The sequence below is a fragment of the Ciconia boyciana genome, chromosome 10, assembly GCF_034638445.1.
Source record: "Ciconia boyciana chromosome 10, ASM3463844v1, whole genome shotgun sequence".
NCBI classification, from domain to species: Eukaryota; Metazoa; Chordata; class Aves; order Ciconiiformes; family Ciconiidae; genus Ciconia; species Ciconia boyciana.
The window spans coordinates 38,665,417-38,787,312 of record NC_132943.1 but is presented as its reverse complement, the minus strand read 5'-3'; the positions used below and the strand labels follow the sequence as shown (position 1 = coordinate 38,787,312).

The 121,896-nt window shown below is 43.7% G+C and overlaps 1 protein-coding gene across 1 annotated transcript; it reads right to left on the bottom strand.

Annotated features, from left to right (window-relative positions):
- Nucleotides 1-2,463: 2,463 nt before the first annotated feature.
- Nucleotides 2,464-74,867, bottom strand: MAP2 (microtubule associated protein 2). Its single transcript, XM_072874978.1, has 14 exons — nt 74,606-74,867; nt 51,545-51,658; nt 49,118-49,195; nt 39,376-39,633; nt 34,556-37,009; nt 33,188-34,504; nt 32,736-32,942; nt 32,197-32,331; nt 27,881-27,942; nt 22,182-22,335; nt 19,578-19,921; nt 4,003-4,084; nt 3,374-3,486; nt 2,464-2,679 (listed from the first exon to the last, which is right to left on the bottom strand). Exons 1-14 carry the CDS (start codon nt 74,865-74,867, stop codon nt 2,464-2,466), a joined length of 5,796 nt encoding a protein of 1,931 aa, XP_072731079.1.
- Nucleotides 74,868-121,896: the final 47,029 nt, after the last annotated feature.

Genomic DNA, 121,896 nt, shown 5'->3' with positions numbered 1-121,896 from the left:
AAAAAAACCACTGCAAGACTAATTTATATTAATTGATAGTATGATCAGAGCAATGTGATATAAACACTGTTTTATTGTTTTTTCTGTCTGTTGTTTTTCTGGAAAAATGGGAAGAGGCTTTTAATGCACCTCACTTGACACTGTTTCCATGTGACTTCTTAGGATTACTCTAAGCAAAAGTATAACAAATACAAGGCAGAAATCAGAATCCTCCAGATGCACAGCATGGTTCTAAACTCACTGTCCTTTGTATAAAACAACCGACTTACAAACAGTATTAGGTACTTTATAGTGTGAAAAAGCTTTTTGCAGAGCTGAAATGTCGTGTGTGGGGCTGTTAGGAGTTCATCTTCAGTAAAATTTTGAGAGATGTAACCATTTTGTTTTGTCTTTGCACTGCTATGGCAGCTTAGCCAAAATCCCCCTTTGGTCCACTGAATATTTACTGTCTAGTAACTGTGCCTTTACTACCTGAATTTAATGATGGGGAATCCTGTGCTATTATTAGAATCCTTCTCCACAGACATAGAAATCTTCTCTATGAGTCTTTTCAGATCAAACCCCAACACACACATGCACACATACAAATTAAGAAGGAAAAAGAACAGATCAAAAGCTTCCAACACACAATGTTAACCTAATACATGTATCAAGTATAGCTCAACTGACAGTGCAAAGTTTAGTTAAGAGATTTCAAAAGGAAAAAATCAAAGAATCTGCAAGAATGTAAACTGGTCATTTCATAATGTCTACTGTACATATAGTATCAGCAGATTGTTATCTGCTGATGAGTAATACTACCATATTACCTTCAGTGTTCTCTTAGTGTCCATAAGATAGTGTCGGAGTTCTCACAGGTAACTCCGTTAGATCGGTTGTTTATATATCTCTGCCCTTTATCTTTTATGCACACTTTTTCTTATACTTTTTATAGTCAATATAATCCCACTTTGCTCAGATTTTAAGACGCCCTATTTACTGATGAATTGCTATGGCAACCCAGTCGAGGGAGCTCATTTTATTTATTCACATACTGTAATTTACAGGCATCTCTGTTACGTTTATCACTGTTATCCGAGTGCCTGAGTGTATACATAAGACATCACTGAAGGAGTGGAAACAACATCTTAATACTTTTTTCTGTGTTTCAACTTTAGCAAAAGAAAAAAATAAATAAATCTAACATTCACTGTTACTACAGGAGTTTTAAAAAAAAGAAAAAGAAAAAGAAAGAAAAAAAGCCAGAACCAAACTATTGTGGATTTTTTAAAAATCCAGAATCCAAACTCAGCCATCTTTGGAGACCCTTTTACAAACGTCTGGACCCCACAAAAATCATACCTTTGTGAAGAAAGGGAGGGAAGGGAGGAGGGAAGGAATCCTTTTTCTAGCATCACAGAAGAGACTTGCATCTGGCACTAAAACAGGGTCACGGCTTTTAGTTGTTACAGAAAGCAACTTCATGCTAAATTTTCGTCTTTTTTAAATGTATTCTTACGAATAGGGAAAAAAAACCCTGCTAACATCTACTTTTACATACCTAAAATTGCAACACCAAAGGGTGCAAGAGACACAGATACTGTGAATAAAGAAGTAGAATATTCAAGTATATGAGGAGGGCGTATCACAAATGGCCACAGAGAAATATATATATCTATAATACTGTATCAAACAGATGGAAAGGATGTGAAACCGGTGGTGCGTACACAAATCTAGCCGCTTAACCAACTTTCTAATCAGACACAAGTCCAGTGGAAGTGCTTGCTTTCAACAGCTTTTCTACGTCACTTCCCCAAGCATGGTTCAAATGTTTTCAACTACTGTTTTAGTTATTAGTTAAATAATTTATTGGCTTTTCAGCTATACACTGACATAATTAACCAGGTCCAAAAAAATGTTAATAACTTAATTCAACTTTTGTTCTACTCATTTATACAAAATAACACATTTTTTTTAATTAAACTTGAATTTCTCTATATGCCCTTCCTTCTGGTAAGCAGACTGTTAATTTAACCTGTAATAACTTACAATGGGCAACTTTTCCTTTTTTTATTTCCCCATCTATCAACAGAACAGTGAAATGAGCAACTTGGGATATTAACAAGGCTCTTCAGAAAGAGGTGGATGGCCTTCAGGCACATGAAAGGTAAAAATGCATTTTATCATAGTACGGTACTCCATGCAAGACAGAGCAGAGCAACAATAATTGTCCAATGTAACATACTGCAGTTGTATACCCATATAAAGCCAGTGTCTTCCTGTTGGAAATGGAGATCAGGCCAATTTCTGCATCTATTTAATTATTTTTTTTCTGTTTTTTTAACTGTATGGTAACTACAAGTCTTGGGATATGACTTAGTTTTAGACATGGTAAAGAATGAATGTAACACCTGCTCTGAGCCCATTCCTGCCAAGAGCTCATGCCTAAATATTATTACTTCATACAACGCAAAATGAGCAAATTCATAAGCCCTGCTTAGCGAGGGCTGCTGTGACATCTTCAGCGAGGGTAGCAAGCTGGGGCGATTCAAGCAGGTTGATGCTTCCAGAGGATGAGACGTTGCTGAGTCTGCGTGGCGAAGCCACGCTGGACCTGCCTGGTGACTGCGTGATGATCTCAGCCCCGTGATCGACACGGGCTTTAGCATGCTCTCTGAAGTTTAGCTTCTGGCTGTCAATCTGCTCCAGGAAAGCAAAGAATTTAATGCATTATATATTCACCAAATTATCTCCTTATAGATCATCATTTGGGTCTCATTTTGTTTACTTTTAAGAACTCTTACAAGGATTGAAGCGTCTTCACTCCTTAGAATAATTGAAACGGAAGATTTTCTTCACCTTGTTTAATATACATTGGCTTACCGTGTTACATTCTCTTAATATTTCTGTCTCTGATGGATGCCTTAATGAGCAGTACCATTGTTCCTAGCTGTATGAATTTAACAGACATTTTATGGGCATTGTGATTTGTTTCTGAAATCTGTTTTTTCAAATGTTTATGGAGTGATCTTACTTTCAAGATGTCTTCCTCCTGTTTCACAAAGCAGTCCTGATCCTCTGGGATACCCACACTACAAGCTTATTAGATCATACCTATGCTGTACAACAGTCCCAAACAAGGTTTATCTTTAGGGGGAAAGCCAGTGCACAAACTACAGGACGTTTCATTTTGAGATTCACTCTCAGCTTAGATGTGGATGTGAGATTGGTCATTCCAAATTCCAAAGGGAGCAAATGGCACGTGAGTGTGCTCGAAGGAGAACAAACAGACATTTCCTACTCAATTCAGAGCCATCACTGAATTCACAGCTCTAATAATGTCACTGGGCCAGGGGCACAGTGGTAGCCTTTTCTCTGACGGCTGTCCCCTTACCTTGACGTTACCACCGCCAGGTACGTGGTGGGCATTTTCCAGTGAACCAACTTTAGCCTGAGCTTTTTCTTTGAAATCCAGTTTTACGCTCTCAATTTTCACACGCCCACCTCCTACACAGAAAAAGAAAATACAGATTAAGAAGCTGGAATGGCTCAGGAGAAAGTCTGACCTGATGCACATGGGTGCACTCACGTTACTTCCTTTTTAGTTGAGATCTAATGGTTTTAGAGAAGCACAGAGTACGACGCTGCATGTTTAGTAAAATATAAAATCTTCAACACATATTCAAACTGTAAGCATGTGCTGCAGCCCTACTGATTTTCATGGGATTTAAGCACATGCTGAAGTATTTTGCTGACTTCAGTCTGCATTTCAGTATCTTATCAAACTGACATTATGCCACAGCAGCATCCTGCATTTTTTTTAATCAACTCTCTAAACTAGGTGGTCCCATACCTTTATGTCTTTATATATTTAGTTACACAGTTAAGAATATTATTTTTATTACCAAAGTGTATTTACTTGCTTTTGGACTGTAAAAGAGAATGGTATCATGCATGATTTCTCCTTCACATAACAGGATTAGGTCTTTGCTTTGTCCCACATCCCAGAAATTCCTCCAATACCTGGCTTGTGGTGGATATTCTTGAGCGAGCCACACTTGGAAGTCACATGACTCAAGTCAATCTTCTTGGTTACAATTTGTACCTGTCAAAAGCACACACACACACACAAATTACAGGAATGAAAAGAATAAAATAAATAAAAAGCCAAGCCCTGCAGAGGAAGAGCCCAAGCCTCTACAAACCACTGGAAAAGGAGAGATGGTTAATAGAAAACAGACCATGCCACAAAGGAGGAAACACCTGGATTAATACAGCAAGCTTCCTTCCCACCTAGGGAAATGACAGAGCTGGGTTAAGCTTTACTATTAGCAAAACGAAGAGGAGGACAAAGCAGATCAGCTTGTGGGTTCTTTCTAAAATGTTTCTGAGCCTCCTCTCAGGGTGGATGCTCCAAAGCCCTGCATGCAGCAGGACCCATCCCATTTGCTTCTGCTCTTGACTGTGCATCCTGGCAACTAGGAATATTTTGGTGACTGTTTTTTTTCTCTACCATCTGTTTCATATTTTTCTGCATCTAAATATGGTATGCATTTCAGCTCAATCCACTATGGAGAGCCTGATGAATCTACAAATGTGACTCCTGCAGCTGTACCTGAGCTGGCTGGTGTTCAGCCAGCTGGCTCAGTGGTGCTCACCAGATAGCAGTGGCATTGCTCTGCTCAGCCAGGCAGCAGCACAGGCACCCTCCCTCCTCCTGCTCCTCTGTGCCCTGCTGCCGGCCGCGTTGCCGTGACCGTGCTGAGCCCAGCTCGGAAACAGCCAGAGTGACACTCCTGCCCTGCTGCGCTCCCAACTAGCTCCCAGATGCAGCCCACAATCACAGTGACTGTGTTAGCAGGTCTTAGGAAGTTGCAGCCCCTCCAGGCCAGATGGGAGCTCCAGGATGACTGCAGTGCCACTGGCTTGCTCACATCGCCAGCAATGACTTAAGCCAGCACTGGTGGCTGTAGTGAATCTGTTTGGATCAGACATGACCACAACATCAGCTCTTCCATCCAATCATTTCCATCAGAGGGGTCACAGCCACCTTAAGCTATTCCAGCATGACTGCTAGAAGTAAGGGGTGTCTGGTCAAACCCTCAGCAACCTCAGTTTGTTATACTGAGGAGTTAGCATTAGCACTCAGCACACTGGCTGATCACACCCTCTCTTTGAGCTTTCTTTGTCTTTATGTTTTATTTTTCTTCTTCTTCCTCTCAGGTTATCTGAGGAAGGACTGACGCACTGGAGGATGCCCAACTGTGAGGCTGGACTCTTTCTGGAAATTACTTTCCTGGGCCACTCCCATTAAAGGCACTGAACCATTTCGGCTCACACTGGACTTTTACTGTCAGCACCCTTGGGTGTTTAGAGATAACCCTTCTTTTCTCATTTCCTTTTCCCATCCAAGTTCTGGAAACGTGTTGTGCTCTGTGGAGAAAGATCTGGAGGCCACCACTACATACACAGGGCTCACACAACTACCAGACCAGACTTACATGTGAAACAGTAGCGAGAAGGAAAGTAGTGCTCAGAGAAAGGGAGACAGAGGGGTCTGGCTGTGCAAGGTGGGTCACCACAGTGCAGATGCCTGTTCACAGGGTGTCTGTACTACTTACATTTCCTCCCCCTGCAGAATGTTTGATGTTATCTCTGGAACCACACCGGGACTGAATATCGCTAAAATCGATCTTCTTGTTTAAAATCCTAACCTAAAAGGAATCGGAGGTAACTTACTATATACCATACACACACTCCACCTCGGTGCAGGACAAAGGAGCCAGGGCAATTTTTCCTCCTGCTGTCACTCCTTCTTCTGACGCTTGTATTGAAATGTGAGAAAGTAAACCACACCAATCTCTATGCTTAGTATGTTAACACAGCATATGTAAATGGACTGTGCCGCTCTTTTTTCTACCTTACAAAGTGGTGGTGAAATACAAAGGGGAAAGTTTTTATACTGGGAGATACGAGAGGTGGCTTCTCCTTGAAAAGCTCAAAGAACTCCTTGCTTGCCTGGACTGGACATAGTCCTCGGACAGCCTATCCTAGGCTCTCTTGAGTGATGGCCAGTGTTTCTGCTGAACTGTCCACGAGGAGAAGATGGAAACCCTCCTTCCCACAGCTCAGCACTCCAGCCTTTGACGCAGAAATCCCAGATTCAGCCAGCTCAGGCACGGGTTGAAATCCTGAGGTCCTTTGCCCCTCCTTCTGCCATACAGCCATAACAGCAGCTACATTAATACAACAGACCTCAGAGTGTCCTGTGAAAGGGGACTGACAAAATTAATTGAACTGAAGTCAGAGCTCTCTACTGCCCTCTCTTTTTACTGTCATTTACTAAAGGGCAATGCAGAAAACAGCAGCATCTGGAAACGTACAGCTGCAATCACTGCTTCTTGATTTCTGGTGCTGGCCATAAAGTTGGTCACAACAACTGTCAGGTGCTAGCAGCACTGTGCTTCTCCCCTGTCCTCTTTGTTTCTGGCAGAACAAGTACCCGACTTTCCCTTGATGGTGCCAGCCTCCCTTACAGATGCCAGCTCACATTTTTCTCTGTGTTACTTTAGCCACAGCTGCACTGCACGCATATGACAGTGCCTGGAGGTGGAAGGGAAGGCCAAGCTGTCCCATGCTTGACCCCCATTTTGGCCTCCACGTCAAAGCAGTTCCTCCACCTGGCAAAACTCAGGTGCCACCAGTGATTGTCCTCCCAGGGAATGATGTGCTGCTGGATGGCAGTTACCAGTAGGCAGGGACAGCTGGGTGCAGGGCACACACCTAAATGACACCACTTCCACACCTGAGCAAGGGCAGGGGATTGTGCTCACTAGTGTTAGGTTTTTCAGGTGTGTGAGAAGGCATTTCTGGCCAAGGCTGCACCTGCCTGCTTTGCACCAGGAGCTTTTACTTACTCAAAGAGTTTCTCTGGGTTAAATATGAAGTCTTTATTCAAATGTTATGTTGGATTTTATTTATCTCTATGTTATTAACATACAATATGAATTTACAAAAAGCCACAGAATTTTGTGCATTATCTATTAATTTTGCTAAATGGCGCTTCTAGAGCCTTCACTGACATATTACTTAGCACAGTCCTTTTGGCTGCTGTTATAGGTAAACCTACAGTGACTAACTGATACTGAGATAAGAGAGAGGGACAGATACACCGGGGTACCTTACTGCGGCTTCTCACCACTCCAGGAACACAAAGCAGCTGCAAACCAGCTGAGGTGGTCAGTGGGAGGAAGAAGAACCCTTGGCTTCTGCTTCCTGGCTTCAGGTCCTCAAACTGTTCCAGGCTCCCTGATAAATCTGAGGCAAATCACTCCCTCTGTGCCTCACCTCTCCAAACTAGAAAAAGACTATGTGCCCTCTTACAGGGATATCAGATTTTGCAGCTCTTGGCTCCTGCAGTGGGGATGTCACATTTTAGATAACGAGTTGAATCCTCTGGCACTGAGCACCTGGAGTGCACTCTTGACTTAAGCCCAGTAAAATCCCAAAAGAAATTTTCAGAAGGCCACACTTTGCAGCTAATGTGAAGAATTTCTTCACAGCAAGCTGTTTCATGGGTCCCCTCATGTAATGTAACCACTACATCAGTCAAACTATTAGGATGTTAAGTGTTCTCTCGCTTTAATAGGCGAAGATCTGTGGTGATGGCATGCTCAGCAATAAGGGTGATGACAGCACCAGAAAACTCCACAACTGGTAAGTCACCTTCAGAAGGGCATCGACTTACGTAGGCAAACCGACTTCTGTCTTTCTCTCTCCTGCTTAATCTGTCCAAGTAAACCAATGTACACTGAAACATGAAAGCAAATGCCTTTAGAGTTTTATGCTTGTGCTTTCTCTCAATATACTATTTGTTTAAAAATGTACCCCAGTACTATACAAGACAGGTGTCACATCAGTTACAGAAACACACGTCAGATGTGCAGTCAGATCTGGGTCCCAGAGAGCTTCAGGCCAGACACAACTGGGCAAAACAGAAAGCCTTCCTAGCACTTTCTGAGCACATCTCTCTCAGCAATGGATCAGCAGCACCTCTTAGCAATGGCCACAGGGATGCGTTTGCTCTGAAAATGCTGACTTAGGGGTCATGACAAGACCTCAGCACTGTGGACTGGGGGCCTGTAGCTTAAAAATGGAGCCAAAGCAAGGTGATAAGTTGAGAGGGTGCCTTTGATCAAGTGCCTAAAGGTTGATTTGCACCCGGAAGTCTGACAGTTTATGAGTCTCATGGCCCATGGACCTGGCTAGCAGATATGTAAAGGACCAATCATCTCAATTATTCTCTCTGTCTCACTGGGTGAAATGTACCCCTGTGTAGAGGGGCCAGCAGGAGACCTATGTATCATTTATGTCCTATGCTGAAGGCTGAAGTGAGCTGAGTGATGTGGATGTGTTCTGCTGGTCATCTGGCACAGGGAGGAACTGCATTAATCCACATTTTCCCTGATGATCTGTTTCTCCCTTTCCTGGAATGTATCAATACCCCTGCACATATTTAAATAATGACTGCCCCCTGTAACTAAGTGTTCCACAAACTAATGGAGCCTTGTTTCCTATATATTAAGGCTTTAAACTGCTTAATCCCTCCATCCTATATTCTTCAGCAAGCCCTATCCCCTCTTGCCAGCAATATCTCCCAGGCTTTCTCCCCGGTCTGCTAGACTGGGCAAATAGAAGCCAATACACAACTGGCCAGCTGTTTGTTGTCTCTGATCGTGGAGAAGGGGCTGAGTTATCACTGCCTTTCCCCCAGTGACTGTTTTGCTGAGTCTCTGCTTCATATCCAGCCAACAACTATCACACAACTTGGAGGGACCACCTGTGTTTCTAACCACTGCTCCCTTGCCAGCACTGGTTGAAATGGGCCAACAAGTTACAAATGAGTTGAGGAGGGCTGAGACTGCCAGCCAGACAGCATGACTGCAGGAGCTTTGTTTCCTTTGAGAAATCAGACTGTAAACATCAGAGGGAGAGTACCAGAGAGGGACAGGAACTATTTAGGCAAAAGAGAAACTTTGGCTTGCAAACAAAGAATGTAAACTGACTGTGAATTATTTGAAACTGGAATCTAGAGGGAAATTTGTAACTATCAGAGCAGGGAGGCTCTGGAACTGCCTCCCAAGGGAACAGAGCTACGACAAGAAAATGGTAAAGTTTTATGATGGCACTTGATGAAAGGAATTAGATGATGCAGCTGCCTGCGACAGAGACAGCATGACTCACCAGGAAGGTCTCTGTGTTCCTGAATGTGTATGTACATCTTGTGTGGGGGTGGAGGTGTGGTAGGGATGTACATATATGCACTTCAGTTGTGCTGCACATTAAATGAAAGACCAAGTCTCCTCATGCTCTCATTCAGGAAAGGGAACATTTTAGTCTGTGGCAGAAACAGGACTGCTTTCTATTCATCCTCACTCAACATCCCAACAAGATAACGTCCTGACAGGCTCCCTCATAACCTTTGCACTGACCTGCCAGTCTGAAATGTGTACACTCCCTTCCGATCGGATGCTGGTTTGCCCAGGTATGCTGGACAGGGCCTGGAAGTTGGTATTTTGATCAGGACCAAGCTGAGGTTCCTCAGCGTTTGTCATATCCACATGAAGTTAAACCACAGTGGAAAAATTAAGCCTCACAGACGATGCTGGGTTTATCCCACAAAACTGCACTGCCCAAGGATAAAAATGGCTTCTGTCTGAAGCCCTGGAAGTCTTATAGACCTTACCCCCACTGTGTCCTCTGATGATTCCTCAGCAGTAGTCCAGAAGTGAAGTCCAGGGCAGACTGTGTGCCGACATAGACACAGTACAGCCTCACTGACTCACACTACTTCTAGGTAGTCCCCAGCAGGAATCAGACACTGTGCTCCAATACCTTCTGTGCTGTTTGAATGCTGTCTGTGAAACCATCAAGAGATGCAGGGCATTTATGGGTAGCCTGCTAGGAAACCAAGTGTTGAAGGTGTTTTTCTCAGAGTTCATTTAGATGAGGCATATCTTGATCTGCACTCAGCAGGGTAAACTCTAACTCCCGTCCTACACACAGTGGCCTGACCAGCAATCTAAACACAAAGGGGCTGTGGTCCAAGGGCAACAACTACACTAGATCAGAGGGGATGTTTTGGGTTACGCTGGCTAACATGAGGAGATGTGACAGGCTGGCAATACCTGTGAATCTCTCAGTTAGATATATGCCTCCCTATAGTTCACAGAAAGTGAATTTGGATTTCAAAGTCTCCATGTACAACAGTGTCGTGGTTTAGCCCCAGCTGGCAACTAAGCACCACACAGCCGCTCTCTCACTCCCCCCCCAGTGGGATGGGGGAGAGAATCGGAAGAGCAAAAGTAAGAAAACTCGTGGGTTGAGACAAGAACAGTTTAATAATTGGAACAAAATAATAATAATAATAATAATAATAATGAATTATACTGAGAAGGAATACAATGAGAGAGAAAGAGGAACAAAACCCAAGGGAGGGAAACAAAAGGGAAAGGGAAAAAAAAAAAATAATAAAATAAAATAAAATTATACAACCGCTCACCACCCGCCGACCGACGCCCAGCCAGTCCCCGAGCGGCGATCGCCACCCCCCGGCCAACTCCCGCAGTTTATATACTGGGCATGACATCATATGGTATGGAATAGCCCTTTGGTCAGTTTGGATCAACTATCCTGGATGTGCCCCCTCCCATTTCTTGGGCGCCTGGCAGAGCATGAGAAGCTGGGGAAAAAAAAACAAAAAAAAGGTCCTTGACCAATGTAAATACCGCTTAGCGACAGCCAAAACATCAGCGTGTTATCAATATCATTCTCATACTAAAATCCAAAGCACTGCACTATACCAGCTACTAGGAAGAAAATTAACTCTATCCCAGCCGAAACCAGGACAAACAGTCTCCAGTCCAGGGACCTGGAGCAGACTCTCCTCTGTCAATACCGCACCACTGTGTTCAAGATGAGCAAAAATTTGTAGAAACACTGAGGGGAAGGCAAAGAAATGCAAGAGAGAATGTAGTTCAGTTGTGCCTCACTGCTAAAGACAAGATCAGTGATTGAAAAGTGCTTACGAAAGAGAAAGAATTATGTTCCATTGCTGCCTAGAATCATTCAGTTCAGCTGCTTTTCACAAGAGGGAAAGCCCGTAACTTATCAGCATCTGGGCAGAGAATCCATAAACAGCTTCCCTCCTGTGGCTTACTACCCTGGTACACACCAAAACAAAGATACTCAAAGAACAAAAATTGTGATGCTGATAAAATTACAGGCTCTGAATATGTTTTCCAAGCAGCTGATGATTTATGTTATCCCTGCTTTGCAATTATGGCCTCTGAGAACCTCTACCACAAACACTGCCTAAAGCATTTTAAAATACTCTAGCTTGGCTCCACTTGCCATTTGAACATGCTGTGGGGCTGTGATATTGGGAAAAGCTCTCAGACTCCTAACAACTTATCAAAGAGGGCAGGTTCTTTGTACTTACCACAGCATCAGAGTGATTGACACAGCTACATCCCCGGAACTAGACTTTATTTCAGTGTTTGGTCTCCTGATGAACACAGGGATTGAGCGAGACAAGAATTGGTCTTGCATAGGAAGCAAGGTTAAGGTTAAAACCTGATTAGAATCAAGAGGCAGTTCTAAGTGCTTCCAAATCTATATGCTGTCAAGGACAGATGATACTACAGTTTTCATGCTCCTGGCAGAGGCTACAGGTAGAGGAAAGGGAGGGGGAAGGATATTCATTTGGCCTAGCAAAGCCCTTGAAGAGAAAGACTGCGCCTCAGACTTTCCACATCTACAAACAGAGCTTGCGATCATGTTTAGCCTTTGCACGCCTGAAATTACTGGATATACACATTAGTGAAGCCGCCAGCCTACAAGCTAGTGAGATTCAAAATAAAAGGTTGCACTGGACATAGCATAGGAAAAATAATGTACCATCCTCATCTTGCTCTTAGCAAAGGGTGAACAAGATAGGTTAATTTCTGACTTTTAAAAACGTACCCAGAGGCAGACACTGAGCATGTAATATTTCAGCCTGAGCAGTTAAACTGTGAAACAATTACAAACAACTGAAAATAGGTACTTTCAATGGGAAGTATCAGTAAAATAGATGTCTTGCAATCAGCCTTGTCTTTAATACCTGCATAGGACAACGATGGCTGATTTACAAGCTTTTTTCTACCTATTTGCAAATCACTGTATTCATCTAATTAATAAGGTGGCCACACTGAACTAGGCATGTCCCTATCAATAAAGGGAGAAAGGCCTACAGAGAAACACTGAGAGGTTTTGCATAATTGTCTGGGAAATACAAAGCGAAATGGCCACTTTCCATGCCAAAGAGTTTATAGTCAAGAGACAACAGCTAAATTTAACAGACAGCCCAAGGAAGTGCAAGATCCACGTCAGATGAACTGTAACACGTATTCTGTAATCATACTCCTCACTAAATCTGGGGAGCTGATCAAAAGAATAGTAAAAGAAATTGAAGGAGATTCACGCACACCAAATAGAAAAGATCCTAGGAGCTCAATTAATTCAGCTAAAACACAGGATCCTTGTTTTAGTACTCCCTTAAACAAAAAAACAACCAAACAAATTTTGCTAAACTAGAATTTGATACTTAAATTTTAGAGGCAACAGTCCCTACTCATGGAAAGAGTACTAATAGCTTCAAATATCAAGTGTTGAGCATCAAGTATCAGTTTTCAAATCAGTTTCCTTATCTTTTAAGAAGAGATGAGTTTTGAGTCACTATGTCTAGATTTTCTTTACTCCAGCATAATGGAGAAAATTAGGTTGTTCAGTTTAAGTTCAAAAAAATATCTTGTGTTTATCTTTTCATGCAAGCTGGCTTTCCCAAAGCTCAGCAGGTATGTCCCTTAGCATCCCTTTTTATTGTTCAAATCCAAATTTCCAAGATAAGAACTAAGGTTTTTATCCTTTCCTTTCCTGCCCTTTCCCATCTAACAAAATAAACTCTTTTTCTCACCTTTCCGTGCAAGACAGAACACTATTATATGACTAAACAGCCCTGATGCAGATTATGTATTGCCTGAACATTTTTCCCAAAAGAACAACCTTCCCCATTTTATTGCCAAGATCTAGACAAGTTAGAGCTCAGCTGAAAATACCTCCTCTGCTGAACTCGCTGCGGGGATGACTCAGACTTTCACAGGAATTTATGTCTTGGTAATTTCAGTCTACTCTAGAAAAAAATACAGCTTCTCCCCTTGCTATTAACAAGAGACCAACAACGTATGGTACGTCATGGATGGGATTTGTCTCCCCTAACATTAGCCAGCTAAGAGTTGGAACTGGTCGCTTAAGCTGCCACTGTAGTCGGTGGAAAGATACTGAATTCTCCAGAAAGTGATACCTTCAACTCCAGCTAGACAGATCGAACACACCCCATCCGACTGGCAAAAATCAGTGCACTGCTGCTAACTGCCTTCAAAAAAGGGAGAAGCATCGACTTACGGCTCCTGTAGTCGGTGGAAGTTTTGTTACTGGCTAGAGCCCCATCAGACAGCTTATGACCCTCCTGATTGTGGTTCCCAGTTTGTCCTCAATGAGCATGATGCACATTTTACAGATGGTTGAGGCACAGCAGTGATGTTACTCTGTCCCAGCCACACAGAAAGTCCCAATGCCCTGCTCGTTTCTACCAACCAAACACCTTTCCTCAAAGAAACTTTCTGAAACTCGCTAGATCCTGGCAACGATTGCTTCATTTTTCTAAAATATGAGTCAGGAAGAAGGAGCTTGCTTTTTATCCAGAATAATTCAAGGCTTAACTGTACAGACTGTACTCGGGCAAGCCTTCCATTAAATGAGTGCTGTCTGAACACAGGAGCTGCAAGATGTTATTTCTGTACAATCTGCAATGATCAGCCAAAATTCTAAATTTCAAAAATTTAAAAATTATGGTTTTGAGCTGTGACAGAGTTTTGAAGTTGTCCCTGAAACTCCTAAATTCTCTTTGCATTTGTAGATCTGCAATTAACAAGGGATGAATTAATTTCTAATTTTCAGTCCAGAACAAATCCCTTCAAATGTCTTGCAAATCCACAAAACAGGGAATGTATAAAGGAAACAAAAGCAGACTGAGAGAGATGAATTTATCTTACAGTTATGAACTGTTGACTTGGTAAATGCACAAACTTATTCCAGTGAATGCCGCTAACAGTGTGGAAACAATTGCCTTCCAGTCTCTCATTAGCTAAGTACTTCCAACAACAGCCACGTTACAACATCAATCCACCCTAAACAGCTGCCTCCTGTGGCTCTGGTTTGGGAAAGCAGCAAAGCTTGAACCTTATAGCTCATTTATGTTCATCACTGTCCTGAGCAGGGACATTCTCAAAGTGTGGGCTCACTTATGTCGCAGATCACAATGGATTGGAGAAAAAGTGCATGATGTGCCAAAGGAGATGGGAGACAGAATGGGACCCAGTAACAACTCAGACCTCACTTTTTGTTAAGCCTATATTCTCCACTGCCTTTTAGGAGACTCTTCATCAACCAGTGCAACAATAGCATATAATCTAGATCTTCACATTAATTTTCGGGCCGTCATCAGTGTTTGTAACATGGTGCAAAGACACGTGAAACAGGAGGATGAGGAGTTATAACATGCCGTCTCAAGGGGAAATTGCTGAATACCCTTTTGACCTGCAGTTCTCCCAGGAGGTGCTCAGCTCTTGGTGGGCCACCAGACCTGTCTGCCTCTGCACTGACTTTGCATCCTGGCAGGCTGTAGCTGAGGCAGGGAACACTTCAGGAGCCTACTGTTCTCTGCAGACTGGATCGTAAATTCATAGAATCATAGAAGCATAGAATCATTAAGGTTGGAAAAGAACTCTGGGATCATCTAGTCCAACCATCAACCCAACACCTCCATGCCTACTAAACCATGTCCTGAAGTGCCACATCTACATGTTTTTTGAACTCCTCCAGGCATGGTGACTCCACCACCTCTCTGGGCAGCCTGTTCCAATGCTTGAGCACCCTTTCAGTAAAGAAATTTTTCCTAATATCCAATCTAAACCTCTCCTTACGCAACTTGAGGCCATTTCCTCTCGTCCTATTGCTAGTTACTTGGGAGAAGAGACCAACCCCCACCGCTCTACAACCTCCTTTCAGGTAGTTGTAGAGAGCAATAAGGTCTCCCCTCAGCCTCTGCTTCTCCAGACTAAACAACCCCAGTTCCCTCAGCCGCTCCTCATCAGCCTTGTGCTCCAGACCCTTCACCAGCTTCGTTGCCCTTCTCTGGACACTCCAGCACCTCAGTGTCCTTCTTGGAGTGAGGGGCCCAAAACTGAACACAGTATTCGAGGTGCGGCCTCACCAGCACCGAGTACAGGGGCACGATCACTTCCCTAGTCCTGCTGGCCACACTATTCCTGACACAAGCCAGGATGCCATTAGCTTTCTTGGCCACCTGGGCACACTGCTGGCTCATATTCAGCTGGCTGTCAACCAGTACCCCCAGGTCCTTTTCTGCCGGGCAGCTTTCCAGCCACTCTTCCCCAAGCCTGTAGCGTTGCATGGGGTTGTTGTGACCCAAGTGCAGGACCCGGCACTTGGCCTTGTTGAACCTCATACAATTGGCCTCGGCCCATCAATCCAGCCTGTCCAGATCCCTCTGCAGAGCCTTCCTACCCTCAAGCAGATTGACACTCCTGCCCAATTTGGTGTCATCTGCAAACTTACTGAGGGCGCACTCAGTCCCCTCGTCCAGATCATTGATAAAGATATTAAACAAGACTGGCCCCAAAACTGAGTCCTGGGGAACACCACTTGTGGCTGGTCGCCAACTGGATTTAGCGCCATTCACCACAACTCTCTGGGCTTGGCCAGAGAGTTTTCCAGCTAGTATTTTACCCAGCCTAAGAGTAAGATTAAATTAAGATTAAATTAAAAGATATCTAGGTTGGCTTTATCCTTGGTTGCTGGCCTATGATGCTTTATAAATACTCTGTCTGGTCAGTAATGAAAGATTCAATTGGTGCACTTTTGTACTCTGATATGGTACAAACCACATCCATAGGCAGAACTTGTTCTGCCTATGAAGAAAGAAGAAGAAAAATGAAGAAGAAAAAAAAAAATCTGAACAGAAAAGAAAAACTCCATTCTTGGCATCTGAAACAGATTTCCAACCCCTTCTCCCAGTTCCCCCATGCTTCCCTTGGGCTGTCTGAGAAATAACAGATGCAAATGGGTTACTTTTGAAAGCACAGCATTTCCTCCACAGCTGATGCGGTGCGAAAATCCATCTGAAGCCCAGCAGACATACCCATGAGCAAGTCGCCTCTGAGCTTTGCCAAGAATGATACATTTCACCATACTCTACTATAAAGAGAAAACCAGACAACCACCTACTGGCTGCATCACAGAGCGGAGAAGCCCTCATTCTCCAGACTGCAGAATACCAATTAAACACATCTCAAGCCATCTATTCCTAGTAGGACCTTAATGCAGTGCAAAGTTAGCTTGCTTCTTCCCATAGAAGTATGTTCTTTGCCCAACCCCCCCATCAGGTGGAGCAATTTCTCTCCTTTTCTTTGTTTCTGTGGCTAGCAAGTCAGAGCTGAAGTAAAATCAGTCTGCCGTCTGATGAGTTTTTGATGAAATTCAAGGCTGAAGCACTGCATTTCTTGATTTATTTAGCATTCAGACATCCCCTGCTTCTTCATTTCTACACCTCAGCCTCTGGCAGTTTCAGAGTGCGGCTGCTTTCTCTACAACAGCTGTAAGCTAAGAAAAGACCTTGTGCTAGGTTCAAATATGCCTCTGGTAAAAGGATAGTCTGTCTCCAAATGACACTTTTGGGCTGCATATCTGTATTCCTTTAGTGATTTGCATGTCATGTTTATGTACTTAACTTGCCCAGATATATGCTGGCTTTTTGTCTGCTTGTTTTTCCTGTGGTTATTGCTATCAGCACTTCCAGTTCAGGTTATAAAACTTGAGCAGCTTTCTGTTGGTTTCATGTATCATCACTAAAAGCAGATAGCAGATAACAGCCCATTTTAGCCAGTGCAATGTCTGCCACCAGACATTAAAGAAGTGAGCAGACACAAGGAAATGAAATTAGCTTTCATGTGTTCCTCTTACAGACCCTATAAAATTCAACTGCCGAAGTTGGAAAAGAATTAATCCTAAAACCTCTTGTCTAGACTGAGCAACTATGGCATAAAGGAGACATAAAGGAAAAACTCAGTGAGTGTCTCTTTGCCCAACCCACAGCTCAGGGGCCACATACCACTGGGAATTAAAAAATGCTTTAGCTTCAGTGACATTATGTCCACCCAGCAGATTTCCTCTGTGATCCCTGAAAGAGTGAAATGCCCGCTGCTGTGCCATTCTTCACTACTCAGCAAAGACTCCGTGCAACTCTGTAGAACTGCTAAGGAAATGTAGCTGTCTAGGCATGGTGTTTACAAAGAAATACAATTTGCTGTGGCCCCCTGGTCTTGTATGGTTGTTATAGTCCACAGAGAGTAACAGGGAGGAGGAGGACAGGCTAACATGGTGCTGGTTTCGAGCCCCATGTCCAGCAGCTGGGCTTGTTACGAGGAATGCTAATCCAGATGCACACTCTGAACTTGTTCCAAGTCTCCTGGAGCCCCTGCGCACCCTGACCATCTGCTACGCAATACGTCAAATGGGAGTTGAACTCCCACACAAAATAATTACACAGACACTTGTCAAAATAAAGGCAGAAGAACCTTTGCTGAGGCATTATCTTCTTGACTTTATCTGAGTAACTGGCTACTGTCCAAACCCTGGAAAGCACTGAATGTGTTAATTTACCATGAAAACAGGATCAATGCCTAAGAAATATGTGAGCCTGTTTTTTTCCTCTGGAAGACCTGCAGTAGGCATAGGGTTGCAATGTTAAGTTTTGATCCAATTTATTATTTTTTTCTGAGGTAGCATTAGGCAAACCTCACTGTTCTGTACGTTCCACTCTGTATTCCAAAACTCATATATATATGTAAGTATCTGATCTGGAAACACTGTGCAACCCAGCTTTCTGGAATGTCTTGTTTTCAGGACAGCTGAATGGGGGAGCATGTTATTCACCCTGATGTCCCATCCCTGGAGGTAGCTGAGAAGTGAACCTTTCATAAAGCACTCACACTGCCACTGCTATAACTCAGCAATGTCAGGGAAGTGAAAGGGAGCTGGGGGCACTGGGTGTTTTCATCATGGGGTTGTGTCCAGAATCAGTATGAAATGCACAGGTACTTTTTACAAAAAAATAAATCAACATAATTGTTTACACCCACAAGACTGAGTTGTCCATATTTTTAGCATAAATGTTGGTAAGCGATATTTTTTTTCCTCATTCAGCCTCTTTGCTTCTCAATAAAATAGGATTTCTTTCAGTTTATAAACAGTTTTATAACTCTTCAAACATTAATAAAATGAACCGCTTCATCCTGTAAGCCAGAACGACAGTTCTTCCCAATAGAAAGACAAACAAATTGCTTGGACATAATTTTGACTTTTAATGCCGTCTGTTACCATTTCTGCATTGCCCAAAAATGAGAGAAGACTATTCCAGCTCTGGCCATAGCTCTGCTTTGGTAGGGCATCAAGCAGAGACTCTTCAGAGGAAGGTATAAAAACCATACCTCAGGCAGATTTATGGTACTTCCAGTCTGATCTTTCCTCTGTCTCCCAAAGCTTCTGCTTAGCTTTAAAGCCTACATATTTACTGTCCTTTCCAAAGTTTAGTAAGTTCTGTCTGTAGTAACAGGGGATTTTGCTACCCTACACATATGTTCAGTCTTTAGCAGAAAGCAATCCTCATGACAATGCGCTTCATTGCATAGCTCTGCAAGGTATGAAACTATCTCTTTTTTCCAGCTTTTAATTGCATCAACATGTCCCTGAATTCTTGTTCTTTCAGACAGTGAGAACAGAAAATCCGGATCTGCCTTCTTACACGTTCACTTTTTCTTATTTTATATACATTCTCCAGTTTATAGAATTTAAGCCCTGTTCCTGCTTATTTAAACCCTACAGCAAGAAAAACAGTTAAGTCTAATATCTGTCCCCTCCCATCATCTTTAACTTGAGGTGGATTTACCAGGTTGGAGGCTGCAACCCTCATTAACATCACACAACACAATGCACGTCACATAAAATGACACAGGAAAAGGTCATGGTGCTGTGCAATCCTGCCAATATCTATCTAGGTTGAATTTGAACTTGCTTGAATTAAAACAAATCTCTCTCATTTGCTGGTATTGATGAAGACTAAGTAAGCAGCAACTGCTGAGACTCAGGCTGAAACATATCTATGGCATGGAATGCAAACTCTTCTTTCAAATTTTTCAACTGATCTCAGTGAGGCAATGTTAGTTTTCAGGTGACAAAATACTTTTCTGAAAATTGTCCTGGCCACTGCCATTTAACATCACTTAAACAACCAATGTATATGGACAATAGAAGCAGCATTTGCAGGGCAACTCAAAGTGGCTCCCACCCCATACCTATCCCAAAGGTGCACACATAACACTAAATCACATATGGATGAACATAAAGAGTGGAATCCTTACCTGCCCTCCTTTGGGCTGGTATTTGATGTTATCTGTTGATCCAATTTTGGACCTGACGTTCTTGAGGTCAGGTAGAGGCTGATTAATAACTCGTAGCTGCTTCGGAGTGGCTGGAGATTTAGGAGGAGTGCGAATTATGGCAACTTTTTTCTCAGTAGGTACCAGTATGGCAGATTTGGGGGTCCCAGGAGTGTGTGGGGTTCTGGAGTAGCTGGGTGTCCCTGGAGTGCCTGGGGTACGGGAGGCGTAGCTTGGAGGTGTCCCTGGAGTGATGGCAGTGGAGCCAGGAGTAGTGGGGGTAGAAGTTCCACTTTTTCCTGTTCTGCTACGAATTGGCTCTGATCCTACATGCAAGAAAAAAAACAGCATTAGACCCACAGAAATACAGCTCCTCTTCCCTCTGTACCTCCCAAGACTGCATCCTTGTGTGCCAAGCGAGATACAGCTCTAAGATGGCTCTGCTAGTGCTGGAACAGCTGGATGTCTGCCTCTATGTCTTATTTTGCTCATCAGCCTTCCAGGAGTTACCTTGTTACGTGTGGCTGAGCTAGTACATTGCCCACATGGTGACTGAGCTCTCTGCTCTGTAGCACAGGTGCACTTCCCACAACACCTATGCTTCCTGCAAAGCTCCCTAAACAAGGCACAATATCACATCGATTTCCATCTTGGGGAAAGGACTAGAAGCACCCTTGGAATCTAACCTTTGGGACTTGATCTGACAACCTGACTAGCCAGTAAGAATGTTGTCACCAATTTCAATGGATATGGGCATTAAACTAGAGGGTGGGGAAAATTCTGATTGTAATCCTGAAACTAAAGACTCTGAGTGCCTGGCTGCTGCTGGTCACATACCACTGCTGGTAATCTGGTGTCTGCAGCTGAACCCTGGGTGAGCATTCAGCTGGTGAACAAGTCATAGCTCTGTTGTGGGGATGGGCAGATGTCCCTCATGTTCAATTGCTATTTTTCTTTAGTGCAGTGAAAGAAACCAATTACAGAAGGCAACCTTGATTAAAAGTCACATTCTAGTTACATCTGCACACAAGTTAAAAACAAATAAATACTGTAACATTTTGTAGCAGCTCCATTCAGTGTTTATGGCATTGCCAGTCCTTTTCACTGAGCACAGGAATCAGTTTAGTAGTGGCATTGTGCTTTCTGCAGCCAGCTCTGCTGGTAACTCTCAAACACAAACGAACAGCAGCCAAGATATCTCCATATGCTGCTTAAAGCAAAGCTTTGCTGAGAATACTCGGGGAGAGAAAGACCAAACCAACCCCCAAAGCCTGAGAACCCCAATGCCGAATGGGTGCATACATGTTTTCACCTTTAAAACGTTCAGGAATTACAAATCCAATGGGCCTCTCTAGAGCATCCACTGGGACTAATCAAAATCTTATTTAAACTATTTGTTAATCATTCTGTTTATTTAATGGTGGTGGACCAAATGCAATGAACTGCTGCCCCTGGGGTCCAGGAGAAACTCTTTGCTCTACGTGAGTCATTAGATAGATTGAACATGCCCCACTCTCGCCTCCAGTTTCCCTGAATGGTTTCTTTCTTTCCAAACCAATGCTAAACCAGAACCTTCTCACTATACCAACTGAGACAGAAAGGGAATGATTTTTTTTTCCAGCTCCCTGCAGCTTTGGTATATTTATTTTTCATTCCTCAGCCCTTCACCACATTGGCAAATGCTCAATGGTCTCTCACTCCTAGTCAGCAGAATGGGCTGCTGTGCCAGCTGGGGGTCACTCTGCTTACAAAGGGTCTCTGTTTTACCCTTGGAGCATCACCCAAGACTTTCAAAGGACTTTTTTTGTAGAATTTAATCATCTACTTCCCTTAAGCTGTCTTAAAAGGGGCTGAGATTGGTTTCTAAAGAGAGAAACCAGAGGAATTCCTATTGGCAAGCAGGGAGCCACATCCAGGTTCTGAGGCCTGGGCTGAATGCAAATCCACCTAAAAGTTCTGGGGGTATTTGGTAGAATTCTCTTTGTCCTGTAATTTCTTTTGGCTTGTGATTTCCTAATATTGGTCCTCATAAAAGGACCTTGCTGGTTTACTATCCTAACTTCCCTCAATGAGTCACTCCACTAGCTAAAATCTCAATTCTCAGCAGAGTTTTTACCCTAGGATTAGAATACAGGGAGATCATTACTGTGAAACAGCAATTTAATGACTATAATATTAGGTTCACTTTTCCAAGATCCATCAGAATATTTTATATTGCCTACTTCGGGTTTGTCTCATTTTTCTTGCTGCTGTTTGTAAATGCCCTGTGTTAAATATCTTAACCAGCTCTGAGCTTCCTGCAAAGGCATTTTCTAATATTAGCAACTCGTCTGAGCAGCAGTCCTAGCTCTGGGCATTGCAGACTATGGAAAGGGTGCATCCTGTCCCTGGTTTCAAGCCCTTGCTGCTCAGCACTTGGTATCTGAACAAAAACAGTCTGCGGGGCTCTGATTTCCAACAGCACGCCTCAGACCTACCCCTCTGTGTAAAAGGCAGGGACACGTGATGCTATGGCAATATGACAAATCTAACAAGGATGGGAGACATTCACAGCAGTAGGAAAGGGTTAATATCCAAAAAACGTACGGGTGGTCCGTCGTACTGAAGAGGAAAGGGAAGCTGTGAGGGAGAGAGAGTTCTCTTCTCTGTCTCGGTCTCCTGATACACCTCTTCGAGGAGGAAGGATAGAGGAAGGTCTTGGTAGAGAGGAACGCTTTTCAGGACTCTTGCTTACTCCATCCTAATAGTAGCAAAATAAAAAAGGAAGGTTTAGTTTTCAAAACTCACTCTCTGGGCTGTGATTTCTCTCAACCTATATACAGAGGGGGAAACCTCATCCTATGGGCCCAGTTTACTACTCACACAGAAAGCTGCGGGGATCCAGACACCTCCCACACTCTGCTTAGCTCTCTGGTGCTTCTTTACTGCATCAAAACACCCAATAGTCATCATCTGAGCTACTTGAGGCACATACAGATACTCTTGGATCTAAATATGGATGGATTCCACATTTGGTTCTTAATAAGGAACAAGTTTTGTTTAGTGCAAGTTGAAAGTAAAAAAGCTCAGGTGTGAAATTCTTATGTAAATTTACCTGCAAAGTAACTGCAGTACTGGTGCTCAGAATACACCCCACACTATATTGTTAGGTGATGTGTGATTTTTGCATTTGCAAACACTAACTTTAAATTTTTTTACAGAGAAAAATTTTTAGCTACAGCTTATTTTTTGAGTGCAGAACTATTAATTCTGGTGTATTCTCTTATTTCCTTCCATACTAATCTTTTTACTTTTTGAAATCAGCAGATACCTTCTTTTTACCAGGGTTAGAGCAATGAACATGTATGTTAGAATATTTTTGAACTTATGGGATGGGCAGCCAAAGACAGTCTTGCACAAGCAGACAGACCTCCCAAAGGCAAATATGATGATGGTCCCAACCAGTAAAAGACAAACCAAGCATAGCATTACACAGAAAATGGAAGTTAATAGTGAAAACAGTTTTTAAATGGGGATAGTAATCAACTCAGCATCAAGTAGATTTGAAACACAAGTGAAATGTAAATATGAGGAAGCTAGGATGGACTGCCAAACATCTCCTTAAATTAAACTGCAACTTCTTCAACGTGGTCCCATGCATAGACCAAATTAGGTTCCTAGAACATTTGGCTTCTGCCCTTATTGCTGGTGATTAGAACTGTACTCTCCTACACTGGGGACTGAATTTGTTTTCAGAGAATATTCACTGGTTGAAAATTACATTTTTTAAACTTGGAAGGCACATTAGTACTGCTGTTCTTTGCCACTTACCCACGTGCAAATGGGTGCAACTTCTTAGCAGTCAATGAAGCAGCATCCATATCATCAAGAGAAAGAAGATATGTCCTTCTAGTTTAACTTATTTCACTTATGTTTCCTCTGGAGAATCTCCTTTGTTTTTATCCATTTTGTAGCACAAATCTTGTAGCCTGATAACTGGTTTTCCTGCCACTGGATGTAAGTAATCCCACATAAGCTTCACAGAGAATTACTCAAATTCAGTGGGGAGATAATGTGATCCATGGAATTCACCTGCACATCTCCAAGCTAACTCTCTCTACCAACTCTGCTACCTTACCTTAGCATCTGATTTTGAGTAGGGCAAGCAGTCTCTTGGGCCTGCTGAGGAGGGCCGTACATAATAACTGTCTGTATCGAGAAAAGTGGCCCTTTTAGTAGTTAATGAGCAAGCTGAGCTGGGTCTTGGAGGAAGCAATGACTTTGCTCTAGACTTTGAGGCAGGAATCTTTGACAAAGAGGCAGTCTAGTCATGAGAAAACAAACAAAAGAAAACACAACATGAAGCTGGACAAAAGGAAAACACATGCAACATGGACCAAAAAAAATGCCAAGCTATGAATTAATACTTTTCCTGTGTCTGGTAATGGTGTCTATGCAGTTCTGACATGCATGAAAGTTTTAGTTCTGTGTTGTTTGACTGAAACCATCTGGGTCTGGACAGTTACTGACTCTAGGAAGTGCCTTTTTCTGCAGATGCTATTTTTGTCTTGTGTTAATAGGACAAAACTGGTGCCAGGTACGGCATTTAACTGGTACGACTGCTGGTTGGTTGCATTAGAAGCAAGTGTAAAACTACAGGAGAACCAAGAGATCCTAGTCCTTTAAAACTGTTGTGCATTTGAAATACATCCCTCCAGGCTACAGTCAAGAATAAAACAGTGGGAATCGTAAAAGCAAAGTTACACCAGTATTCCCACAATGGCAGAATGACATGACAGTATTGCTTCTTGTGCCACTGTGTACACACAAAATCCCTAATGCATGCCCAACGCCGTATTCTGTGCATTTGGTGTCACTCTATAGAGTGACAATGTGGAGTCCTGGGATGAGGAAACCCATGTATGGTTAAAAGGTTGACGTGTTATGTCATTGTGATCAGATACTTGTCTGATTCTGAATAATGATAATACCCCATTGAAAGAACAATTAAACATCAATAGGACAGATTGAAAATTCTTTGTTGGCACTTAGGAGCACCTAACAAAAGCTTCCTTGCAAAAAGGAATTTCCTTGAAAGAGAATAGGTTGCTTGCTTAAGCAACACTTTTTCTTCTCCCATGGGTGTAACTGATACTACAAAGAACAATTGCAAGGCTTTTATCTTGGCAATGTAGTCCTGATTCTCTCTGTATTCATACAAGCATGGAGTTACACATAGGACCAATCCCAATGGGCCTGTAATTATGGGATTTGGTACAGAACTTCAGCCATGAAAAATCTGGCATTTGATCTAAGTCAGTCACCTAGATTCTCTCCATGTTCAGAAAACGTGTCTGAGTTACTCCTTAAGTTGTCTTTGTTAGAAAATGAGAAAAGAATGGGATGTCAACTCTCTACTGACAGGCATCTGGCTTAGGCTACATACCCAGCCTACAGAAAACTGAGGCTGGTGTGCTGAATGTCATCCATGACATCATCAACGTGATTAAGAGTTGCAGAACTGTGTAACAAACAATTCCAGTCCTACAACACAGCTGAGAAGACTTCTATTGGATATCATCATCCATATCAAGTAGCTCTACTGAGCGAGACAAGAAATCAGTTCAAAGGATGGAAGTGCTTTACTAGCAAGAATATATTCCTAGAATGAGCTTTGCAACATATTTACATCTCTTTGTTTTAATACTTATTTCACTGTCTGAGAATACACAGAATAAAATCAGTGAATAATTATTTTAAACAGAAACTGAACAATATGTGTTTCTGTCACATCAAAGGCTTCTCCAGACTTTGACTGATATGTCATAGTGCAATTTATGGGTCCCATCCACTTGTAAAACTTTGGGCCATATTTACAAATCCACTAAGGTGTTTATTGATGCTGAAACTCTGTGGAAGCTGGGTATCTACATTGGGTGGCTCCAAAAAGCAGACATTCTGCAAACACTTTTCACCTGGTTTTCTGAACTTGAGATATAACTACGCACGCACAGTTTGAGGCCCAAATGTTCGTTCAGTGGTTTTCACCTTTTTCAACTTGCGGGTCATGCAAAATGGTTCCCCTAACGAGACTGGAAAACTCTTACAGATTAAGATTCTAGGCACAATGTAGAGCCCTCGTCCTTTTCACTCATATTGCATACAGTGTCCTCCATGAATACGTGCATCTAATGGGGATGCTAAAGATGGACGAGACTGAGATCTTTCAGTGGAACAGCTGGGGAAAAGGCATGACCTTGAGCTAATGCACTGCTCTGAGATTATCACAGTCTAGATCCCCTCAGTGTTATTTAGGGAGCAAGGCACTTTTTAGCATCAGTAACAGCAGCAGAATCTGGCCCAACCAGATTTCAGTGACATGCTCAAGGCTGGTGAGGCAAGCAAAGAAACCAAATGCCTCAATCCCTGCCTGTGCTTTACCCAGAAAACTATTCTTATTCTCTGTTAGCAATACATTACCTTTGACCTCTGTTATAATTAATGTTGCCTGAAGTACCAGCTGTCCACAGGACAAAGATCTATGTAACCCTGACTATGACTCAGGGATTGCGGAACTTGGGATACAGAAACCTCACTTTATTTCAGAGGTGTTCCTAACACATGACCGATGTTCTCAACATCTCGCAGGTACACAGCTCCTTCCAGCAGATGGAACTGCTTAGCCTTTCCTGAACTTGTTCTGCAAAGCAGTATGTAAACTGTAGTTTGAAGATGGATAACAAAACTGATCGGGTTGGATGATCTAACATTACCAGTAGAGAGGAAAAAGCTGCACTTGGAGGACATAAAAGCTGAAAATCAGGAAGAAACACAACAACAAAAAGGGAGAGGTCTTTATAAAAGCAGAGGTGAAGCCAAGGCACAGAAGAAAAAATGTCCAAGAGATGCGTGAATGTGGCAATCAGAGAAGTGAGGCAACAGGGAAAGTAAGCTGGGGACAGACTTCTGATCTTTGCCATAACGTAAGGGACAGGAATAAGAAAGATGTAGAGAAAGCAGATAATTTAGAGAATGATTTTGCAGTGCTTGTACTTAGAGCGCTCCATGAACACGGATGACTCTGAAAATGGGCCAGTACTGACTTCTTTTGCGTAAGTGTTGATCACTCCCCAAGAAAAGACAGTAATAAACCATAGTGTTGACTCAGACCAGAAACCTGTCCAGATATTTCTTACTGTACTAGTAAAGAAGCTCTAGCAGTTTCCCATTTAGGAGCTGAAATGGGTCAGACCTGAAAAACCACATGAAATCCCAGAATCCATGGCTGAATTCAGGTCCAAATTTCACAGCTCCTCCAAAGCCTCCAATCAGTTACACTGCTATCATCATTAACCATTTCTTATGATTCATAAATAATGTGTTTTTCTGTTCCCCAAAGAACTGATGATCGGATTAGACAGATGAAACAAATCAGCCATGGAATATATTAGGAAATTTAGAGGAATCCTAAGGAACTTCTTCATTGTTACTGATGGCTAACAATGACAAAGTATAGTTGTGCTGCAGATGTGAATTAGCACGTGTCACTGTCATGTAGAAAATAGTTGCATAGGGGATAGTGAAAGGAGGTTGGTTTCCTGGAGATTTTGGAGTGGTGGGACCGGAAGACCGTAAGGTCAGCATGGGAGCAGGGTGGAGAGGCACTGCAGTATTTGCTGAAGGAAACTCAGCAGAGGAGAGCCAGACACAGGGAGCAGAACAGGCTGCAGAGCAGCTGAAGGCAGGGCACGTAACTGTCAGGTTAAAACACAGACAGAAATCAGCAGTCCAGGAAATGGCCATTCGGAAAGCACTTAATCACATATAAAATGCTACTGGCCAATAACTTCTACACAGGCATGACCTCTGCAGAGTGCATGGCTATGTAATGGTGCATCGGAAGACATCCAGTGAGTCCTGGCGGAGGGTTTCTGCCTGCATAGCAATCGAGCAAGGTGGCCGCACAAGTCAGGTGCTGCAGAAAGGGCCCAGGTACACAGTTTATCCCAGAGGGTGACCTGGCTCAAAATGCTGAACAACATCCAACTCCTGCAGTTTGGAGTCTGTGTGCCCCCTATGGATCTGCAAACTGTCATCATCTACTACCCGCGACTGTAATTCAGAGGTTATTCAGGAAAGGTGGTTTTAATTACCCTTTTAAATGAATAATGAATATGGCAAACAAATTCTAAATGGAACACAAATTTTAAATGGAACGCACAATTATGTACTGAATTAACACAAAAAGATCTGAAATAGGGACAAAAGGAGATTATAAAGATGAATGATAAGATGATTATACTCACTGAGAGTTTTTCCTTTGCTTGTTTAAATACACCAGGAGCCTGGTTTGTTTCACCACCTGCTGCTGAGAGACCCAAAGAAAGACTTGATAGTTAAAAACAAAAATAATAAGCATTTCCACTTAGTACACTTATTAGAACAATTAAATGCCTTGGAACTACCGTGCAAAGCAATTACTTTGTGAATTACTCTCAGTGAACTGTATGCAGAAATGTACTTGCCTTAAAAACATCCCATATTCATCATACTTGAGATAAAATCATATTCTGCACATTTCAAACAAATTGAAATTTTGTATTCATGTTCCTAGAAGTCTGGAAACTACAGTAAAAAGTTGAAGAAATAGTTGACAATTAGAAGAGGCTCTAGTTCTGAAGGTCAATCCTCAGACACCTTAGCATCCTGATTTTCAGGACTGTCCTCTAAAAATCAGGCTTCTTTAAGTAACCAACAAATGAAAATTTTAAGGGAGGTCCCTGAAATCACCACTCTTCAAAATATTAGCCAACATTCCTAATGGAAAGGGAGAGATTCACTGTTGAATTATCATCCTAGTTGTGTCAACAAGGTCAGTGTGCCATGGCTCAGCTAAGTCCTCAGACTTTAGCAACTCAAATTATATCTGGGACATCAAGTATGTTAATTCAGTATTTCATTTATCTGATACAACATGGTTTGAGGTAAGATTTTTCTCTGACTTAGATTCCATTCTTTTGAAAAGTTTTGGAATGGGGCAGGTTTTTGGAAAGCAGGTTATTAGTCTCACCCCAACACTGTTGTTCAGGAAGTGATTTGCCACACAAAAACTAGATGTGAAATCTTTTGGCATCTGTGCCAGGATGCCCTTAGTAAATGCAGAAGCAGGACAGTGGTCACAGATGACAACCTTTTGCTGTAAACCCAACTGTCTTCCAACTGTAAAAGCAATGCTAACACATCATACAGGACAGAACCGATTAATTTTCTCCTCTCCCTGTGCAGTTCCCAGGGGTGGTGAGGAGATGCCTGGTTTTCTGGCACACTTCCCACTCTAGTTCTGCCCTCATATTAATATAATTTCATTGCTGTTTTTTAAAATTGAAGGAGTAGGAGACAACACTTGTGAGGAGAAAAAGAATACATAACTGCGTACTTCAGTTCTTCTGAATTTGTAACAGTAATAAGTTACAGCTGTAATAAGTACAGCACAGTCCTCCTGCATCACATTTTACCACATCTGTTACTGCTGGTTTTGGTCTGTTTTGCATCTCTTCTAAATAATCAAAAATAGCTTCTTTCCTCCTTCCCTTGGTATTGAACCCTAACCAGCCACCACTATGAAGTGGAAAGAATAGCTGTGCTGCTTGTGTTGACTTACCTGAAAGCACCACAACTTCTCCATCTGAACAAAAGATCTCTACAGGCTCTGATGCCAGTTTAAATACACAACAAACATGTTTTACCTCAGGGGGTGACCCCAGAATTGAAGACAAGGAACAGAAGCATATCACATAGTGACTCCTGCTCATACCCAGGTAATTGTCCTGGCCTTGCCACCATAAATACTCCTCTGATGGCACAATGGCAGCGGCGTCACACAGCCACTAACAAAACATGAGTTGGATTGAGGTTTCGCTCATGAACTACATCAGTCAAGGCCAAGACTTCACAACTGTTTCCTCAGAACTGGCCATGCAGTTTCTTTTTCAAATGGCAAGGATGAGTCTCTCAGAAAGTAGTCCCACCCTTGTGGATATGGCACTGTAAATTACCAGTCTTTGCCAGTGCTTACCTCACAGTGACAAGGGAATTTTTTTCTGGTATTGAGGGGAAAATAGGGGAAAGATGTCATTTCCTGGGCCACTACGCAGAAAACATGAGCAAATATTAACTTTTTTTTGTAGACACTTATGACTAGACTTGTTTCATTTTAAAGTCACAGGAAATGCAACACAGAGGTTTTAACTGACTGCAATACTCTCAAACTTGTATAGACTACACTGCCAAGGGACTTTTGGTGGGGCTCCATTGGCCAGGTATCACTAAAGCTGACAAGACCATTCCAAATAAGATACACTGACAGTCGAAACTGGCTTCGAGAAACGGTGCTATATTTTACGTAAAAGGAAAAAGGTGAGAGAGACAATGTCCCTCTAAGTTCCAGATTCTGGAAAGAGCTGGATGACTGGTTCAGGCTCAGGGATATGTAGGTTAACATATGGCCGCCTACACTCTTAGAGTGCAGTGCTGTGTGATATCCTTTCACATGGCCTCCCCTCAAGTCCCATCAGTAAGTATAAAAAGGTGAGATAGAAGAAAGTAAGGGACACTGTGAATTTTCCAGCAACACTGAGTGTGGTGAAACATTCTAAGAGGTACTTTTGTTCACTTTGTAGTGTGGTTCAAGCTACTCTGCTTTAGAGCCCAAACCTCAAAGTTCAACCCACATTACTGCAAATTTTATGATCAATCTAGGTCCATTATTCTGGTTGCTCTCCATCTCAGGATTTAAATGTACTGGGAGGTCATTTTTGTATTGCATTTTTCACTTTGACTAATATATCTGCTTCACTAGATGTCAGAGTGAGAGAGAAAAAGCTCTGTCAGTTGCCAGGCAGCACGCATTTAAGGCACTGGGCAGATTTCCTTATGCGAGTCTATCGGTATGACTCAGGCCTCTCTGGGATGCTACTGGGCCAGAATAGTTCAGAGGAGTTAGTGGCAGAGTATCTGAGGGCAAGACAGCACTGACCACATGGCTGTAGAAGTGTAGACGAAGTTGAGAACACTACAAAGCCAACACTTTTTCCCCCCATTTCCCCCACTTATTGAACCCCCTGGGTCTTTTGAAAGAATATGTGAATTATGGGTCATAACTTCTGAGCTGATCAAGCTGTGCTTCAGCAAACAGCAAGAGGTAGCAAGAAGAGTTATTTTAATCCTTTCTTAAAATTCCTCACTCTTGGGTAGTTCTGGTCCAGAGTGCAAGTTAGGACAGCCTAGAGATGGCAAACTGAGGAGGAGCCATCACTGCAACACAGAGGGGCCTGGATCAGCCTTTCCTTCCTGGCTCCATTTCTCGTGAGGGGGGGAAGTAAACGCGCCAGATTCCCGCACAGGAGCAAGGCGACGGAACAGAGAATTTAGTTCTGTTGTCCTAATGGAGTACAACCAGGAGACAATACACACTTCATATAGTTGAGGCATGGTATTAAAACTACCCTCGCCTAACTGTCCTTTTACTGTATTTTCACTAGTCAGACCTCCATGCTGAGACTGGTCTAAATTTAGAACAGGAGTGACTCTGGTGCAAAACTGGATGGGAGTGACTTCTTAAGAACACTTTTGGTATTGCACTGTTTAACTATAGGATGGGTAATAAATCCTGTTCTCAATTTCTAAGCCATGAGAAGAGGCCTATGTAGTTCTGCATTGCTGGTCATGGTTCTTCTCTTAATAGCCCTAGTTTCACTCATGAACCACCGCACTGCAGCATGCAGCTACGTTACATGCAGAAAACCTGGCCTCTTTTAGCAATTTTTTTTTTTTTTTTAAGATCACCAGCAAAGTCAAGATGTTCATCTTTCCACCCTGAACTCACAGTAACAACAAGTAATATGATGAAAATGCTGAAAGTGTTATTTTTGGTCCTCTAAATAATGATACACCTATCAAGATGTAACAGGAATCATTTGTTCCGTCCTTTCATCTTCCTCTAGCAAATATTAAGATTTTTGCTTGGAATGCATTCGTAGTGTGAGCCCAGATTTCTTCTCTCTCAGCTTCATGCTGCATGTGGCTGGATTCCCCCTGTGGATTTTGACTGTACAGCATAAACATCAGTGACAGATTGGGAAGTGTCAATGCAGATAACATCAATCAACAAAATATAAGTCTGAAACACTTCTTATTATGCATGAGAGTAAAAAAGCAAAATAATGGAAATGCATACCATGGTTTAAGCTGTCAACATTTTCCCACCAGAAAAAACCAAAAAAGCGTAATTAAAAAAAAAAAAAAGAACAAAATGATGAGTAGAGATTCCTACAACACCACACTATAAGCACGATGCCAAGTTACAACCACAGCACTTGGAGGTCCAAGCAATGACAAGCATACATGATCATGGCCTCCATAAAACAAAACAAACAAATACCAAGAATGAAAGAAGAAAAGAAAAACAATACAAAACACTAAAAAAGCAATACTATTTGTGAAGACTGATATTCTTGCAGGAAAAAATAAAACAATAGAGAAGCTGCTATAGCCATGAGATTTACAAAAAAAAATATGTCTATGTTTGCCAGCCACATTGCATAACTGAACAGAACGCAGTCACCTGTCTGCTTCCGTTTAACACAGGAGAGATGAGTTGGTCTAGTATATTTGATAGCAGGTTTTAAAATGATTTTCCTGGAGGGAGAGTGGGCCTGAACTTCAGTTTTTTTAGCAAGTTCAGCTTTCTTATACACTGCTATGGACAAGAAAACACAAAAACACAGAATCAGGAAAAAACCAGCAAACAGTTTCATATGACAATACATCAAGTGGCAGGCCCACTGCTCCACAACTCCAACCCGATGTGTCACTTCTACTGGGGTGAACAAATCCTAGGTCAGAAGAGGGGGAGCACTGGTGCATTAACCTCAGATGTGTTACCCAGCGATCAGTGGGGATGCCTACAATGAAACAGGACTGGTGGAGCAGTGAGCCTTGCACATGGCTTTTCATATAGTTGTACAACGTCTCATTAAAAAGCACTACCATTAATACTGTTAAGGTGCACATCATCTACAACAGAGTCACCAGATAGTACGTACTGTACAATAGTAAAAAAAAAAAAAAAGTATATATTGTAATAGGGAGTGTTAAATGAACCTTTTTTCCTTCTCACTTCATCTCTGGAGAGTGTGCTAGGTTCCTTTTTAGCTATTTTCCTTTCAGGAGTAGAAATCCTGCCTCTCCCAGTTTTAAAAGGTTTCTCTTTTTTATGCTTATCGAGAGATGATCTTCGCAATTCTCTCTCTGCCTTCTCCTCTTTAGGAACAGTCTCTAACTGTTCAGTCATGATGCTCCTATCATCATCTGTAGGATCAGAGCAAATTATAACAACAAACAAAAGATTAGTAACAAATGTTAACAATACTGCGGTGGAGCAGGAAAAAAATAGTTGAAGACAGAGCAGATGGATTAATAAAAAAAGGCAGACTTTTATCATTTTTCTGAAACATGCTGAGATTACTATTACAACTATAATAATTTTGCTTTTTGATCATTATGATTTGGAAGCAAAAATATTTAACAGACAAAACAGAAAGGATAATGCACACCTTGAGTATCTGCCCAGAGACTGTCTGTGTCCATGATGGAGTCATCGATTGTTGTTTCATCTTTGTAATCATCACACGTCTCTGTCTTGTAGTCGGTGAGCAGGATTTCTTCTCTCTGGGGTGAAGCAGGGGCTTCTGGGGAGCCTTCCTTGGGCTCAACTTGCATGTCAGCCACTTCCTCCACCTCCAGCTCCTCTTCAGCCTGGGAGTCCCCTGTTTCAATGTCTTCCTGCTGAGTAGCAGCAAAGCGCACACTGTGAGAAGCAGATTCACCCTCATCAACTGTTGTCTGCACCACTGTGATAAAGTCATCCTCTACCGTCACCACTGATTCAATAATGCCTTTCAGTTCAGGCAGTGCTTCTGGGCTACCCTTGGCTAGCATTTCTTCAGCAGTAGGTTTCCCAAAGTCTATTTCTGGGGGCATTTCTGATACAAGATGCTGTTTATCCTCTTCTTTTTCTTCTTGCCCTACTTCTACCTCTTCTTCCTCATGTTCTTCCCCTTTTGTGGCCCCAGCTGTCACTTCACATGGCAGCAGCTCTTGGATTTCCATAGGTTTCACAGCTGTATCGGGAATCTTTTCAGTTCCTTCTGCAGGCTGTGGTATGCTCTCCATCTGAATCTCAGCAGGCTCTTCCTGGAGAGGCTCAGCTTTTGGAAGGAGGTGCTCCACAGAAGGCTCCTTTGCTGGTAACTGTGCAGGCGTCTCTTCCTCAGACACAGGAGGTTTTGCCAGTTCTGCTTTGATATCCTCTAGTTTCAAGGATTCTCCATTCAAACCTTCTTGGGCTTGATCATGCTCTCCACTAGATTCATAAGATTCCTCTTTATCAACTGCCTCTTGATGTACCAGATCGGGCTTAGTTACTTTCTCCTTAATTTCTGTTTCAGACAGTTTGGTGCTGTCCTTCACATAACTAGGCTCGGTCTTGGAAAGTACATCTACATCCTTTGCTTCTCTGGACAAGATGGTCTGATCTTTCTGTTGACTGTCTTTGGGTTCAGGCTCTGCTTTTTTAACAGAGGCCTTGTCCTTCCCTGAAGGGAAAGAAACAACCTCACTGATCTTAGTATCTAACTGACTCTGATATTCTTGGTCAGCTCTCCTTGCAGCCACTTCCAAGTCATGCTTTATAGCATTGTAATCTGGTTTTATTGGAGCTTCTATCTCAGCTATTTCAGGAACAACACTAAGAGTCTTCTCCTCCTTCTCCATTGACAAAGAAACAGCATCCTTTTCTATTGCTATCTCTGAAGCTGATATTCTGTCATACATGGTATCATCGGTTACATGAACTTTATCAGCCACGCTTTCTTCTTTCATTTCTAAGATTGCCTCAGGTCTTGTCTTCTCCGGCTCTGCACCTGTAATGGGATAGACCTCTTTAGAGTCAACTTGATCTTCACTTTTTTCTAGCACAGTATCCAGCTTCTCTTTTTTCTCCTGCTCAAAGTCCCTTGCCAGAACAGACTCGCCAGTGGCATGCTGACCTAAGTCTTTTTCACTGAGGAATTCTTCTTTTGATTTTTCAGCTGCTGCCAGCTTCACTTCTATTAAAGACAGGTCGGGAGCCAGGCCACGTCTCAGTTTTTCATCTGTGCCTTCGTAAAAGGGACAGGTTTCGCTTGTTAAATTCTCACTGTCCTGAACTGGAGAAGGAAGTGGGACTGTGTACTTATTGAAAACACAGTAGCCCAAGTCTTCTAGCTGACTTTCAGCTTTTAGAGTTACGTGGTTTTCATCTGTCACAGGTGGCAGGGCTGTGCTGGTGTCTTCCACAACAGTGTCAGAAGGAACTGTCTTCTTTTGTGCCATCTCAGCATCTGCACTCACAGAGGCTAATCTAGATCTTGTCCCTGCTAAGTCTAACATTTCAGGCAGGTCAGGAGCCAGGACAGCCCCATTTTTGTAATATTCTTTGGCCAGGAAAGGTGATTCGACCAAGGTCTCAGGCTGAGCTTTTTCTTCTGCCATTGCTTTTTCTTCTTCAATGTGCTCATCTTCCTCTCTACTATCAATGGGGAAGCAGGGAGCCTTCTCCAATGCTGGTGTGGTTGCCGGCAAGTAGTCATCACCTTCATCCATACTTCCACTAGTGTTAGTTAGAATATCTGAAGCGAGGGGAGAAAGATCATGTGCACGACCAAAGCTAAATCCCAGAGCTATTGAATCCAGGCAGGACATGGGCAAGTTAATAGACATACTTCTCTGTTCAATTGCAGATCTCCCCCCAAGTCCCAAGCTCCTGCTCAGAGTTAGGTCATCTTTATTTTTACTGTGGAGTTCTCTCTTATCCCCATAGACTTTGGGGTCAATGGTGAACATTCTTTCTGTTGGGGAACTTGGTTCTTCAGATCTGTCTGGTGTAAAGCTCTGAGCCAGGGTACTGTACCCTATTTCATGAGCAGGGCCACTCTGCTGCTGGTCCAATTCTGTCTGTAATTCTTCCTCCTCTTCCTCTTTGTCTTCAGGTATTAGACGATCTGTCTGATAAGGCTCATACACACTCTCTTTAGTGTCACTTAGTTCATAGTAATCACTGCCTTGTTTCAGAGCGTCTGCTTTGAAGGCTTCCTCTTTCAGAGCAGAGGTTTCAAAATACTTTGACATTCCTGATCGATCCTCCTCTTCTTTCATTTGATGAGGAGCTGAAACACTTGTCTTATCCTCCCTGGTATCTTTTTTAACATCTTTCTCTTGAGAAGGTTCTAGAGTAGTAGTCTTGTCAGTGGTTAAACTTGGTGCCTCAGGGGCTTTCTCTGTTATTCTGGATAACTGAGTGGTGTCAGGGTGCTCTACTGTTTTCTCAAGGGTCAGTTCATGGCTTAACTTGTCTGGGGGTACCTGTGTGCTTGGCTGGACCTCCATTTTCATGTCTACTGTTGCTGGGAGCCCACTTTGCTCCACTTCTTTTTCTGCTTTGAGAATATCAGGTGACTTTTTAGCTTCATCATCCTTTTGAAAGTCTGCTTTGTCTAGGAAAAGTGTCTTAACTTCAGGTTTTGTGGTAAATTTACCATCATCTAATATTCGAGCCTCCCCTTTATCATAGAAGTCATACCTTTCTTCCTCATCACTCTCATCCTTGGTCATGTCCTTTTCCTCCCCCCACGCAGGGATCTTCTCGGTGCTTGGTGTTTTCAGGCCATCTACAGTTACTGCTGAGACTTCTTGAAGAGCTAGTGTCCTGTCTCTGTGGATCTGTTCTTCTTTAGGGAGATCTTTGGCAAACAGTTGGTCAGTGGGTTCCTGTTTTGTTTTGGAACTGTCTTTGAGTGGAAGCTCCTGGGGGACAGCGGGAGATGGGCCTGAAGGAAGTTCACCTTTGGCTGCTTCCGCCTTGCGTTCTGATAGCAACAGAGAACTTTCACCATGGCTGATGGCAAGATCTTGGACATCTTTAAGGTCATCTTTAAATTTCATAGAGATAACTTGGGTGGATGATGAGGGCACATCTGCTGTCCTTTCTTCTGTTTTGCTCTCTGTAGGCAGTTCAGAGGACAAGTCCTTTTGTTCTTGAGAAGCAGGAGGCTTGGCAGCAGGTTCTGCAAAACTGGCTTCCCCTTTCTTTTGTAAATCAGTTTCCAAGATCTGTTCTGATAGAAGTGAAGGCATTTTTTCTTTGTCTTTGCTCTGTGAATCCTTTTTATCTATAGCCTCTGTTTTTGCTGGCTGTGGAACTAAGGCATCATGTTTAGGTTGCTCACCAGTCTTACTGTCTTTCCCAGATTCATGTTGCTTTGTGTCTAATGGTTCTGCTGTGAAAGGGCGTGCGCCCTCCTGGACACGGAATTCCATCTTCGTGGCTGCAAGTAAATCTGAAGTAGTTTGTTTGGGTTTTATAACAAAATTATTTAAAGCAGTTACAGGCAGGCAGTCATGTGGCTTACAACATCTTGGTATGAATGATGGAAAGGAGAGGGAGAAAGATGCAAACATGCAGCAAGGCCATCCACCTAGAAATCTGCTTTAAAGTGTTAAACCCTAGTTTCCTTTCAATATATGAGGTCTATACTGAAAATGTGAGTTGTACACATATAAACATGTGACCACTGAAATGAGATGATTTCATGTGAATTCTTTATCTTCATGGTCTGTATACAACAGTAAAACCACAAGTAATCCTCACTTCATTGGTATGCTTTGCTGGACTCTGTAACTTGGGTTAGTTTTGAGTGAATAAAGTCTGCAAGATTAAGTCCACTCAGGAGTATCTTTGCGTGTTGCTGACATTTAAAACGTACATAGTTATACATTTCTATATCTATTTTACATTTTTCTTCTACATGCAGCCTAAAATACAGAAATAATGCGTATAAAAGGCTTTGCAAGTGTCAGAAGAGGCTGTGTTTTTAATTGTACCAACTTTCAACATTTACTCCTTGGCAAATGACAAAAATCTCACTGCTGCCATGAAACTGGTATGTGTAAACCAGCAACAGAGCTATTAATAGTCCCAGATCTTGAAGGTCTGGTCTTCAAAATGGCCAGTCATCTTCAGCTGTAACTGAAGTCGAAGAATACTTGGCATATTTCAACGACTGTAGATCAGGCCCTAATTAAGTTAATTTGAAACTAAAAATGCTACTCTTACAGTCTGCCACTGTATTTTTAGGGAGTAATACCTAGTTAAGTTTTTTACATACATGCTCTGTTAATCATTAATAACTTGTCCTTTTTTAATATCCTATGGAAAATAATGATTCCTATCATACGAAAATCCTCCTATCATGGAAAATATGAAAAGAGATACTGCAGAATGTGGCAGAACTTTCTGCAGTAATCTGTAAAAAAAGTTTCATCAGTTTTTTCTAAAGCTTGTTACAACAAACATTGGGCCAACTCTGAATCTCCTCATCTCTGATTTAAAGTCCATGGAGCCATCTTTTTGCTTTGATGAATCAGAATTTTTTAGAACAATTAGTATCAAAGTACTGGTCATTCTTTAAATATTCGCATATGTTAACATTTAGTCAAAAAAGCAACTGCTATTCTAAACTCTACAGGTAGAAAAACAAGAGGTCTACAACTACAGTAATTTCTCTCCTTTATGTTTTTACATTTGGTGACTTACTTGCAAACTCTATGAAGTATAAAAACATGGCCACTGAGCTGATGTCATCCTTCTTTCACAGAAATTAAATAGCTAGATACTGACCTTCTTTATGTATCCTACTGTGCCTTTTACTGTAGTGCAAATGAACAATACCAGTGGCATCAAAACATATTCTGACTGCCAAAGGAATTTAATATTCTTTAGCTGGGCCAGCCAGAACACCAGCCTCCCAAATGCAGCATTTCTTAGCCAGGCAGTGAATGGGTACATCACTACTCCATACCATGTGTCTTTACACCTTGTTGCACTGGCTGAAGAGAAATACCATTAAAAGGAAAATCTTGAAGCCTAGTTCTTATGTACTGAAAGACAACTGATTGCAGTAAATATTTTGTTCAGTAAGCAGTTCAGAACTTTCCCCTATGCACCCAATCCTAAACTTCACTATGAAGGCAAACATCCCAGTGGCAGTGACGGGGGTTTTGCCTGACCAAGGCACTCCAGCAGGGTTAAACATTTGTAATAAGGTGAGACACACAAAAAATCAGAGTTCTGGCAATGATCGAGGAGAGGAGGGGTGGACTGCGATGAATGGCAAGGATATGACATAAGAAGCGATAGCTTTAGGGAAGCTAAACCAGAATGCACTGAAGCACACACACACACACAAAAAAACCAAACAAAAAACCTGCACACTGCAAATGAAAACATTTCTACAGTTTAAGCCTCTTTATGTCATAGTCAAAGTCAATAAATCTACTTTTTGAAAGAAAAGCAGATGAATTTCTGCACCAAAAAGAAAAAAATATACATAGATTAGCAATGTGACTGGCAAACACATCTGAGATGAGGGAAAAAGGCTTACGCACAGGAATCAGCTTAGCTGCAAAGCATATTTTATCATGGCAAAGTAAAAAATCAGGAATCAGCCGCAGTGGTGGGAAACCATGTTGTCATACAGCACCTATGCAATCATATTATCTGCTACACACTCTTCAAGCATAATAACAAGAGCAGTCGTACTAATAAATGGGAAGAACAGGAAATGAAGCAGCCTTGGAAAGCACTGGAGAAAGCTGGAGAAGGATTCACCGGCAGCAAACACATGCAAACCTAAGGAGGACACACCTTCCTCAGCCGAGGAAGGGGATGTGTCTTTCAGGGGCGTTTCCGCCACAACGGTTACACTCTCCCTGCTGGATGCCACGCTTGGCACTTTGTCTTCACGACACACTTTGGCCTCCAAACCCGAATCCGACTGACCCTCACAGAGGGCCTTTGCCTGGTCCGAAGGCTCAATGGGCCCGTGCTCTTTCCCCAGTTGCTTCCCAGGAAGAGCAGCAGGTTTCACTTCCACAGCCATCGGACTCTCTACTGGTTCTTCTTCTTGGGGATGGAAAAAGGAGGCGACATCAACACCAACAGTAAACACCAAGCACACAGCTCAACAGGACTGCTTTTGCATAACACTTTCAGCTCTGAACATTTTAGATTTAAGTGTGTCAAAGGACTGCTAGTATCCAGCCCATTTTAGTCATTGTGGAACTGAATTTTCCTTAGGGAAAAAAACAACCCAAACCAAAAAAACCTGTGTCCCCCAGAGAAGCATGTTTATGCTGCAAGATGAGAGCTGAAAGTGTTTTACAGGTATACCTCTCCCAAAGATGACTGTGGGTCAAATATTCATTGCAAATGCAGATGGTATTGAACGATGGATGGCCCTGACAACACCAATGCATCAATGAGCTCAAAGTACACTGATATTTTTCTGATAAATGTGCTATTTAATCCAGTACAAGACATTCAATTGAGGTGGAGGAAGGAGGCATTCATTTCTTTCCACTGACCTTGGTAATACTGACTGCTAAATGCCAACAAGTCAATCTAGCACATGGATCCTGGATTTGGCAAAATATTGACCCACTTCCATAGTCTTAATAAGCCTTGTGCATAGCTGATAACTAATGGTTTCACAAGAATTCAGCCAAGATTCCTACACTGAGCGGGTTTGTAAACAGTTTCTCCCTTAGGCTGCCTGACATCTGAACTCTGTATGTGCAAATCACAGATTTAACACAAGGACTCTTCATTTTCTTTTCTGTTTCCCCAGTAGCCCCCAGGCTCCTCGTCACCAATTAAGTCAAAGAAACCAATGAGTGCAATATAACTATTTGTTCATCCGAATTTCTAAAATACTTCACTCAGCCTATAGGCTGTTAGGATTGGTACAGTAGTATCAAGAGCAGTCTTTACTCATGCCATGGCAGAAGAATGATTAGCAAACTTTCCATTCTGGACTGTACTCCTGCCATTGCTACTCAGAATATTACTGTGCTCTATTAGTATCCCTTCTGATAAGAACTCAGGATTAAGTGTGAAACCTTTGATTCAGCAACATACGTAAGCAGCTGACCAGCAGCCATGCTGCAGTCAACCTGATGACCCCCTTGGGTTTAAAGTGTGTCTCACGCTTAGGGACTTTGCTGAATCAGACTTAGAACAAAGTCATTTCGAATCTGGAAGTGGCTGTATCCAGCCTTTTGGTATTAAAGTAAAACCTCTTTACAAGGGCTTGATTTTTCTCCTGAGATTGCCCCGGTTAAAACCAGACAATCAGCCATCCACTTCAGTTATGGCCTTTAAAACGTGATTTAAGGAACACAAACACTATTTGAGGCTGAGAAAATATCACCATGTAAAGTACAACACATTATTAATAACATATAAAAATGTAATTATTGTTAGATACTATATCTTAAATGAACAGAAGCCAGAAGATTCAGAATCAGAACTGGACCGATGCCTGAGTGTTACAGGGAAATTTACACATGGGCAGATTGTAAAAGCAGCCTGGCAGAACAGCAGGTGTCCAGCTACAAGAGGCCCTGACTTGAATAACTTGCTTTACTTTTCTTTTTCTGATTTTATGCAGTTTTGTATGTCCATTCCTTTCAATTAAAAAATTTTAAGGAAAGCCTCTCATTTTACTCTGAGCAGTTTCAGGTATCCACCTCCATTTCCTCAGACACTTCACACAGTGCCACACGATTAAAACTAATTACTCACCAAAGCAGAAAGTTATCCCTGACTTAACGAAGGACTCCTACAGACTCCCTTTGTGCAGCAGACTCTTTTATGCCAAACAGACTGCTTGCTTACAGGCAGCAAGTGAGGAGGGCTGTTTCATAATGCCTATCTTTTCACTGATGATCCAGCTTATTTCCCATTGTTTTTCCTCATAGATGTTCTGAGATCTTACACTTTCACCAGAGGTAGATGCATATGACTGAAAAGGAAGCTGCCCATGAATTAACCAATCCAGGAGTGCTGTAAGTACAGCTATAAGCACCCAGCTATAGTAAGGCTACTCCTGGGATTTTCTGTCTCATCTAGCTTCAGGCAGACATGCTGACATTAACAACCTTTAATTATTAGCATTGATCTCTTTCTGGTGCTGTTGCACCAGAATAGCAGTATTAGGCTATATTATCCTGTTAATTCTGAACAACTCTGGTTTTCTTGAAATGACCCAGTGAGCAATTTCAGGTATACACCTCCATCTTCCTGAAACACAAACCTTTAGAGGATTCAGTACTGTTTTTAACTTCAGCTCCTGTGTCCCAGGACTGAGTAAGTCAAATGCTGTGAGATGAAATGTGATCTATTTTGCCTTGGAAAAGAAGTCAGCACTGAAATAGATTCTCCCTTGATTCCTCAAAAGCCATTTCACTTTATGTAACCCTCACTGACAAAGTAATACTGATGTGCTCAGGCCCTAGAAAAGAGCGGTAGAGAAACACAGTAACAGGAAACTTTTTTTTCCTCCTTGGTTGCAGTCACAATGTTATGGCTGACACAATGTTAACTGGGTGTATTCACAAAACAAGGGGAGATCAAACATGACCCAATACTGCCAGAAATCACCTGTGTATACTGGGGTAAAACTGACTTCCTTTGCCTACTGGAGAATTAAAGACCTTCCACTATCTTTAGTATAGACAGGTTTTTTTCCCCATTGTGTTAACAACTGACTTACCTCCAGTAACAACCTTTTGGCCTATTTTGCACACTGTTCTTGGCAGTGATTCTCTAGCACAAAGAACAAATTAGCTTATGCTTATTTTAACTAGCTGCTCTTTTTGCTTCTGCTACAAGCCAGGCCAGTAGAACAAGAGCCCTGATTTAAGCAGGGACCATGGTTTCACTGACCCCAAAGTTGCACTCATTGCTCACGCTGCAGCTTCACCTTGAGATGGAGAGACTCTGGAGGGGCGTCACTTCCATGTGGGGAGAAAACACAACTAGGTTTCCCTCCCCAGAAAGCAGCAATCCCGGGCACACGTATAATGGAATGGATGGCAGGTGGGTACAGGGGAAGAGGAACAAAATGGGACCATGCTCAGTTCACCTTCATCATGGCCCAACAAGACCTCTGTGCTCTTCACTGTGGCACTGGGATGTGTACTAGAGCCAGTCCACTCCGAGCTGAACAAAGGGTGTTCATAGTACTCCTCGTCCGAATTGTAGGGCTCATCATCAGGCACAGACACTGAAATGGAGGGGGCCAGGTGTTTACGCCACTCCCTGCTGGCAGCAGGCCCACAGCCTGGGCAGTGCTGTAGCGGTCCCACCTTATCCTCCGCCCCTTCATCTACAAATAGACACACACAGACAAAAACTGCAGGACAGACAGACAGACAAAGGAAAGACAAGACAGGATGGATGCATGCACTAGCAACACCAGCCACTATGTCATACTGCAGAGCGGATGACATCAGCCAGGCTACAGGTTAAGGCGGGATGGAGGAATGAGGCAGCTGTGCATTTTAACACATGGGCCATGTACGTGGTGTTTCCTACAGTGTTTATGGACATCGGAAACCAACTGTCGGAGTAAGTGCATTTCAAAACTATACACTCATTATTTAGAGGAATACTTATTGTACACAATCCACATCTCACAACTTGCCCTGATACTCTTGTGTCTTATACAGCTGACTGACTGTATTAAAAACCTCTGAGGTACCCCGACACAGTTGTATCCTTCGTAGTCATCAGGTGAAGTACTGGAAAGTGCAAGTTTTAAAAAGCCCTTTAATTAAAGAGCAAACCAGCTTACACTTTGGTCAATGGTGGTTTTATTTCTCTTTTGTATCTATTTCAAACTTCCCCACTTTCTTCCTTTCCCTCTAAATAAGTAACATTTAAACAAAGAAGAAAAAAAACCCCTTCCCCAAATTGCTAGCTACTTTTTTTCCTGATAAAGGCCACATAAAGCTGCACACAACAATCTCTGTTAGTCCTATATTTTAGGCTGTTGTGTCATGTTTCTGTGGGTGAACTAGCTCCCACCTCAGTGTTTGCCAATGCTTTGGAATGACAGCTTTATTCACCCGTCACTGTAGCATCGCAGATAATCACATAATCATCTCAGGACTACACCAGCTACTGACAGCTACAGGGAAGGGGAGCTTGGGTTTGGTTTTGCAAGACAAAGAAAAATAATACAGCCCCATAAAAATTATTGGCCTACCATCCAATCCATACAAACCTAAAGGGGAGACTTGAGAGCTCGTGTAGGCTGAGTTGCCCTCTCACCATAAATAGAGCTATGAAAAACTAAACATGTAGTACGACAGAAAATATGTTTAAGCCCATTCTCTGTGTATGACAACTGGCAGTTTGATGAACACTACATTCATGGGGTGCCTTCAGCAGCTGCAGCTATCCCATTGGATTTCCTATTAGCTTTAAGAACAAGTCCATGCCCAGTGTCCCTGGCCTTTCTCTAGGCAATTACAACTTAAAAGAGTTTCCCCAGAGCTTCTAAAACTTTCCTCTCAGATCCAAAACACTGAGTCAGAAAGCAAGGCTTTAACACAGGCAGTGTAACAAATATTAAGCAGGTCTCTGTGTGTGACCCAAAAACAAGAGAGCTCATGAATGCTGCTGTAACTACCATTTCCCAAGTCTTGGAAAGCAATTTTTATCCATCCATATCATCTGGTGACATATTGTGACCAAACCAATTCCATCTATAAGAGCTCTAAGCTTCTTCCTGGCAAATAACAGTAAGTTTTAAGTTTCTTTCCATAGCACACCATGACAAGACAACATCTGTGTCTTTAAAAAAGGCCCCCTCTGCTCTCTGCAGCAACATGGCAGCAAGCGTCCTGTAATGTAATGACATATATTTCTTCCGCCTGGAAAAAGAATGCTGTAGTAGGAACCCATTCAGGCTCAATCACCCAAAAAAGATGAAAAATTATTCATCGATGGCAGTATTAGTAGCTCAAATACATATCATTGTGCTGCAAAAGGAAGATTATCCATGTTTAAGACTCCGTCACAGCCCTGAGGCCAGCCAGGACTGAAGGTATGCTATACGCACCTATGCACATACACAAATACCACCCATGGAACTTAGTTCAAGAGAACCATTCTCACAATTTCTTCCAGGGCACAAAGAGTGCCTGAACCACTGAAAGTTTAGTTGCTTTGCTCTGGTAGTGGAATCCAAACCCCAGATTCAGGGGTTTATGCATGCTTCAAAGAGGCAGGTGTGGAAAGATAAGCCAGCAACCTGCCTCTGCCAAGCAGGAAGCTCTGCAGAGCACTGCAATAGGAAATGCCAAACACAGGGCTGAACCTGAGCTTCCCACCTTTCCCTAGTACTTAAGAGCCGGCAGCAAGGTTGCAGGGAAGCATCTTGCTCCGGTTGCAATGCAGAACCTGTGGATTTCCTCTCCATAGAAATTTCTACAAAATTCAGTGACAGATTTGAGGGGGCTCACGATTTGCAAAAGGCTAGTTACAGGGGGTGAGGGCACGTCTCAGGATGCGAGAGACCAGGAATCAACTCCCTCCTAAACCTGAGAAGATTCACAACTACAACTCCTGCTTCTTTGCAGGGTGCCCTCACACTAGTCTATGTATTACTGTGGACAACAGTGGAAAGGGTTGACGCCATCTCTTCTGCTGGAACTGGGACATTGGGGAGAAAAGAACGGAAGGTTGATATGGTCAGAAGCAGAACACGGAGAAGGAGGATGTGCAAAAGGGGAGGTTCTCCTTCCAGCTGTGGGTCATATTTATCCAGGGGCCCTTCAGAAGTAAAATGCATCAACGAGAGTGAAGATGAAACCCCAGGACTTCTCTATACTGATGCAAACAAGGCTGAAAATTCCTTCTTTATAGGCTCTGAGTAGATTGTAGGCAAGAAGATAGAGGCCCTGCCTCTGCTCCTTAAAACTACAGGAACTAACAACAGTAAAAATGCTTAATACCTATTACTGTGATGGTGCAAAATCATTAGGAGTGCAAAGTCTAGTATTGTTTGGGGCTGTTACATCTGTAGCTACTACAGATTTACATTGTTTATTTATCAGTTTTAATAAAGACATTTTCAAAAACTACTGCAGATAATTTCATTAACAGGATAATGATGTCTTTAAAGGAGGATATGCTTTTATTTCGGCAACAAGAAAAAGCCTTTCTTTGTTATTTTAGTCCCTTCTAATAGTTCTTTTCCATCTCAAAGCATGGGAAAAATCCCCAATGTATTCTAAAGTCCAAGATTAAAATAACTTCTCACAAAGGCTAATTCTGCTTTAGCTTCCAGGTATCTTTTGAAAATGCCTTTCAAGAAGTAATTTTCACTGTAAATAGATCCATTTTTATAGGACACTTGGTTCCTTTCAGTTTGCAAAATATTCTTATTTGGTACCTAAAGCTTAACCTGAAATGCCTATTTCAAAATGGAAGACAGTCCATCAAAGGCATCCTTCTGTCTTGTAACATTTAGAAAAATTTTTACGTGAAGACATTGTTGACCATTGTCAAAAGGCACAGAGCACAAAAGAAATGCCAAGTTGGCAAGAGAATATCGCATCAGCCCTGCATGACCAGATACAACTGATAAAAGGATTAGACGGTGCTAGGGAAAATTTCATTTCCTGAGCAAAATTATGTTACTATAGTTGAAATAAATGAAATAATTTCAGTAAGGCAAATTAGTTATCTTACCTTCTGCAGCAGTAAAAAGGGACAGGCTCATCTGAACGTTTTTCTGCAGCCAGATGAAAGAAAGAAACCTACATCCACTGACTCCTTTCTCTCATGAAATACACTTGACCCACAAACCTCTCTGTCTTTTCTACCTTTTTTTTTTTAATTTGTGTTTGCTGCATGGCTGGCCACATCCACCTTTGTCATGTCTACAACAGTGATTTCCTTCCTACTATGACTGAAGGAAGTCTCTTTTGGATTCAGAGCAATGCAACACACACTGACAAGTGCATTAGGAAAATGTTCTAAGAGAATGGGAAAAAAGGAGGTCTGAGGTAGATACACACACCAAGTGCTCACGTTTTTTGCTCAACAACTGTAGAATTGGGTTAAATTCATAAATTGTATTCTACTGAGCAGAAAGACAGACAGGCAATGTAAAGGTGCATGAGGATGGATAGCCAGATGGTATAGGGAACTGAAGGTTTAAACAAGTACAGCAAAATTGGGTCAAACCCTACCGAGGCAAACTCTTCCGAATGGGAGCTTTGCCTGAATAAAAATGACAGGTCTGGCTCACTCAAGTCAGCAAAAGCTCAACTTACCCACAGAAAATAAGGACCACATCTTCTAACACAGAGCAGAACACAAGATTTTTACTACCATTAACTACATTGAATTGACAACACTGATATTTTGGGAAAAAGCAACATATATACTTCTGGTGAAACTTTTTTCAAGAAGTTCCTTCTGTTCATCAACCAACTCTACTGTGAGTTCCAGTTTCAGAGTCGGACATAAACAAGAAGCTTCCAGAAGAGTGCATTAATGACTCAGCACATCATTTCTGTCCATACTTCCCTTACAAACCTACACTTTCAGGATTTATACAGGCCATCTGCTCTGAAAAAAGAAAGGTTGAATTGAAATCCAATCATGGAAAAGTCTCTTTTGAATAATGTTAAAGGAAATGATTTGCATGTTTTTAAAAACTGTGGCATTGTGTAAGTCATCAAAATGTCTCCCAAACACTGACCTCTCAGTCCTTGCAACCACCCCTGCAGGGCAGGTAAGTAAGTGCGATTATATTAACTAATTCCACATGCAAGGAAAGAGAAAAACAACAATGTTAAGTGACTTGCTGAGTCATATGCACAGCTGGGAACAGCACAGTCCGGTGGTTCATAATAAGCTCGAGTTGTATAGTGTTTTGCCACCTTCTTGTATTAATACAACTAGCAAAATGATTTCCATTTGCTTAGGGGGCAATCTACAACCTCCTGTCAATTAATCGATATAAGTACTTTATAAAATCCTAAAATACATGTAAATACTACTGCTGATAGAAACAGTACGCAAAGCTAATCCTCAACTAAGGATGTATGATGTAGGAACCTTGACACTGGCCTGAAGCAGAAGAACAAGCCCTTTATTGTGATATGAAAAATCAAAAAGCATACGCTGAACTAGTCAAGTGAACTATACATTAAAAAATAGTGGTAAAAACCTGGTAACAATTCTAAAAGCCTTTGCTAATGCCCTACTAGCTTCCTTTTCAGTTAGTAGTTCTGATTGCTATTACCTCTGGGTGATGAGTCTAGGAACTGTTGTACTATTTTTTTAAACAAACAACGTGCAGATATTTTTTAAAAAACCCCAACAATCAATTAATCCAATGTTTTTATATTGGTTACTAACCACATCCAGTAGGTATTTCCAGTACAGTGGACGGACAAATGTTGTTGTTAACACAGCCTGTAATTGCATTATCTCAAAAATGACCGCAGGATGGAACATGCAGTGTCCTGATAAACTGAGAGTCAGACTACTTTAGCACATGAAATCGGAACCATCCACTTGCAAAATTAATAGAGGCTCTGTGTTAAAATACCAACAAAGTTTGTTCAGCAGATGATAAGAAATTATTTTCATGCACTTATTTAACAAAAAGAAAGAAAAATGCTAAAAGAAAATCCAAGAAGGAAATAAATGGACACATAAAAATGCTATTGACATGGCAGAGTTCAACTGACAGTCCCCTGGAGATTCTGAACCCAAATCCTTCCCTCATATCCACGTGGTATGGCTCAGTTTTAACATATTGCTGTCCCCCTATCCTGATGGCCTTGATGCAGCAGTCGTCTTCTGTTGAACAAAGCATTGATGCACATGCTTACCATTGTGACAACTTCACTGGGATTTAGGCCTCTGCTTAAAATTAAGCCAGTGCTTAAGTTCTTTGCTAGAGGTGATTTTAGCAGGAGGAAAATGTAGTGATCATGGGCTACTGAAATTGAACATTCATTGTGCAGAACAGACTAGAAATTTGCTTTGTGAGACTAGAATTTGACTCCTGCACTCCATCTACAGAACCCCCAATACACATAGGCATTGAAGCATGAATTACAGGTTGAAGACAAAAGAAATGATCCACCTCTGAATCTCCTTGCTTTCATGCATTTAAGATTTCAAAACCAAAGCTAAAGGTAATTAAAAAAAGCAGCCAAACAAATCCAAAGAAAATAAAGATGACCCATACTGAATCATAGTTTTGGTGACCGCATTGGGACAGCAGACATCTTGGCTCATATTGCATATAACAGATAAAAAGGTGAGTACCAACATCTTTTTTGTTTAATATGGATGTACTTAACATATCCTGCCAGTTACCTCTGTGCATATGTGTCTACCTCATCCATGCATTGCAGTTGGTTTGCAGATGGGGAGTTATTGCTGGGGAATGCCTTATGTTTTCGCATGAAGCTGCAGAAAGTATCTCCGTTTTCTGATTCCCCCATCCTTTAGATTCATGTCTCATCCCTCTGCTGACAGCTGTGCACTGCAACATCCAGGAGACCCTTACCTTCCTCCAGAGCTCCAGTCTGCTCGGAAGCTGGCGATGGAGGCGGGGAAGGAGGCAGGTTGGCTGACTCTTCGACTGCTAGAAATCGAACCGTGAAAATGACATACAGCAATTAATTCCCGGGAGACCAATGCTTGATACAAGCTGCAGTCATCCTGTTCTGCCCAGCTGAGAGAATTACTCGATGGGGACTTGTGCCTAGTGGGTTTTCAGATAGACCCTTTCAGAATACATGGATTTTTAAAGTTATAATAAAAGGGGGTTTGTTTTTTTTTTCAGATGGTATGAATTATTTTCAAAATTCTGGTCATAGAGTACAATACAAAAATCAAGTACGAACTTATCTTTTAAACCAGTATTTCCACTTAGAAAACCTTCAGTCACTCAAGGCAACAACAATAAAGCATCTGAGCATGAGAGATTTTACAAATTCACGCTGACTGTCAGAAACTAGCATCCAATCTCTTCAATTTAGCTTGAGTACATGAACAAAAAACATTCTGCACACTTTTTTTTTTTCCTTCTGCTGAGTTCAAGGTTAATCACAGAATACATGCAAATATTGCTCGTCTAAATACAAAAGACATCAGCATAGGGAACTTATGTCATCCATGACATAACAGTGATTCAGCTGAGCAAGGCGCAGTGAAATCTTAGATGCACTTAGACCAGGTTTTTGGATTCATTCCCAGTCACGAGACTAAATGCTGAAACCAGATGATGTTTTTTCAATTATTTCAATTCAAGTACGATGAAATCCTAAACAAACTGCTTCTTAAATGAACTCAGCATAACCTCTGCATCTGATTTCATACCAATCACTTTGAGAATTTTTTTCTTGAAAAACAGATCTACTACTGGGGCTTAACCAATGTTTTTTTTTAAAAAAAAAAAAGTAACAAATCTGTTTTAACAGATCTGTCTTATAAATGGCACCTCTCAACAGGCAGATCTCAGTTTCTGATTCAGGGCTTCTTCCCAAGCATAGAAAGGCCAGTTTCAAAGCCCGAGCAGAATCTGCCAGGCCTCCTCCTATTGAGTTCCGTGTGGTTTGGAAGAGACCCTTAAGCAACTTGTCCTTACGATGTGCTGTCCAGGGACAGAGTATTTGTATCTTCATCACAATGAAATTCTACCCGCACTTATTTAACAGTCTCCAACAGTTTCTAACTGAAGACATACTTCTCAAAATATTTTTAAAATGCCTTATCTAACTGGATGGAACTGAATATCCATTTTGCCTCACCCAGGCCCCAGTGAAGCAATCTGTGCTTAAATATGTATGAACTGTTTTGCAGAATTGGGGTCTTCCATGTAAAATTGAGTCTCTGTAAAGAAGGGAATTACCAAGCAACACATCTCCCTGCTGCAGTTCAAAATTAGTTCAATGAAGCAAAAGACCTTGGGAACCAAATTTCCAACAAATATTCTAAATTACTCATTGACTTTAATTCATTCCTAAGCAGGGTCCAGCCACTGTACCAAACAAAGCAGAGTGCCTGTGGGGAAAATACCACAAGGCATTATTTTGATTTGATCACAACGTACATGCACTCAGCAGAACTTATCCTGGGGCAGGCTTGCAAGACTTGCCCTACCTCATGACAGAGTATGGCCTTTCTCTGGCCTTTGGTGTACATGTTTTGAGCTACTGTGAAATTTTCTGGCAGGGAGGAAACACTGTATGTACAAATGGCTGTATACTTACTTTTTTATATATATATACACACACCTACATACTTGTATTTCAGAGAGACATTTCACAAAGGAGCCAGCAGGAGGATGGGGGCACAGCATGGACCAGTGGCAGTAGTACCATTCGCAGTCTGGACCACTGGCATTTGCTTCTACCACATGTAACTCCGTCTCCCACAATCTTCCCTCAGCCTGCCCAGCTGCTAACACTTCTCCCACCCTCACCTGGTGTGCCCCATTCCTCTCTGCTTCCTGCTGAGGTGCTCCTCCTCCGTCTTTTTGAGTAGCTACCACCCAACCAGCAAAGCCTCACTTTCTTTTTATATGCCTGTCCTCTCATCTTTGCCTCTTCAGACCTTAATCTTTCTCTCTCGTGTTGTACATAGCTGAACACAAAGTGGCTCTGAGCGCAGCTGGTTCCCACCAAACATGACGACAAAACCACTATCACCAATTACATTCACAGCTGCGCCGCTGAGGATTCAGAAACCAGGTGGAGAACTGCTGTTAGAGCAAACAGTGAATGAGACAGTCACAGGGCTGTGAAGAACTGGGGCGACAAGGATACCGCTACTATTACGTGGTTCCAGCATTTATCCAGTGGTGCTGCAGTTTACCCATGACCATAACCTATATGAATACACAGCTGTAACTGTTTTTTGTAATATACATACATATATATATAACGTTTGCAGCATGAGGATACTTTGAACATTCTTTGTCTCGTTTTACCTAAAGGTAGTGGTCCAGGCTGATCTTTGTGCTGGGCTTCTTTTTCCTGTTCGCCTTTCAAGACTGCTACAGCTTCAGCTGTTACTACTTGTACTATCCTCGCAGACACTTCTTCTGTGGCAGCAGCGAAGTTAGAAAAAACAAAGAAAAGTATGCTAATAAGAACGATTTTTTAAAATTATAAAGATTAGCTTAAACAATAAAAAATGGAGGCTGACTTCATCCATTTTAAAAGGTAATCTTTTTTCCTGAAATATAAGCAAATCATTAAAAATAAAATAGAAGGACCAGATATTCCAAAGATCTCTCAGTAGAAAATGCTGAGTATTTATAAAAACCAGGACCCCAGCCTTTACAGTAAGATGTACAAAGCATCATTAAATGCTGTTTCTGTTAGGGACAATGTGCAGCAACTGCAAAATTTTAAGATGATCATTTATTAAATATCTAGAAATATTTTTGCAGGTATTGTTTTGCAAACAGGGGTAGAATGGCCAGCTGAGTAATGCGATTTCTTGACATTTAATATATGGAATTAGCTGCAGTCTTAAATGCACTTTGGATGATATTTCCTCCTCATCAGCACACAGTTAGTATGCATTAAAGGCACCTCCTAGACAGGCAGCTATGCTGATGAGGGACTTGAAAAAGAAGGGCCAAATAACATTTCTGTATGATTAAAATGTATACTTTGTCCTCCTTACCCATTTTAAGACTTCAACACAAAGCTTTATTTAAAGAGTAGGTCTGAATATCATGCAGAGGGATTGCAGAGGATAACATCAGTTTGGTGGGGTGGGCTCTCGGGCCCCGGTCTCACACACGGGCTTGGCCTCCGGCCCCTTGCTCTCACCGTGCTCGGCACAGGGAAGGGGGACTCGCGTGGAGCCGGCTGAGGCATTGCATGCTTGACAGACCCAGGTACCACAGGACCTGTGCTTTGCTCTTCCCCACTGCCCTCAACGTGTGGCATGCCCGAGAGGGGCCGAGGAACTGGGTGCTCTGGTGAGCAGAGAATGGTGGTGGGACCACTCAGAGAGTAAATACTTCCAAACTTGAGAAATTGTATCTCAGCTCAGCTCTAGACCCACTCAAAGGTGCAGTGAAATGTCATCAGGCACACAACTGCATGTGGAAGTAACCAGAGGTTTCCTGCCCTAAGGGCAGTTCAGGCACCTTTGATCTAGCAAAGCAAGGACTTAAGGGTTGGTCCAGCAGAACCATCTGCAAAAGAATTCAAGAGAAAAAGGGTTTTGTTTTCTTATCTGTGTATTAGTCCACTCTCCCTTACTCATTAATCAACATACTCCTCCCTCTCATAGCCAAACTCAGGGGAAATAACCCCCTTTACTCTCCAGCTATTTCTGAGTGCTGGCTGAGAGTTGTTCCAACACAGGGTGCCGGGACCAGACACAGAGCTGAGCCCTAGGGAAGGCAACAAGCCGCACAACCACAGGCCCACCAGCTGCATGGCTGGGCATGCACCTGAAAACAGAGCAAGAATTTCAGTGCTGCTCCACCCCGCGCGCACGTGAAGACAGAGGTTTCTAATGGCAGACGGCAATACACCCTGCTCCTGCCAGGAGACACTCACAGAGCCCCCATTAATCACCCATCCTGAGGGCAGAAATAAAAGCTCTCTGCTCACCCATTACTGCGTCCTTCAGGCAAGGACCAGCTGGGAAGGTGAAGTATATTTAAATCAATGCCCTACATGTAACTTTACAGCAACCACCCTAACAAGGGACGCTGTCCATTAGATTAATAATGATGCTTTCTTCTCACAGTTAGTAGTCTTACAGAATTCCTTTGTACTTTTAATGTAAAGTTATTCCTCTTCATTTGTTGTTCAGAAAAGCTGATTTTTTTTCTCCCAAAAAGCATAGCTGTGAGTTACTTGACTTTCAGAGTCGTGTTTGCCTAAAAACAGTGCTACGCTAGTGTCTCTTTTGCACAAACTATGTAACAAGATATTAAAAAAACCCACCCACTGGCAAAGAACATTCATAATTGTTGGTATTTATATCTTACAATTCACTTCCCTCCTGACTGGTCGCCAGGAGGGCAGTGACTGCAATAGTTCTATTGGCTGCAGCCAACAGCAAGAGTAGATGGATGAATAAGTCAGAACAACTACCAAGCAACAAAATAAAAAGCTGACTTAAAACACCGTTAGCCCAAGAATACATGAGTATAAACTTGCCAAGGATAAATTCAGACTAGAAATCTGAAGACACTGCTTTCCTACTGTCAGGGGTGTGAAGTTCTATCAGTCTTCCATATAGCAGGAAACAACGCAACTGGTTTTGAGATGGAGCTCAATGCATTTATGAAAGGGACTGCATATGATATAGATGCCTGTATTAGCAGGAAACTGCAAATGGCAGCTCTAGTTCTCTGTCCCTCTACTAAACAACGTCCCCCTAGTATGAGATGAAATTCCACTTTGTTGTTAAGTAGATCGAATTGAACACCATAACCCCATAAATCAAGTCATGCGTGTGGTTAGTCCTATGGACCAAAGAACAGGGATATTGATGTAAAGCCCATCAGCCTTCCCAGCTGCCTTTCAGGGGCCTGCACCTCATTTGGGGGCTTTTCTAATTTCTCCTGCTTCCACGCCTGCTGGATGCTGGGGGTGCACCTCTTGGTTCTTGGTTCACCTTCTCGGCACCTCTTGGTTCCTTCCTCTTGTGAGAAACATGGAAGAGATGCCTCACAGACCCTCCCAGACTGCCACGTGGTGCTGCTGTTGCAGAGCAGTGGACTGGACACAAACGAAAACATTACAGGTCCCGACAATTCCCTGTGTTGTGAGGCACACGCAGACTGCAGAGCACAAGCGGCATGGGAGAAAACTGGGAGAATGAACCTGCGGCTTGGCCCATCCCCTTCCTGCAGACACATGGTGCCCTCTCCCATGCCACGCCATGCAGCTGGAGTGCTGCAGCACCTTGCATGGGTGGACACGTGGGCAGGAAACAAACTGCTCTTCCATAAAGCGTCCTTTGATACTTGGTATATCCCTGTTCAGATTCTGCTCTTTCAGAACAGGAAAGAGTATTGCCCCAACAGCTTTGGTAAGCATCGAGAACGGCACAGAGCTTGGCAGAGTACCACAGCTCCAGAAGACCCCACGCCGATTGCCACCATCACTTTACGCCTGGAGGATGTGACACGTGACCCTTCTGTCAAAACTTCCACGAATCTACTAATCGCAACACTACTGACAAAAGTAACGTCATCAAGTTTGTACTGTTAGCTCAGATGAACAAATCAAGATTCAATTAGGAAGACTGTTAGGAGAATCAATTTTTTAAGCTTATTTTCACATTAATATTTTAAGAAAAGGCTCCAATTAATTTTTCAGATATAGAATATGCAAATGTATACCACATTTAGTACCCTGGAGCATATCCAAAGGAAACCCACTCAGTCACCTGCTCTCCATCACCCAAGCTACTGCAAGCCTCCTCCCAGCAAGGTAAGACAAATCCCTATTAAAAATGCTCTCCTTTGTTACAGAATTTACACTCGTTCACATCCAGACTGGTTCTGAAGTGCAAACAGGCTCTCCAAGGCTGGAAAACAGTTCCCATCCTCTCAGCTCTCTTCCTGATTTAATTTGCTTGGGACAAAGATTATATTCCACAGGGAGATATGGCTGGGGGTGAAAGCTTGCCTCCTGAAAAAGAGAAATTTCGATTTCAGGCTATGCAAAATAAGAAAATAAAAATACAAATGGCCTCTGGGGTTGGGGGGGATGTGTGTGTTTGTTTGTTTGGCTGGGTTTTTTTAATCAAAAAAGGCTCACTTCTGAACACTCTGTTGATGGATATTTTGGGTGACACAGGAGGCACCGGCAGTTCGCCAGAAGAGCAGTGCTTTTGCTATACATGACTGCTGCAAAAGGACAGACATTTTTGTACTAATGGACACTATAAATAGCAGATCCAATGGGTAAGTCAAATCCTCACAGGGCAGCTATTGAGACTCTTCATAGTCTCCTTATGGTTCAGTTAAAGTTCAAGGAAGCCTAATGATAAAGAACAAAAAAAGAAAAAGGAGAGTTAGCCAGCCTGGATGCCAGGCAAATTCTTCACAGCCTAAAAGCTCTGGATTCATTAGAGATAGTTTTGCTTGTAGAGATTTATTTTCCCTCTCTTTAAGCAGGTAGACATTCTCTGACTCTACTTTGTGTCACAAAAATGGCACTAACAAATGACAAGTAACACCAAATATATGTTTCTTAAAGGCAACAAGGACCTCGGCTTCACATAAGACTCCCGCACAATGAGGAACAGCAACATGGCTTTTCTTTGCATTTTGCCGAGAGTAAAATGCTGCTCCTTTTTACCAAGATGTCAGCTGTTCATGATACAGGACGCAGACTGAGTCTCCCAGTTTGATTTCAGGGAATGTGGTACCCAAAGGTGGTCCTCAAATGTGATGTCCATAACAGACCGGAGACATTGTGAAAGATCCTCAGCACGAGCTTTCAAAAGCCCCCTGATGACGAGCAGGCTGAGCCGGGGGCCAGGAGCTAACACACAGGGATGGTGATTCTGCTGCTCAGAAGGTTGTCACTTCAGACCAAGCTTAAAGGTTGTCACTTCAGACCAATCTCTGACGGGGCTGTCAGGTCAAGTCTGCCCAGTTGCTGCTAGTGCCACGGCTGCTCTCTGGCAGGAATAGAGGACTCTGCCCTGCTGAGAGGGCAGGCACCTGTCTTGGGCACTACGCTAATTTAAACCAAAGTTAATACTCAAACGAGCAAGCACTCTCTGCTCCTGGTTTTGGAAGTCAGCCCAATTCTTCTACGAACCCCAGCATACCAAATCAGGACATCTGGAATCTCCCTGCCCCACAGATAACTCAGGGACACAAAACCTTTCAGAGTACTGGGATGCACATGGGATGCTGAACCAGCTGCTGATGGTCTGAGGAGCCGCAACCTTTCCTCTTTGCTGGGTTTAGGAGGCCTGGTGCCTCCAAAAGCTGCTGCCGCCCTCATAAGCACACCCAAGGGCACAACAGCTGCCCAGTCCCCACCCCAGCTTGCTCTGGCACCGATGCTTAAACTGCAGTAGGCGTCATCCAGACACTCCCTCCAGACACCTGAGAGAGCCCCCCTTCACTGACAAGACTCAATGAGGGGCCGTTAAGCAAGGTTACATGCCAAAGCATGGCTACAGCAGAGCCAAAGATCTGGGATCAGATCCTGTACAAGGCCAAGATGTAATTCCAAAGCCCTCCTTCATTTCTTATTGATGCTGCTGCGGTTGTCAATTGACTGCAGATGTCTCCACTGGCACCTGAATCCATTACCTACGTTATTTTCATTTCCCAGGAAACCTTTCCAGTCCATTAAGTTTTTTTACAGACAGGTTTACCAGCCCCAGAAACAGATGTACGGATGGCAGCAAGAGTCTTTAAAAAAGGTGTCTGAGCTTTCACCAAATATTTCCAGAAAACTGTTAGAAATAATTGGCAACTATAATGGCAAGAGCAAAAATTAGATCTGTGACACCTCTCCGCAGTGATGGGTGGTGTCTGCTCCCTTTGTGCCCTTTTTAATGGTTTTCCTTCAGACTCCGGTACTTTTTCTCTTTCTCTTCCAACCTACCATAACCTCAGGCTCAATTCGTTGAGGAGCTGAGTTTGCTATTAACACCACTTCCTAGGTGAAACTGCTCAGGCTCAGATATTTGCCTCTGACAGCCCTCATCCAGCAGTACCTTTTATCTTCTTCTCTCTCCCTCCTACCCCTCTATGCAATGCTGTATTATTATTATGAGGATTGTTTTTGACGGGAGAAACTTCCTATGGGCAGGGCTCACGGCATCTTCCTGCTGTGCAGGTACGTGCCCCGGCGCTGCCGCAGGGATCCTGCCAGCAGAGGAACCAGGGCTGGTACAGCTATCCCTGGGGAACAGCTGGCTCGTCAGCTCACATAACAGCATCAGTGATTTCTCAGGCCACAGTTGCCCCAGTCAGACCAGAGTTTCTCTCCCCAGCTCTTCTTCTCCTTCCCTGACTGTAGTCGCCTGTGTTTCATTACTGCCATTCAGCCAGTTCGCTCAGCCCCCCTATCTATCACTTCTTCCCCCATTTCACAGCAACAGGGACAGCTCCTCCTAAAAAGAAAAAGCATTTCACGTCGCCACAATTTTACTGGGACACTCTTCCCAGACTGGAGCAGCATCACCCCCTGCTTTTTCTAGCAACAGCTCTACCTGATACCACTACGGTGGCAGTGGATCTTTAGTATGCTGTAGCCATGGAAGATGCCATCTGGTCTCTGTAAAGCAGAACTTGTTTAAGGCATAAACAAAGTTTAACGTGCTGGAACCGCACAGCACAACAAATGCTCCAGGAGAAAACTGAAGGAAAGGGATGATAGGAAGGAGGGACGGAGAGGAGGAGACTGCAAATTGTGTCAAAACTTCACATGCATTCACAATGTCACCCCTCAGACACCTACCAAGAAAATTAACAGTGAGCTCGGTTAAAGCAAAGGGTAATTAACGCTCCTGGAGCACTGAGGCTAAAACAGGGATAAAGAAAGATGCAAACAGATGGAAAGGATAAAATAATATGTTTCATTAATTTTGCTACATTTTAGGGAAGGAACACAGGCAGAGCACAGCAAAAGGATTAGCTACATGTGTGCTTGTGGAATTGGGAAAACAAAGCAATTTCAGTCAAAATGTGCCTGTCAAAATCCCCAGTGGGGTGCAGAGCAGTTTCCAAGGTAACCAGCACTAATTGTTGGCACAGTGGAATCCAGTCAACAACAAAAGCAAAGAGCAACCTGGCTGCTTAGTGAGGCAAAATACCCCAAATATATTCCTGCAGAAAGGAAAGATACAACGTGGCTATTTGCTGTCTTTGACAATTTGAAAAGCAAAGAGGACCTATGGATTCCCCCCCCGGGTACCACAATTGCGAGTGCAGCAGGACTACAAACCAAACAGCTATTCGATTTGTTTAGAGACATTAGCCTGTCCCCTAAGGACAGGTCCTGAATTCACACTCAGCTCTCCTGGAAGCTGGTGGACAACTCTTGTTTCAGTCAAGACTGCTGAAAGGCTAGGGAAAAAAGACCTGGGCTTCACCCAGTGACATTTCTGATGGAAAAACCAAAGACACACCTTGGACTTTATCACTGGGATCGTGACAACTCTAAGTATTGCCTTTTGCACTCAGATTAAAAGAGAAATGCACAGCAGCAATCAAAGCAGTATGAATAAGTTATACAAAACCTGAATAATGCCAACAGACTAGTGCTTGCGCTTGAAGAAAAAAGCAGTAACATAGCTTTACAGAAGTCAAATATTTGCTCTCAAATGGCTTTCGTGAGTGTAAATATTTTGGTGTAAGTAGGTCCCTGATCTAGATGTTGGCAATATGAGCGGTAATTGGCAGGAGATATGAAGGCAAATAATGGGGACATCAGCTTTTAAATTAAATGAAACCACAACACAACTGACAAGTATCATTTCCCTAATAAACTCGTTGACTTTAAGCTACTGTAGCATCAATGAGGATAGTGACAGATTAATTTAATGACCAGGATTTATCGGCTAACCAACTGAACAGGTCAGAAAAGGCTTGTGTTTTGGGAAAGAAAGAGCTTTGATTGCTTAACGCATTGGACCCCCAAAGTACAAACATTCAGATTACCTTTGGGGAAAGATATATTGCAGTGACTATGTGAGAAGAGCATATACAGGGGAGCTACAGCTGGATCCCCGACACAGCAGCTTCACACCGTGGTAAGCCCCACAGCAAACGGCTTACGCCTCCGTGTTTTGGGGTACTTCAGGTATTCAACAGCCCCTCCTACCTTCTCCTTAAACTCAGGATTGTAAATCTGAATCACCATTATCCAGCCCCTTAACATATCTGCTTTATAGCAGAGTAAATCTGGTGCAAAACTGGTGTCCTGGCTGCAGCCGAGCTGTGTTGGACCAGTTGTGCTCTGGTACAAACAGGAGGCTGGAGGGTGGCTTTCCCATGCATGCCCGGTTGCTCTGCAGCATTCAAGGAAGCAGCAGCCCAGGGCTCGGGCTGCCTGTCCATGGACTGCTTCCACACGTTCTGCATGTACTTCACCTCCACTGCCCTGACTGCATTTTCCTGATCACTTTCTTCAGCAAGAGAGTTGGACAGATAGTCCAAATCTCAAGGCACACAAGTGGCAAAATCCAAAATGACTTGTGGTAGGAGCCAGGAGTAATTCAGAAAGCTCCCATGAGCCCTCTCCTCCGGCTCCCCAGCACACCCTGGTGCACGTTCATTAGGCAAAGGCCTCTGCCACGCTGTCTAGCAGCTGTAAAACAAAACACCAAGGGATCAGTCCCCACCCCTCCCCTTGAAATATGAAAGTCTGTTAAAAAGGAGTCATACGAATGTCAGTACAATACAGCAATGCTTTAAAAATGAGCCCTCATTACTGCAAATACTTGCTCCCTGTGCATCCCCCTGAGTCGTATCTTCTTAAGACTACTGCCTGGAACAAAATATTTACTACTGTCAGCATTTCCCAGCCAAGTCAGAGGTGGGAAAAGCTAATCGGTTCTGTTTCATGTGATGCATTGGCAACACAATTTACAGCTAACATGCAATGTTGAAGCAGACAACACCAGGCCCTCAGCCAGGGCAATGCAGTGAGGTCCCACTTGGCCTTTCCTAGGACTTGGTATCAGCTAAAACCATGACTTACACGATGAAGCAACTATATCTATCTATAAATCATGGACTCCTTAGGACTCACGCAGAAGAAACCACTTTGGCTTCAAAACAAAGAACCGGAGACTTAATCCTTTGAGTGTGAGTAAATACACATAACAGGTAACTCGCTTTTAAATCAATATTTGTTATGAACTTCAGTACATGTTAAGATTTTAAATAGACAGACTTTTAAGAACTAATTCTCTTTTAATATAAATGGGAGAACAGCACATAGAAGTCAATGGAGCTTCAGCCACCTACAGCAGGAGGTGACATGTCCCTTAAAGTTCATTTTTAGCTCCTTTTGGGCTGATTTTGAACACTTTTCACAGTGTTTCCTGTGATCTTTTTACAAAAGAACTCAAAGTATGCTACACGAACTCTGCTGAATTTAAGTTTAAAATTAACAACCTGTGCACACATTGTGTGGGATTTCTAGTCGTGCCTGGTCAGAAGGACTGAAAATCATTCTGTCAATGCAATTCTGTCAATGTCAATTCTGGATCATCCCATCAGGGGGTACGGCGACACATGAAACGCAGCAATACCGTGCCCTGTTCACCCCAGGGCTCACACGCTGCCAGCCCAACCCTGCTTAACCAGCTAGCTCTGCAATGCAGCAACAGCTGCACAGCTAATCTCTTCCCAGCTCTGCTTCCCAGCCTCACCCCGCGCCTCTACCAAGCCAGATGTCTTTCTCCTGCCGACTGCGAGGAACGGTGTTGTGTACTTAAAAATCAGCGTGTGAGCGTGCCCACAGACAGGCGGAGCAGAACAGGTCCCGTGTCACATACAAATTAACCAAGTCCTGCAGAGGTCATGACATGGGTGGATTTTCAGAGCAGTTTTCAGTCCCACTCAGCAGTGTTGCCATCTCTTCCCCTCTGTTCTGGCACTGCCCCAGTGGAAGGGAGTCTTGTCTCTGCTGGGTCACTGCCTCGGAGTGGACTCATCCCTGACCACTCACACGGCCTGCTCTCATCCACTGCCTGCCCACCCTTGGAGACTACTGGCCCCACACCTCTAAGTGTGCGAAATGATTAGGAAAACGTGCACCTACTCTTGCAGAAGGAAGGTACGAGAGATGCACATAAAAACCCTCAGTGCACCTTCTGAACTACCTCTTGCACTTCTTCTGACAGACCTGTCTTCTCTGGGCACTTAAACACCTGCAAGCTTCTGCAGCCACAGTGATGGGGACCATCTGGGTGCTGTGGGGAGAGCTGAGACCAGCGTTTGGGTCACTGTAGCCACCAGGAGAGGTCTGCATCCAAAGGCTCTCAAGTGTACAGAAAATGAGAAGCGGCTGTGGAAATTCAAGGTCACAGAGGAGCTACACTGGATGGCTGGGACAAAGCTGGGAGCACACAGAGAGAACAAGAAAGGAAAAAAAAAAAAACAGAGGCAACATAAGTGCAAAAAGATGAAAAGAAGGAAGAGCTGACAGAGCAATTGCTTAGAAGGACAATATATTCTTGAATAGAGAGAAAAGATGACAGTGAAAGGAAAGAGAAAGCAACTCACAGACAGGAACAGCTGATTATTTCCCTTTACAGCTCACCAACAACTTGTGCAGGCTGCATTACCCTGAATTTGGCACACAGTCTGAATTTGGGGTGAAAAGCAATAGTCACAGCTGAAGCCTTTTCCTTCTCTCATACATGGTGCAAGGCTATGGATGAAAACAGTTTTGGGTACGTCAGCAAGACTGCCACATCTATGCAGCACTGGCAGTTGATACTTCTGCTCTTCTTTATTAACGTATCTGTCTCATCAGATGCACGGGCTCCACAGACGGAGGACCAGACCGTAAATTACTTTTATCAAAACTGCCATAGGCTCTATGGGTTGCTGGGAGCTGTACCAAACTGATCGTATATCACTATGAATTAGCCTCAAGGAAAGAAACAGGAACAAAAAAGTGAAATATCTGGGGTTTATTTTCCCCTCCCAAGTATATAGTGACCCCAAGTGAAACTGATTTCCGTGAAGTATTCAATCTACTCAGTCCTGAGTGAAAAAGACTCTCTGGGAAGCAGCTAACAGGTTTTCCTGCCTTGGAGATAATGATATCTCACAGTTATTTTCCATATACTGTATGCAACTAAAATTAAAGTATTAAAGTTTTGACCAGGTATTTTCCACATGCAGGAGAAGGGCTCACTCACATGATCTAAAGTACACAGCTGGGGTGCCTTCAGTTTCCTGCACTTTTTGCATGTCATGAGGAATGCATCAGTAATAACAAAACCCCAAAAAACAACCAAGACTGCATTTCTAAACCATCACCTCAGAATGGGTTTTCCAAGCACCACTGACCCCACTCTGCAGTCAGTCTGTGAAACAGCACAGGAAAACGTAAATGTTTTGCTCAGCATCTCCGAAGGAACAAATGACAGAGTCAAAACCAGCACGTAGCCCTCTCACTTTGAGTCTTGCCTTTGAATTTCCACATCAACCTTTTCACAGCTGGTACAGACAGGCACTGGATCATCAGTGCTCATCTGCAGTTAATGCCAGACACTTTATGCTGATTTCCATCCATTCAGCTGGCAAAGGCAAGCAAACCTGTATTAATGATCATTATAAGGATTTAATTTAAAGTGAGCAGTTAATCTACCAGTAGCAACTCCACAAAATGGAAAAACCCAAACCAGAACACCAGTACACGTTAGGTTTTGCTGTCCTTACTCAGGATACGAATATAGCATGAGAAGAGATTATTTCTTTCTCTATATTGTAACCTCACAGACTAAAACAGCAGGGAAGGCAAAGACAGGGGGGTTGTCCCTAGCTTCCTTCTAATCTTTCCTTTGAGTTCCTTGCTCAAATTAAAACCCAGATTGCCTTTACTTTCCAATTTTAATACAGAGTAGCTCATCAGGGTTAGTCAAACCAAGAAATTTGCATATATATATCTCACACATGTATCTTGCACTGTAAATACGCCCCAAAGTAATATTTCCTTTTCGTTTCCATGGAAGTCGTGCCTCTGTGAGGACAGCAGAGTGAGGTCCCCATCGCAAAGCACTCCCAGTCTCTCTCCCCATCTATCCTGTCTCCCTTAACCTTGAGAAGCAAACGCTAGAGGAAAAGGAAAAAAAATTAAATCCTCCTTTCCTTTGTCAGACAGCCTGGCTGTGGCTCAGAGCCGTTACAGAGAGGCTGTGCACTCCTGAATGCTAAATAAGCTCCCAGGCTACATACTTTCTCTCGGAGGAGCTTAAAAAGAGATCTCACTCCGCGCAGGGACGTGTTGGCATGGCAACACGGAAAAAAGAAATCAGCAACGCCTGGCACTCCTTGCAGGAGCAGCAGACTGTTTGTGCGACTCTCATTTTTGTAAGTGATCTGATGGTACCTACCTCCTCTCCGCCCAAGGTTAAACCCGCGCCCAGCTACATGTGGAAGGGCAGACGTCCAGCCCGTGCGTCGGGAGGACCTGCCTCCGTCAGAAGCACCTGGGGATGGCGGGGACCTGTGCCTTGCATTGGGCTAACCTGTGGTTAGCCAGGGCTGGAAAGCGCACCAAGCCACACATGAGCATCCGTAATGAGAAAGGGGAGGAAGGGATTTCCGAAGCGTGGGGGTGAGCAGGTTAATGACCATGGCTCTGGGCTCTGCTGCTCCAGAGTGTGAGACCCTGAGAGCTGCGCACAGGGCTAGGAAATGAGGCAGGCGATGCCCACCAGCATGTCCCGGGCTGTCAGCTAAGAACCTGCTGCTTCTCTTTCAAGGTGACTTTAGAGAAGAAAATGCCATTTCAGCTCTGCCCGAAACAAGAGCAGCTGTGTGTCTGCAAAACAAAGCTCTGTTGTTTGGTAATTAAACTTCCTCCAAATCTTCCTGCCCTCATATCAAAACTGGAATGGAAAATCATATGCTGGTGCAGTCCTCAGCGATACCACCTTACAGATGCAGTTGCAAAGACCACTGCCCACTGCCAAATATTGCCCAGTGCTCCTGCATGTCCTTCATGCTGCCATCCTGGGGATGGAGACCATGATGGCTTCCCTTCAGACGTGACAGGGAAGAGCCATCGAAGCGCTCCACCTTCACTCTTCTGCAAGGGGCAGAGCTGAGCCAAGCCCAGAGGGCCGGAGCCCGCAGAGAGGCAGCGTGCAGCCCTGCACAGGGCTGTGCCACCTGCCCGTGGCTCTGCTGCAGCCCTTCTGCGTGACCTGGGGTAGTTCTCTTCACACCTGTCTGCCTTTTCTCCTGGCTTTTACAAGCCTTGTCTACTTTACGTAATTCATAAATGCACAAGCTGTCTCCTACCATACACTGAAAACGACTCCAGCACAACGGGCCACGATTTAGAATGTGGCCTCTGGACACAACTGCCTCACCAGTCACTCAGCTAACACCAGTGCTGGAGGGTTGAGAGCTGGCCCGTGGAAACAGCAAAGTCAGGATTTACAACCCCCATCAGAGCAGGCAGTCAAACATGGATGGCGCAAAGGAAGAGCAGAAGTGAACAGACAGGGCAAAATTTTGCCCACAAAAAGGGGAGACAAAAACAAAAATTTAACTCCCAGGATGTGTTCTGTATTTGATGGGATATTCACTCTGCAGCAGCAATAGCTATGCTGGCTACAGCAGCCCCTCAAGAACAGCTGCACACATTTTCAAAAGGTACCTTCGACAAACAGTGCTCGTGGCGTATAGCCTGAATTGACCGGTGTGGTCGGAACAACACGTTATGAAAGATATTTCCTCCATATCCTGGCCTCGTTGCTCCATGTTGCATCCCCGAGGTTGTTATCGATTACTTTTTCTGGGAACACTGACGGCACCAAGTGAGCGCTGGTTGCCAGGCCAACACACTCACAGGCGTTTCGTTCTTACTCCTTAAGGAAGCACAGCTGCTTATGCAATTCCCTCTTACGATGCTCATACCGCAACAAGAAAACGCCAAAGTGAATCAAAACACCAACAGGGAGCCCAAAGGAAATGGCTGGTTGATGCCTTCTCTTGGCCAGATTCAATGCTGACATGGCACAACGCAGCAGTTGACTCTAATGGTGTCACTGCACCTGGTTTGAGATACAGTTTTCAAAAGTGAATCTGAACCACATGCTGACATTTTCAGAAGAGCTTTAGGGATAAAAGAGACAGATGGCTGAACTTCTCCAGGTGTCTGACTCCCAGCCATGGGAGGCAACAGCACTGGCACACTGGGTTATCTCACCCCACTCCCTTTCAGGCAATAATTTTTGCATGCTTGCACTGCCCAAAACTGTGCCAGACCCTCCAGCTCCTACCAATATATTTCAATCACTGACTGACTGATTTCTGAAGTCCCAAGAGGAGGTGAGAGGGCAGAGCCAACCCCTCAGAGAACTTAGGGTTGGACAAAATGCAATGTCTTACTGGATTTAGTGACCGATAGTGCCAGCCACAGAAAAACCTGCAGAGACTGGTCTCTGCAGCAGTTAGTGAATTTTCAGAGTCAGGGAGAAGATAGCTGGGGGTGGGAGACGGATGGGAAAAGACGGAGTTTCTCTGGCCTCATTCCCAGTCCTCTGCAGAGGAACAGCTGAGAGGACCTCTACAGCAAGCTTAACAGAGAACGGTAAAAAAAATCCATTTTCTACAAGCGCCCCAAAGAGGTTCTGCTGCCTCCGTCTTTGCTCTCTTTGGCAACATAATTTGAACATGTCTAAAATATTCCAGTAATGTGTCGCAGAAAATGACACTTGTATTACTCTTAACACAGAGAAGAAAAGCTTTAGAAGTCTGGTATGTTTGCCTGTATCTAAATTGGCAAAGATGATGGTGTACAGTAATTACTGTCACATTTCCTGGGCAAAAGGAGGGAGATCAAAATGCCTAATTAACAGCTTCTTTCCCATGGGAGCCATCAATGACATGGTAAGATGCAGTCTTCCAGCTTTGTAAAATAAACAACTGAAATGGGACAAACACAGCAATCACATTCATCTTTGAATGTCATTGATTTTGCATCCTTCTGTGCATTTTGTCCATGTTGCTCAAGACATGCCGCTTGCTGAAAATGCATATCTGACACAAAAGCCGAGAGGCACCTTTGGGGAACAGGCATTCAGGGAGCTTGCGGGGGGCTCTGGTAACTCCAGGAGGGCTTAGGCAGCAGCAGGATGGCCAGTGCAAACAGCCAAACGAAAAGGAAAGCTCTGACAAAGCAGTCCTGTTGGAAAGAAAGACTAAAAAGGCCTCCGTACAAAGAAGGCCTGTTTGTATGTTTACTGGCAGTGCCATCTGACTATTATCACTTGTATGGCAAGAGAGAGAGAAAGACACACAAAGGAAAAGAAGTTAAATGAGAAGTCACTAGAAGGGGAAAAACCATTAACACACCATGGGACCAAGCGATGACTCAGTGCAGTTTCAGCCTGGAGAGGCTGTCGTGACCCCTTGCACAGAGCTGCAATCCTGTTCCTGCACAACCTGCCATCGCAGCTCCAGTCCTGGCCCTCGTGGGCTGAGCGCCCTGAACTGGCAGAACTAAGTGTCATGGTGATTTTCTAACAGCACAGTGGTGGTGAGGGCCATGAACAAGATCCTCTGTACCTGGAGAGTGGCTACTACAAGACAAGGATAGGAAAGACAATGGGACACAGACTGTTTCCTTGACACACTCCCAGGTGGCTGAAACCAGCACTATCCCTATCTTCATCACAGCTTCTTTGCATAGCCAACCTAAAGGGACTCCCCTCCTCTGCTCAAGTATTTACTGGCCATGATTGGGCAGTCTTTCAGGCTGACATTCCCTGCAGCTTATTTAAATATGCTTATTTAAAGAGTAGCTGGTCACAGGAATAGATTTGTTGCAGATGCCCATTTAGTCTGGCTGAATTAGGATAAATTACATTCAGGGCTGTAACATGAATTGCCCCTTGCCACTTTTCTCCTCGGTTGCTCCCTGCAGACTGTGCTATTCCTGCTGCCTGAATCCCCTCGTCTCTGGGGTAATACCAGCCGTCATGCAAAAGCTGTGTTGGCTCTGGATGAACAGATAAAATTGAACCTCTTTCTATTGTCCTTACCTTATCTTCAATTTTTCCTTCTCTCCCTGCCATTTCCCACCCTGCTTTGCTCCCTCACAGCTTTCATCTGACCAGCTCTCAGCCCTTCACCTCTCCTCGCTCTCCCGCTGCTGGATCTGCTCCCCCACCCTTCCTCAGCCCCTCGCTCACACCTCAGCTCAATGCTGCCACTTCTCCATTCCTCCTCACAGGTCTAGGGCTCCCACCTCTTTCTGTTCCACCTGTAGACTAACACATACCAGTCTGTGGGTCCCCCCAGCCACCAAAAATCCCAGCCTCTCTCATTTACCTGTCATGGGCTCCCTCTCACCCGTCTTTCCTGCAACTCAAGGGCTCTAAAAACCAAGGCAGGAATGCTCAACCTGCAATCGGTCCACTGTGCTGTGTCAGGAAGACTGTTACAATTTTCTGGCAGTCTCTTTGCACCCCACATGGTTTGGGTACCCTACCAATTAATGAAGGGCTCTGCTTGTCACTCTGGCAGGACACGTTACTGTCCTTAACACTGACTGACACCAGGACAGAGCCACTGTCCTGAGGCTCTGGTAACAGGATTTCAGGAAATGCTTTCCCTTCATCTGTCAAAAAAATAATTCATCAAATAACTGTGTGGGTGTGCTGGTTTTGGCTGGGATAGAGTTAATTTTCTTCATAGTAGCTAGTACGGGGCTCTGTTTTGCATTTGTGCTGACAACAGTGTTGATGATACAGGGATGTTTTAGTTACTGCTGAGCAGTGCTTACACACAGTTAAGGCCTTTTCTGCTCCTCACCCCACCCCACCAGCCAGTGGGCCGGGGGGGCACAAGAAGCTGGGAGGGGACACAGCCGGGACAGCTGACCCCAACTGGCCAAAGGGCTATCCCACACCATATGGCGTCATGCTCAGCATATAAAGCTGGGGGAAGAAGAAGGAAGGGGGAGACATTTGGAGTGATGGCGTTTGTCTTCCCAAGTCACCGTTATACGTGATGGAGCCCTGCTTTCCTGGAGATGGCTGAACACCTGCCTGCTCGTGGGAAGCAGTGAATGAATTCCTTGCTTTGCTTTGCTTGCATGAGCGGCTTTTGCTTTCCCTATTAAACTGTCTTTATCTCAACCCACAACTTCTCTCATTTTTACTCTTCTGATTCTCTTCCCCATCCCACTGGGGTGGAGTGAGTGAGCGGCTGTGTGGGGCTTAGTTGCTGGCTGGGGTTAAACCACGACAGTCCTTTTTGGCACCCAACGTGGGGCTCGAAGAGTTCGAGATAATGACAGGTTTGATTGGAATGTGCTAGATCGAATTTACAGCTGTTATTGCTGTTTAGCTATTAACTGACAGGCTCCTGTGCTTGCCATGGGGCTTGCTTGCCTTACTGTATGTTAGATCCTAGTGCTCGTTAGTGGCTGCTTTTTGCTTTCACTGCTTGCTGTCCTGCTGATCACCCGACTCCGCTGTGCCTGGGAACATTTTGATAACAGCGATGGCCATGCGCCTGGGCTGGCAGATGGCCAGGGCATCACTGCTGGTTCTGTGCTGCTGTACTGGACAGGCTGGGACTCCAGTGTGAACTCGAGATGAATGGACTGTGACCTGTGGATGAGTCCACGCAGGAGCAGGACACCCCAAAGCGTCTGTGGCCATGGATAAGCCCACACGAGAGCAGGTACATCTCAAAGTGTCTGTGGCCGTGTTTACGTCTGTGTCGCAGCAGGTACACCTCTGAAGGGATTGTGGCCCAAGGGTAAGTTCACGCTGGAAAAGGTGCACCTCAAAGCATCTGTGGCTGTGGATAAGCCCATGCTGCAGCAGGTACACCTTGAAGCATCAGTGGCTCTGCATGAGGTACACCTTTGAAGGTACACCTCAAAGCATGTGGCCATGGATAAACCCACAACAGAGCAGGTACTCCCCTAGAGGGACTGCAGCCATGGGTAAGGCCATGTTGGAGCAGGTTCACTCCTGAAGGGACTGTGGCTGTGGGTAAGGCCACACTGGAACAGGTACACCTCTGAAGGCAATGTGGTCCATGGAGAAGGCAACGCTGCAACAGGTGCACCTCAAAGCAACTGTGGCTGTGGATAAGTCTGTGCCGCAGCAGGTATACCCCTGGAGAGACTGTGGCACATAGATAAGGCTCCACTTGGAGCACGTACACCCCTAAGGGACTGCAGTCTGTGGGTAAGTCCAAGCTGGAGCAGGGGCAAGGGGAGGAGTTCACTGCAATGTTAAATCCTATGGTCTGGTCCAAAGGGACCGGGGTGGAGATTGTAACAGAAGTACTTTTAAATTGTTGTAATCCAGGATTTGAGTTGCATGTTATAGGAATTACTATAGCAGGAACCACCTGAACCAGTGGAGGACAAGCCTTACAAGAAGCAGTGCAAGTGCAGCAGTGACCTGACCTGAGCTCAGCTTTGGTGCCCTGTAACTCCACGCAACACAACACCTCTCCTGTCTTTTAATATATACACACAGATTAAACAAGCCAAGCAGTTAAAGCCTGTGTGGTATGGAGGATGATGGCTGAAATATAAATATGGGGAGGCCTGGCAGATTGATTATATCACACTTCCACAAACGCACCAAGGCAGCTCAGTTGCTGGCTAGGGTTAAACCATGACAGTGGGTAATCCAAACTCCCTCCGATTATAAACCTGAATCTGGCATATAATGAAAAAAGCACTCAATCCGCTGAGTCACTGTACATAAAGACATATTGTAGAAGATGCTTCACAATACATCTAACTACTTTTACCCCTAATTATATACATTTGACAGGTTAGTCATGTTACTGAAAAGAAAAATAAATGCATTTTCAGTGTAAAAAAACCAAACCTTTTTCAGCTTGATGTTCCTTGCAAGTCAAATACGATGGATTGTGTTGAATTGCTAGTTCCCAGGGAACACTGCAGCGCATCTGTACTGCTCCTCAGTGCTTCCTCGCAGTTACTTGATCACGACTTTTCAGTAAGCAAAGAAAAGGCTGCCACTCTCATATTTCATTACAAGTCAAACACATCCTGTGCTCTACCATGGGGTCCAATCCAAAGCTTTCCACATCAGCCCACTTCAGAATGAGTTTCTGAAGATTACACTATCATGCCTCCTTTGCAAGCACACATCTCATGTGACGTGAAAATGTTAGGCTTGACAAGAGCTACAGATGTCTTCCTCCCCTCTTCGTACTTCCAAAATCCTCACCAAAGGTGCCGTGTGTATGTATGCAGGTGAGAAAGGACATGGACAGGCATGGATCAGGGAGAACATGTTGAAACTCGGTGGATCTCGGGCTGTGGGGTGCTGCAGACCACCCCAAAGGCAAGGTGTCTGCAGGAGCTCCGTGGGAGCAGCGTGGGACTTGTGGCTGGCAGAGGCATGGGGCTGAGGATGGAGTGGGGCTGAGCTGGTCTGCCAGGGGCAGCCCAAGTATATATACAAATATATACATACACAAATACATGTAAAAAGGAATAGCTGCTTTACTGTCCTTACTTATATCACATCTATAACAGCTTCCTATGGCTATGCCAAAAAACCTGGCCTATTCTCTCACATGTATTTGCCTTTGACTTCAGTGGATGCCGGATCAGGCCCTGAGGCTGCCCTGTCCACAGTGCTGTGCACTCTCCCACGTTCCCATCGGTCCATTTGAAAGGAGGGCATTGATGTGTCTCCATAATGCAGCCATTACCAGTGCGATACCGAGACAGATCAATCAAAGGCAACACAAGAGCCAAATTCAGAGGATTCCAAAATTGAGGTCAGACTCAATAACTCTTAGACAGACGCCAAGAGAGAGAGAAACACATATATGCAGGAAGGCAAATTTTAACTGTGCAAACCTAAAAATGTCACTTGCAGAGATGGATTGGATGTGTTTTGGCAAGAACTGTTATTTCCTCCCCCATTACCACCCCTCGCCTCTGCATCAGTGTTGGCATAAGGTGCCTTTGTCCTGGTGGCCTGACTCTAACCTTCCCCTTAACACACAGCCCTCAGATTTTACAGCACGAGCCCTGCAAATGGGTGCCCTGCTGCTTTGCTGTGCCCCAAAGGGACCATTGCACTGCTGCAGAATACCTCTCCCTAGGAGAGGGCCATTTTGTGACTAAAACCCAGCTGCTGGGTCAGTCAGGTGCTGGAGAGCTTCCTTAGGCGAAACGCCTCAAAATGTAACTGAGCTCTCATCAGCAGGGATGGGGCAATGGGCAACTGCCTGGGAAATGCCCTGTTTATACTAGTGCTCCGCTGCGGATGAGCTGGTTGTTGCAGTTGCTGGGGATTTATGGACTCTGACACGAAGGCTGACAAGCCAGAGATTTTCCTAGGGTATGGTGCTGGACTTGCACCAGGGAAAATAAAATCCCTGTAAATCCACTCAAACCCACAGTTTGGCTTAATTATCTTGGTCGACCTTGGCTTCCTGTGCATTTTCTCCTCAGCTGTTTGGAGTCGGTAAGCTACTACAAATGATTAAATGATTGGTAATTATGTGTATCAGAGTGGCATTTAAAAACCCGACCTGATACAACACCCCACTGCAGTTAAAATTTACAAGCAGACAAACACAGCAAAGATGATTGAATTTGGTGGCAAATGGAATCCTGATTTCAAGATCAAACTCTGAATCAAACACCAAAAATCCACCTCTAAAATTCCTGCTTCACAATACATTAAGCACATCCAGCTAGTAAATACTAGTGTAAAATGGCAACACACGCCCCGGTCCCTTTCTATCACCACAGTAAGTTCCCAACAGGTTTCTCCTTCAAAAAGAGAAAAATGATTAAAAATATATCTTAAATATCCTAAGATGGTTTACACTGCATTAATTAAATATGGGCTTAGCCAGTGTGTGTGTGCAGTGCACAAGTTTCCAGAGAGCTAGGAATTCATGCATGAAGGCAAGCAGTTTTAGGGACTCTTCTGGTGTTCAAGGACAAAGATGCCACGAGATAAGCTATATTAAGACTCCCAAACAAAAACTGTATGTATCAACAGTAAGTCCCCACACCAGAGATCTTGCAATCTAAGCAGACAGTGAGAAAAAAGCAGGGGAGGAGGAAATGAGGCCACAAAGTGGTGGCTGAAGCAAACTTCATCCGGATCAAGAGCAGTCTTGTTCCCTTGGCAAGTGTATGACTCCAGTCCCGCTGCCTCCTCTAGACTACACTGCCTCATGTTTACTTGTTCTACTGTTTAACCCCTTGCTTCAAGAAGCAACATGAAAATACACTACTGCAATGCCTGCTGATGGGCAGCAGTGGGTTCCCACCTCCTCTCACCCATTAGCTGCAAACTCATCTCAGGTCTCTCTCAGACACTGACAACTTCTCAGAACCTGAGCTTGAGAAAGCCTGAGAAGAGCATTTCTCTCCTTGCTTTCTAAGGAGAGGAAATTCCTCTTCATCCTCTAAAGTTATTCCCACTTCTCCATGTGTATGGGTGGGACTTGTCCAAGATTGCATGAAAAATCTGTGGCAAAGAAGAGAAACGCGCTCAGTCTTCCCACAGCCCACGCCAACCCCTAAGAACTGCAGCATCTTACCTCTGTGATTCCTGTACATCTGCTCCTGCTTATTTTCTTGCTAAGCATAACACAAAGTTGGGTTACAGCAAAGAGACAAGACCTTGTTATCATCCCCCCAAACAATCATCAACAGTGTGTTCACCTGAATGCTTACACAGGATTTCTTTTACCTTTGGCTTCCAAGTTTTGGCTATCTACAAGAAGAGACTCTTAAAATCTAAACCCATTTACTTGTAGCAGAGAGATCAATTTCCGGCACAATTGCTTATGAAACAACTGTAAGGTCCAAGAGCCTTAAAATTCTCCAGCTGCTGAGAAATTATGGATGGCATCTCCAAATGCTGTCAACAGCCAAGAAACATTGCTAGAAAGATCTCTTTAGCATGCATGGATGGATGCATCAAGGGCAGTTGTGTCTGTACAAGAGAAATTTCTCTTGCACTGTGCATTTCGGGTTTAAAGTGGGAACTCTGCACAGAGAGAATTAGCATTTATTTCTAAAACAGGAAACTTGATTTGCATATTTCATTTTGACACAGTCACACTTTTTCTTTCCCAAATAACAAGCTGAATCCTAAAATCCTAACATAGTTTACAAATAGAGAAAGTCCAGTGAGTATCCAGTGAAATATGCTATGCTGGTTTTGGCTGGGATAGAGTTAATTTTCTTCACAGTAGCTAGTATGGGGCTATGTTGTGGATTTGTGCTGACAACAGTGTTGATAACACAGGGAGGTTTTAGTTACTGCTGAGCAGCGCTCACACACAGTCAAGGCCTTTTCTGCTCCTCACCCCACCCCACCAGCCAGTGGGCCGGGGAGGCACAAGAAGCTGGGAGGGGACACAGCCGGGACAGCTGACCCCAGCTGACCAAAGGGCTATTCCATACCATATGGCATCATGCTCAGCATATAAAGCTGGGGGAAGGAGAAGGAAGCGGGGCATGTTCAGAGTGATGGCGTTTGTCTTCCCAAGTCACCGTTACGCGTGATGGAGCCCTGCTTTCCTGGAGATGGCTGAACACCTGCCTGCCCATGGGAAGGAGTGAATGAATTCCTTGCTTTGCTTTGCTTGCGTGCGCAGCTTTTGCTTTCCCTATTAAACTGTCTTTATCTCAACCCATGAGTTTTCTCACTTTTACTGTTCTGATTCTCTTCCCCATCCCACTGGGGTGGAGTGAGTGAGCGGCTGTGTGGGGCTTAGTTGCTGGCTGGGGTTAAACCATGACATATGCCTGGGCAAGGGTGAATAAATGCTGACACTGAATTGTGGTATTCCAGGTCAGATTGAGCAACAGATTATTCTGCAAATGGTGGTTTCAAGAAGGTATTGTTACTTGTGAGCAATAACAGGAGAACCCATCATTCATGCACACACAAAAGCATACAAAAGCAACACGAGCTATCTGTGCACAACAGCTGAGCAGCTTCCTACTCTCTTCCAGCCCAGAGGAGCTAAGCGGCTGCTCTGCACCAGCCTATTCTCTCATCCCCAGAGAGGTGACCCTGTCCCATCTACCAAGACACACTAAGGCACCGTCATGCCTTTCCTGAAGTCTTCTCAGAGCACTGCCCTGGGTAAGGACACAAGCTGTGCAAACCCAGGTGAAGATGCAGCCCTTGCTGTGAAGAACTAGTGCCCTTCCAAGGCACACACTCCCTCACGTGAGCTCCCCTGTGCCCCAGGGCATGCTTGGCTCCAGCTAACATTTCCCCTCGGAGAAACATCATCCAGCGGTCTGCAGAGCCCCATGTTTCATGGTGGGGCATCAAGGTGCATTACCTGCAGTCTCTCTGTCCCCTGCTGACAGCTCTCCATTGATCCCATTCTCTTTGGTCCGAGCGTACGTTCCTGGCTGCTCGTGGCCGCCCAGCCCCGGCTCCTCGTCCTCTTGGTAGGGAAATCCATTGGCACTTCTGACCAGTCCGGCACCCGCACCACCCTGTTCCTTAATTTCAGGTGAATGTGGGTGCGAAGAAGCCTCTGTTAGCTGACCTGAAGTCCAGTGCGGTGCCTTGGCTTCGTCTTTCCTATCTTCCGCCATGTTTCCTTGCCTTCACCACTTGGCCTGTAACGACATTAGCAGGAGAGATCAGCTCCAAGTGGGTGACCGTGCCCCTGCCCGGCAGGCAGCGACCGGGCGCAGCACAGGCACGTTACCAGCAGCGCTGCTGGGGAAACTCACATCTGGCAGATGAGAGAGGGTTTAAATGCAGAAGTGTCTCTGCTTGTCTGTCCTGGGCATAAGTGAAGTGCTTTAAAACCAAAACAAACCACAAGTGGTAAAAATTATGGGTCAAGTCCTCCCTGACTCCCATATGCCTTGCAATTATTAGCACCAGTTTCTTGAGGGCTGCCCTTTTGTTAATCTGAATTTAACTCATTAATTACAGTTAAAAGTCGACCCACTTAACGAGAAGTGAATCAGTCATCATAATGCAACGACATCTTCTGGGGTGATAAAGGGAAGAATGCCACAACTGCTAAAAGAAGTGAAGCTGCTATTGCAATTTTCATTGCAGGTGCTCTTTGGGCACAGGGTGATGCATCCTCTGCGGCACGTGCAATCTGCTGCTAGCCATGACAGAAACCACGTTTGAGAACATTCACTGGGTTCCCGAACATATGTGCTATTTGACCCTGTTTATATCCCCTCTTACTTGCTATTTTGTGAACATTCCCTTTTGTCCAAAACAGCCCGTGGGGAACAGTTGTTTCCCACACAAGCATTTGCATTCTCTTATGACTATCAGTATTTATACATAAACAAAACTAATCATTATTTGCTACTTCACACGTATTTCATTCCTGTTAATTAGCTCTCATTCGTCCAAGCCAGGAAAAGTTGCCACTGCACAAGCCGTAGGCTTTGGCTACTCCTCACAGAAAAAATGTAGTCATAGCTCCTCAATATGTAAGCCTAGGAAGACAACGTATCATAATCCGCGTTTCCATGATAAGATAACCTCTGGGGAGGAGAGAAAGGCTTGACCTGGGCTAGCTACTTCGAAGCGAAAACCAGCAGGCCTTTTCCAAAAGCACTTTCCACCTTTTTTTCCTGGGAGAAAAAACAACACCTAAAAGAAATCAGCTGAACGCAGTCAACCAGTCACGTATCACAGTCTAGAAAAGAAGGCACAAAACTGGATGGTGCATATATTCTGCAGACATTTAACAAAACCCAAACAAACAAACCAGGAGAAAAACCTAGTTTCCACAGAGTCAGGTCAGTTTGCAGAAAACCTCTGAACATGAGAAAAAGCTATTGTTATTTGTCAGATAATCATTCACAATTGATAACTTGACCCCCTCCTGATTGGATATTATCGTTTAATAATAACGGCTTTCAGAGCTACTTTAAATTAAAAAATCATGCTGAATCATGAAAATTAGATTTCATTCACAATAAATACATGACTCAAACTGTAGTTCCACCCCAAAAAGGACTAATAACTCTTTTGCCTCCCAGTGAAACACAGTGGTGTTTTGGGAAGTGCACCCTGACCCAGCACCATTCCCTGGGGATAACTAATTGCATAAAGACTGCAGGAGCAGGTAAAACTTCAAGCCCAGCGTTTCCACTGAGTTGTAATGAAAATGGTGGGCTGAGCAGTATCACAAAGCTCAGTGGCAATGAGACATGCCTCAGTCAACCACAGAAACAGTAAACACGCTCCACATCTTTTTGCCTTCCCTTCCTCGTTTACCCTGATGGGAAACTCATCAATGAGCCATTCTGCATATACAGCAAGAGCCTTAATGCAGCCATCTCAAATCATACCAGATGAGCTCATGGGGTAAATACAGAGGAGAGAGCCCAAGCTAGGCAAAGACCATCTCGTACGTACCAAAGAAATAACCTTCTGCCTCTAGGTCTGTTTCCTGCATGACACTAGAGAACATTTTCTGATCAGAGCCTTTCCAAAACATGAGGCCACGGGACAAGTGTCTCCCTCTGAACAGGAGTGAGCAGCACACATCCAAAGCCACTGACATTTGGGGTCTCAGGACAGAACAGAGCCTGTTCTGGGAAAAAAGGAGACATTCTCATCTATGTCCCCTGAGGAAGCTCAGGAAAAAAAAGAAAAAATAAAAACCCAAATCCCAACTCAAGGCTTTCCTCACCAATCCAGTGCGCTTTGAACCTGACAGCGAGTCCCAGGAGCAGTATGAACCTGCCCATCAGCTTCAGCAGCTCAGCCCCTGGGTCACTCACGAGAGGAGCCCAGAGCCTCAGCAGGGAGAAGGAGGGTTACACAAGACCCAAGCGTGGGGAACACGGTTCTGAAAATCACTGGGACGAACCTAACGTTATTATCCCACCACCGTAGTTCGGAGGCTATTATCCCTTGAAGTGCCCTTCCGAGTTCCAGGCAGACACTCCCTGCTTCACTTGAAGCTCTTGAGGAAGGATATTCACATTCTTACAATGGACTGTATCACAGAAGTCCTCTGTGAAAGTAACAGAAGTGCTTTTATCTTTAAAAATAAATACAGTGGGCAGGCTTCAATGAGAGCTGTGTGTATCTGGAGGCAGAATTTGGCTCAGTATTTATAATAGATGGTTACAGAGTGAAACATGGATGAATTCATTCTTGACTCTCTGTTATTCATCAAGTGCTCTCAGAGTTTATAATGGTAGTAGAAACACAGCGAGTGAGTCACACAATGCATCTTTGTACTCAGCAATTTAGCAATGACTATCTGCTGTACGGCATGATTCATCCACAGCTCAGGTTCAAATCCAGAATACACAGGTGTGCTTTTTACCATCAGGTTAGTTGTTTTTCTGTCATTTCATTAGCATACCATAGAATTAAATTAATCAGGTAATTCAAATATTGACACAGAAATACCAAGAGTGGACAAATATTATGGCAGAATTTAAATAACATTAGGTATATAAAAAGAAGAAACCTGGAATAGTTTGGACACTCTAGGGAAACAGTACTTCAGGGAAACAAAAAGTTCCTCTTTCCACTATGATTTTCTTATTCTTTGCATAAACTGCAATGAAGGCTTTCAAAAAATATCAGAAAAGAAGGCAAAGCCAGTCCTCTAAAATGCCATGTTGCTTAGTCAAAAATTAATTTGGATATTTATGAGCCTTTTTTCCCTGCCCATTATAGCAGAACCTCAACATCAGAGAACACGCAGCAGCAATCTTACTAGTACATTCTCACTAGCATGTTCTCACTGTTTTTCTCATCTATCAGCTGAAGTTAGTGGCGGTGAGAGGGTGACCGAGGCACTCCGCACTCCTCTGCTCCTTCCTCCACAGTGTCCTGCCCTGTGGGCGCAGAGACTTAAACCCCTCTCAGAGTTTCCCTGCTTGGGCTTGGGCATCAGCAGAGGCAGGCAGGTGGGAAGGGTGGGTCACCCCGCTGCAGGAGCCGCACAGCTGCTGATGAAGGGGAATGCTTTCACTCGGAGAAATGCGAATCTGACAAAGCCCCCCTGTGCTGTACCGAGTAACAAACCCTGCGCGGCCAGGCGGTACACCCAGGTGGTGTACAGGAGGGCCGAGATGCAGCACCGGTTGCATTTCCATTGGTAGGAAGCAGGTCCGTCCTGCTGCAGAACATGGGAACAGGTAAACGTATGAGAATACGTTTCAGCTGCCACTCCTGACCGACAGAACTCTTTCTCCCTGGGGAAGGTATTCCTTTCTCTGGGCTGCTGGAAAGCAGAGCTCTACTGAGCCGACCTGCCGTTGGATGCTCCCCTCCCGAGACACATGGTTGCCCGGCATGCAGGGCTGCCCTCGCTCCCATACCCAGGGACTGCATCAACTTGCTCAAACTCCAGAAATCTAAAACCAGGTGCCCTTCTCTCTTGCAATGGTGAAATCTTGGTACTAGCAGCTTCTGCCTGCAAAAAAACCATCGACCATAGAGCTCACTTCTCGGTAAAAAGCCAGAAGAATCCCTGCACACCCCTTCCTGCTCCAACACCACCCCTTTTCAACAAACCTTTTCTATCCACAATGCTGCATTTTTACACCATTTACCATTCATCAAACACCCTCACACACCCCCATTTATCACTAATCATAATTGCTTCCTGCAGGAAAGAGGAAAGGCATTTTAGCTGGTGAAGGAGATGGTAACCATAACAACAGCACCATGACAACTATAAGTAATATCTGAAACAAGAAATAAGGCAAAAACTTATTACCAATAAATTTGGTCCACGATAAGGATGGCAAAAGCACTAAAGAAGCAATACCAGTCAGTAAAGGTGTCAACACGAAGAAACACAAGTCTCTCTGGATTAAATTACACACAATCCTTCTGCAAATTTTAAGATGAGGCACCATGACAGCCTTGTCTTCTCCTGATCAGTAAACAGAGAAGGCAGTCCCTGCTCAATCCTACCTGAGATCTCGCCTGCCTCGGGGAGCTGGAGGGGCTGAAGGATGGAAGGAGTGCTGCCGGGAAGCCGGGACGTTTCCTGGCAGCCAGAAGACTCCCAAATTTCTCAGTGGAGTCTTTTGTTTCCAGGAGACTCGTTGAAACGAGCCCTGAACAAGGACAAGGTTGCTCCCAGGGGAGCACCTCAGGGTCAGACACACTGCATGGATTTTTCCAGCAAGCACAATTTCAAATGGGCATCATGAGCCCTCTCCGTGCACTTTAGAGAAGGCACTGCAATTGGCAGGCTTGTTTGAAACATGAGGCTCCACAACTGTTCGCCAGCAACCATCTAAACGACCCGTGCCAAGGCCCTGACTTACAATCCTGGCAGGGAAAGAGATTCACCAACACTTGTGGCTACACTGGCTTTTTCACCCTCAGTGCAGGAGGCACAGAAAAAACACCATGAATAAACAGCACTAGCTCCAAGGGCTGTCTGCAGACAAAGTTATTTGGGGTGTGATCAGACAGGGAAACTTTCAAAGAAGCAGATGCACTATGTGGCCCTTTCAGGGCTTTTCAGGGGGAATTCAGCTCACCAGTTTTGCTAGGCAGGATTGCTCAGGGTGGACACACTGAAGTGGTCTTTCCCCACTGAAATACTTTGTAACCCTCTGCACCACTTCCTTCTCCTAACCTCCTTGCTTTTAAAAGCACTGCAGTAATCTAACTGGAAATTAAACCTTTCTACATGGTACACTTGAGTTCTTCCACAATATGAATAAATGGAGATTTCCAACTCTATATTTAAGACTTAATGAAATAAACACTCAACAACTCAGTCCTTATTTGTACTTTTACAGTCTTTTTTTTGCTACCAAAGTAATAATAAAAGATTTGCCCCACTTATTACAAATACATTTTCAAAAAGCTAAGAAGAACAGAGGAAATCTGTAGTTTAAGGAGATGATTTTGAAGGGAAAAGGAGATTCAGATAGCATCCAGGAAACATGTCTCCAATAGAAGAAACATCTTTTTTTTCATATTTCCCTCTTACCACAGTGGTCACTTCAAACCTCGGCAAGAAGACAGTTGAAAATCCATAACAACACCACAGCCAAGCTGGAGCACAGGCTACATAAGACAAGGGTGCTCAAAACACTACTTAAGGGGAAAAATTCTTCATCAGTCAGAGAAGAAAAAGTATACAACTTGATATGGTCATTGCAGGCTGGGGGAAAAAACGGTAGAACTACTAGAAATACTCACAAATGCATTACACTAAAACCACTGTGGCTGGCAACATTTCACAAGTTTGGCCATCTGAAATCTTGTCAGAAACAAACACTGGCTGGCTAATAAAAATGAATATCGAATGCTTGGTTCCCCTCCCCAGTGCTGCTTCCATTATAATTTTCAGTGCTTATAAACGGCTGAAACAAATTCATCTTCTGCTTATTTATCGCACAGGTACAGAAGGTGAAGGCAGCACACACTACCCAGTTTACGATCTTCTAATTCTTAGACTCATATTTTCAAGCCTGTTGTTTGAAGGAGTGCCAGCCAAACTGTATTTGCCACAGCTACTGCAAACAGGCTACATAGCTATGTCCTTCCTTTGCTCTCAAGTCACACTAGTCAATACTTGTATTTGGACAGGGTCTGGTAAAGGTAGCCCACAAAAAGGCTAGAGTGAAATTTTGCAGGACTTTTTCCCCCCCCACACTGACCTTGCTAAGACACATTGATTTGATGTTGCATCTCTTCTCTCGAGAGACTCCATGATGGATGACAGCTCAGATTAGGTAGCGAGGAATTAATTAATTATGCTAATATGTTACTTGCGTATTCTCCACGTAGAACAGGTCTATGCTCTTGCCAACTTCAGTGGAGCTACTCTGTATGCAGGTGAGGCAACCTGGACCATTTAGCAGAGAGGTGCTGCAAACTCAACTGCTAAGCAAAAACTCACACAACAAAACCTCACTTATCCAGAATAAGTGACTTCAACTACACTGGTGCGTCTTTTCCTCTTCCGCATACATGAATTACTTTCACATTCCTTATTTCTTCCAGTTTCACCGAGATCTCATCAAGCATGACACATTTTCACACGATCTTAACTTTAGTCAGTGAGCTTTTAATTAGAGAAAAAAATGCTGCCTCTACAAATGTGTCTGCATTTTTTGATTTTTCAAAGGTCTCACCTAACTTTTAAAACTAATTCCACCCCTGCTACAGTACAATCTTTGAAAATACCCAGATGCTATCTTTGGGAGCATCATCACGTCAGCTACTACAAATGGTAAAAAGCAGGTCCTGGGCTAATTTCTGGCAGATTCTTCCCCGTAAATACATGCAGGAGAACCAGCCTACAGCAGAAATCTGGAACACAGCATTTGCACCGCACTCCAGATCTCTGCGCCCTCTCCAGGGCCATGGACCCCTTAAAAAAGGGTACTTCAGTAACTCCAGGGGTGGCATTCCTGATCCAGCTTCCATCCCAACTTAATTCTGTCCTTCCATATGCTGAAGTAAAGCAACACAGTCAATTATTCCACAACTGAACAAGCAACACAAAGATGCTGATGTGAAAATGAAGTATGGAGGTAATAACAGGAAAGGATCTTCAAGGCCATATGCTACTCCAGTTTGTTTGGGTAAAAATCCTTGCTCACGTGAAAAAAGTTTTCTCCCCGGGTCAAGGGCAGCAGATTACTCCTTTGCTGAGAGTGCTTTTAGCTTCACTTCATAATACTCAGACACATCAGGCAATCATGCCAGGCACACAGTGGAAGCAGAAGCATCTTATTGTCTAACAAAGGCATTGTTCATTCATGCTGAAAAAGAGCATCAGACAGAAGAAGGCTTGTTCCAAGGTTTCTCCATCCAGACTCATTTAAGTATCTTTGACTCTCAGTTTTGAGGTCAGAAAACCTTAGGGGCTGAGGCCCAGGAACCCATTACAGCCAACAGAAGCCAATGCTTTCAACTGCAGCACAAAACATCTAACTGTAAATAAATAAACAGAAATAAGGAGACAAAGGGTTGGAAAACTGATTGGGAAAGAGGTTATTTGCAAAGTCTGCTTGCTTCTATGTTTACACTGTAAACTTGGCATGGATTAGATAGTGCTAGAATTTTCTTTCCTAGGGAATGTCTGAGCAGTGACTGTTGTGCTGCAAAACCTTGGTCCTACAGAAGTGGTAGGATTACTTCATCCCTTCATATTATTTTCTAACCAACAATGTTACAAACAAAGGACTTCTTTTAACTTAAATATACCCTTATGCTTGTATGACTTAAAAATACGCTGTCCACCCACATTTAGCCACCCACTCATATGACCCATGACTGTATATCCAGGCAAATAAAATAATCTCTCCCTACCTGGAAATGAGAATACGCAGAAATCTTTTGTGCTCTTAAATGCTCTAGACAGTAAAATCACAATATTTGGGATATAATTTTATCATGTGGTAGCTTTTCCCTGCCAAATCTTTACTCAACCAAGCCTACTGCCTACAAAAGAAAAGAAAGCAAGCAGCCACTCCTCCAGCCTGGTCAGGCACAGGGGCAGGAGGGCAGGGAGGACAGAGCCAGTACTGAAGGAACCTGAAGCCACAGGAGTTGATTTTGCAGCCCTCGCTTTCCGAGGACATTTTTCCCTCAAAAGGGCTTCAATTAAGATCTTGGGATGTGCACTGAAACAGAAAGAGCAGTTTATGTGCCCCAGCTTGTACTTTAACTATAGTGATTTTTTTTAAGTTTAATTTTTAATTCCTTGGGTTTTTGCATTAAGAAAATTAAGGTATCTAAAGTGTGAGGAGGAACCAACTCACTGAGTCATTCAGCCTTTCTGAAATCTTAATTGCAGGACTTGCTGCCACAGCAAAGACCTATTTCAGAGACTCATTTCCTCCCCAAGCTCCCATGGGTGTATGTAATTACCTGATTCTTGCTACAGGTTGGGTTTAACCTTGTTCTGCTGCCACCCCTTTTCTTCCCACCCTGTGCTGAGGGGCTGACGTATGTACATGAAGTCAGTGGCATTCTCCTGGGATAAGATGAAGAATGAATGAGTTTTGTGGGAAGTGAGGAACAAGCCCAGGGCCGGGGAGTAGGGAAGGGTAAGAAGGTTGCATTGGATGAAAAAAGTGCATGTCAAGAATGATAAGATGTGACTGATGAACAAATTCAGTAACTGAGGAAAAAGTCTGGAAAAAACCCAAGCCATAGGGCTGAATGTGTGTTGTTTTAATATAAAGAGACAGCCAGGGGGAAGGAGGGAAGCTAGTATTTGCCATCTCCAATCAAACCATCCAGTCTAGACTCCTGCCACAAGCAGTGGCCAGCATGAACTGCTCCACTTGAAGAGGCAAGAAGCTCCACAGAGCTTCAGTCTCACATCAGCGTGTTCTCAGTGCACAAAGTCTCCACCCAGCGACACAGACCTGCTGATTTCCACCGGAGCCAGGTGCCTACATGTCTAGAGGATCCAGATCATCATGCTCTTTCCAATACAAGCACTGCATACAGAAGATACCCTCAAGGTGACTTTCTGGACAAGGGAAGTAACCTATCAGCGCCCTTCCATGGCCTGCTGTCAGAGATTTCCATTAAAAGGACAACAGGACACAAAAAGCACAATGGGATATAGGATGTGCAGAGCGTTGATGGACACAGAAAATTCACACATGCATTTATGTGTTCAGGTGCTTCTGATGTCTTTTTTGAGAGGTACCCAGGATCCAACATATGATTCATCTTGAATTTCTCTGTACTTTTTCTTTTGCAAAGTCTTTCAGCAGCACTAATGCTGATGTTGGGTTCGGATGTCTGAAAGCATTAAGTATTAATCACAAATGAACTAAAGTAAACCTGGAAAAGGTACAGAGAACTCAACAAGGATGATAAAAGATCTGGAGAAACTTCTGTACAAGGAATGACTAGACAGGCTATGACTCTTCATCCTGCGAAAGAGGGCAATGGGACAGATGTTTATAAAAATACGTGCAGCACAGGAAAGATAGGCAGAGAAGAGACAACAATCACTCTCTCCACAAAGAGCTATGGTGCATCAAACACATATTGCTGGTGGCAGGCTCCCTGGAAATGAATGGTGATTCTTCCCACCGTAGGGTTTTATACTGTGCTGGAGGTGGTATATGATAAAAGTTTACATAGGTTCAAAAGCCAACTGCTGAATTTTTCTTCCATTAATTTGCCCATGGTTTCTCAATTTGAGAGCCTTTTCTGGGAAAGGAGTGTTTTTACCCCATAAATAGTATCTAGATCTAATGCAGCTTAGAAGCTTTATTTGCTATTTTAATATTGACTTTAAATAATTGTGTGGTTTCCTGGCACTGCTTTTTAAAGGCGACCCTTCCCCATCAAGTGTGATGGAACATCACAGCCCCTTGCTGAGTATCACAATGTTTCACAAACTCTAAATGAAAATACACCTTATGACATAGACTGTATTGCACTGTAAATGAAAAGCACGTATGGCACAGCCAGGCTCTAGCAAATGAACAGCTTTGTTGGCCTGATAAATTTCTAACGGAAACACGACATTACATCCCAGACATGTTCTTCCATATCCCTCTGCTGGTGCAGCAAAAACAGGCTCTGCAGACTACGTCTTGCCACTTGCGTGGGGCTGGTTCACCAGATGAAGAAAAGGGGTGCTCATTTTCAACCTATTCTGCAGAATCAACTTGACCACCTCACGCTAAAAATCTACAGACAGCACATGGTGACACTGAGCCAATGATTAGGTTGGGGACATCAACAGGAAGATCAGCTGAGAAAAGTATTCTGGGGTAGGGGTGACGCTGAAGAGAAAAAGCACATGAGCAGCTAGGAAGACAGATGGCCCTTCCAGAAGGACCTGGTTATGTATCCAGAGCCGCCACTTGTAAGAGGTCTCATGAGATACTGTATGTAAACGTTTTACAGATGAGACACTCAAAGCTGCAACAGCGTAAGTGAAGACTTGTATTTTTTCTTTTTCATTTAGGGCAAGCAGTCTAAAACACATGCCCCACCACTGACCTCAGCTCTGACCCAGAGGGGCTGTCTCTGGTTGAAAAGATGATTCATTCACTCTGCTAGAAGGGCTGAATGAATAGGCAGGATTCAGACTGCAGAACGCTTATCACTTGGGATTCCCTCAAAATTTAGGTCTGACATGACTGGGTCAGTAACCACGCGCTTTTGTTCCTAGCTCCTTGAACAGAAATGTCTCTTTGCATCCTTCAGTGGTTCCCACAAATCAGGTCGATTTTTATGGCTTGCTAATTATTACTGCTAGACTTCTGCCGGGCTTCAGGATGAAAAGAAGTGTATTTCTGAAAGCTCAGGGCACAAAACTTACAGAATAAATCACTGTCTATCTGGCAGCAACAAAATCCAGCCATGGCAGCCACTTAAATATACACATCTGGATAGTGCTGAACTTTATTTGTTTAGGAATGGAAAGTTTTGTTCTGCTTTTGTTGACTGAGCATATTAAAGACTGCCAAAAATGCAAAAACAGAAAAAGAAGTAGCTGTCACAAACTGGATTTTGTCTAGAGGTGCGTCAACATATATCACACATACAAAGCTATCTGAAATGATATTAAGGTTGCAAGGTTACACCTCAGGAGTTTGGCTGTGAAAGAAATGAGAGATGACTGCATAATCATAACTGGGTCCTCTTCTGCATCTGTACTAAGCTACTGCCTAGTTCAATAAACATAGTTTATTCTTCCCATTCCCTCTGCCTAGATTATCCCAGTCTCCACTGCATCAGCTTCCCAGCCCAGCCCAGGCATTGCCGCTGTGGGCTCCAGTCCCTCACCCAGGGCCTGTCCATGTTTGCTGTCAGACTTGGTTGGAAGTCAGGTTGGAAGCAGCAGAGGCTCTAGCAAGTCTCTCCTGACACTCAGCAAACTTTCAAAAGATATGTTGTCCCCTCCTCAACAACAAGGATGCTAAAGAACGTTACAGACAAGATCTTGAGTTAAAACAGCAAACCTGGCTTCCTCAACCCAGCCCGGGAAGGCAGCCTTGCTCCAGGAAAGGGCAGCTTGGCCAAAACACATGTGTAAGAGAGCAAGATGGGCCTGACTGCCAGAGTGGAAAATTGCAGCCTAAACCACAAAAAGTTTGGCAAGTGGTAATAGAAACGGGGTCTTAAAATGGAAAGTAGCAAGCGACCTTAGCTGGCAGCCTCACCTGTAACACCACGATCAGCAAATGGACCGTGTGTGAAGGGATGTGTATGTTATGCTCAGAGATGCACTAGCAGATAAGATTGCCGTATCCATAGTGATGGGGAGCGATGCACTGGCAGTACTGCAGGCCAGAGTCTGACGGTCTGATTTGAAGCACGGGGTGTAAAGAGACCTGGAAAGACTTTTCCAGAGAAGCAGACAACCCTTCTTTGTATCCCCTGAAAGAAAGTATAGGTTCCATCAGGGGAAAGTGTAAGAGATCCCAACAAGGTCACCTCAAAGGCTTTGCTATACCCTCTTCGTCAGCAGAGAGCTGCCTGCCATTCAGATCTGGGCTCTGTTCCTGCCCAAACTGCTGCTGCTGCTGGAGTGGCTCTAGGGAAGAGCCAGCTTGGATGCTGGGACTGCAAAGGGAATGGCCTCGGACTCTCTGGGCCCCTCTTGCTGAGGGTAATGCAGCGTTCATGTCTCTTGTTGTGGATCCCATAATCTCTGGTCCTTCCCTCTGGTGCTGCCACCACTACGTGCCTGAGCCTCAGCTGCCCTCCCCAGGCAGGTCCCAGCCGTCCAAAGGGGCACACCATGCTCGGGCCTCACCCTAATCTCTTCTCTCAGCAAGCTAGTGCTGAGTTAACAGGCATCAAGATACTTGTCCCAGATCCTGTCTCAAAGGTGCAAAAGGATCTGAATTTACTCAGCCTGGGCCCTGAACTGAGGTTTGTTCTGGCCAGAACCCAGGTGGTAGCCCAAAAAGTCATACTGAGGTTCCTTGCAGCCCGCGGGACAGACCACATGCAGAACAGCACAGCACCTTGTTCTGAAGTCCAGACACCTCTCTACCTCCAAAAATGTTCTGAAGCGATAAGCAACCATTACTTTATCTGCATTTAGACTTACACCATGTGGAACAAAAGAGCCCCCACATCAAATGCTGGGCACCCCTACACAACTGTGAAGAATGTACTCATGAAGAAACAGGCACTAAATTCAGTAAGATACAAACGAACTGCCCCAGCACTAGGGTGTTCCTCTTCAGTCTCACTCCTCTCTTATCCCCTCTCTCTGGGCACAAGAGAAGACACGCCCCAGTGTATGGCCCATGTCTAGCCTCATGCCAATCTTTGAAACACCCCTATGGCCAGTGCTAAATGCTCACAGATGAAAATACTGTTTCAGGCATTGAGAATTCCTGAGCAATTTACAGATTGATCAATCAGAAAGCCTCCTCCCACCCCGCACCTGATTTCTGCACTGTATTAAGCCGAGCTGGCATTTGAGGGCATTTTTCCAGGGTACAGTATTAAGGTATTTTCCAGCATCACTGCGTACCCTACATATGCACTGTCAAGAACAAAGAAATGATGAAAAACATTTTTTTTTTAAACACAATACTTATATATTATAAAAAAGAAGGACTCTGCTGCTGCCCTTTTCACTGTTACCAGTTTGAAACACTTTACATGAGTGAGGCTGCAGCACAAACTAGAATAAAACCCTAAAGCTCCTTTTCCTGAAGCACTGCCAGGATCAAACCCTAACTGTGTGCATACCAATCGGCAGAGATTTTCAGTGAGGATTTACTCTGGTGCTTTGTCAGTGTTCTCCTGGAATATTACAAAAGTCAGGAGATTTTTAACTTGAAGCAAATTTTTACTTGTCCTTTGAAGAGGCACCTTATTTGATACAGAAGGATTTTATGTGGGAGGATACTCCAAAAACTGCAATCCTCAACACATTTCAATTTTCTTTAAATTTCTGAACATTTTAGAGGGGCTTTACTTGGTGATGTGGGAATTGTTAACATCAAGCTAATAAAGACTATAATATCACATCATTATATTTGACATAAAGCCCATGATCAAGTACAAAAAATTACCATTTAAAAGATACAGTTGATATTTCAAACATCAACCATTCAAACGATATGCTGCTTTGAAGAATATATTGTGCTTTACTTTGTTGTACTGCTTCCAAGGAGTATTGCTCATAACCATTTGCAGCTTCTGAAACGAGGGGGGTATTCTTCCTTTTTCCACAGCAAGAAATGACTATTGAGACAACACGTTTTTAAATAGAAGGCTTCTTTCTATCAATACTAGATGAACACAAAGGTGACAGGAAGTTACTGTACAATCAGCTCTCTCCATATAGCTAATATTTCATCCCTCTCTTTGTTTCCTACTATAAAAACCAGCGTGGCTCTATTTTCTTTGGCTCTTGACCTTTTACTGCTTTCTCTGCTGGTTTACCTGTTCGGAATCTCAGGAGGTCTTAACATGAAAGATTTCCAAAATCAATAGGAAGATTTATGAACACTGTCCAATGTTCTCCTTATCATGCCAGAAAAATCTCCCGCAGCAAGAAAGGCACAGAAGGAGTTCATGTTAGGGAGGATCAGTACAGCATTCACAGTCTTCTGCTCAAATTCCCTGACCAGTTCTCAATCAGTGGTATGGAAAATGGTCAGGAAAATACTCTGAAGACATGGCATTAAGGCACTTCTCACTCCAGCTCTTCTTCAAAATCCAGATAAAAAAATTCACTGCAACTTAATTACTAACATTCATTCTTCCATTTCAGCAATTGCTGAACAAGGAAGTTACAAGATCATAAAAATTGGGGGCAGCAGCAAAGCCCAGTGTTGTAGCCATGATAGAAAATACACTAAGGTCCCTGGACTGTCTCATCTCTGCAAATCATTGTCAAATGTTTATGCAAGGCCAAATTTGACAGGAAAGGGCACAACTGAACTTTTATACACTGAAACGAATAACCAGTCCCTTTGCAGCAAAAAGACTAAGCACCCAACATGTTCTTGAGGAGGAAGAGCAGAGCAGTTCGGCCTCACTGCAAAGCAGATCAATACGTGCATGGAAGACCAGGGAGACAAGGAGAGCTTTCTTCCCCATAGCTGAGGTGTTTCTGTCCCTTCCTAACCCCTAGCTGCATTCTGTCTTACTGGCAATCCTGGTATTGCTGAAAATCCTACTTTCAACACTTTTCTGAAGGTGTGTGGTCTTACTGGTCTTACTTGGTCTTACTGACAGAGCCAGATAGGTCTATGCTGGGAGATCACCAAGGTGCATTAACCATCCCTGACATACAGCTCCTGAGACAAGGTTGTAGTTCTTCTGCAGGTAAGCTAGGCAAGGACATTTGGGGTGTTACAGTGTTAAATCCTACACTGTTAATCTTCTGTAGGCAGGCTGTAATAAAAAAAATAAAAACTAAAAAAAAAAAAAAAAAAAATCACTGGAACTTCATTTCCACACATATTTAAGAGCAGGAAATAGCCAATACATTTTCTCATTGTAAAACAACTACTTTTTCAGCAGCTAAGCATGAGCTGTATCTTACATTTTCTGACACCCCCAGAGGATTACTGACTTGTATTCCCTTGATCACTGCATATCTGCGGGACTGCAAATACACTGCAGTATAAATTCATTAAGTGTAACACAGAAAGCATCAAATGCAATTGAAGACATTTACATTACACATGGCAAAGCAGCAGACCATCTAGTCATCAGACACGACTGCCTAATTTCCATGAGTTAGCATGTTTTAGCTATGTGGTGCTTTGAAGATCAATTCATTAACAGAAAGTGAAGCATTCAATTCAGGTCCTCCCTGATTTCATTTTAACCCCTTCTTGCTGCTCCTTTCTGCATCTATTCATATGTACTGAAATAAATTATAATGCCACACAGCATTCCCCAGCTTCTCATGCATTTACATGTGTGTTTTGATGGGGGCTCATGTTCGTGGTAGTGAATCAAAACACCTGTCAATAAAACTGCCTCTCTCAGGAATTACAAATGTGATATAACTATGATGCCAGAATACATATAAAAGAATGAAAAAGCAACATAAGGAGTACATTACACATTACTTTAATTGCACCCTCTTTACAGAAAAGACAACAATAGAACCTGGTAAAAAGATGTTGAAGATTTTCTGCATTCAGCAACACCTCCTTCCATTTTACTTCCCTTGTCATGTCTGCACCAGAAACACTGAAATAACCAGCATCACTGCAGTTGTAATGACTTAACACCCACCTCAAGCACATACAGAATAAATGACTAATTTTGTAGGCTTCAGTGCTTTTAAATTATGTTTGTTACCATGAGAACTTGATTAAAATGCCACCCACAAGCTTACAGAAAGGGGGGAAAAACAACAACAACAACAAAAATCTACTTTTAATCCGTGGTAGTACACTTGCTGCATTGCAGCATTTTCATAAGCTCCACAACCTTCTGCAGTGAGAGGCAGCAGAGATGCCCCAACAGATATATTTTGCTGAATACTTTATTCTGGAAAAAAATTAGCTGACAGTGTGGTTGTCACCCAGTACCATTACGCAATATTCCATTTGAGGAAGAAAAAGTACACATCCATGTTCTGCACCATGTTACAAGGCTTGATTTGAAAACTAGACTATTACGTGTATGTGCAAGGCGGGGGCAACATTGACAGCCACTCAGGACAAAAATTTATTTTTGGTGATATCTGAGATAAATCAAAGCTATGAAACACTCTGGTTTCCTCTCCATCTTACCCATTTGCTAGCTTTATAAATTTAGGCTGATTTTTATGTATATATATTTCTGGAAATTCAAATGATAGCACTGTATCATCTAGGCTTTTTTTTTTTTCTTTTTAATTTACAGTCCCATCATCTTTGGATTAATGGCTATGGATACTGCATTACTGCAGTTTGACTAGGAGCCAGAGTTTGCATAACAGGCACCCCAAGCCTGCAGCCACTTCAAAGCAGATAATTAGCACTGTGGCTGAATCAAGAGCCAGTAATAAACTACATGAAGTAGCTTGTTCAGCAGCGTATGTGTTAAATGCAGGAGCTGATGCAGACTATGGGAACAGCATGCAGCCGGTGGTGGGCTAGGAAGGGGGAAGAGTTTCACACCTCTGATCAGAATAACTTACTAGCCACTCACTCAAGGAGTCATCTCACACAGCTCTCTCTTAAAAAAGACCTATCTATTCATCCACAGGAGGGAAACTACCACTATTGTAATTAAGAGACCGGCCAGACTGTATCCCATTTAAGGTGAGAACAGAGTGAATTTACCCATGAAAGATCAATCACTCTCTTGAGGACACTGTCCGTGCCAGAGCATTAGGCATCCTTTAGACTTCAAACGAATCAGCTCGAAGAGGAAAAATCTATCAGCCAGAGAGAGATGGCATGCGCTATGCCAGAAACCCTGGCTACCATCTTCTCAAGAGGGAACTGTAAAGTGAGCTGAAAGAAGGGGAAAAAATAGACCTTTGATATAACTTCAGTGGAGTAGGCAGGTCTCCCAGTTCTTCACCTGCATCTTTATACAATATTAGTAGTTGGTCTATCCACTTTGAATGTTATGCGTAACTTGTGTATTTGCAGCTGTACTTTGACCTGTCATGAGTTAAGCACCACAGATGATAAAGCGTTCTTCACCAGAGGAGGTAACAAATCCATGAACCGGCAGTAGGGGACACCCTAAAAGATAGTGATGTCTCATCTGAATTGATCAGGCTGCATAGGGAGATCGTACCACCTAGGCTGGGGGAGGCACAAACGTCTTCCAGTGACGCTGGAGGCCCTCAGCCATGCAGTAAAATACAAGTGTACCTGCTTGAACTTAGAAGGTCAGATGGGGAGTGTGTCATACCCCCTATTAGGCAAGATCCTAAGGGAGATTTTTTTAATCACTGTCAATCAATATTTGGGGGAAGAATTCTATGTGGCATCCATCACGAGTGATTTGAGTGAGGACAAAAGAACTACCCTGACTTACCCCAGCTCCGAATCTGGCATCCACTGGCTGCCTGGAGCTCCCACCTCAACCCCTTCCTGCTCCCACACATGTACAGGACTGACTCCCACCAACTTCCGTGGGTTATACACCATACAGGCAAAATGTGAGCAAAGCTTGACCCTATATACACAGAAGACAATGGGCATATCATAACTTGAGTGTGGAACTTGGTGCAAAGAGATTTGAGAGAAGAGGGCTGAGGTGGGACACACAGAGCAACCAGAATTACAGTAGCCACAGTTGAGCTCTGTATGACCTGCTTTCATGCCTAGGACACACAATGCTGTGGCTATGCCAGTTTAGGCCAGCAGGACCAGTTCAGACAGCCCCTTGGCTCGATGGCAACTCTTTTCTATTTTTTTCCTCCTTTCCTTCTCTCTTTCTTTCTGCTAATTGCAGTGAATCTGGGATCATGCTCCCATAGGGTTGCAAAGAGAGGAAGAAGAATGTTATAATCATCCAAACCTCCCAGTGATGAAAAACAAAACGTCTCCTTTGTGTTCAAGGAAAAGCTTGGCTTATTCCTCATAGACAGGGATTTTCCAGGAGATTAATAACATTAGCAATGATAAGGTACTTTATTTAAAGAGATTTCCCTTTTATTATCTATAGACTGCTGAGACTATGATTGTCTCACCTCTTCTCTGGATTATTGTTAATTTATTATTTGCTGGCAATTTATCTTCTTCCATTAGGCATTAGCTGCATAGAATTTGCTAAAATTGACCAAAGGATGAAGAAATCCATGCACTGATTTAAAGTGCCTTCAAGATTATCTCACTCAAATAGAGGGTTTTTTCCTCCTACCACTGTGGTATTATATAGATACTCCTATATGATGACATATACTCCTATATAGTCCTATATAAGATCACGAGGATCTTTCGAAAGGCAGAACAGTTTTATGGTTAAGGCACTGAGATGCAAGATCAGAGTTCAGTCCAGGGCTCTGCTGTTCACCTGCTCCATGACCTTGAACTTATGAATAAATAAGCCTGTGCTTGAGTTCTCCCAGCTGTAAAACACGGATTATAATGTTCACGCTGTCTGTAACTTGCCTATTTTTGCTGCAAACCCTTCAGGGCAAGGGCTGTCTCTTCCCATATGTGCGAGGACACTCTGGCTCCCAACCAAAGCCTTCGGATCCAGATTTCAGAAAGTTTTGCTCAAGGAAGGACATTTATCAGACACAGCATCTGCCTGGAGGCAGCATGACAAACTTGCAGCCGCAAAAAGGAGACCTAAAAGGAGAGGACTGCAACATTGGCCACTGACACCAGAGCCTGAGTTGCTTCTTGAGCACGCTAGGGAAGCAGAGGGATCCAGGACACCGTGTGTCTGCTTGACAGCACTGGGGACAGAGGCAGCCCTGAGCTTTGGCTGTCAAACAGCTCTGGCCCCTGGGAGCCTAGAAGCTCAGCTCAGGGCCCCGGCACTGCTGAAAGAGACCCTGATCTCTTAAAACTCTCAATGATCAGCTGGGACTATCAAGAATAGCCACAGTTTAAAATATGTATGTGAAGTCTCTGATGAAGGTTGCAGCCCACAAACTACATTAAGGAGCCCCTGCTGTTGATGTTAGCATAAAAACAAACAAAAATGCAGATTCTTATTTCAACTCCGTAGGGCTGCTGGCCTGACCGACTGGGTTGTCTCTAATGACTTAATTCTTTCACAGAATCTCCATAACACTTTCCCCCCTCTTTCCTCCAGGGATCTATATAAAGCTTTCTGCATTTCTTCTTCTGATGGATGCTCACTTCTAAAAATACTTTTACAAAGAACTGCCTTTGGTAGCAATTAAAAAGGTGACACAATGTAGTGCCACAATCCATTTAAGAAAACATAAATCACAAGGTATGCATCAAGTCCTTGATACCAACCTGCCTCCACTCTATGTAACAGGTCCTTAAAATTTCTCCCTGACATTAAACCAGTATTGTCAACTCCCTGCTCGATTCTGCTGGTTAATTCAGCTGAAGATGTGTGAATGTACAAGCAATCCAAAAATACTTGCTCCCTAATTCTCTCATTATGTTTGTGCTCTGGTTTCCTGTCTCTGCCTGTCTGCTGTGTCTATCCACATCTATAATTGTGAATCACACCGGCCAATTTCTATCATGTTTGACAGAAGATACTAAGCTCCTACCTACCACCTTAGGAAATCCACAGATGGGTAGAGGAGAGAGAAGATATTAATGCCTCTGTGAAGAGAAATACAAAGAGAAGAGCTCAGCCCTTATTCCTTCTGTTTGGCAGTGTCCTGGCGGTCTAATCAGTAGATGTGGAGCTCACATGCAGCCATAGCATATGCTCTTTCTGGCCCAATTAACTGTCTAAGCAAAGACAGGTAGAGGATGAAATAGGTGCTGGTTAACCTACAGCGGGAAGTCACTGCAGAGACGATGTAGACGGTTGCTGAGAAAATGCTATGTGGAATTCACTTAAGTCAGGAGACCCCAAAAGTCCAAGGAGTAAATGGAGATAATTTGGTGAAGAATCAGAAAAAACACGGGGGAAGAGAGTCAGGGATGCAGTGAAGAACCAGTGCTGTGAGTCTGAAGGATCACAGGAGAGAGCATGAATCTTACATAGGGAACCAAGGGGATGAGAAAACTCGTGGTACCTCGCACCACAGGAAGGGAGTGCAGGGGCTGGAGCGTTAGGGGTAGACTGTAGGTAGTGTGGTGAAAAAGGTCATGAGCTCTGAGTCCAGAGCCGACACTGGATACCACCCTACATTGACAAATAATACCTATTATTTTAATCTACAAAATGGTTTAACTGGCAAAACCATTTCTAGCAGTGAACTGAACTCAAACCAAGAGGAAGACCTGACTTCAGGCATTTCAAAGTACAGATTTGCTCTGAAAGGTATAGGTACATTTCAGATTGCGAGAGAAGGCACTTTCATGACTTTACCAGATCCTCCTCACTCAGGCCAGAAAAGAATAGCTTTTCTCACCTTAATTTGGTGTTTTTATTGCTAGCTGAAGCCAGTTCTACACATTCAGAACCTGGGGGAGAAAAAAGGGGGGGAGGGGGATCTAGTTCCATTTTAAGGCCAATGTTTAAATTAGTTTTTAATGGAGCTGAACTATTTTGTCCGTTACTGTTACTTGCTACACTGGCCAATATACAGAAATACAAAGCTGCATTAGTAACTGGACTTTTGCTGTATTAGAGAGAAAAATATTCCCAATGGAAAACATGCTAAAACAGCAGAGACAGACTAGAGATGAAGTGGGCCTCATGTATTTTACAACCCATAATACACCGGATTTTAAGTCAGAAAACCCAAGTAATTTAGGATTCGATCCCTTGTTAGCTGCATAATGTATGTGCTTTCATGCCGATATGTCCCAGGAGAACCGCATCACGTGAGTATGGTTTTCCATCTACAATTTCCCAGCATAAAATACAGAGTCTCTAAGCCACTAATTACACTGACAAATATGGTCTCACCAGCATGCTGTCTGGCTGCTTACACCTCCACGCCTCTGCGTAGATTTGACTGTAAGCTCTTTGGGGTCTGGAACAACTCTTCTGTTTGAGCACACAGCATCTAACACAACAGTGATCTAATCCAGACTTGGACACCTAGTTACTAATATTATGGTAGCTACAGCAATGAATCATGAAGCATTAACAAGAATCACAGCAAAAGCTGTTGCACACTGTAGCTAGTTCCCAGGCGTGCCGCCATTAACCCTAGACTTGAGCCTGTGGCATCTAATCCTGTTTTCATTACACTCATAAAAAGGAAACATAATTCTTCAGTGTTCTTATGATTTTTAGCAGCAAAATTGATGCAAGAATAATTGTATAAGCAGGAAAAATATTTTTTTGCACAAAAGAAGTCATAACTAAAATAAGGATACCAAGTAGTTATTATTAAGAGTATGCTGCAGAGAAATCTTACAGACATAGGTAGGGGTAACATTATGAATTAATTTTAAGAAAGGACTACCGATCAAAGTGCCTTGCAATCTACCCCAGATATCCCACACAGACATGGCAAAAGGCGGAACAACAGGCAAACTTACAATTTTATTACAAAAACATCCTGAAGCCTTCTGATTTAGAATTCGAGGGTGATTTGGAAAACAATGAAGAGAACAAGCTGTGTCTGTAATGTCAGGATCTCCCTTTTCACATGAAGACCTCACTTGTACATGAATCGCACGGCATACTATATGCCTCTCCCTGCGTAATTATTCCAGCTGCCCAATGTGTCATGGCTAGAGACTGGACTGAATTATAACTTCCTGCTTCAGAAGGGACCAAAGTCTCGGAGGGATTAAAAATGAGGGGAAAAAGTGACTCATCTTAAGGATGACAACTAGAATATTTTTTTGTCACGATTATAAAGAGTTTTCTTTCATCAACTATGCTGGAAAGAACATTATGATTCAAACATCTGTTCTTCTCATAAGCTTCGCTCCTCAATACAAATGAATCTGTGCCCCTCTCAAACTCCTTGCACGGGGAACGCTCACAGCACTCCTATTACTCCCACTATCTCTTTCAAAGGTGTGTTTACTAACATAACCGCTTAAATACACACAACTCAGGCTTAACTCTGTGCGTCAGGTTTCCCAGCACTGAGGGTAACAGGGTTGGTAATGCTTAGGCATTTGGTGACTTGCACTACAAAGCCATTTACAGTTATCAAGTGGGAATGGGATCATTTTTTCCACAAGTGCTTTGCAGGCAGCACTAACTTCCAGCCCCTCCTCAGTGCTGACAGGCGAGAGCGCATCCCCGTGCGCTGTATCCCGGCCCTGATGCCAGCCAGAGCCAGATACTCCATGGGAAAGTTCAGAAGAACTTGGCAGTAGGATGCTATGGACAAAGGTGGTTAGACAGCAGCAGGGTTTGCTGCGAAGATAAACAGGGGACATCTGGTAGGTCGGACCACTGGAGGAGGCAAGTGATACAAGGCCTTTCTGAGCAGGTCACCAGCCCGGTCACACCCTGATGGATGGCATAATCTGACTGACACAGAGTTGCCTTCTAGTTCCCATGAATGAAGGCTGGCACATGTACCGCACGGCAAGGACCATATACCTTTCAAAACTGAAACTATAATTTTTAGAACTGTGGGCAATTCCTTTATCATATAGCCATAAAGCTATAATCCTTAGCAAGATGATGTTTTTAAAAGGATGTCCATGGCAAAAACTCAACTGCCTTTAGGATAGCTGAGCTCCTACTCCATGGTCCTGAGTTTTCTTTCCCTCCACATGATTTAAGGGACAAAACTCACAGTTGTGAGAATTCAACATTAGCACACTGGACTGGTTCTTGAGCTACAGGATGTATTATGTTGACTTTACTGTTGGAGATGCAAAAGAAAATATACTTCTCAACTGCAGAAAGTCTCCACAAAACCAAAAATCAGCTCACCAACTCACTTTCACCTTGCTTAATTTTACCCCTCTATGAAGTCACTTAAGTATTGCACAGGAGTGGAAAAGCTCAGTATTGGGGTTGGCTGTTGATCCTGACAAAAGCATCGAGCACGAGCTGCAATACATAGAATGGTCCAGTTTCCCTTACCAATCTCTTCCTCAAAATTAAGCTCCTTTGCTCATCACTACACAGGGGAAAGGATGACACCTCCCTCTTCCTCTCCCCTCCTGGTCTCTCTGGCCCACCTCTTGCATCCAAGAAGCTGGGGAGATACTTACTAAAAAGCCACAGCAAGTCATATAACCTCTGCGTGTCAATTCCTGCCTGAACAATCTTGCTTCTTGGCTGTAAAAAAGTTTTAAGCATCTACTAGTGACTCAGCCTGCCAGGTAGGATTATTACTAACACCACCACCATCATCATGATGATTTACTAGTGACAGGGGACATTCTCCTTCCTTTCCTTTGCTTAACAACCACGCCTGAATCCTTTCAAAATGTAGCAAATGCTACCTTTGATAGTTGATAAATACAAGTAACACAGTGTTCTGCCTTTACGGCTTATGTTCAAAACAGGTGTTTTCAAACGGAAGAAGGTGCAGATAATGGCTCTTAAGATAATCAGAAGACAGGAGGAAAGGGACAGGTTGATTATAAAATCAATGACAGCCCTCCTTTCAAAGGAGGAGAGAGGTAGATTGATGATAAGCGATAAACACCAAGGAGGAAAAACCAAAGGCTAGTTTGGTACAAGAACCCTGTGGCCATTGGTAAGTTTTAGCTGGAAGCTAAAGGTTTCTTGCAAGTGAGATTGCAGAACAGCCTACTGCTTGGCAGGAGACTATTTTTAAGAGGGAGGTTGATGAAGGAGGATTGGATGCCGCACTGGCTGTGACAGCAGGCATGCCAAGAGCCTCCTTCAGCTCTGTGTCAGAAGCACCCAGGTGGGGATGCCTCCTTGCAACCCTCCCAATGCCAAACAGGAAACACTCAAGCCAGCTGCATGGGAAAAGAGAAGACAATGCCAGTAACACCACTAAGCTATATTTTGCACTCGGCCCACTTATAATCTTTCCCTAGTGCTACAAAGATCATTGAGGAAAAAAACAAAGTAAGCAAAATTAAAAAGGAGAACAACATCTCTAGAGTTTTTGGCTCTCCAGAAATCAAGACAACATTTCACCTGTAGGTATTACAAGAAATCCTTCTAGTGGGTATCAGGTCACATCTCTTTTCCTAAAAACTGTTCTAATCATTGCTCACTAACATATTTCTGTACAATGTCAACTTCCGACAAGCGGCAAGGGAAATTTCGAAGCCTGAAATACAAGCTACAGTGTATTTAAAGTGCAGTCATTTAAAGTGCACTTAGCTCTCTACAGAATTCATATAAAATGTGCTTGTATCTGAAGAGGTTACAACCTAATTGAACAAAATATCAACACACAAATGTTCTGCCTGAGTACACCGCAGGTTCACCTTGGCCTTATGCTGTCCTCAAGCCTCTGCTCAGGATGGCTGCTGCCAAGCACCTTCCCCATCTACATGCCTCTCCTTCTGAGCATCAGTAGATTCACGGTAGAAAAAGAAGTGCAAGTAATGCTTACACTTAAAAGGCTCAAAATCATTAGGAATCTCAACGTGACAGAGCCTTTGGAGGGTGTTAGAGTTCCCTCTCTGCTTAGAAACAGCCCCACACCAGGCCTAGGCAGAGTCCAGGTAAGCAAATTGTCTTGGTACCTTCCTGTTGTGGCGTGCCTTCATAGAACCAGCTCACACGCAGAGACAGCACAGTGAAAAGCTCATGTCAGGAGATGCTGAGTTTGTTCATATTGCGCAGGGAATCACGGGGGCCAGTGACCAGCATGAAGAATCACTGCAGCAGCCCCAGAAGCATCAGAGGCAAAACCACACTATCAGAGAACACCGTAACGCTTCCAAAGCTGAGCCCGCAGCTCCAAATGCTGCAAGCGGGCTGTACTGACACCCCAGCTCAGAGGGATGTGAGCTCTGTCACCCATCCCTGTAGCCCTCTGTGCCACCTTGCTGGTTCTGTTACCCCTCCCCGTCCAACAGCCCAGCCTTGGGGGATGCTCTTACACAGGAGGCAACGCGACAGTCTCCTTTTCCTGAGCACCTACCTCCTTTACCACAACTCTCTTCTGTCACCCACCTGCAGCACCTTATTTCCACTGCTAGTTTTCACTGCTACTTTTAGTCACTACAGAGACAAAGGGACACAGGACAGATAGCAATGCTCACAAGATATTATACCCTGTTTTTACCTCCTAACCACTGATGCAGTGACCCTGTATAGAAAATGCTAGTTCTGACGTACAATTGTTTCCCTCTTTCATTTCAGACTTACCCACCTCTTAAACTGTCTGTGGCATCCCAGCAGCACCAAGAGGCTATGGGGCACTCCACAGATATACTCTTTATTTCAAGAGCAATAAGTTAGGCCTGTCACTTAAAGACAGGACCTGCACAGACAATTTACGCTTTGCACAGTAGATGTCTGAGAATTTATTTTATCACCAGTGGAATATTATCAATGGAGAAATGGTGAACGCAATAAAACTGCCCATTACTTTAAGTCTTACAGGATAATTTAATCCTTCATTTAGTACTTGCACGCTGCTGCAAGGGTATTCTGGGGCCATGGGAAAATTCCTGAAGCGTGCAGGATCACTGTAAGCAGCCTTATGCTGCCCTCCGCCCTCGCAGACGCTGGCTGGGAGCCAGCCCGCAGGCACGCTGGGTTCCTGTACATGCTGGCTGCCCCTGGGGAGCCTGACGTGAACGAATGCCGGGGCTGGGGCGGCTCCTGCCCCGCAGCAGTTCACCAGCCAGAAGGCTCCTTCCCAAACTGCTGGGCCGCTTGTGCCATGCTTTCCAAGAGAAGGAGTGGCACTGAAATTTAGCACAACAACAAAAGACACCCTAAACTTCAGGCATGCCAGCAGCATGACTCTCAGGGACAGGAGAGGCGAGCACACACAGCCTTTATCTGACTCCCACAGCCCATGGCAGGTCTGGGCTGGCGTGGCTTGCACAAGACAAAAGTTCATGGGTGAAAAGTGAAGCACTTGGTATTTGTGTGTGCGCCTATACAGCCTAAAAACCTAGAGGGCCAAATTTGATTCTTGATTTCAATTTCCTTCAAATTCATAGGGCCAGGAGAGATTGTGTGCAGAAGTAAACTAGGGGGCTGGTCAGGAAATGGGTAGGTTTATGGGCTTATAAAAGCTCAAGAAGTCCAAAACCAGCCTCATACATACACTTACACATACAAGCGCATGCATGTATGTACACACAGATCCCAGATCATACACTATTATAGATTTTTCATTCTGTAGCTTGCCTTCTTTTAAAGCTGTGCTTGATCTTTCCATTTTTTCATCATTAACTATCTTGGCAGCCTCAGAAGCATGACACAGATTTTGGGGGGGGAATAGGGAAGACTCATTTCGCTCACAAAAGAGCAGAAAAAACATGAAAGATTTAAAAATACCCCATAATCCTATAGTCTATTCTCTGTAAACCAAATCCTTGCCATGCTTTTCAGATGTCAAAAAATGACAGCTTGTGAAATTTCAGTAAAATAAGGTCCAGAATGGACTGCCCACTGACGGATGAATATCCCCCAAAATCACTCATTATTAATTGCTTTTTTCCCCCCACTTAAGTATAATCTCACAGAAGGAACACGTCCTAAACTGGCATAATCCAGCACCTTTTTATTAACAACAACACAGAGGAGGTAACTTTTACCACTGAATAAAAGTTTTGTGTGTGTGTGTGTTCATGCTTCTCCTCAAAGGATGCAGAGCTTGAACCTTCTCTAGCTTGCTGAGCTGAGAGGAGCTCCTGGGAAGGGGACCACCATCCCAGTATGCCCTACATCTCACCCTCCATGACCTTCTATAGGCATCTCCTGAGCTCACTGAAACCCTCTTGTTTAGGTTGTGTTGTAAGGCCAGGGCAAACACAACAGGTCACCCCAAAAGAATGGCAGTATTTCACCCTGCCCTGCCCAAGTGAAGTTACAACAGCAGAAACTTGGGCACTTTGCCACCCTGCCCACTCTGCCCTCCTGCATTTCTTTCTTATGCTTCATATGAAGTCTTTAAATCGAAATCCATTTCCATTTCCCGAAGTTCAATATTCTCTCTTAGCATTTCAAACTCATGCTTGTGAGAACAGAAACCATGTTCACTTGTAAATCAAACTGAAATGAATACATGTGTATAAGAAAATACTGGCAAAACAAGTATCTGCTCATCCACGTGACAGAGGCAGCACAGGTTCTCTCTAACACTTGTTTTCAGCCTTCTGAGATGGGGGTCTCTTGCAAGTTTTCTCTTTCTCAAAGCGGAGAAAAAGTGCATTTCTTTGATCTAACCCAGTCATTTTCAATTCTGGAGATGAGGCAGTATTATACTTGCCCCTCTGCCAAACTGTTCTCATCTTTTCTGTGGTATAACTCACTGCAGTGGCAGGGCATGACAAACCAGAGCAGAGTCACCTCTCTCAGATGCTCTGCCTTTGTATCAACACCATCTTACACCCTTTCTATGCAGAGCTGTAAGCAGGTTCCTGCTAAGCCAAAAGGAAGAAGACAGCTGCTTTGACAATGGGTACAGTGGCTCCCATCAGACACAGGAGGCTTTTAAAATAAAAACCATGGGGGATTACAAAAGTGGGAACTAACCCCAGAAAAATAAAGCATTCCAGAAGCTAGAGGAGTTTTCTTCTTGCTCTTTTCTCAAGCCTCCCTGGTCTGTTGAAGCAGCCTCCTTGTGAAACTATGCTAACAAGTAAAAAGGTCATACCTGTTTAAGCAGATGATAGGATGCTGCGCCTGGTTGTTAAACAAGGAAAACTCTCTGTTCCTATAAAGAAATAGAAATACACACTCTATTTAGTCTCTATTCAGTGAATTTAGCACAAACTCAATAAGGAGTATGTGACGCTGCATATTTGTACACTTATGTCTGAGCCTTCTTCTCTCAGGTTTATTTCCCAAGGCTCACTTGAAGACACATTAACTCAGATCCCCTCTTATGTCCAGTCTGCTCTGGGACCACCAAGTATCTGCTTAATCCCTAGGCCTGCCCTAAGAAAAGCTGGCAACGGCTCCAAAAAGCCACCCATCAGGGAAGGCAAATGGAGCACAGCACTCTCCCAGCCAGGCTCCCTCCTCTGGGAGATCTGGCAGGGCTGCTACACGCACCATCTCTGCTGCGGGAGGATCTCAAATAGGAATGAGGAAAAAGGTTGCAAAGGTGCCCAGAAAGTGATGGAAGAAGAGCAAGAGCCCCCTACCGACTTCCCAGCAAGACACTTCAGAGCAACTGAAGACACCACTGCAGGGAACTACTCCAATTTCTTCTTAAAACTGTTTTTCTTGCCTCACTCGTATAGCAGAGGGTCTTAAGTTTTCTCCAGTTTATCTGGGCTAAATAGCAAAAGTTACCACAGATATTACTACCCCTTTTGTGACCCTCTTCGCTCAGTCAGAAATGCTTGGACACCAAATGTAGTTAGCATGTTGAAAAAACCTCCTCTGCACGTCCTGCTACACACCCTCTCTCCTTACTGTACGTCTTTGATCAGAGCCTACCAGGGAAAACATTACAGATTCAAGCAGCAGACAGACACTGAAATGACTGCAATCAGGGAGAAAGCAGTCTCCTTGCTATGTGCATGTATTATGGGGACAGCCAGTACTATCACCTATATTTAAGGCTCGCCCCTCAGATGCTTGTAACTTTGTTGATTTTAATTGTTCAGAAATTAATTCTCCATATATATCTGACTCAAGCTAATGCTTTGGTTCGGGAGTTGTTTGTTTTAAAGCTTCAGCAAGAATGGGCCAGACATTTCCAGGAACTAGATTAGTAAGAAATACATGACTAAAACCAAGTTAAAAAGAAGGATAGTATTAAGGTAATGATAAAAAATAGGATGCAAGTATGCAATTAGAGAGAGAATCATAACACATATACACAAAGGGGACTAACCTTAAGCTGGAGAGCAGTTCAGGCTTTTCCTGTTTCCAAGCCTGGACTCTCATCCTTTGACACTGAGTTAGTCTCCTTGCCTGCACCATGTCACTGGCATAGGGCTGTGCTAGCTACAGCTTTCCACCAGTTTGCCCAGTTAACATCCAGCAAGAACTGAAAGATTTTGCTGCCTTGAAGGGGGAAGGTTTCAGACAGTTCTGACAGCAAATAAATGGAAAGCGACTGCTCCACCTTACTGCAGGGGCTGTGAGCAGAGTGTACCATTCACTTACACGCAATAATTAGCTACACTAAATGAGCTATGTGGAAATGAGGCTCCAGCCAGCATCAATTCTACCCACCCGCAGGATGAAGGGGAATGTTAAAATAAGCTAATTAAATTTGCTCTGGCTCAGCAGAAAGATCGATGTTCTTGACAGCTGAGTGTTCAGCACTCGGCGTCCCAACAGCCCTCTGATGTGTCACTGATGCAAAATAATGCCACGTAGTCAGAACCAGAGGAGGTGGATGCACACCTCTTGGGAGAGGTAAACGCAGAAGACAGAGGCATTCAATGGGGACATTAACAGAAGGAGGGACACACCTACAACAAATCCCAGGTGATCAGATGGAATTTCTAATGAATTTTAAAAAAATAAAAATTGGCTTAGTGCTTTCACATTGTCTACTATAGCAGCATTGAGCACTCTAATAGTCTGAACTGAAACCTCAATCACCTCTCTGCTAAAGGTCTACCACAATAAATGTGATTCTAGCCGGCAGCAGAATACCAAAAATACCAGACAATCAAAATACAAGATGCCAGAAGTGGGAAGAAGTTTCTCTACCCCAGGAATTTGCTGGGGACAGGCTGTAATCAGCATTTCCACCTCTTGCTGACCGGGAAGAAAATGAGATGTTTCAAAGATTCTTCCCCTAGAAAACAGGAGAGAGACCCACCCACACAGAGGAGCCAACAGCTCCACGTTCAGGGCAGTTATCTACAAAGCAAGAAGTTAACATTTAAGTGCCTGGTCAGTACCTGGCACCACAGATATGAATGGGGTTTTCCACTTCCTATGAGCATCTTCTAATAATCACAGCACAGAATGTGTTAGGAAGGGTTTCTTTTTGTTTGTTTTTCTCCCTAGCCCTCTTGCTTCGGACAGAAATCCCTGAAGAACACATCCCAGTAAGGAATTCATTGAAATTAGCACAGTCTTTAGAAAAGCTTTCTGCTTTAATGAAGGGACATGCTGGCTTGTTGGTGCTTTGGCACTGGGACCACAGGAGACGGCACCTTGGCTGCTCTGAGCATCACCCTTTCCAAGGGACAGGGCAGAAAACATCAGCTATTTTTCACTCCTAATGGGAAGCTGCCATACAGAGACCCTTCAGTCTTGGATATGAAAGTCTTTATCAGATCATGCAAGTTTATCACAATGAATAAACCTTGTTGAAGTCCCGTTCACAAATACAGACTGGTAAGGGCACTTAGCCAACATTTACTTTCACTTAAGTACATCGTACAGTTTTTTCTTTTGATGCAGACTAAGACAGGTCTAGACAGCTCTAGGCTGGATGCACTACGTCCTAGCATAAAATGGTTAAAGATACCTGTTTATTCTGGCTCTGCCATTTGCCTGTGGGTAGAGCATGTCACCAACTGCATCCTACTTCCCCTGTTGTACATATTAGGGATTGCATTTCCTTCTTTTTGTTAAACACTTTAACATCTACCTATAAAAACTGATAGAAAAAACCCAATGTGTATATACATACGCATACACAACAGAGGACTAAGCTCTCTTATGTACAAGCTATTTGCAACTATTCTTCACTAATGTGCACCTATTCCTGCTTCTCCTCTTATTAAACTTTCAAAAAGAAGTGGTTTGATAGATTTATACATTTTATTCAATAGAAAAAAAGTATCTGTCTTTCGCAGGAGCTGTTCCTCTTTCATTTTGGGGGGCTTTTTCAAAGACTCCTATCAAACCTTTCAAACAGTGCACCTGTCCAGTTATTCCTGATGAAAATTATAAGGACAAAGTGCATACTTTTCCTAAGCTGTTCCACTTCTTCCTCTCAGAAAGGAGCTGTGCTATCATTCTGAGGGGTCAGCCCGTCCTCCCAAGGCCCTGACTCTGCCTTGCAGAGATCTATTAGCTTCACTGAGCTGCCTGCAGAATTGCACATTTAAGACTATAAACTCTTCAGTCTGGGAGCTTGTCTTTTGCTATGTATTCCCCCAGAGCAGCGTGCAAGCAATGATAAAAACCTAAATTGCCACAAATTACTTTTAAGCATTTAGTGTTTTGCCCAACAATGCATTATACACGTTAGTCTGCAAACACTAAGGCTGCAAATGGATCTGATCCATTAGCACCAAAGCCTTCCACATAGCTTTTTCCTTTTAGAGTACACTTTCCTCCTCCTTCCTCCTTCCCACCCCCCATCATGCTTTCCCCTCGGCAGCAGAGGCTTAAAATAAGATAACAAACATTTTTCAAAGGGATGCAAAGAAAAATAATCTGATATCTGGAGGGCAGAATTCACTACGCGTTTATTATTCAGTTTCCAAAGTGCTCGGGAATGAAGGTCAAATATATCTGAATTTCAGCTGGTGTTGATGTGGATAGCGAATGGCTTTAAAGCACTGCAGCTAAAGGAGGCAATCCAGAGGCCAGGTTACGCTGGGGTAAATTGCCGATGATCAGCAGAAGCCAGCAGCTTACCCTGGCTGCAGACGTGGCCCAGAAATTCAGAAAGGACTCCAGTAGGATGGTGCCTCAACTTGAGAATGAAGAGCCCAGTGCCACCCTGACTGCAAAAAAACCCTACTGAAATTTTAACCATCAGTTTGAATGGGCTTTAAGCAGCACATAGCTCAGTACTCCTCTCGCTAGAACGCGTCTACCTCTGAAAGTTGGCTTAGCAGTACTGTTAGGAAGTGTTCCCTTTGACTCAGCTGATCTAGAAAAAGGTTTAATGCTGCAAAAACAAGCAATTATGACCTTGCCATCACAAATTTATTTATTCTAAAAGCTATTAAATTGCTTCTGTGTTAAAAATGAGTGGATTACTCTCAACACTTTTTAATTCCCACTGCTTGTCCGGTGACTACAGAAATCTCCTTTTCACTATAATATCCACATCAAATTTTTCAGTAGGTTAAAAAATATTTTTAAAACCCTACAAGTTGAGAAAAGTCTGTTCATGGGGAAAAGCATCTTGGGGCTGCTACCGCTAGTCTGAGCAGCTCACAGCCTTGAAGGTAGAGGAGAGAGAGTGAGGCTTGGTTATGACTGTGAGGAGGAGATGGAGAAGATTAAAAGCTCTCTCAGCATCCAGGAATCTTGGGTAACTGGAGCTTGAAATACGCTGCAGACAGGAGACACTGTTCAATCATTTATGGAAATCAAGGTTAGCAGTGTCAGCATAGTTGGCTTGGGAGGAAACAGTTTCCTCATCCTCTTGGCGCAGAAGTAACTTGGCTATGTTAGTGGCTGCCAGTAAGTAAGGAATAAAGAAAGGAAACAGAGAAGGACAAAGAAAGCAAAGGATAAAATTAGTACATCAATATTTTCACAGCTTGCACACAGCAGCCCAGCTAGGACCCCAAGGGGGTTTATGTTTCAGGAACCTCAGAGACAGAGACAACCTCTACATTTGATGAAAATATATGGTGTCTGGGTTTTACAAATGGTGTCTCTAATAGTGTATCTGATTTTATAACTAGCAGGAAAAGAAATTGTTCTGATGACAATTACTGCTGAGGCATTTTGCCACGTTTACTGGCATAGACCTGTCATTAACACTCCATTTCTCTTAACTACAACTTACTTCATTTGTAGTTGCTCAGTAAAGATAGGTCTGGGGGCTGTTTTCCTGGTCTTGTCAAGATGAATTTTAATGTATACTGCCTGAAAGATGTGCCACCTGCTATTTTATATCTATAATTTATTGTATAATGAGCTCCTATAAATTCTTATGAGAGCTTAAGAGACTTGTAAAATGAATTGCTGGCCTATTTTTTGCTCAGTTCGTCAGCAAAGCAGAAAGAGCTCAGGTCACTTTGAGTTCCTCCAAACACCCCCTTCAGCCCCAGCTCTGGCTGGCTTCCTCTGTGGAAGAATCTGGCCTCCAGGAGAAGGGCCATTATAAGACTCTTGCTGCTCACTGAGAGATGCTGGCATAGCAATGTACCACAGTTTTTGCCATTTGCTTTAAGAAGCCTCAGCTATTTCAGACACCCATTAAACTGTTGTATGGACACAAGCTAAGTCATCACATGCTGGAGAGGAAAAGCTCACCAGAGACTCCTTTCCGGACAAGAACTGTCTGCTATAGTCATTAGTGAAACAGAAAGCAACCCTGCAAGTTGGTAGCCAAGAGAAAGTATTTATTTAAGATCTGGGACTGCGAAATCTTTCACCTATTAGGGGCACACTGTCCTCACCTCAATATCACACACCAGAAGACATGTTTCCACTCTTGGGTCTAGCACCACACACACAGAGCTCCCATTGGAAGCTGGAGACTCTTCCATTTGGGACATTACTTTACATTCCCCCTACCTCTCAGGGCCAAGACTTTGTCAAACACTACTAATAACGTTGTGGGAAGTGATTGTGATTTCTTCTTTTTTTTTCCTTAATGAACAGCAAAAAAACAACAACCTACTTCAGAATAGGGGTACTGTACTACATGCATCTTATTAAACACTGCATTTAATCTGGTTTTGGACTAACAGTACTTTCTAAAACAAGCCATAGCCTTCAGTAAGCTCATGGATGCAAAACTAAAAGTGTGTGCTGAAATGAGACTGTTCCCAAGCAGAGCTCTTGCAGCGAATAAAGCCAGGATGTGCCAAGATTGCAAAGGGCTTTCTGTCTCAGTCATGAGTGGCAGACACCATCAACAGAGAAAATCAGCCATTGCCTTTCATCTCCTTACAAAAGCCTTGACAGCCAAGCCGTTGCAAACCAACAGTACAGGAGTCTCCCTCAGACATCACAGTAATTTGGGGGAAGGAAAAGGGGAGGGAGGAGAGGAGGGAAGAAGAGGGCCCAAGGAGCTGGAACAAAGTGTTAGGACAAAGTGTCAGGACAAAGCGACGCAACGAGACTGACGGCTGGGCAGAGCCACTTACAGCTTTGCTAAGCATGGATTTAGGGAAGCTGAAGATGCGCTGCCCAGAGCACCCAGAGCAGGCAGGGCCCTGCACATTTGGAGGAGCCTGACGTGAGCACACACCATGGACTGGCCACAGGTCCGTGCTGCCTACACTACTACTCCAGGGACATGCTTCAACCCAGCAGCAATGAGGGCATTTTCTCAATGAGGGCAATGAGTTCTGTCCTACTGGAGCAGTAGAAGGTTCACCCCAGAGGGAAAGTAGCAGTACATTACTCCATGCTAAGCTCTATACTGCTCTGGTCTCCAGGCTCTCTTGTCCAAGTTAAAGGTGGGTTTCCTTTCCCTGCAGCATCCAGGACTGTAATACGGATACAGCCCATGCGTGGGGTGGAGGTGAACAGACAAGGCAGCTGCAACAACTGCCTTCCAAAGGACAGTACAGGAGTCTTTAACCATTACTGAGGGTCTTCAGGGGCAGGAAGGGGGCTTTCTGCAGCTGAGAAATGAAGGAGGACATAAGAGAGGGCGTTAGAAAGCAAGACCTGCTGCACTGGCTTGGCTCCATCCTCTTGCTTGAGAATCCTTTTCTAACACACCAGTTCTGTTCATCCTGCGGATTTTCCTGTGATATACTAGGCAGTCAGAAAATTTCCTCAGTACATCCTATACCCACAAGTCAACAGTATTTTAGAGGTGTGATGGAAATGCAAAGTAAGACACAATAAAAATATGTCACTTTTTTTTGGCTTGGGTTGGGTTTACTTTTCTTGTCGGTGTGATATTATACATTGTAAGGGTGCCAATTAAACTTCAGAAGATGATTCTGATGAAAAAGTAATAAAATCCGATTTTACAGGTTTGAGAGACTTCCTGTGGGTAACAGAGTGGGTTACTGCCTGAGACAGGGAGAAAACCAAGGTCTCTCAGCACCTGCCTCTAATAATAAGGTTGAACGTACATTCCCAGCATTGCCCCTCATGTAACACGGTGTGTAACTCCATACTCCTGTAGTAACCAAGTGCAGCCTTTTCCCAGCGTGCCTGTTAACACACACTACACGATGCCAGGAGAAGAGCAATGGTTCAGGGCTGCTCTGGGGCTGTATGGGGAAGCCACGTTAGCCTCCGGCTAGTCCACAGGTTCCTGTAATCAGCTGGCTGTATGTTATCTCTAATTTTAAATGCTCCAAAGTTAACTTTGAGGAGTGGAGAACAGGCTGTGCAAGTTGTGCAGTACCCATGGTAACTGAGTTTCAGCTGCAGTTTTACACTGAGATGGATATATTTGAGATAATAAGGCCCAAAGCACCACATTAAATAAGGAAGGGACACAGAAGACATTGGCTAGAACGCATCCTTGAAGGCATGGCTCCGACGTGGCATATGTGCCACCAGAGATGCCCAAGATAAACACAAATGGCATAAACACATTGCCTGAAGACCTCCACCTGGGAGCAAATGTGATAGGGGATGCAGTACAGGTTTGCAGGCATTCCCAGCCTTTTTTGCAGAAATTTTAGTACCATACTTTGGATTTCTGCCTCTTCCTTCTCCCCAGTTTAGAGCATCCCAGCCAAGCAGTGGTGTGGCAGTACTGACCACATCCCATGGCACATTATGGAAGTTATACTGGCACTATTTTGGAACAAACCACATCGCTTTGCTCATGATCGTATTGACAGACCCATTTTCACACCCATCCCAGTAATACACATACTTCCCATGCACCATACAACTGCAGAGCAAAAGCTCCCAGAAGCTTTAAATCTTTTATCTTCTAAATCACCTCTAAACTGCTTATCTCCATTAGCAATCTCAAATGCAGAAGTCACCTGTCACAGGGTGAAGGGGTGTCCTGGTTTTAGCTGGGATAGAGTTAATATTTCTCCTAGTAGCTGGTACAGTGCTGTGTTTTGGATTTAGGACGAGAATAATGTTGATAACACACTGATGGTTTAGTTGTTGCTAAGTAGTGCTTACACTAGTCAAGGACTTTTCAGCTTCTCATGACCTGCCAGCGAGAAGCTGGGAGGGTGCACAGCCAGGACAGCTGAGCCAAACTGGCCCAAGGGCTATTCCATATCATATGGCATCATGCTCAGTATAGAAACTGGGGGGAGTTGGCCGGGGGGCAGCGATTGCTGCTCAGGGACTGGCTGGGCATCGGTCAGCAGGCGGTGAGCAATTACATTGTGCATCACTTGTTTTGTATATTCTTTTATCATTATTATTATTATTATTATTTTATTTTCCTTTGCTGTCCTATTAAATGGTCTATCTCAACCCACAAGGGGTGGGTTGTTTTTTTTTTTTATTCTCTCCCTCATCCCGCCGGGAGGGGAGGGTGAGCGAGCAGCTGTGTGGTGCTTAGTTGGTGACTGGGGTTAAACCATGATAAGGGGAATTAAGTAAAGCAAAGTCTTTCAGTAGTTGAGAACTGGAAGCTTTTTGCTTGCTTTGCCAAGGTTTTTCTGGACATCCCCTGCCATCATTTCCTCCAGGACTGCCTGAAGGTCTGCACCGCTGGAGTCCTGAGAAATGCCTGCCACCACCCCGGCACCTCCCAGCCAGGCACCTCAGTGACAGGCACCCCAGTGACAGCATCTATAAACTGTTACCAGCCTAGTTAGGCCATGTCACACGAGCTCAGGAGTCACTAAGCAGGACAGCCCAGCAAACAACTTCCTCATTCAGCTTCAGAGGTTTTGGGGAAGACCCTGAGGTGCCAGGCGCTTTCACAAAAAGACATCCACAGACTGGACTTCAACCCTGGTGAGTGCCAGCCTCCCTTCTGTGCCAGGGTAGAGCTCACTGGAGGAAACAGGGACCACGAGCAAGACCTCACTGGGGTCTGTAGTGAGAATGCACAGTGAGAGGTGGCTTAGGAGAGGACAGGGGATGACAGCAGCCCTTGAGGACAGAATCACCACCATCTCTCTGCTCTGGAAAGACACAGTCTAACCAAGGCAGTTGTCACAGTTAAGTCACAGTTGTCCCAGGCCAACTGCTTGACTCTGCTGCAGGAGCTGCTCTGCCTGGTAGCCAGAGGGATGGAGAAAATAGCTACATGTGCCTTGGCTATTTGACTTTGTCATTCCTCTTGAATCTCAGCTCACACTCGCCATGTCAGTAGGTCAGCCTAACATGCTGAGCTGTGTCCTGAGTCACTTGGAGCCCCGTGACATGGTCTGTCTTGCTGTCCCTCCAGTGGGGGAGACCACCATGGACAGACGGGTGGAGCAGACATCATGTGTGAGGAACACCTGAAGTCATGACAGTGAATGCTGCCGGGTTTTGTCTGTCAGTCAGGAAGGCTGCGCATGGGGGAACCACTGCACAAACACAACTACTAGGGACCACACACTCCATGAAGCCACTTGCAGTGGAAGGAGACAAAGACTTGCATGTATGCGTGACTTCCTATAATTCAGTAAGAAGCATGAAAATTTTTCCATAAGAAGTAACAATCTTTGAAAAAATCTGACTCCTTCTCACTCAAACATTTATCCCCAAATCTGAAATACAGCATCACTTTATTTTCCCCTTGATCAACACATCAATGCTCATAAAAGTGGACTGTCTTTCATAGGCCAGGGACTGCTGAAGCAACCACACCTGCCATAAAATTCTTCCTAGCATGCATCTGGTTCCTGCTTTGTGGAAAAACTAGTAACCTGCTGATGACTGAAGTAAATGAGCAATGCTCCATGCCAGAGAGAATATGATACAGGGACCAGCCAGGAAGAGATGTTTCCACTGTGAAACAGGTCTCGCCAAGCAGTTGTACATTCAGCCCCAGAACACAGGGTTGTTGGCAGCAGCATATCCACCTCCAGCCTTGACCCCTTCTCCTGTTTTCCCCTCATTCCACTGTCCACCTGTCTTTTCCCTCCTCCTTGCTAAACTCTTAAGAGCAGCAAACTCAAACGACATTTGCCAAACATCAGGCATTTGGTAAGAAATGCCAACTTCATTAGAAGATCAGCGATGCTTATGGGACATGGGTCCCACAAGCGCCACAGTTGCATGGTCCCCAGAGATGCGACAATAGGAATATTGTCCGAAGAGACTGAAGAACGATAGTTCTCCAGTCCCTAAGAGTCTCAGTCCCCGAATCCCCTAAAAACAAAAGCCCTTACTTTTGTATCTAATAAAGAAATTAAGAAAATATTGGCAAAAACTGTTCTCCCGCTGCTCTCCCAGTTACATGAAAGCCCTTGCCTGTTTGCAGTAGAGTACAGGCGGGTTCAGCTGATAGAATTCAGGCACAGCCGTCTCACTGTATGCAGGTAAGAAATCTGTAAATATACCGATGGGATTGGGCAGAGGGCTGTCATAAAAAAGAATTTCAAGCTGGGGTGGAGGCTCCAAAACAGACTGTGGGTGCTTCCTGAGAGGCTGTCAAGGCCAGCTTCACATCTTCTCTCCAAAACAGATGCGTAAACAATTTCTAGTCACAGAGTTTAGACCATTATACTCAGCAAGTCTGTCACCCTCCATTATACAATTAGTAAAAAGTCTGGAGCCCAACTCGCAGCAGAAACCTCTGACGACTCCATTCCCCCGGGGCCCACGAAAACCCACTCCCCAGCTCATTTACCCTCCACAGGCTCTGGGGGATGCAGTCCCACACAGCCTCCTGCCAATTACCCAAGTCCCCAGCCAGGCTCAATGCTAACCAGCATCAACATTACCATCTCTATAACAAGTGGGCACAAAGGGCCAGCCTCACAGCTGGGAGCAGCGATTGCACTTCCCAGCTGTGTTTGGGGTTTGTGGGCACTTGGAAGTGCACCCTGTCATTAATCCACTCTGCCTGTCTGCTCTTGCGAGAAATCCTACTTCATTTTCAGGGCTCCTTCTGCTCAGGACACAGGCAGCAGGGCTGGAATGAAACACTGTGCCCATAAATAAAGCTAATGACACAAGTCTTGCTGCTACCCACTTGACCAATAACTTTTTCTTCTCCTCTCTTTTTTAATTTGATGATTCTTTTGCTTCTAAAGAAACTATGGACTGGCCCTCTCCATGTGCTGGCAGCTATTGGAGTGGTCCCCTCATGCTATGGGGACCCTCTCAGCTCCAGCAGCAGAAGCCCAGGCTGAGCCAGTACCCCACACCCTGAGCCGATGAGCCTTGCTGAAACATGAAGACTTTCAGCTGGGCTGAGGTGCCAGGCAAAGCAGTCACGCTGCTTTTGAAACCCAAGTTAGTGTTTCCTTACTGGGCTGCGCTGAGCCAGGTGGGAATTCCCCAGGTAGATCAGCACTGCTTGGCATGGTGCTGCACTCATCACCAATGCCCAGAGCTGGCAGGGATCACCTTCCCAGGTCCCACAAGGTTTCTGAAATGTTTTCTCAATCCAAGCTCAAGATATTAAAAAAAAATAGAAAAATAATTAAAAAAAAAAATCACTGCATATTTCACACTAGGTCAATTGAAATGCTTCAACTGTGTTTTACTTGGTTTTTCTTTGAGTTGAGTTTTCCTTCAGAAATTTGAGCTATTCCAAACTGAATGACTTTTCTTCTTCCATTTTCACGATGTCTAAAAAAGGCATTTTAAAATCAGAAAAACGGGGAGGAATTTTTCAGGAATGGGAAGTTTATTGAAAGTAATCCTTTCCCAAGAACAGTTTTCATTTTATGAATTGTTTTTTTCTGGGTTTTTTTTTGTTTTTTTTTTTTTAAAGTGTTTGAATAGAAAAACTCCATTTAGCTCAACTTCCTAGCTTCAACATCAACTCCAAACCTAACTCTGGGAAACAAGTCCATTACTTTCCCCAAAGATAAGACAGTAAAAACTGACCTGCTTTCATTTGGGAGAAGAGTTTGCTGTGAGGACTCTCTCCCATAATGTATATATTCCAACCACTTGTTTAGTTGAAAATTATGTAGTTCCTGTGAAACCAAATGTTCTGTATGTAATAGCTTAAGCTGTAAGTTATAAAAGCCAAATTCAGCAGACTATATGTTAATAAGAAATAGGGATCCAGATGGCTAGTTGAGGTCAAGCTGAGGCCGGCATATCCATAAGAATACACATTTGTGTGTCCTTATTAAAGTTTAGGGACTTTCCTTGTAGAGCACTCATTTCAGATAATTTTGTTTACTTTAATAACATACCCTACATCTTTCACAAAGTTTAAAATAACTAGAAGCTGCCAGAAGTAGGAGACCACTATATTGTGGTTTCACAAGGAACTGTTGCACCTTTTTTTCACATAATTAAAAAATAATGCTAACTTTTGTTAGAAGCCAGAAGCTGTGTCGAGGTTCCTGCATTTTGGGAAGACTTCCTGTGGCTTGAGGGTCTAGAAATCCTATAGAAATCAGTACCGCCTCCTCTTCTACAGCCATCTGCTCAGCTAAGATGAGCTCTGTGACAGCAACCGCCTCTAGCTGCAGATCATTTGTCATCATTTACAGCTTCACAAAGCTCAGGTGGTCGATACTGGGCACTGAAGTCTGTGCTTCCCGGCCACTGCAGGTAACAGAGAGGAATCACCAGGTGAAGTAGTAACCATCACTCCCTGTTACGACCCACCACCTTGCCACTAACCTAACATGGGACTTGGCTTTTAAGACCAGGAATCTGCAAATCCAAAGGCAACTTTTTGCAAATTAGGGAGGTTTTGAGCGTCAGCTGAGATCAGGCTAATATGAAAGGCCTTGGTTACAGCAGTAAGTTTAAGGAATGGACTGATGAGCACTGATCTGTTGAGGCTTCACCACTTCCAGGGTGAAGCCTGCACCTCACCACGGGCTTCGCCTGCAGCCGCCCCAGGGCAGGCGGGGGTCTCTGCCACGTGGACTCAGCAAGACCTGCCTCAGATCCTGTTTGATATTGACATTGCCCAACTGTGAACTAATTAACACCTGATAACATTGTGACATGAGATTACTGCAAGACGAAGCAGTGAAATAGAAACTGGGGAAAGTTCAAAGGGTTCTGGTGCTCTCTCAAATCCCCATGGTATATCCCCTTCCCTCCTCTGAAAATCTTGGTGCCAGTGACTGGACAAAATGAGACAAATTCACCATGAACATCAATAGCCAGCACTGCAGGAGGCACAGACCATACTGCCAGCCAAAATGCTCACAGTTTCTCCTCACAATTGTCTATCACCCTTTCTCTGATAATTCCCTTTATTTATGAGCAGTTAAAAAGTGTGTTCTGTTATTATACTTTAATTGGCTTATGATTAAGCAAGCAGGTAGTGCTAAGGAGATGAGAAACCATGGTGCAAAACAGTAGAAAGCATTAGATGCCTTATTTCCTCCCTCAAAAAGAACTGTATGGTGCATCTGAAAACACTTAGCAAGTGGCAAGCCAACAAGAAAAGCAGGGCAAATACAGATTTCTGCCCTCTTGAAACTAAATCCCTGTAAAGAAAATTATTATTCTCTCTCAGCACCACACACTTCTGATTGTATCAAAATGCATTAAAATAACAGTGCTTTCTCCTAAGCTGACCAATCTCAGGAAATTATTTTTGGGCTGAAAGCTGTACTTCACTTGCTGGAGACTACATAAGTACCAGGCTGCACCGGTTATTCACAGCGCCACGCTTTCTCCAACAAAAGACAACACTGATTGCAATTACTTTTATGAAGACAGAACGAGTCAAAAAACTGTGTTTTGACCTTAAGATTTTGGACTTTAGGGGTCATAGCAAAGCCATTAACACCAAACACCTGTTGGAACAATTTTAAAAACAAGTATTTTATTACCTAATTTACCTAGCAAACTTGCCTCTTTTTAGAGCTAGCATGTAAAACTTGGGGAACTTTCAAAACAGAAGCTCGTTACTCAGAAGTGCATAATAGCTTCCTTAAAACACTATGCTCTCTTATATAAATACGCTAATAAAGGTTAAAGAAAGTGACTGAAAACCAAAGGTTACTGACCCATTTCACCACAAGGGCTGCAGCCTTCTGTAACAGAGGACTTCAGGTACTCAAGCACCATTTAGGCCTCGTGCCAAATGAGTCACACATAGTATGGAAAGTCCTAAAGAAAACTCAGTTATATCGAGACCAGAACTTCTGCCCACCTGGCAGGTACTTTTCTTTACTTTCCTGATCCACTTTCAATTCACACATTTGAAAATGGATTCACAGATCTGGAGACAACATTACGGAGCAATAGAAAGCACATTTTCTGTTTAAAAACACTCGTGTATAATAATGAAAAACACAATAAGGAGAATCTCAATTTCTGCACTGATGCATTTTCTAACAAAATTTTTACTTTCTGTTTTGAGGATATCACAATTTAAAAAACCACCCTATAGCTCAAAAACTATTTCCATAAATGTAAAGAGATACTAGATCTCCTTAAAAGAAGAGGATGAACCATACTGCTTAGGGATATAACATGATGCCACAAGTAAAGGGAACCATACTGCTTGGGGTTATAACATGATGCCACAAGTAAAGGCCTGACTTTCACCTCTAGAATCATGTTCTGCCCATCACATCACATGCAAGAGGACGTGGCAACACTTGCAGTCCTCGGTCCGAAGTTCAGGGATTGCCTTGCAGATGCTCAACCAGGAGCAATGAGCTCTGCTAAGGGCAAACTTCTGTGCTAGAAAAGGATGAGCAAGGTGAGTGCAAAACCTCCTTAGCCACAAGGAACGGTAAACTTCCATGGTTGTTGTGCAGAGGCAGAAAGCCCCGGCACATGCTCCTGGAGCTGAAAGAGGTGGCTCTTTCTGTATACTTGGAAGATACCACCAGATTCCAGCCACATAATTAGCCAGACACCTCTCAGTGCTGCCAGATATTATAGCCGCAGGTTCCCTTTGTTGGGAGCACAGAGCCACTGCGCTGTTGGAGAGCAGCTGCTGGACTCAGTTCGTACAACCCCGTGCATCCTGAGCTCAGGATGAGCTCTGTCTCACTTACATAGTCAGCCCTGCACTGCAGCTTACGGAGCTCCCCAGGGTGGAACTTGTCCTGGTTTCAGCTGAGATAGAGTTAATTTTCTTTATAGTGGCTGGTATGGGGCTATGTTTTGGATTTGTGCTGGAAACAGTGTTGATAATACAGAGATGTTTTAGTTGTTGCTGCACTGGTCAAGGACTTTTCAGCTTCCCATGCTCTGCCAGGGGCACAAGAAGCTGGGAGGGGACACAGCCAGGACAGCTGATCCAAACTGGCCAAAGGGCTATTCCATACCATATGGTGTCATGCTCAGTATATAAAGCTGGGGAAGAAGAATGAAGAGGGGGACATTCGGAGTGATGGCGTTTGTCTTCCCAAATAACCATTACGCATGATGGAGCCCTGCTTTCCTGGAGACAGCTGAGCACCTGCCTGCCCATGGGAAGTAGTGAATGAATTCCTTACTTTGCTTTGCTTGCATGCGTGGCTTTTGCTTTCCCTATTAAACTGTCTTTATCTCAACCCACGAGTTTTCTCACTTTCACTCTTCTGATTCTCTCCCCCATCCCACCAGGGGGGAGTGAGCGAGCGGCTGGGGCTTAGTTGCCGACTGGGGTTAAACCACGACAAACTAAACCAGCTCAAGCTTTTCTAGCTGTCTTCTTGTAGATCAGGACCAGGCAGTAAGAGGCCTGAACTCTGAGAAAAAGAAGATTTTCCTTTCAACCATAGGACCTGAAGGACTTCATTTTTCAGCAGACTGCCATTGAGTTCTGTATCCCACAGTTCCCTCAGCTTTAATCATCCGAGCAAGTACCACCAACCTTGTAGGATCCAATCCTACTTATTTCTAGTTTATACCTACGTGCTACCTACCTCCTTAGCACATGCAGGCTTTGGCTGAGAGTGGGACACATTACGGTAGGCAGTGCACACACTGAGAAAAGGTGTTGGTCCTTGAAGAGTTTATAGCCCAATATAGACAAACAGAAGGTAGAAAAGGAAACCCCAGTTATTACCATGTACCTGTATTTATGATGCAGAGGCTCTCTGTAATAAACAAACAACTTGTAATTCAGCATCAGTGCAGACTATGTTCATATATAAGTTATACAACAGGAAAGTTATCTGCCTTTGGTCTTCCATAACCTGTTTCCTGTTCCCCAGCTGTTGCGCTGTCGCCTGCTCCCTGCCGCTGATTTTTGAGGATTATCTGTGCATTCATTTTCAAGCAAAATAGTTTTAAGAACTGTGCTGTATTGTGCCCTTTTTTTTTTTCTTTTGAAGATTACGAATTGAGGCCAAGGAGGATAAAATGCCTTGCCTGAAAACATGCACAGGCTCTATAGCACATCAGGGAAGTGCATGCAAGATTTTCTGAGTTTCAATCCAAGCTCTAACAACAGAATCACCACTCCTGCTTAGCTAAGGGCTGCCGGCTCTGTATGCAGTAAACAGATCATATGGGCCATAGGCCCGAAGTTTATCTTAAGCTCCTTTAAAAGCACCGCTTATCAGTCAAAGGAAAACGTGTGACCTTTTGTGACATCTCTCTGAAAGCTTTCATGTCTGTTGCTCTGAGATGATTAGAAGACACAGTATTTTGAATGCAAACTAAGAAATCCCAGTGCTCCACTGCTTCTTATTCTTAGGCATTAAGAAACGGATTTCTCTGGGTTTTGTAGGAATTGGGGAAATACATGAAAACAGGAAATGAGCAATGGAGTATCAGGGAGCTTTCTTGCTGGTGGAAGTCTCACTCTCCTTCCTCTTGCTGGTGGAAGTCTCACTCTCCTCGTGCTGAAGGGCACCCTCCAGCCACATATTGATCAGAAAAAGTTGCCTGGAGACTGGAGAAGACAGCAGCCAAACTGGAGGTGTGGAAGGAATGAAAACCTTGCTCAGTCAGCTATGACAAATGCATGGACTAGGACGTTTTGCAGAACAAAAGCTTCTCCACCAAAAGGAAGGAACATCTACCTTTTCATTGGACTGGCCATGATGTGGTATGTTTTCTCTCTCATGCTGGATGAGGACCCAACTGGGTATGGAAGGAGAATATCAGGTAACAGATAGGCAGCACACACACTCCCTCCTTTGGGGAGATGGTCTCCTCAGTTCTAAGTGTGCTTTGGGGGTGAAGCCATAGGACTATGGGAACAGGACTGGCTGGATCTGCCAATGAAAGGATGATACCCTATCTGGTAATGACATCACCAGATGTCAGAAAGACAAAACTGTGCCTTATGAATACAACTGCACCTAACTTCATCACACTTGCAGTTCTCTACGCTTACCTGGCCAGAGCCGTGTGTCTGCCAAAAGCGGTATAACGTCACCTGACCTGACTCAAAACAGCCACAGTGACCTAAATGGCACAACTCTAGATTGTACCAGCTGAGGGTATGGTGTCAAAGCATAAGCTGCTTTAGGTAGACCTCAAAGTTTGATCACCAGTACAATACCCGGTCATGGCAGCAGAACTGGCAGTACTCCTGGAAACTACACGGCGTCTGAACTGAGCCCCCTGGAGGTTATTCAGATAGTATCAGCCTTTATTAAGGTTTCATTCCTTCAAGCCCCTTGCGTCCACATATGTAGTGCCAGTTTTCTGGTGACCTCTTATTACTGAGCTGGCCCATTTCCCAGAAAACATATGCCATGTGAAGTAGCTCACCCCAAATTACTCCAAACCAATTAAAACTGTTTTCAAAATGAATTGCCTCTTGGCTGAGCATATTTTCATGAAGCTGTATTTTGCTCTCCTTATTGACTGTCATGGTCTTTTATGCCCTTGCTATAGCCCAGTGATGAGGGCATTAGCCTGAAATTACTTGAGGGAAACTACAGTCTTCCCTCCTGTGGCCAAAGAGGCCAGAGAAGGTGAGTGCTACATGCTGTGCCACATCCCAGTTTAATGATGGGAATAGTGGGAGACAGGAATTAAGGCTGAGACAGAGAAGTTCAAAGGCCTCCTACCAACAACCGCTAAGTCCAGTCTGACTTACAAAGGCAGAACTACACCACAGTGCTCTTCACTCAGGAAAAACAAAGGCATAAAGAGAGGAGAAGCTGCCACCAAAATAACACTACCAAAAATTTGTGTCTGAATTCTGTAGAGACATATGGTGTCCCAATAAAAGGCTCCGCCAGAAGTAAATATGGACACAACTCATCCTGAACACGTGTGACAGTGAGGCCATAAAGTCTGGGAAACAGAAGACAGAATGAATCTCCTGTAATCCAGTACATGTGCTAGGTGTCACAAAATAAATAATCGATTTCCCTTAATTAGCCTACATCCTCCTGCTGTCACGCAACCTCTACTTGGCAACTGCACAGCTAGGTGAAACCAACCCCTTATGCGTCAGTAATTACAGATAAAAGTTTAATTTTGCTATGTTCTAGTATCTCAGTGGCTCACTCTGCAAAGTTAGCCACGGTATTTTCAATTCAGATGGATATAGGAGATGGCATACCTTAGTCATAGCTTCACAAGTAACAGCTTGAACAGGTGAAGAGGATTTAAGCAACCAGCATAAGCTTCAAGGAAACAGAAACAAAGAAATGCTGAAATAAAGACTGAGTACACACTTGGTATGAAAGTAACCATTTAAAGCAAGAAAATACTATTACAAAATAATTTCCTGTATTTATGTGTGCACTTGTAATAAATTTGCTTCAGCTATTTTCAGTTGTTGATTAACATTCGATGAAGAAACAGTCTCAGACTACTCTATGTGGCTCTTTTAATGCTAAAAGACTAACGGGTGCTTATATTCCTCAAGAGGTTGGAAGAGGGGACTTACTCTTTTGGATAAACTGCATGTTGTGAATTACTTGTTCCAATCTTATTATTCCTAAGAAAAGTAAGGTAACTGGTTAAAAAAAAAATCCACACTAATCTTGCCGCCTACAGAAAAAAATCTTGCAGAAGATATTTTAGCATCCGAACTAATAACTGAACTATGCTGCACATGAGGCAATGCCTTGCATGGCGAGGGCTAGTGTGTGTCTTGGCTTCCGGAGATAAACTAAGAGCCACAAGGGCACAAAAGGCTTCATTCCTATTGCAGCATATGTGCACACAAAAGGGTAACTGCCTTTGCATTACGGCAACTATGCCCCGTGGACCCCTCGTTGAGACTTGCCTCCCTACATCTGTGTATCAGAGGATAGCTAAGTCCCAACTCCCCTCCTGCTATCCATAGGT

What these genes read in the sequence shown, in the direction of transcription:
- MAP2 (XM_072874978.1), bottom strand. Translation starts at nt 74,867, where the DNA reads ATGGCGGAAGATAGGAAAGACGAAGCCAAGGCACCGCACTGGACTTCA. An exon ending in TGAAGTGAGAAGGAAAAAAG is followed by an intron (nt 32,332 to 32,735) that starts GTTCATTTAACA and finishes TCTTGTCCATAG; the next exon opens with CAGTGTATAAGAAAGCTGAA. An exon ending in ACCAGCCCAAAGGAGGGCAG is followed by an intron (nt 4,085 to 19,577) that starts GTAAGGATTCCA and finishes TGCTTTTGACAG; the next exon opens with GTACAAATTGTAACCAAGAA.